The 144,179-nt window shown below is 46.6% G+C and overlaps 1 protein-coding gene across 14 annotated transcripts; it reads right to left on the reverse strand.

Annotated features, from left to right (window-relative positions):
- Positions 1–11,618: 11,618 nt before the first annotated feature.
- On the reverse strand, positions 11,619–109,844 carry SRRM1 (serine and arginine repetitive matrix 1). 14 transcript variants are annotated; one of them, XM_069756935.1, is made up of 19 exons: positions 109,752–109,843; positions 78,958–79,047; positions 75,671–75,793; positions 75,299–75,426; positions 65,817–65,987; positions 62,626–62,705; positions 62,331–62,552; positions 59,677–59,865; positions 59,454–59,573; positions 50,964–51,235; positions 49,884–49,964; positions 33,090–33,176; positions 31,934–32,075; positions 27,173–27,214; positions 16,641–16,745; positions 13,776–14,246; positions 13,511–13,697; positions 13,219–13,392; positions 11,619–13,005 (listed from the first exon to the last, which is right to left on the reverse strand). In XM_069756935.1, the coding sequence occupies exons 5-19, from the start codon at positions 65,970–65,972 to the stop codon at positions 12,964–12,966; spliced, it is 2,370 nt and encodes a 789-aa protein (XP_069613036.1). In that variant the 5' UTR covers positions 65,973–65,987; positions 75,299–75,426; positions 75,671–75,793; positions 78,958–79,047; positions 109,752–109,843; the 3' UTR covers positions 11,619–12,963. The 14 variants fall into 14 exon arrangements, with proteins under 14 accessions (XP_069613036.1, XP_069613035.1, XP_069613032.1 ...); XM_069756934.1 differs by having other exon boundaries at positions 65,817–66,624; positions 109,752–109,820; XM_069756931.1 differs by having other exon boundaries at positions 11,619–12,932; positions 109,752–109,801.
- Between the last annotated feature and the right edge of the window lie 34,335 nt (positions 109,845–144,179).

The raw sequence follows: 144,179 nt of genomic DNA on the forward strand, positions 1-144,179 counted from the left end.
TGCTGACCGCAAAGCTACCTTTCCTATCCTCTGTCTGTTCAGTAAGTCGGGCCTCACTTTGCTAAATCTATTTCATCTCTGTGTTTGTAATTTTCATCTTTACTTACAGTCATTATATGTGGGGGGCTGCCTTTTCCTTTGGGGAATTTCTCTGAGGCAAGGTAGGCTTTATTTTTCTATCTTTAGGGCTAGCTAGTTCCTTAGGCTGTGTCGAGTTGCATAGGGAGCGTTAGGAGCAATCCACGGCTATTTCTAGTGTGTGTGATAGGATTAGGGATTGCGGTCAGCAGAGTTCCCACGTCTCAGAGCTCGTCCTATATTATCAGTAACTATCAGGTCATTCCGTGTACTCTTAACCACCAGGTCCATTATTGTCCTGACCACCAGGTCATAACAGGGACCATGACTCCTTTCTTCTGGACCTTCTAAAACTAGTGCTTGAGAAAAACTATTTTGTCTTTGACCGCACCTATTATAGGCAAGCGTCGAGTTCCACGATGGGCGTGAAATGCGTGCCCACGTACACAAATTTGTTTATGGGGTGGTGGGAGGAGGAGTCTGTGTACAATCTTCGCCTATTCCAAGAACATGTACTTAAATGGTACAGATTTATTGACGATGTCCTGTTCTTTTGGACTGGAAACCTTGACGAGAGCAACCTCTTCATTGATCAGCTCAATGACAATCCCTGGGGAATTAAATTGACTTGGAGTATTTCCACCACTATGGTCGATTTTCTGGACTGCTGCTAGCGTTTTGTTAGACTGGGTTTTTAGTGTCACCGGGGGTATTATCTACTATATAATAGTCTAAGGGTCACTTCCGTCTGTCTGTCTTTCTGTCACGGATATTAATTGGTCGTGTCTGTCATGGAAATCCAAGCCACGACCAATAAGCGACCGGCACAGTCTGGGAAAAATGGCCGCTCCATACTCCCCTCCAGTCAGCCCTCACACAGGGTTAATGCCAGCGTTAATGGACCGCGGTATAATGCACTTCATTAACGCAGCTATTAACCCTGTCTGACCAACTTTTTTACTATTTATGATGCGTATGCAGCATCTATAGTAAAAAGATCTAATGTTACAAATGATAATAAATAAAAAAAGGTTATTCTCACCCTCCGCCGTCACGTCCTCTCCTCGGCAGTGCAAGCGGCAGGTTCGGGGTCAAGCATGGTATGCGAGGACCTTCCATGATGTCACGGTCATGTGACCGTGACGTCATCACAGGTCCTGCGCTCATCCAACCCTGGGACCGGAAGCTGCCACGTGCACCGTACACAGGCGACAGGACTACAAGGGCTCCCTCGGAAGGTATGTTTATTTTTAATTCTAACTCTTTTTAACCTGTTACATACATGTCTGGGCAATATACTACGTGGCTGGGCAATATACTACGTGACTGGGCAATATACTATGTGGCTGTGCTGTATACTACGTGGCTCTGTGCTGTATACTACGTGACTGGGCAATATACTACGTGACTGGGCAATATACTACCTGGCTGGGCAATATACTACATGTCTGTGCTGTATACTACATGGCTTTGTGCTGTATACTACGTCGCTGTGCAATATACTACGTAGCTGGGCAATATACTACGTGGCTGGGCAATATACTACGTGGCTGGGCAATATACTACGTGGCTGGGCAATATACTACGTGACTGGGCAATATACTACGCGGCTGGGCAATATACTACGTGGTTGGGCAATATACTACGTGGGCTGTGCAATATACTACGTGGACATGCATATTCTAGAATACCCAATGCGTTAGAATCGGGCCACCATCTAGTAAGTCATAGGCGCTTCCGCCTGTCAACTGAAAATGACAGGCTGACTTACCAAATCAACAAGGGCTAGATTAGCCCAGGCTTCTTAATATCACCGCATGACCACAGCGGAACATACACTAAAATCCAGTGTTTTTTCTGGTCTATTCCCATGCACCCCTTCCCCCCCAAACATGTATATACGCTTCAATATTTCATCTTTTTTGCGTTGTCCTCCTTCTGTACCACCTTATCAACAGGGTGATCATTCTTCCCCTGCTATACATTTAAGGGTGATTATGATACCCGTATTAAGAATTTTGAGAGGTATCAGTGTAGGATACCCACTCCTTAAAAATAGAAAATAAATGATTTCTAAGGTCCTATACTATATCTCTTCAAAGAGGTATTGGAGTGACTCCTTCAAATTTTTGGCATCCCTTGCACTACGTGCATACGCTTTACCAGTCTATGAAACCCACTCCTTAGTCATGTGAAACAATGCTTTTCTGAGGTTCCACCTTCTAGTTGAGGGAAGATTTTTTGTAAACCAAAGAGCCTTGATCCAGTGCCTTGTTGTGGGCTGTCAGGTGGTCGTCACTAGTGATGAGCAAATATACTTGTTGCTCAGGTTTTCCCGAACACGCTAGGGTGGTCTCTGTGTATTTGTGACTGCTCGGAGATTTAGTTTTTGTTGACGCAACTGCATGATTTATGGCTGCTAGTCAGCCTGAGTACATGTGGGGGTTGCCTGGTTGCTAGGGAATCCCCACATGTAATCAAGCTGGCTAGCAGCTGTAAATCATGCAGCTGAGGCGAAGAAAACAAAATCTCTAAGCAGTCACAAATACTCGGAGACCACCCGAGAGTGCTCGGGAAAACACGAGCGACGAGTATATTCACTCATCACTAGTCGTCACATATAGTTCTCACGCTGCATACAAAATTTCACAGCCGGGACAAGAGAATTTGTAGAGTAAGTATAGAAGAACCTAGTCTCCTTTATATCAGGCTGAGTAGATGTGGAACGCTCCACTATATTCCCCAGCAGGGTTGATGAAATAACAGTCCTTCATGCTGGTACGTTAAATAGTTTGTTTTTCAGGGTCAATTCAAATAGATTCTATTCTCGAATACCGCTCTTATCTGTAATTTGTCTAGGGTGAGATGTCGCAGTAGAGATCACGTATTACAGGCAACTAGTCAGGGATTATTGCCTTATAAATTATAATTCTTGCTGCTGTTTTTCTCCATACATTCATTGAAATCTGTGCTTTTTTTTTTTTTAAGGTGATCCATAATCAGAAATTCACCAAAGCTGGCAGTGCTGCTTGCGTTCCTCCAGAGTTTGTTGCTGCTACATACAAGAAAAAATCTTTTCAAGGCCGGTTCAAATACCTTCTATATTCTGCAAGAATACCACTCTTTTCTGCAATTCGTCTAGGGTGAGCTGTTGTAGCAGGGGGAGTGTATTACAGGCATCTAGTCAGATTATTGCCCTATAAATTATAATCCTTGCTGCTGCAACCAAAAAATATCAAGGTAACATCTATTCTATTCCCTACTAATACCGCTGTTAGCTGTGCTTAGTGGATGGTTAGGTGCTAGGTATCATCTGCTGGAAATGAAACCCAGCTTTCTGACACATTGCGACCCAGAATTGTTTGGAAATCTTCACATTTCATGATGTCTTGCACACAGTCAAAGCACCCAGGGCCAGAGGCAGCAAGATACCAAAAATATCTTTTGAACCTCCACCATATTTGACTGTAACTACTGTGTTCTTATATTTTTAGGCCTCATTCAATTTACAGTGAACAGTAGGATGAGCTTTACTAAAAAGCTCTATCTTGGTCTCATTTGTCCACAAGATGCCTGCTGGGCCTTTAATAGTGAAGGCCGCCTGATGGCCATAACAAAAAAAATGGTGAATTTCAGAGTCCCTCCTTCATAAATTAAACAGGATGTGTCCGATTATGGCTCACACACCACATGGCCAGATAAGATAGTAAAATGTTAAAATGAAATTTCCTGTGAATGTTTTTTTCACAATTGAAAGCAAAGCAAACGTGCAAAAACCACTACATATCCAAGGTGTGGTGGAGAATTTTTTTTCTCTTACTTATTTTGCCTTATATAAAAGTATAGCATATGACAGGCATCTAGTCAGGGATTCTTGTCTTATAAGTTCTTAGTCCTTGCTAGGGAGGGGGACACACCTGAGCAGGTGAACCCCTGCAGGTGGGAGTTGTTTCCCAAACGGGGTTGCCTGCAGTTTACCGTAGTGTGGGGGCATGTTTTTACTGTGGGCAGACTGGTCATTTTATCGGTGTCTGCCCAGCTTGCGCCAAAATACCTGTACCACCTAAGAAGCCGCGTCCCCCTGGTCGTGTGGAGGGAGGCGACCAGGGAGTGTATATTTCCTCCATATCTTCTCCTCAGTGTAACCTGTCAGCTGAAGTAGTGGTTGGCGGGGTAACTGAGTGTATATTGGTGCTTGTGGACAGTGGAGCAGGTGTCAATCTGGTGGATACTCATTTTGTCCAGACCCATGGCCTGAGGTGTAGAACACTAACTAAACCCTTAAGTGTCCAGGCCATTGACTCCGTACCACTCAGCCAGGGGTGGGTGATGCAAGTCGTGGATGATATACACCTGCATATAGGGACTCATCATGAGTTCCTGTCGTGCTACATCTTGGGGGGAATACCAACACCCATCGTTTTAGAACTCCCTTGGTTGAAAAAACACAACCTGGTCATAGATTGGCGGTCAAGGGAAGTGGTCAGCTGGGATCAGTCGTATGAGGGCTGATGCCCAGGGGCAACGGTCTCTGCCGTCCTTAATAATAATAATCTTTATTTTTATATAGCGCTAACATATTCCGCAGCGCTTTACAGTTTTGCACACATTGTCATCACTGTCCCCGATTGGGCTCACAATCTAGAATTCCTATCAGTATGTCTTTGGAATGTGGGAGGAAACCGGAGTGCCCGGAGGAAACCCACGCAAACACGGAGAGAACATACAAACTCTTTGCAGATGTTGTCCTGGGTGGGATTAGAACCCAGGACCCCAGCGCTGTAAGGCTGTAGTGCTAACCACTGCGCCACCGTGCTGCCCTTCTACAACCTACCCCTTCTTCTCCAGTGGGGGCAGCAGAGATGCTGCCAGAGAGTAGGGTCAAGACACTACCCTCACCACATACTAACCCGGTGTGTCAGAGACCTCTTAGGAGGGGTCAGAGGAGGGTGGTGGTTCCCTCTGAGTATAATGGGGGTGTGAGTTTGGTGACACAGGGGAAGCCTCTGTTGTCAAGTCCTCTAAGAATTCACCATCTTGTGGCAGACGCATGCATGAAAATAAACGTTCAGGTCCAGACCTGTGTGTAAATGAGTATGTATGGGTTTCCACCAAAAGCATCAGGTGGCAGTGTGCAACGGGGTCCTGGAGTTCCAGGGTGATTGGGCTATATCGGGTGTCAGCCATTCTTAGCCTAGGGACTTATCAGTTGGAGTTACCCCCAGTTATGCATGTACACAACTCACTCCCCAGGTCAGCCCTCTGGAGGTTCGTGGCACCTCCGGAGCCTTCGTTGGTGGCATTTTCATCAGGCCACTTTTGCCATAAACCTGAGTCAGGTGACTGCCGAGGTGAACTTTGGTGGATCAAGGCGTCCTCACCATAGGTTGTTATGTGGTGAGGTCCAGTGTTGAGTGTCCAGAGGCCCCTCATTGAAAGGGGGGTACTGTCACAATCCATGTTTGGATTTGTGGCAGATCTGGTTTCCTTCAGATTAAAACCTTTTTTCCTTTCAGGTCATCGGGGGTTAATGCAGATTTTCCCCGGTGGCCGCTGATGTAATTGCATTGCAGCTTGTTCTGCTGATGTGGGTGGTGACCACTCCCACCTTCCTTTGAAAGGATTATAATGTATTGCACCATTGTAGGGATGTCCTTGGTTTATATGTTTAGGATTGTTATATAGAACTATTAAGTATGAGGTTTTTTATGATTAGTCATATATTGCTCACCTTTACACTATTCACTTTTAATTGATTGTTAGGAGATGTGCCTTTTTTATATATATTTATACATTGGCACTAACCTTTGTACTATATAGGGTTCCTCTGCTCCCTTGTTCTCCGTTTTAAGATCTTAATTTTCCCTTCCCTTTACGCTTATCCCACTTCATTTACCTCCCAGCATGTGAGCACGTCCGCTGTGACTGTATCCTGATGCATCCCTGCGGGCCTCCATAGTGTCAGGCGGGCAATATGACGTCATGGGGATTTCCCCTCGTCCGCCCTGACATGTGTGCGGTCTGCAGCGATGTATCCTGTAGGATGCGGTACACGGCGCACATGCGCCATATAGGTGCTGTGACATTCGGTCGGTAGCGGCAGGTTAATACTAAGTTGTTGCCCAGATATAACGCCGGCTATTGGTATCTTAGTGCGCATGCGCGGTTGCCGCTGTTTGGCCGTAACAATAGATAATATATCTGAGTGCGCAGGCGCCGGATAGCGATTAGTAGCGGGAACAGCTGATTCAGTGATATATAAGCATGTGGGAATGACACACACATACAGCCCCCGGAAGAAGCCCACGCGAAACGCGCGTTGGGGCTGCTGTAGAGCACACTGATGGACATTACTATGGGTAAGCTGAGCGTCCTGTGAAGGGGTCCGTTTAGTTTCTCGTACCAAGCTCCATAGAGTATTTAAGATTAGCTTCTGATGTTTGTATATGGAGGTTATGGTATATTCATAAGTATCCAGCCCTATTATTGGGCTTTTACCTGTTGTAGTGGATACTCATGAATATGGACGATATGCCTGTTAGGTACAATCACTTACCTGGTCTGTTACTCCAGTTGTGTCGCTCTTTCCCCTCATGAGTTGTTGTTTACCTTTCATGTCTGTTTTATTTTCTGATTTTGTATCTATTAATAAAATATTTATACTGATTGAATTTAGTGGGACATTTACTCCTTTTTTGGTCTTGTGTAGGATTTATGGTTTTCGGAGTGTCCTGAGATATTTATAAGCAGTCGATCAATGTGGCATTTTGCCCCTTGGACCAGGTGACCTTTCAAAGGAATAGAAAGATGATCCACTGAAAGATACAGAAATATCTCCATCAGCTGACTGTTGGTTATACAGGTCCTTTGGATACCAACCTTGCTGGAATAGGAGCTTGCTGAGTTCTGTTGTTCTACAGCTGAATACTTATTCCTGGTGCCTTACTCTGCTGTGCGGTGCATTGCAGCAGAGAAAGCTAAGTGTGGTGTTATTGTTTCTTTGTCCCTTTGTTGTTTGTAACTTTCCCAGTGTTGTATTAGTGCAGCGGTGGGAAAAGTGCTCTCACCTGCCGGTTCCCTACATAGGGATTAGAGCAGGGCAAGTGAGGGACTAGGTATCCTGGTCGGTGACGGGTTGAAAAAACCCGTATAGGGACGGTGACAAGATCAGGGCACAGCCTCAGGTAAGTGCAGGAGGTGCCTACCGACAGGGCCCACCGTTGTTAAAGTGTCCCCAGTGTACCCTTGTGTGTTTCGCCGTTTTGTGACCAACCACCTGCCAGGTCGTGTCACACCAGGACAGTCACATCGTGACAACTATCTTGCTCTCAAGGTGCGGAGAAGCATTTTTCTTTCACTCATTAATTTTGCTTCATATACAAGTCATTATCCTGGAACAAATGTTTAACATTTCTTTTCCCAGTAAAAATCCATTTTATCTTCGGTTTGGAATGTTTTATTGTCAGTCCGTAATACTCTGGCAACATTCTTCCCAGTAGTGACCTGGGATTCAAAGATGCTTTCAGGGGTCTTCCCCATTCTGTTCTCAAGTTATTTCAGCAGAGTTTCCATCAATTTGAGTAATTTTTAGACCCCTCCAGACCTCTGGGCGAGATGGGGAGCCACAGGGAAAACGATTGAGTTTCCCACTAACTTCCATTATACTCATTACTCTGGTCGAGAAGCCGAGCATTATGATTTGCTTAATCCAAGGAACGAACACCCGAGCATTTCAGTGCTCGCTCTTCCTTCCTGATTAGGCAAGAATGGGTTGGCATCAGTCAGGATTGGGCCCATGAGCTAATATCCAGAATGCCGGGCGAATTGGAAAAGTTTTGAAAAATTGTCAACACTGTAAATATTGGGTCTTTGCATAAATTTGATGTATTAATCAATAAAAGTATAAAATATTGGGAAGAGCTTACAATTGTACTTCCGTAACCATAGAAACATGGAAGCAGCAATTTTTGTGAAAATAAAAATTTGCATCAGTCTCAAAACTTTTGGCAACAATAGTATACAGTCATAGCCAAAAGTATTGACACCCCTGCAATTCTGTCAGATAATACTCAGTTTCTTCCTGAAAATGATAGCAATCACAAATTCTTTGGTATTATCTTCATTTAATTTGTCTTAAATGAAAAAACACAAAAGAGAATGAAGCAAAAAATTGATCATTTCACACAAAACTCCAAAAATGGGCCAGACAAAAGTATTAGCACCCTCGGCCTAATACTTGGTTGCACAACCTTTAGCCAAAATAACTGCGACCAACCGCTTCCGGTAACCATCAATGAGTTTGTTACAATGCTCTGCTGGAATTTTAGACCATTCTTCTTTGGCAAACTGCTCCAGGTCCCTGATATTTGAAGGGTGCCTTCTCCACACTACCATTTTTAGATCTCTCCACAGGTGTTCTATGTGATTCAGGTCTGGACTCATTACTGGCCACCTTAGAAGTCTCCAGTGCTTTCTCTCAAACCGTTTTCTAGTGCTTTTTGAAGTGTGTTTTGGGTCACTGTCCTGCTGGAAGACCCATGACCTCTGAGGGAGACCCTCTGGGCCCTACATTATGCTGCAAAATTTGTTGGTAGTCTTCAGACTTCATAATGCCATGCACACGGTCAAGCAGTCCAGTGCCAGAGGCAGCAAAGCAACCCCAAAACATCAGGGAACCTCCGTCATGCTTGACTGTAGGGACCATGTTCTTTTCTTTGAATGCCTTTTTTCTCTCCTGTAAACTCTATGTTGATGCCTTTGCCCAAAAAGCTCTACTTTTGTCTCATCTGACCAGAGAACATTCTTCCAAAACGTTTTAGGCTGTTTCAGGTAAGTTTTGGCAAACTCCAGCCTGGCTTTTTTATGTCTCGGGGTAAGAAGTGGGGTCTTCCTGGGTGTCCTACCATACAGTCCCTTTTCATTCAGACGCCGACGGATAGTACGGGTTGACACTGTTGTACCCTCGGACTGCAGGGCAGCTTGCCTTGCCCAGGCGTGTACTATGGAGGACAGAGAATGAACTTCAATCCAATATTGCAGCCAGCATGCAGCCAGCGGGTAAGGAAAGGGTGAATCAAACACCCGAAAACCCCGCCCCTATGGCTGAAGAGTGTTCCCTCCAAATTGAGGTGACAGTGTCACTTTAATCCATGTCAACTGGCTGCAAGTGTGATTTAGTTATTGCCAACACCTGTTAGGTGCCACAGGTAAGTTACAGGTTACACAAATTAGAGAAGCATCACATGATTTTTCGAACAGTGCCAATACTTTTGCCCACCCCCTTTTTTATGTTTGGTGTGGAATTATACCCAATTTGGCTTTAGGACAATTCTTTTTGTGTTTTTTTCATTTAAGACAAATTAAATGAAAATAATACCAAACAATTTGTGTTAATACTCATTTTCTTCCTGAAAATGATTGCAATCTGACAGAATTGCAAGGGTGTCAATACTTTTGGCCATGACTGTATAATCACTAAGCAAACATACAGTGAACAGATGAATATAATAAAATGGAATATAAAACAAATGCATAAAATGTGAAAAGGACTAAATCTAGCATTATGTGCTCACCTCATTGTTGCATTTTTTAATACTACTTTTTGGTGTTTTTTATATTCATCTGTGCCTTATGCTAATTTGCAACTATAAAGGTCTTTTACATGTGTTTTTTTTTATGCCCGCCATCGTGGTAGTATTTTCCATGTAAGGAAAAGTAAGTTCCATGTTTTTGGTGATGTTTTTCCATGTTACACAAAAATGAAAAGCATTTTTCATTTTATGCAAAACTCATGGTCCACATGCGACATTTTCTTTAAAAAAAACCTGAACAAATACCAGAAGACAAAACAGGCAGAAAAAAAGTGTCTTGAAAAACTCACAAATAAATTAGGCCCTTAGAAATAAGACCATAAACTAAAATGGTTTTAAAAAAGATGAATATACACTGTGTGCAGAATTATTAGGCAAGTTGTATTTTAGAGGATTATTTTTATTATTGAACAACAACATATGCTCTCAATCAACCCAAAAGACTCATAAATATCAAAGCTTAATATTTTTGGAAGTTGCAGTGGGATTTTTTTTTAGATTTGGCTATCTTAGGAGGATATGTTTGTGCAGGTAACTATTACTGTGCAGAATTATCAGGCAACATAATAAAAACCAAATATATTCCCATCTCACTTGTTTATTTTCCCCTGGTAAACCAATATAAGTGCACAAAATTTAGAAAAAAAGATTTCTGACATGCAAAAACAAAACTCCCAAAAATTAATGACCAAAATAACCACGTTTCTTTATGACGACACTCAACAGCCTTCCATCCATAGATTCTGTCAGTTGCTTGATCTGTTTACGATCAACATTGCGTGCAGCAGCCACCACAGCCTCCCAGACACTATTCCGAGATGTGTACTGTTATCCCTCCCTGTAGATCTCACAGTTTATGAGGGAACACAGGTTCTCTGTGGGGTTCAGATCAGGTGAACAAGGGTGCCATGTCATTATTTTTTCTTCTTTGAGACCTTTACTGGCCAGCCACGCTGTGGAGTAGTTGGAGGCATGTGATGGGGCATTGTCCTGCATGAAAATCAAGTTTTTCTTGAACCATACCGACTTCTTCCTGTACCACTGCTTGAAGAAGTTGTCTTCCAGAAACTGGCAGTAGGTCTGGGAGTTCAGCTTCAATCCTCAACCCGAAAAGGTCCCACAAGTTCATCTTTGATGATACCAGCCCATACCAGTACCTCACCTCCACCTTGCTGGCATCTGAGTCGGAGTGGAGCTCTCTGCCCTTTACTGATCCAGCCTCTGGCCCATCAAGAGTCACTTTCATTTCATCAGTCCATAAAACCTTTGAAAAGTCAGTCTTAAGAGATTTCTTGGCCCAGTCTTGACGTTTTATCTTATGTTTCTTGTTCAAAGGTGGTCATTTTTCATCCTTCCTTACCTTGGCCATGTCCCTGAGTATTGCACACCTTCAGCTTTTTGTTACTCCAGTAACGTTGCAGCTCTGAAATATGGCAAAACTGGTGGCAAATGGCATCTTGGCAGCTTCACGTGATTTTCCTCAATTCATGGGCAGTTATTTTGCACCTTTTTTGCCCAACACACTTCTTGCAACCCTGTTGGCTATTTGCCATGAAACGCTTGATTGGTCAGTGATCATGCTTCAAAAGTTTGGCAATTTCAAGACTGCTGCATCCCTCTGCAAGACATCTCACAATTTTGGACTTTTCAGAGCCCGTCAAATCTCTCCTGACCCATTTTGCCAAGGGAAAGGAAGTTGCCTAATAATTAAGCACACCTTATATACAGTTTTGATGTCATTAGACAACACCCCTCCTCATTACAGAGATGCACATCACCTGATTTACTTAATTGGTAGTTGGCTCTCAAGCCTGAACAGCTTGGAGTAGGACAACATGTATAAAAAGTATCATGTGATCAAAATACAACTTGCCTAATAATTCTGCACACAGTGTAGATTAAGTGTCTGCTAAAGATAAAATGTATGCATTGTAAAAACTGGCAACAACCCACCCCTTAAAAAAACTTTAATAAAATAAAAGTGAAATTCCAGTGTTCCAAGTTAGCGTATACTTAACAAAATGTATCCACAACATAGTGGAGAACAGAACAAGTGAAGAAAATAGCAGAATTTGAGGTAAAGTTTTAACGGCCTTACATACAGGAATAGAAAATCATGGCCATACTATAAAATGATCACTAAAGTAGAGTTGGTGCGAATTTATTTGTACGTTCCATTCCATTGGCTACAATGGTTTATGCTTACTGCACTGGCTTCTCCTACAACCTGGTACCCGCAGGTTTGCTTTTGAATAGACGGCTTGCACAAAGCTATTGTTGTGAAGTGACGCATTTAAGATGTTGCACCAGATAGCTACTCTTTCTTTATTAGCCTAATACCAGGAGGTAAGAGCGGTGCGCCTTACGTGTGTAGCTACCACTGTCAATACCAATGAAATTAAACAGGCAAATCAATTTGCACCAACTGTACTTGAAGAGTTTTCCCAGGGAAATACTTTTTACTTGTTAATTAGATGTACGACAACAGCTTGATGCCCCACTGAATCTAAAGGCAGTAATAGCACTCAGTTTTCTGTAAATCCAAATAATTTCTGGGGAGAATATAGGTGTACAGGCATCACTCCATCAACAGAAGGTAATAGGCTGCCTTCTTAGTCTGGGAATAAGTAGGGTTTCCATCAGCTGGATACAATAGAACACTTTTAATAACATCTGACCTATCCCATTTCTTTTCCTTGAAAACCCTTTAATGATTTAACAGAATTTATCTTACATAGCAACCAAACACATAAGCTTTTTTCTGACACTTCAAATGCTGTTCATGTAATGAAAATAAACAACAGTCTGTACATTTTATTAAATCTGGAAAAAGTATGGTATGACAATGGAAATATTAAAAGCAGAGAAAAAGGGAAACATTTCAAACAATCCAAATGGCAACTGTGACAGTACAGGATTGAGATAGTACAACAAATGTTTAATGATTGCAGAGACATTCCCGTATTAGCTGCAGGTGCTGCGCTTCACCTCTAACTGTATGAAATGATCAGATGTATGTAGTAAATCCCAGCCTATTAATTGGAATAATCTAACCTTCCAAATGCACTAAACCATCAGAAAAAAAAAAAAACAATCTGAAAAAAATACAAACCAAAAAGAAAATACAATTTACACTTTGCAAATGAAACGTGAACAGAACTAGGTTTGAGGGGAAACCTGCGCTTTTCTCATGGAACGCAGAGCCTTCTCTCGTAAATTCTTCTCCAAATCGTCCAGATTTCCTTCTCCGTCACTTTCAGTCTCCTGGTGGGGGGGAAATGTATAGGATTTTTGTTTAGGGAGGTACACGCCCGGCATCAGTAGAATTTTTATTACGCTGCAGCAGAAGACAGAAAAGGAGGCAGAACAGTGATTGGTGACCAAAAACTAGTCAGTCAATGGGGCCCACTAAACTACCCACCACCCAATTCAATGCGTGCATGAGAAAGGATGCTTCTATACAAACATCCTTGGAAAATTATTTTCTAGGTGAGATTGGGGTGGGGATATCTACATTGCCAAGACAGGGCTGAACAAGAACCTTATTCACCTTCTTGGCTTCTGTGTCCACATCCACCTCAATGACCTCTGGAGAGGCAGCAGCAGCAGCTGCAGCTTTTTCCTTCTTATGTTTTTTGTGTTTTTTGTGCTTCTTTTCTTTTTTGTGTTTCTTGTCCTTTTTCTTCTTTTTCTTTTTTCCACCACTAGCTTCTTGATCAGACATCTAAAAGTAGAATACAAAAAAAAAGACATTAAAGGTATCATATTAACATAAAATAAGATACACACAATAGGCTAAACACCACTAAACGGAAAGTTCCAAATAAGATACTAAAGGATACCTGAGCAGGAGCTGGGCTTGGTGTGGTGCTCTTGGCTTTCTTAGCGGGTGCTGGAGCTGGAGACCAATTGGCAGATCTGGATCGAGACCTAGATGGTGAAACAGCTTGTTTTTCAGGAGCAGGCTCAGGGGATACAGAAACTGATCTTGATGAAGAGCCTCTTCTAGGACATGGACTTGGAGAATCCCTGAAAAGGTGGGGAAAGACATTAATATAGAATTAACCAGATAACAAAACAAGTATGCAAGTAAATTAAGGAGATTACTTTTTCAGTTTCTTCGGTTCTGGTGTTCTGGATACTCTTCGAATAGGTCGTGTACTTGGGGAGGGGGACTGTTGTCGCCTAGGAGGAGAAGGTGATGGTGCTCTTCTATGTGCTGGGGGACTCTCAGAGTTACATACAGCTCTTGGACGTGGAGAGGGTGATAAATGTTTAGGCTGCAGAGGAGAACGTGCTTCTCTTCCAGATCTGTTTGGAGATGATGCCTTCCTGTGCTTAGATGGTAAAGATGGCGAAAGTCTTTTTCCTCCAGGAGATCCTTTATGTTTTGGTGGAGGTGAATGTGATACTCTATGTTTTGTTGGAGGAGGAGACTGTGATATTCTACGTTTTGAAGACTGTTGGGCTAGTGGTGAAGAAGTTCTTTTCTTAGGAGGTGGGGAAGGAGAGTATCGTCTTTGAATTGGGGGTGAGAACCGTCTTTGTGAGGGCGACTGCCTTCGAGGAGAAGGGGATCTAAGTAAATTACAAAAAAAGTTACTTTGTTAAAATTGTGCAAAAGAAAAGCTGTGAAAACTAAATTTGGTGTTTCTGTCTAAAGATTAGGCATGTGTAAAAATAGCAAAATCAACCTAAGGCTACTTTCACACATCAGGTTTTCAGTGTCAGGCTAAATCCGGCGAATGTTGGAAAAACTGGATCCGGCGTAGATTGTGAAAAACAGATGCGATGGATCCGTTTTTTTTGACGGATTCGGCGCTTCAGGCTTTTTCGCTGGAGACAAAAAACGTTGCTATGGACGTTATTTCAAGAAACCGGAAGTGGCAGATTTGCCGGATCCGTCGAAAACCGGACGAAACACAATGTCATCCGGTGCAATCCGGCTCTAATACAAATCTATAGGGGGAAAAAAACCTGATCCGGCGGCAGCATTCGCCTGATCCGTTTTTTTTTTTTTTAAATTAGCCGGATTTAGCCTGACACTCAAAACCTGATGTGTGAAAGTAACCTTACATAACCAATGAAACTCCAGTGTGCCATTGTGACCATGTTACATAGATAATTACATAGGTTGAAAAAAAAAAAAAGACCTAGGTCCATCAAGTTCAACCTTTCTCCAATTGTACATTTTTTCACTAAATTAACTATAACTGACAATTTTATGTGTATTGAGGAAATCGCCCAGCCCTTTTTTAAATGCTGTTATAGTGTCTGCCATTACTACCTCTTGTGGTAGGGCATTCCACAGTCTGACTGCTCTAACTATAAAGAACCCTTTCCTATTTAGCTGCCGGAATCACCTTTCTTACACCCGTAATGAGTGCCCCCTGGTCCTTAGAAGGAATAAGTTGTGTGCCTGTTCTTGGTTTTGACCACACATATTTATAAATATAAATGAGATCTCTGAAGCGTCTTTTTTTCTAAGCAAAATAAACCCAACTTTTCCAACCTCTCATCATATGAGAGTCCAACCATCCATTCTAAATCTAGTTGCCCGTCTTTGAACTAACTTCTGAATATCCTTTTCAAAATGTGGAGCCCAAAACTGGATCACATATTCTAGATGTGGCCTCACAGATGATTTATAAAGGGGTAACAATATGTTAGGATCATGGGATTTCATATCTTTTTATACATCCTAAAATCTTGTTTGCTTTTGCAGCTGCTGCTTGACATTGAGTACTGCTACTCAGCTTACTTGTAACCAGAATACCCAAGTCCTTCTCCTGTTCTGTAGTCCCGAGTATACTCCCATTTAATGTATATGCAGCAATAGGATTACTCAGTCCTAGGTGCATTACTCTACATTTATCTATATTAAACCTCATTTGCCAAGTGTTTGCCCATTCAGACACCTTATCCAGATAGTTTTGGAATATTGTAGTGTCAAGGTCAGATTTTAGTATCCTACATAGTTTGGTGTCTTCAACAAAGACTGACAATTTAATCTCCATCCCATCCACAAGGTCATTAATAGACATTTAAAAAGAATCGGTTCTAGCACAGATCCCTGCGGTACCCCACTGCTGACTATATCCCATTTAGACAACGTACCATTTATGACAACCCTGTTTCCTGTCATTTAACCAATTCCTTACCTATCTGCATACAGCTTCCCCCAGTACTTGCTTCTGTAGCTTCAGTAGAAGGCTGTTATGTGGTACTGAATCAAATGCCTTTGCCAAGTCCAGATGTTCTTTGGCTGTATTTGCTAACTCAACAATAACTGTCCTCACCGGTCTTGTGTCATCTACATTGGCATTACCACTGAGCCTGATGATTGGTTATAGCAGTCATGCGCTGTAACCTTGACATCACAGCTTCAGCCATTACCAGGGCACCAAAAAACAAACAGAACTTGAGGTATGTACAGCACATAATTTCGACTTTAAGATCACACTGTTCATGTGTGAGCTACAAGTTGCGTTTGCATTGTAAGCCTACTGAGCCTCGTTCTGACGTTTCATAGACTTCTATAATAAAAATGAGTCCTGGCTCACACAAACACTAGTGCTACCCAGCAAGTCAGAATTACAGTCATGAGTGAACAAAGGACTGAAGTAGAACTAGAAACAGGTGAAGATAGGGATCAGTATTTAATTGTACTTACAGTATTCAACACAAGTATTTAGACATGTTTAGTGAATGAAAGTTTCGTGGGAGTGCTTCTTTAAGTGACAGGATGAACAAATGTTCAGACTGTCACTCACTAGTGTCCACTGCAACCAAATCAAGGTCAGTGACTGAACAAGGCATTGCATACTAGTCAAGTTCATGTATTGAACATCACTGAAATCAGATGTAATATTTTTGCAGTGCCTTCCAGTTTCAGAGGAGCGCTAGAAGTATCTGAGCAGATGTTACTTTTCCAACTAAAATTATTAATGTAGTTTCAGAATGATAACTCACCTGCGCCTTTGTGGAGAAGGAGAACGTCGTCTCCTTGGTGGGGGGGCAGGAGAAGGGCTGCGTCGCCTTCTGGGTGGGGGTGGAGATGGGCTCCTCCTCCTTCGGCTAAAAATGAAAAGTAAAAGTCAAACTTCACTTTATAATAACTACAAAAAGTATTTATTCCATTTTAAAAGATATTTCCATATAAAGTCTGAACACTCCCTCTGATTTTATAAATAATACACTAGCCACTAACAGCATTGTCTAAATATTAATGCGAATTCTAATGTGCATGGAAAAGTGGAGAATATAGGGATGAGACTTTTTGTGAGGATGGACAGGGTAGAAATGGCATATTTTAGGAGGGCAGGAGTGGGAGGTGAGGAGGAGGATGTTTGACACCTATCAAAATTAACCACCACAAACAGACTTCATACAGCATTAAAAAAAAAATTCTTCCGTTTAAAAGGGGTTGTCACGTCTTGTGATGAAAGACAGGCTACATTCCAACTAGACGTGCTCGGTCTTGCTCATTTCACTTGTATTGAGCGAAGCTAAGCACATCTAGTCGGCATGTGACCTCATCGTATGCAAACCCCATCACCAACCGATCTCGGCAGTGCGGATCCTCGGCAGTGACGATTTAAAAAAGTATTCAGGCACAGAGTGACTGAAGACTCATCGGAAGACCAAACACAACCCCTTTCAGCATTGAGTTTTTCAAGGTAAAGGTATATCAGCTTTGTACAATATTTTTCTCCTATAATGCAAAACTTCTCAAATTGCTGGAGACACACTTTAACCCCTTAGTGACCGTGCCAATTTTTTTAAAAAAAATCTGACATCTGTCACTTTATGTTGTAATAACTCTAGAATGCTTCAACATATCCCATTGATTTTGAGACACTTTTTTGTGACATATTATACTTTACAATGATGATGATAAATCTAGGCTGATATTTTTTAGAAATAAACGCAAAACAAATCAGAAATTTGACAAAATTTGCAATTTTCAAACTTTGAATGATTATCACTTTAATCCAGATAGTCATATCACACAAAACCATTAATAAATGACATTTCCCTCATGACCACTTTACATCTGCACCATTTGAAAAAGTTTTATTTTGTTAGCATTTTAGAAGGTTTAAAAAATGTAACAGTAACTTGTCATTTTTTAAAGGAAATTTATAAAGCATTTTTCTTTAGGGACCTGTTCAGTTGTGAAGTGACTTTGGGGGTCCTATATATTGGAAACCCCCAAATGCTATACCATTTTTAAAATCTGCACACCTAAACGTATTCAAAATTGCTTTCAGGAGTTTATGCAAAGTGGCATGATAAGAATGAAAAAAGTTGCACGTTAATGACCAGGCCATTTTTTACAATTCTGACCACTGTCCCTTTATGAGGTTATAACTCTGGAACGCTTCAACGGATCTTGGCGATTCTGACATTGTTTTCTCGGGACATATTGTACTTCATGATAGTGGTAACATTTCTTTGATATTACCTGCATTTATTTGTGGAAAAAAATGGAAATTTGGCAAAAATTTAGCAATTTTCCAACTTTGAATTTTTATGCAATTAAATCACAGAGATATGTCACATAAAATACTTAATAAGTAACATTTCTCACATGTCTACTTTACATCAGCACAATTTTGGAACCAAATTTTTTTTTTTGTTAGGTAGTTATAAGGGTTAAAAGTTGACCAGGAATTTCTAATTTTTACAACACCATTTTTTTTTTTTTAGGGACCACATCTCATTTGAAGTCATTTTGAGGGGTCTATATGATAGAAAATAACCAAGTGTGACACCATTCTAAAAACTGCACCCCTCAAGGTGCTCAAAACCACATTCAAGAAGTTGATTAACCCTTCAGGTGTTTAACAGGAATTTTTTGAATGTTTAAATAAAAATGAACATTTAACTTTTTTTCACAAAAAATTTACTTCAGCTCCAATTTGTTTAATTTTACCAAGGGTAACAGGAGAAAATGGACCCCAAAAGTTGTTGTACAATTTGTCCTGAGTACACCGATACCCCATATGTGGGGGTAAACCACTGTTTGGGTGCATGGGAGAGCTCGGAAGCGAAGGAGCGCCGTCTGACTTTTCAATGCAAATTTGACAGGAATTGAGATGGGACGCCATGTTGCGTTTGGAGAGCCACTGATGTGCCTAAAGATTGAAACCCCCACAAGTGACACCATTTGGAAAGTAGACCCCCTAAGGAACTTATCTAGATTTGTGGTGAGCACTTTGAACCACCTAGGGCTTCACAGAAGTTTATAACGCAGAGCCGTACAAATAAAAAATATTTTATTTTTCCACAAAAATTATTTTTTAGCCCCCAGTTTTCTATTTTCCCAAGGGTAACAGGAGAAATTGGACCCCAAAAGTTGTTGTCCAATTTGTCCTAAGTACGCTGATACCCCATATGTGGGGGGGAACCACCATTTGGGCGCATGGGAGGGCTCGGAATGGAAGGAGCGCCATTTGGAATGCAGTCTTGGAATGGTCTGCAGGCGTCACATTGCGTTTGCAGAGCGCCTAATGTACCTAAACAGTAGAAACCCCCCACAAGTGACCCCATATTGGAATCTAGACCCCCCCAAGGAACTTATCTAGATGTGTTGTGAGAACTTTGAACCCCCAAGTGTTTCACTACAGCTTATAACGCAGAGCCGTGAAAATAAAAAAAAATTTCCCACAAAAATTATTTTTTAGCCCCCAGTTTTGTATTTTCCCAAGGGTAACAGGAGAATTTGGACCCCAAAAGTTGTTGTCCAATTTGTCCCGAGTACGCCGATACCCCATATGTTGCGGTAAACCCCTGTTTGGGCACACGGGAGAGCTCGGAAGGGAAGGAGCACGGTTTTACTTTTTCAACGCAGAATTGGCTGGAATTGAGATCGGACGCCATGTCGCGTTTGGAGAGCCCCTGATGTGCCTAAACAGTGGAAACACCCCAATTATAACAAACCCTAATCCAAACACACCCCTAACCCTAATCCCAACGGTAACCCTAACCACATCTCTAACCCTGACACACCCCTAACCCTAATCCCAACTGTAAATGTAGCCCCAACCCTAACCCTAGCCCCAACCCTAACTGTAGTCTTAACCCTATCCCCAACCCTAACCCTAATGGGAAAATGGAAATAAATACATTTAAAAAAAAAAAAAAAATTTTAACTAAGGGGGTGATGAAGGGGGTTTGATTTACTATTTATAGCGTTTTTTTTAGCGGACTTTTATGATTGGCAGACGTCACACACTGAAAGACGCTTTTTATTGCAAAAAATATTTTTTGCGCTACCACATTTTGAGAGCTATAATTTTTCCATATTTGGGTCCACAGAGTCATGTGAGGTCTTGTTTTTTGCGGGACGAGTTGACATTGTTATTGGTAACATTTTCGGGCACATGACATTTTTTGATTGCTTTTTATTACGATTTTTGTGAGGCAGAATGACCAAAAACCAGCTATTCGTGAATTTCTTTTGGGGGAGGCGTTTATACCGTTCCGCGTTTGGTAAAATTGATAATGCAGTTTTAATCTTCGGGTCAGTACGATTACAGCGATACCTCATTTATATCATTTTTTTATGTTTTGGCGCTTTTATACGATAAAAACTATTTTATAGAAAAAATTATTTTGCATCGCTTTATTCTGAGGACTATAATTTTTTAATTTTTTCGCTGATGAGGCTGTATGGCGGCTTGTTTTTTGCGGGACAAGATGATGTTTTCAGCGGTACCATGGTTATTTATATCAGTCTTATTGATCGCGTGTTATTCCACTTTTTGTTTGGCGGTATTAGAATAAAGCTTTTTCTGCCTTATTTTTTTTTTTTTTAACGGTGTTCACGGAAGGGGTTAACTAGTGATAGTTTTATAGGTGGGGTCACTACAGACGCGGCGATACTAAATATGTGTACTTTTATTGTTTTTTTTATTTAAAGAAATGTATTTATAGGAAGAATATATATGTATATGTATATGTGTATATATATATATATATATATATATATATATATATATATATATATATATATATATATATATATATATATATATATATATATATATATATAATTTTTTTTTTTTTTTTACACATGGGAATATTTGCAGGACCCGGAAGCTGTGGCCATCTTGGATCCGGGCATGCAAGGAGGAGGTGGTAAGAGACCCTCGTAGTAACGAGATCACATCGCGTTGCTCCGGGGGTCTCAGGGAAGCCCGCAGGGAGCCCCCTCCCTGCGCGATGCTTCCCTATACCGCCGGCACACCGCGATCATGTTTGATCGCGGTGTGCCGGGGGGCGGTCCATGACCGCTCCTGGCACATAGTGCCGGATGTCAGCTGCGATAGTCAGCTGACACCCGGCCGCAATCCCCCCGTGAGCGCGGCCGATCGCCATGACGTACTATCCAGTCGGTGGTCATACGGGCCCACCCCACCTCGACGGGATAGTACGTCATATGTCAGAAAGGGATTAAGGCCGTTATTTGGCTGTTAACTGCCATGACAAACATCAAGACCTGTCACCACACGATCAAGATCTCAGGGTGCCGATGGGGTTAAAGAGGATGCCCCCACACTCTTAACCATCTAGATGCCAGTCACTATTGACAGCAGCATTTAAGGGGTTAAATGAACATAGTTGGGTAGCATTAGCTCTTTTTAGTGTGTGTGTGTGTGTGTGTGTGTTTTGATATGAAAACCATGACAACCACTTTTTAGTTTTGTTCCATTATGGAATTTGACTGTGTTCTTCTGATAGCTGACATAATACACTGCGATCAGATGCCATAGCCTATTAACCATGGCATAGGAGACAGCTCTGGTCCCATAGGATGATCAGAGGTGTCAAACTGCATTCTTCGAGGGCCGCAAACAGGTCATGTTTTCAGGATTTCCTTGTATTGCACAAGGTGCTGGAATCATTCTGTGCAGGTGATTAAAGTATCACCTGTGCAAAACAAGGAAATCCTGAAAACATGACCTGTTTGCGGCCCTCGAGGAATGCAGTTTGACACCTCTGATCTATACTATATGCGTGAAGAGATAACTGCAGATGATGAAGCTCCCAGGTCCACGCCAACTCTGCCACATCAATATACATTACTAGATGGTGGCCCGATTCTAATGCATCGGGTATTCTAGAATATGTATGTACGTCGCGCTGTGAGTGGAGGTTAAATTCTGTGCGAATATCGCTGATTGGTAGCTCCCGGCCGGCTTCAACCAATCACTGAAGCGGTGTTTAAATCCCGTGCCAATATCGCTGATTGGTCGCGCCCGGTGGCCCGCGACCAATCAATGAAGCGTGGTTTAAAACCCACGTCAATTCGCGGCTGGACTGCGTTTGTCGCTGATTGGTCGCAGGATGTCGGGGGCTCGGGGTGCAGGATATAGTACAGCCACGTAGTATATAACACAGCCACGTAGTATATAGCAGAGCCACGTAGTATAGCAGAGCCACGTAGTATAGCAGAGCCACGTAGTGTATAGCAGAGCCACGTAGTGTATAGCAGAGCCACGTAGTGTATAGCAGAGCCACGTAGTGTATAGCAGAGCCACGCAGTGTATAGCAGAGCCACGCAGTATATAGCAGAGCCACGCAGTATATAGCAGAGCCACGCAGTATATAGCAGAGCCACGTAGTATATAGCAGAGCCACGTAGTATATAGCAGAGCCACGTAGTATATAGCAGAGCCACGTAGTATATAGCAGAGCCACGTAGTATATAGCAGAGCCACGTAGTATATAGCAGAGCCACGTAGTATATAGCAGAGCCACGTTGTATATAGCAGAGCCACGTTGTATATAACACAGCCCACGCTGAGGAAGCGGCAACTTTTGATCGCGAAACGCGCGTTGGGGTTTGTAACCGGGATCCAGACGGGACCTGTACTCCACATGGGTAATTAGAACTCTTTTATATGTAATGTGTGCACATTAGTCTACGGCCATTACCACAGTACTTATCTATGCGCTGATATTTCTCAGCCTGGCTGTTTGAACATTTACATATGCTTTTGTGTGCACTTACTGGCAGCACGTTTGCTGCATGCTTATGAGTCAGCAATTCACTGTGCCATTGTCCCGGTCTGTGATTCATGGTTACTTTTTTTGCCAACGGATTTAGTCACGAACTTGTCACTTTTATGTATATGGTAATACTATGTTCCTGGTATTTAGTGTTTTTCAATAAAGTTTATATTTTGGGTATACTCTTTTGGCTACTTTTTGGCTCATGGTTCTCCTATTTTTGTTATGTATGGTTGAGTCGCCAATTTTTTGTTGTTATTCTCGACTGATGTTTATTTATATATAGATACTGGTAAATTTCAAAAATAAAAATAGGTACCAATAAAAGTAAAATTAATTGAGACATCAGTAGGTTAAGTGTTTTTGAATATTCATATTGAATCAGGAGCCCCATATAATGCTCCATACAGTTCATGATGGGCCCCATAAGATGCTCCATACAAAATATGCCCCATATAATGCTGCACAAAGGTTAATAATGGCCCCATAAGATGCTCCATAGAAACATTTACCCCATACAATGCTCCATAGATTATGCCCCATACAATGCTCCATAGATTATGCCCCATAAGATGCTCCACACATTATGCCCCATAAGATGCTCCACACATTATGCCCCATAAGATGCTCCACACATTATGCCCCATAAGATGCTCCACACATTATGCCCCATAAGATGCTCCACACATTATGCCCCATAAGATGCTCCACACATTATGCCCCATAAGATGCTCCACACATTATGCCCCATAAGATGCTCCACACATTATGCCCCATAAGATGCTCCACACATTATGCCCCATAAGATGCTCCACACATTATGCCCCATATGCTGTTGCCGCGATTAAAATAATAAAAAAAAAAAAATCACATACTCCCCTCTCTTCACTCAGGCCCCTGGCACTTGCGATATTCACCTCCCCCGTTCCACCGCTGCGCGCCGCTCTGTCTTTCATCCTCCGCAGTGACTGTTCAGGCAGAGGGCGGCACGCACACTAAATATGTCATCGTGCCCTCTGACCTGGTCACAGCCAGAGGACAGAAGACAGAGCGGCACGCAGCGGTGGAATGTGGAGAGGTGAATCACTATCACGCAATGTTCACCCTGTTATACGCACCTGCTACTGGCAGCAGCGTCTCACTGTCAGATGGTCTCCGGGAGCCGGCGGCATCTTCCTGTGGTTCAGCGGTCACGTACCATGCGTCCATATTCATTACTTTAATGGGTGGTACCACGTGACCACTGAACACAGGAAGAGCTGCCCGGAGACCATCAGACATGCAGAGACCGTGCCAGGAGCAGGTGAGTATGTGATAGCCGCCGCTCCCCCTCCCCGCTGACCCCCTGGGACAACGACTTGAGTATAAGCCGAGGGGGGGGGGCTTGGGCCCTTTCAGCCCAAAAAAGTGGGCTGAAAATCTCGGCTTAAACTCGAGTATATACGGTACTTCCCGTTTGAGAATCCTCAGTGCATTCTAGGATACTCCCACAAGATGTCATGAGGGGGTCACTGCCTGTCCCCACACTGAAACAAAGCTTCATCTGTGACAAATGTTTCAGGGGCTGGCCCCATCTCTACGGAGCATGAGTCGGTTGTAAATCCCGATGTCACTTGCAATATTACTTCCAGTACATGCGGTAAGAGCAAACGGCGATTGTAAACAATACAACCTGGCAAGAAGGGAGAACAAAGACCAGCCCCGTCCCCAAAAGTGACATCACTTTCCTGGGCGGGACTGAGTTTATGGTCAGTGCCCGATACATGCTGCCCATAAGTCGGACAGCATGGATCATGTCAGGTTCACTGTAAAGGGTTATTCTCATCGGAGCCAGTAATGGTTGAGCTTGATCACGATACTCCACGAGAAGTGAAGGATAAAAGTTATGGAAACCGCATCGGCAGTGTTCACCTGTTTCCACAACTCTGCCTCTTAAAGGCAAACATCTGGTTGCAATACGCAGATCAAAGCCAAGAACACCAGTGATAAAAATAAACCTTTAAATACACAATGAATTGAAAAGACTGTATAAAGTACAATCACTTCTCAACTGGAAACAAAACCAACTATGCTAGGACTTTCAGTCTAAAGATGTCATCGAGATTTATTTTATCCACTAACTGCAAACAAAGGTTATAATAAGGAAGAAATGAAATGCAAATCACGCTATACTGGAAAGTTGTATAACTTACTAGCTGAAGAGCCCGGCGTTGCCTGGGCATAGCAAATATCTGTGGTTAGTTATAGCACCTCACTTCTCTTATTTTCCCATCACGCCTCTCATTTTCTCCCTTACACCAATCATTTTCCCCCTCACTCCTCTCATTCCCCCCTAACACTTGTCATTTCGACCTCACATCTGTCATTTTCCGATCACTCCACTATTTTCCCTCACTCCTCTCATTTTGCACTCACGCCTTTTCATTTTCACCTCACACCCCTCATTTTCACCTCACACCTCTCATTTTCCCCTTAGTATATACATGTTTGTCATCTCCATTATATATAGTATACACCTGTATGTCATCTCCTGTATATAGTATATACCTGTATGTCTCTCCCCTGTAAATCGTATATACCTGCTGTATGTCATCTCCTCCTGTATATTGTATATACCTATGTGTCATCTCCTCCTGTATATAGTATATACCTGTATTCATCTCTTCTGTATATACTATATACCTGTATGTCATCTCCTCCTATATATAGTATACACCTGTATGTCATCTCCTGTATATACCTGTATGTCATCTCCTCCAGTATATAGTATATACCTGTAAGTCATCTCCTCCTGTATATAGTATGTACCGGTGTCATTTCCTCCTGTATATAGTATGTACCTGTGTGTCATCTCCTCCTGTATATACCTGTGTGTCATCTCCTCCTGTATATAGTATATACCTGTAAGTCATCTCCTCCTGTATATACCGGTGTGTCATCTGCTCCTGTATATACCTGTGTCATCTCCTCCTGTATATAGTATGTACCTATATGTCATCTCCTCCTGTATATACCTGTGTCATCTCCTCCTGTATATACCAGTGTGTCCTCTCCTCCTGTATATAGTATATACCTGTGTGTCATCTCCCCTGTATACAGTATATACCTGTCTCATCTCCTCCTGTATACAGTATATACCTGTGTGTCATCTCCCCTGTATATAGTATATACCAGTGTGTCATCTCCTTCTGTATATAGTATACACCTGTATGTCATCTCCTCCTGTATATAGTATATACCTGTGTCATCTCCCCTGTATATAGTATATACCTGTGTGTCATCTCTCCTGTATATAGTATATATCTGTGTGTCATCTCCCCTGTATATAGTCTATATCTGTGTGTCATCTCCTCCTGTATTAGACCGCGTTCACACGTTATTTGGTCAGTATTTTTACCTCAGTATTTGTAAGCTAAATTGGCAGCCTGATAAATCCCCAGCCAACAGGAAGCCCTCCCCCCTGGCAGTATATATTAGCTCACACATACACATAATAGACAGGTCATGTGACTGACAGCTGCCGTATTTCCTATATGGTACATTTGTTGCTCTTGTAGTTTGTCTGCTTATTAATCAGATTATTTTTGAAGGATAATACCAGACTTGTGTGTGTTTTAGGGCGAGTTTCATGTGTCAAGTTATGTGTATTGAGTTGCATGTGGCGACATGCGTGTAGCAACTTTTTGTGTGTAAAGTTGCATGTGACAGGTTAGTGTAGCAAGTTGTGTGCAGCAAGTTTTGCGCGTGGCGAGTTTTATGTGTGGTGCGTTTCGAGTATGTGCAAGTTTTGTGTGAGGCAACTTTTGCATGTGTTGCAACTTTTGTGCATGTGGCAATTTTTCTGCGTGTGCAAGGTTTGCGTGTGGCGAGTTTTGCACGTGTGGAGAGTTTTGCGTATTGTGTGTGTGTGCATGTCTGCATATTGTGTGTGTGCATATCTGCCTATGTGAAGGATGAGGGGGAAGGCTAGGCCCTATGTAGTATATCTTTATTTCTCCGCCGTATCTGTGCATCATGAATCGTGGTATGTGGGCCCACTGAGACTCTTTTGCCCGGGGCCCACAAAATCCTGGAGCTGGCCCTGTACCGGTAAATGTAAAAATAAAAATAGATACCAATAAAAGTAAAATTAATTGAGACATCAGTATATTAAAATATGCCCCATATAATGCTCCATGCAGTTCATTATGGCCCCCATATTAAAATATGCCCCATAAATGACTGTGCAAAATTTTGTGGCTGTAGCTGCGACGGTGCAGATGCCAATCCCGGACATACACACACACATTCAGCTTTATATATTATATTATGTAGGGAAGAAGCTTGAACCCACTAAAACTGATAAATGTACTAAATTACAAATGTAACAAAGAACAATTACAAAAAAACATATAACGCTACATTTTATTCAGCCTCAATGTCAACTGACCTAAATTCTAAAGGGGTACTTCTATCAATAAACTATTACAAAATCCTAAACCAACCTTTTAAGAGGCGGTGATTGCCACCTTTTCAGAGTCTGCATCCTGAGAGCAAGGAGGAAACAAACAGTTCAAGTTTCAAACGCATATTCTAAAAAATATGCAGAAAGATTAGCAACTTTTTATGCATTAACAGATGAGGAAAGGTCTGCCCACTGTGACTACACTAGAGACCCTAAGGCTATCAGTTAATTCAAAGAGAATCCTGAAGTGCTGTGCACATGATTGGTAATTTTTCTGGAGTATTTGCTGTGCGTTTTTTTCTGCAGCATGTCAATTCTTTGTGTGTATTTTTAGCGGTTTTTTTTCACCCATTGATTTTAATTGAGTCAGTCAAATAAGCACCAAAAATGCAGGTATAAAAATGTTTGCGTTTTTACGGGTTTCCTATGGGGCTTCCCATGCGGTCATCAGCTACATAAAACAAAAGCTTTTGTGATGTACCGTAATTTCTTGGTCCAACACCAGCTTTTTGATTCTGATGCATCAGAATGAAAAAGGTGGTGTTGAACCAAGAAATTACATCACAAAACTTTTTTTTACCGTATATACTAGAGTATAAGCCGACCCCCCCCCCCCCCCTAATTTTGCAACAAAAAACTGGGTTAAACTTATTGACTCGAGTATGAGCCTAGGGTGGAACATGCAGCAGCTACCGGTACAGGGCCGGCGTCAGCACCCGGCGTACCGGAGCAAGTGCCGGGGCCCTGAACAAATGGGGGGGCCCACTCGTGGCGGGGACACCAGGGGGCCCGGGCCGCTCCCACAGCAGCTTCAGCACTACTTGAGCTCAGCTGTCACTTAAATAAACATAGCCGCGCACAGTGCACTGTGCAGCGATGTCTCTGCTAGTAATGACGCGGCCGGGGCGGACACACAAGCAAAGTTAAAGGCACAGTGTCTGCCTGACCGCATCATTAGCAGCAGAGACAGCTACAGCGTGCACTGTGGGTGGCCATGTCTGTTTAAGTGACGGCCATCGATCACGCAGCGCTCCCTCCACAGCCACATGCCTGATGGGTGACAAGCCTGGGGGAGGTGAGTGAGGCTTGTGTCTGTCTGTATGTCTGGGTATGCCTGTATGATGTGCAGATCTGTGTATATCAGTGTGTTTGACTGTACATATTTATGTATATCTGTGTATATCAGTGTGTTTGACTGTACATATCTATAATATAACGCTGGGCGCGTCACTCTGTCCGAAGCCTTTATAGACTGCGCAGGCGCAAGCGCCGGCGCAGTCTGGCCCCCACAGAGTGACGCTCCCAGGAGATCGCGGTATGCGTAAGCACTGAACGCATACCGCGATCTCCACCGGAGAGTCAGGGACCGTGGACGCGCCAGGAGGGAGGGTAAGTATATTCACCTGTCCTCCGTTCCAGCGCTGCGTGCGGCTCCGTCTTCCGGCTCCTCTGCTGTGACAGAGTCCAGTCACAGGCAGAGGAGCCGGAGTGTGTGTTCAAGAAAATGGCACCGGAAAGCGCGGACTGCGCAGGCGCCGATTCCTGCTGCCGGAATCAGCGCCTGCGCAGTCCGCGCTTTCCGGAGCCATTTTCTTGAAGACACACCTGCAGTGGAGCCGGACGATAGGCGAGTATGGTATTTTTTTTTTTTATATATGGCAGCAGCATACGGGGGCATATAATACAATAGTGGCGCAGGATGGGAGCAGCACATGACAGAACGGGCGCAGGATGGCAGCAGCACATGACAGAACGGGCGCAGGATGGCAGCAGCGCATGACAGAACGGGCGCAGGATGGCAGCAGCGCATGACAGAACGGGCGCAGGATGGCAGCAGCGCATGACAGAACGGGCGCAGGATGGCAGCAGCACATGACAGAACGGGCGCAGGATGGCAGCAGCGCATGACAGAACAGGCGCAGGATGGCAGCAGGATGGGAGCAGCACATGACAGAACGGGCGCAGGATGGCAGCAGCGCATGACAGAACGGGCGCAGGATGGCAGCAGCACATGACAGAACGGGCGCAGGATGGCAGCAGCACATGACAGAACGGGCACAGTATGGTAGCAGCACATGACAGAACGGGCACAGGATGGCAGCAGCACATGACAGAACGGGCGCAGGATGGCAGCAGCACATGACAGAACGGGCGCAGGATGGCAGCAGCACATGACAGAACGGGCGCAGGATGGCAGCAGCACATGATGGAGACCATATACCAATATAAATGCTCGCCACCCGGGCGTAGAACGGGTTCAATAGCTAGTTTATGTATATCTGTGTATATCAGTGTGTTTGACTGTACATATTTATGTATATCTGTGTATATCAGTGTGTTTGACTGTACATATTTATGTATATCTGTGTATATCAGTGTGTTTGACTGTGCATATTTATGTATTTTTGTGAATTTGTCTTCAAATATATGTATGTAAATATCTGCGTATTGTATGCGTGCATGTCTGCATATTGTGTGTGTGTGCATGTCTGCGTATTGTATGTGTGTGTATGTCTGCGTATTGTGTGTGTCTGCGTACTGTATTTGTATGTCTGCGTACTGTGTGTGTGTGCATGTCTGCGTACTGTATGTGTATGTCTGCGTATTGTGTGTGTGCATGTCTGTGTATTGTGTGTGTGTGTGTGTGTGTGTGCATGTCTGCGTATTGTGTGTGTGTGCATGTCTGCGTATTGTGTGTGTGTGCATGTCTGCGTATTGTATGTATGCATGTCTGCGTATTGTGTGTGAGTGCGCGTATTGTGTGAGTGCGCATGTCTGTACTGTAGATGTGTGTGTGCATGTCTGCGTACTGTATGTGTGCATGTCTGCGTACTGTATGTGTATGTCTGCGTATTGTGTGTGCATGTCTGCGTATTGTGTATGCATGTCTGCGTATTGTGTGAGTGCGTGTATTGTGTGTGAGTGCGCATGTCTGTGTACTGTAGATGTGTGTGTGCATGTCTGCGTACTGTATGTGTGTGCATGTCTGCGTACTGTATGTGTATGTCTGTGTATTGTGTGTGCATGTCTGCGTATTGTGTGTGCATGTCTGCGCATTGTGTGTGTTTGAGTGCGCATGTCTGCGTACTGTAGATGTGTGTGTATGTGTGAGTATTGTGTGTGTGTGCATGTCTGCATATTGTGTGTGTGCATATCTGCCTATGTGAAGGATGAGGGGGAAGGCTAGGCCCTATGTAGTATATCTTTATTTCTCCGCCGTATCTGTGCATCATGAATCGTGGTATGTGGGCCCACTGAGACTCTTTTGCCCAGGGCCCACAAAATCCTGGAGCCGGCCCTGTACCGGTAAATGTAAAAATAAAAATAGATACCAATAAAAGCAAAATTAATTGAGACATCAGTATATTAAAATATGCCCCATATAATGCTCCATGCAGTTCATTATGGCCCCCATATTAAAATATGCCCCATAAATGCTCCATGCAGTTCTTTATGGCCCCATAGATGCCACATATAATGCTCCATGCAGTTCACTATGGCCCCATAGATGCCCCATATAATGCTCCATGCAGTTCTTTATGGCCCCATAGATGCCCCATATAATGCTCCATGCAGTTTATGGCCCCATAGATGCCCCATATAATGCTCCATGCAGTTCAATATGGCCCCATAGATGCTCCATATAACATTGTGCCATATGTAATGCTGCTGCACTAAAAAAACAAACAAAAAAAAACTACATACCTCTCGTCCCTGCCCGCTGCTCCTCACCATTCTGTCTCTCCACAGTAACTGTTCAGGCAGAGGGCGGCGCGCACACTAATACGTCATTGTGCCCTCTGACCTGAACAGTCACTGCAGAGGACGCGGAAAGGTGAATATGACATACTCACCTGCTCCCGGCGCTCCTGGCGCGGTCCCTGCAGGTCCACGGTCTCCGGGCGCGGCAGCTTCTTCCTGTAGTTAATGGTCACGTGGTACCACTCATTACAGTAATGAATATGCGGCTCCACCCCTATGGGAGTGGAGTCCATATTCATTACTTTAATGAGCGGTACCAGTGACCGCTGAACAGGGGAAGCTGCCACGCCCGAAGACCGTGGGACATGCAGGGACCACGTCAGGAGCGCCAGGAGCAGTTGAGTATTTGACAGACGTTGCTCCCCTCACCCGCCGACCATGACTCGATTATAAGCCGAGAGGGGCACTTTCAGGCTATTTTATTGGGCTGAAAATCTCGGCTTAAACTCGAGTATATATGGTAATTATCTTTATTCAGCTCAAAAAAGCTTTCATCGCTCTACAAAAACTAAAGCAAAACTGCAGCAAAAACGCGGCATTTTTGCTGCCAAGAGATGCAGAAACCTTACAGAAATTTCTGCAAGCAAATACTCAAGGTGCGCACACACCCTTAGAGTTAATGGCCTTAGGGATTCTAAGAAATTAGCTTATATGGCTGACAAAAGAATTCGGACAAATAACTCCTGTCCAAGAAACTGATGGTAGAACTGTGCAGTTGGAAGACAAGTTATTAATGCTTCATAAAGTAAAGTTATGTTCATATAGATTGTCTAATTTGTTTCAAAGGGAACATTTGAAGAAATGTTTCTGTTAAACCCCTCTTTCTTCTGAATGACATTTTTCTGAAATGAGTGAATATTTTGGTGGAGAAAACATAATAAACTTAATTTTGATCAGTTTTGAAAAGAAGCTCAGAACTAATATGAACAAAGCATGACTGCTAACAAAAATTAGGGGCAGATTTTCACTTTTGCCTGGAAAAATGCTGTTTGGTGAAATGTTTCAGAAACGCTGCTACTATATTTCTGCTGGTACATACTGTGGAGAAGGTTCCTTGGGTCTTTTCCGTGAAGGGGATGGACTTCTTGATGTCGAATGCCTATGTCTCCGCCCAACTTCCCCATTTTTCACTCCAGAGCGTTTTGGCCGTTCATCTTCTGAAGAGGAGGATGATCCAGAATCTAGAATTTAGTAGTAGTAATGATTTTTAACAGATTTCAATGTTTAATAAGAAATACCCACAATACTATAAAAAAAAACATACACTTTTCTAATCACAAAATGTCACTTTGCACAATGACAGATATGACAATAGTTTTCTTGCGATTAATGCAAAATACAAAAGTCTATGAACTTAAAGGGAACCTGTCACCCCGTTTTTTGAGATTGAGCTATAAATACTGTTAAATAGGGCCTGCGCTGTGTGTTCCAATAGTGTATGTAGTGTACCCCGATTCCCCATGTATGCTGAGAAATAACTTACCAAAGTCGCCGTTTTCGCCTGTCAATCAGGCTGGTCAGGTCGGGAGGGCGTGGTGACATCGCTGGTTCTTCCTCAGCTTTACGTTGGTGGCGTAGTGGCGTAGTGGTGAAGACACAGCGCGCGATCTGCGCTGTAATCCCTTGCATCGGTGGGGGCGGCCATCTTCCTGGGGCCGCGCGTGCGCAGATCGAGTGCTCTGCTGCACGGGGCTTCAGGAAAATGGCCGCGGGATGCCGCGCGTGCGCATTAGAGATCGCGGCGGCCATTTTCCCAAAGCCGAGTTTGCATCTCGGCTTTGGGAAAATGGCCGCCGCGATCTCTAATGCGCACGCGCGGCATCCCGCGGCCATTTTCCTGAAGCCCCGTGCAGCAGAGCACTCGATCTGCGCACGCGCGGCCCCAGGAAGATGGCCGCCCCCACCGATGCAAGGGATTACAGCGCAGATCGCGCGCTGCTTGTTCACCACTACGCCACCAACGTAAAGCTGAGGAAGAACCACCGATGTCACCACGCCCTCCCGACCTGACCAGCCTGATTGACAGGCGAAAACGGCGACTTTGGTAAGTTATTTCTCAGCATACATGGGGAATCGGGGTACACTACATACACTATAGGAACACACAGCGCAGGCCCTATTTAACAGTATTTATAGCTCAATCTCAAAAAACGGGGTGACAGGTTCCCTTTAAGTAAAATATTAATTGCAATTACCTGAGGAGGATTGCTGATTCTGTCTCCTATACTGACGACGTTGCTGCACCGAATCGGATGTTCCCATTTTGCCTCCCTTATCATCATCTGCAAAAGCAAAATTTTAAGAGCAAGTTGAGCATACCTCTCCCCTAAAGTGATGCCTTCAACAGAAAGTGACTTATTGTTTAAATCAGACTTTTGTGCTAAATGAATTTTTTTTTTCAACATTAGTGTAACCAATACACGCCAGTTTTACAAGTTTCTGGATACATGTACATTAGTCACACTGGCTGGATCCAGACCCTATATTTTGTATTAAAGCATCTAATAAGTCTGTGCAAAAATGATTGTGTAGGAAGTGAGTGTAGGGTCATCTGTGACATCAACTATGGCGATTGTTGGATGGGGAGAAACAGCTATCCATCAGGTCAGATTACGATGAGCAGACTTTTTCAGATGTGGAGAATTTTTTTTTTTTTTTTTTAAAACATAAATTTTTATTTACAAATTGTGTCAAGCATTACATCTTATTGACATTAAATTCTTAATAATTAACACAACGTTATGGGGATTAGGGAAGGGAAGAGGATAGGGGAAATGGTGACATTACAATAACTATCCAATCACATTCTCTATATGCAAATCTGCAAAGTCATTTAAGAACGGTATTTAAACGGAAAGATAACCAATTGTTCCATTTTTTCTGAAATTGAGCTATATTATTATTAGATGTAGCGATTATTTTTTCTGATAGGCAATTTTCGTTGATCAGTGATACGACCTCGGGCAGTGAGGGGCACCTGGAGTTTTTCCAGTAACTAGCAATTTTGAGTCTTGTTGCTACAATAATATGTACAATCACTGTACGGAACTCATAGGGAAACGAGTCCAAATCAATAGCGAGTAACGCCTGCTGTGCATTAAGAGTCACCGGTATACCACAAATCTGGGACATCAGATGATCTATGGCTTCCCACAGACGTCTAATTCTGTCACAACTCCACCATATATGTAACATGTCTGCACAGGGGTCTCCACACCTCCAGCACGTGTCTGGGGAACTGCAGAACATCCTGGACAATCTACTGGGAGTGAAATACCACCGATATAACAATTTCCTGGCGTTTTCTATATGGTTAGTACATTTAGATTGGCTTCCAATAACTAAGAAGGATGCCCTCCACTGATCCGGTGTGAATGTGCAGTTTAGGTCTTTTTCCCACTTTTGCAGGTATGTAGTTAGAGAGGGCAGAGTATTCTCCAACATACAGTCGTAGCTTGTGGACAGCGCTCTAATCTGTGATGTCGGGTTCATCAGCATAGAGTAAAGTTTAGATGGCGGTGCAGGCATCTGTTTTTTCCTTTCAGTTAGGAAATGCCGGATCTGCAAATATTTGTAAAAATCCCTTTGAGGAACATTGTATTTATCTCTCAATGATGTAAAAGTAATTAATTCCTCCCCCTCATACAAGTTCCCAATTGAGGTGGTTTTGGGTAAATTCCAATTTTTAAGTTTGAGGTCCTCTCTATAGGAGCTTTGAGGAATGTGGTTTGTATAAGGCCTAATTTATTAGTCAGCACTCTCCATAGCTCCAGAGCCGCGTCTATTGTTGGGGACATTTTTAGGTTTCTATTAGGGACTTTAGTTTGATGTGCATGGTAAAAAGCTGAGACATTGGAGGTTCTCATCAAATGTTTTTCAATTGCTATCCAGTGCCGATCATCATCATTATTCCACATGAATCGTAACTGTTCGAATAATGCGGCCCTGTAGTACCGGACCACTGAGGGGCACCCCAGGCCACCCTTACTCATAGGGATGTAAAGCGTGTCCGCTTGGACTCTGGGTTTTCTCTCTTGCCAAATGTATTTTAAAAACATTGCTTGAATCTCTTTTAATATTTTCATTGGGAATATGATGGGGAGATTGCGGAACAAATACAGTATTTGTGGGAGAATGAACATTTTTACCGATGCAATCCTGCCCAGCCACGATAGTTCGTGTTTCTTCATACGTAACATGTCAGTTTGGATTTTCTTCCTTAGAGACTCATAATTCAGTGATAGCATTTTATCTGCCGAGAGTGTCAGCCGAATACTCAAATACTCAATGTGGTCATTTTCCCACTTAAAAGGGTACTTATTCTCAAAGCTTTTGGGGTGTTTTGTGAGAGGGGTCAGGTTTAATACCTGGCATTTAGACACGTTCAGCTTATAATATGATATTTTAGTATATGAATCGATTACTTGCATTGCTGCCGGTAATGATTCTGTCGGGTTTGTTAACGCTAGAATGATGTCGTCAGCAAATAAGCCTATTTTGTGTTCCGTTTTATTCACCTGAATTCCTGATATCATCGAGTGTGATCTAATTTTCTGCGCTAGAGGCTCAATCACCAAAGCGAATATAAGGGGTGATAGCGGACACCCCTGTCTCGTCCCGTTAGTAATAGTAAACCTGTCCGACATCATTCCAGAGACAGAAACCGATGCTGATGGGTGAGAATATAGCAGAGTGATTGCTTTAGCAATATTACCCGTAAATCCGAATCTGGCCAGAACCTCAAACAGGTATCCCCAATGCACCCGATCGAACGCCTTCTCCGCGTCCAGGGATAGGAGCAGAGAAGGCGTCCGGTCGCTCCCCGCCACATGGATGAGGTCAATCATTCGTCTGGTGCCGTCCAATGTCTGTCTAGATTTGATAAATCCAACCTGGTCTCTGTGCACCAGGGAAGGGATTACATCGGAGAGTCTATTTGCTAAGATTTTGGAGTACAGCTTGAGGTCAGTATTTAGTAGGGATATTGGCCTGAAATTACTTGGATGATCGGGAGTTTTTCCTGGCTTGGGAAGAGGGACTATAGTCGCTTGTAACATTTCTTCTCGTATTTTGCCTGTTTCAAATATATTTTGGAAGACTAATAATAGATGTGGGGACAATATTTGGTTGAATAACTTCAAGTATTCATTAGTTATACCATCCGGTCCTGGGGATTTATTATTTTTTGTTGCCTGAATGGTTTGTTGGATTTCTTTTTGGCTTATAGGTTGATTTATTGCCATCAATTTATCCTCTGGGATTTGGGGTAAAGATATGCTATTCAGGAAATTATTAATTAGCTCAGCATTGGGTTGTGGGATAAGGTTATCGGTCTTGAGATTATAGAGTGAGGAGTAATATCTTGCGAAAGTATTCGCAATTTCTTTAGGGTTGTATATTTTGTTCTTTTGATCATCTTGTATGTGAGCTATTTTTTGCTTTGTTAATCTCGCTTTAATCTTATTGGCAAGTATTTTACTCGCCTTATTCCCCTGCCAATAATATTTAGCTTTATTCCTCCTCAAATTATGCTCATATTTATATTGGAATAGCTGATATAGTTCGTATCTTGCCTTTTGTAGTTTCCTATATACCGTGGGTGATGGGCTATGTTTATGGATGTTTTCCATTGTTGCTATATTTTTATTGAGCTCTTCTATTTGTCGCATTCTCAATTTTTTGTGTTGCGCTGCTATCTGTATTAGCCGCCCTCTTATATGTGGAGAATTTTTTTTAAAAAGTTCTCAGTCTTTTTCATTCAGTCTGTGAAAATCTGCCTGCACTCTGATGTCATTTTCCATGGATCCATAGACATGAATGGGCAAGTGCCATTTGATTATTGCAAAAGCATACTGCGTTTTTTTTTTCCTCTGTCTGAGGCGAAAAAAAGAAAAAAAAAAAGAGACATGTGCACAGCCCCATAGAATAACATGGGAACGAGTGATAGCTGTCAAAACGACGGACAGCACTTGTCCAAGTTACAGACTCATCTGCATGAGTTCGCAAGGTGTTACCAGTCTTTGATTATATGGAGTCTTGCTGCAAACTCTTCCTGATACAACAGGAAATATGAGTTAAAAAAAAATCTAAGTGATGTGTGAAAACTGGAAGATTACCAGTTTTACTATTTTCAGAAATCAAGATGTGGAAATAAAAAAAAAAACACTATAGCCATTTTTTGTATATATACACAGAAAACAAAAGTGATTTAAACAATAGGTCAATTTGTGTTAACAGTTTACCTTTAACAGTGTCACGACTTTTGACAAGTATGTACATCAAAAGTTGTGTCCCCGATTTTGATGCCGGCTTGCACGCGGAGCCCACATCTTTCCCTGTATATGATGGCTAATCTAATCACCCATCATGTGACTATCAGCGCCACATGCCAGAGGGGGTGCGTTGTTCCACGCTCCCATTGGCATGCCAGTCACGTGATCGTGGAGCGCCCACAGGGCTCTGTTAAAGGATCCCCATGCCTGTCACTACGATCCTCCTGTAAAAGCCAGCCAGTGGCTGGTGTTCATAAGAGACTGTGATCCCAGCTTCATGTCTCCTAAGAGGACTACTAAATACAGTAAAAAGTGTTGAAATAGGGATTTTTGTGTACTCACAGTAAAATCCTTTTCTCTGAGCCACCAATTATTGGGGGACACAGACCATGGGTGTATGCTGCTGCCACCAGGAGGCTGACACTAAGTATTACAAAGAAAGTTAGCTCCTCCTCTGCATGATACACCCTCGTGCTGGCTCCCAGAGAACAAAAGCAGTAGGAGATCAATAACAACATATAAAAAGAGTATAACCTGTCAAATTACAGAACAAGCACAAAGCTATTAACAGGGTGAGTGCTGTGTCCCCCAATGATTCGCTCGGAGAAAAGGATTTTGTGGTGAGTACACAAAAATCCCTATTTCTCCTTCGCTTCATTGGGGGACACAGACCATGGGACTTCCCAAAGTAGTCCCTAGGTGGGGACAACATAACAGATCAGGCCCTGCGTAACCGCTACCTAAGCGTGCGCTACCGCAGCCTGCAGAGTCCGCCTGCCCAGACTCACACATGCAGAAGTCTGGGTGTGAAAATTATAGTGTTTCAAGAATGCGTGGGGACTGGACGAAACTGCAACCTTGAAGGCGTGCTCTGCCGATGCCTGGTGCCTAATGGCCCATGAAACCTCAATCGACAGAGTGGAGTGTGCCCCGATCCCCGCTGGGATAGGCTGACCTATGACGCAGAAGGACTCCTGGATGTTGGAACGAATTCACCTGTCTATCATAGCCGATAAAGCGGCTACACCCTTCCTGTAACCATCACAAGGCCCGAATAAAGCGTCCGACCTTCGGGAGGATGCCGTCCTCTATACGTACCTTCTCAGAGCTCTCACCTTTTGGCAGCGAAGGTCAGGTACGGCCTGAGGACAACATTCCCTTGACTGAAGGAAAAGCATCTGAAAGGATAGAGTGGCTAGCTCCGAAAAACTCGCCAGAATGACATGACCGCCGCGCAAAAAAAAAAGAGACCTTCCATGACAGTAAAGTCAGCTACATCATGAAGCGGATGAAAAAGGAGTCTCCTATAAGACCCCTAGGACCAGTTAAGGTCCCAAAGATCTAGCGGTATGCGATAGGGAAATACCGATAAGGCCAAAATCTAGACTTTCAGCAAGCTGAGCGCCCAGCTTGAACCCAGATTGTTTTGAGACTAAAAATAGGGAAGGCGTCAGAGATCCCTGCCCCAAGCAAAATGCGTAGAGGCGGGCTTACAAGCACTAGTCGCTGATGTTGTGAGAGTCCCGCCTGGGTCAGAATCCAAGATTCAACGCCCAAGATGAGAACAACGGGACCTCTGGGATCTGGCGACAAAACGGTCCCTGGAGAGCAGATCTGGACGATCCGACAATTGCCAGAGAAAGACAGCGACAAATTGTACTAGGTCCGCAAACAACACCTGACGTGGTCAGTCCGGATCGCCCAGGAACATTGTGACCCTTTCCGCTTCTTAAAGACTCTCGGAAATAGCGGAAGAGGGGAACCGGAACTGGCACCACAGAAGAACCAGAGCATGCACTGCGATGGCTTTTGGATCTAGAGACCGAGCTTCGAACTCAAGTAACTTGGCATTCAGTCTGAATGCCATCTGATCTACATCTGGAGTTCTCTAGCGAAGGCAGATCTGTTGGAAGACTTCCAGAAGAAGTTCCCACCCGCCAGAGGCAAGACCCTGGCGGCTGAGGAAGTCTGCCACTCAGTTTTCTTGCACTGCCGAGATCACCGAGTGATTGATCTCTGCCCATCGGAGAATGTGAGCGGCCTCGGCCATGGCTCAAACTCAAAAATATTTCCCGGATCCGTGCTTTCCTTGACCGCAACACTGCAAAAACGCTAGTGCATGCCCTTATCTCCCGCCTCGACTACTGCAACCTCCTACTCTCTGGACTCCCCTCTAGCACTCTGGCACCACTCCAATCCATCCTACACTCTGCTGCCCGACTAATCCACCTGTCCCCCCGCTATTCCCCAGCCTCTCCCCTGTGTCAAGCCCTTCACTGGCTTCCTATCGCCCAGAGACTCCAGTTCAAAACCCTCACACTGACATACAAAGCCATCCACAACCTGTCTCCTCCATACATCTGTGACATGGTCTCCCGGTACCTACCTACACGCGACCTCCGATCCTCCCAAGACCTTCTCCCCTCTCATCTCTTCTTCCCATAACCGCATCCAAGACTTCTCCCGTGCTTCCCCCATACTCTGGAACTCTCTACCCCAACACATCAGACTTGCGCCTACCATAGAAACCTTCAAAAAGAACCTGAAGACTCATCTCTTCCGACAAGCCTACAGCCTGCAGTGATCCTCAACCTACTGAACAGCCGCACAGCCAGCTCTTCCCTCTCCTAGTGTATCCTCACCCACCCCCTGCAGACTGTGAGCCCTCGCGGGCAGGGTCCTCCCTCCTTATGTACTCGTGTGCCTTGTTATCTGCTCATGTTTAATGTAATTGTCTATATTTGCCCCGTATTCACATGTAAAGCGCCATGGAATAAATGGCGCTATAAAAATGTATAATAATAATAATAATGGCCGCCCAACTGCGGATACCCCCTCGATGATTGATGTAAGCCGTGGCACTATCCGATTGAATTCGCATTGGGTGACCGGCAAGAAGACAGCAGAACTGCTATAGGGCTAGCCGTATCATTTGAATCTCCAGAAAAAAAATTGATCGGGAGTTCCCGCATTGACTGACGGCTTTGAGCAGTGTGGTCATGCTCCCCAGTCCAGAAGACTGGAATCGATAGTTCCTACTAACCGCTAAACTACCGGAAGAAAGGATCTCCCCTGGTTGAGGGAGGAACTCAGAGACCATCATCTGGGAGCCTGTCAGACCCACAGAACAAAGTGGAGTGAAGGTGACTGCTTCCATTGCTGCCACCATGTTTCCCAGAACCCTCATAGCAAATGGAATGAGGGGACGAGTGAAAAATTGCACAAGCTTCCTGTTGGAAGGCCAAGGCCTTGTATCACCAACCCTCTGGAAAAAAGGATATCTGCTGGCTGGAAATAGGGAAGACTTGCTAAAGTTTATCAGCCAGCCCAGACGGTAAAGGGTATCGCAAGTGATACAGACGGACTCAGTGCAGTCCTGGAAGGACAGTCCCTTTAGAAAATCATCCAGATAGGGCAGGTCGACAACGCCCCGAGAGTGTGAGATGGACATGACGATCGCCATGACCCTTAAGAACACTCTGGGATCGGTAGCAAGGCCTAAAGGCCAAGTCGTGAACAGATAATGCTGTACCTGAATGGCGATGTGCAGGAATTTTTGGCAAGGGGAAAAAAAAATAAAAAAAATCAGGAAGTGGAGGTAAGCATCCCGAATGTCGGTGGATGCCAGCAACTCAACCTTTTTCCATTGAGGTAATGACCGAACAGAAGGACTCCATCCGAAAATGGTGGGCCTTGACAAACTTGTTAGAAGTTTGAGGTCGAGGATTGGTCTTACTTTTCCCAACCTATTATTTGGAACTTAGATCCCTGAGATCTAGCCTGTCTAGGACAACCCTTCCACTGCTAGTTGGGTCGATAGGAAACTTGCGACCCTTGTTCCTGTGTGGGGAACGCCCTGATTGGGAAGAAGTAGTGGGCCTGCCTGAATTGGTTCCAACTTCTCACCGAATAACCGACCACTCTGGTAAGAGTGAGTTCAGACTTTTTTTGGATGCAGAGTCCGCTTTCCATCATCGGCCATAATGCCCTTCTAAATGTAATGGCATTTGCTGCTGACAGCGCTGCGCAACTAGGCCTGTTTAAAGAGGTGTGGATCATATAGTCTCCCGCTCAAGAGATTTGATTGACCAGCTGTACTGCCTCCAGGAGGCTACTGTTCTGAATCAAAGTAGTTAAGGTCCTCGACCTGGAGCCCATTGCTTTAGGTACCAATGCGGCGGCTAAGGAAGGGTGGAGCGCTGACCCGGAGGAACTGCCGGGTGGTAGAATGCGCAGCTGTATCCAGCAGGTCAGGTTAAACCAGGTTACACCTGGAGGTCACCAGGGTGTACTGTCTGGAGGCTTTTTCATCACATGTCATCAAATGGTATCGCTATATAGATGATATCCTTTTTCTCTGGACAGGCACCCTGGAAGAATGCCATCAGTTCGTCGATACTCTCAATCAGAACCCATGGAACATAAGATTGACGTCACACTTTTCACAGATGGAAGTGGAATTTCTTGATCTTAAGCTCTATCCTGGGGATGGGTACGTTCAAACCACGCTGTACCGCAAACCTACGGCTATTAATAGCCTTTTACATTTTTCAAGTTTTCACCCACAGCACTTGAAGAAAGGCATCCCAAAGGGACAGTTTTATCGGATAAGGCGTAACTGCAGTACTCAGGAGGATTTCCGAAGGCATTCACAGGACTTGACTCAACGGTTTAAAAATCGAGGCTATCCTAGAAAGGTAATCGCGAATGCATACAGCACGGCAAAAGAGGTTGATAGAGGAAGCCTATTGCAACCCCAACAAAAAACTGCCCCAAGACCATTAGGGGTCATTACCACATTCAACAACCAGTGGCAGGAGGTTCGTGGGATACTTACAAAGTACTGGGGGATCCTTTGTAGTGAACCTAAACTAAAACCACACATATCTGAACGGCCAAGCCTGATAGCGAGAAGACCAAAAAATCTGAAAGACTGTTTGAGTCACAGCCACTTTAAACGCCAGGTAACTAGGCTGAACAGAGGAATTAGGCTTACTGGCACATTTCCTTGTGGCAATTGTAGTATATGCCCGTTTATTGGCAGTAATGAAATGTTCTTCTCATCTCTTTCCCCCTCATTACAGATGGCTGTGAAAACGTATTTCAACTGCAAATCACGTAATTTGGTCTATGCCCTCATCTGCCCATGCCCAAAGACATATGTTGGCCAAACAACACAGGAGTTAAAAAGAAGAATACAACAACATCTTTCAACTATAACAACGGCAAAGAAGGACTTGGAAAAGGGCAAAACATTGTCCTCTGTGGCATCGCACTTTCTGTCGACACATAATTCACAGAGCAGAGGAATTAAGATCGTGGGCCTGGAATCTGTTCAACCAGACATCAGAGGTGGAGACATCACGCTCGAACTGCTCAGACGAGAGTCTAAATGGATTTTCAATTTGAATAGTCAAACCCCATTTGGACTTAATGAAGATCTATTGTTCACAGGGTTTTATAAACAATCTTGAAACCGTATTCCATAGGTTTTGGGTTTGAATAAGCAATTGAAGCCCTTTTGTCTGAGACTATGCTCAAGCGTATATGTACAGGATTGAAAGAAGGCCTGAGCAGGTTCATGATAAGCTTGTAATCTTACCTCCCTGTTTACCAGGTCTTGATCTCTGCATGAACAGTATGATCTTCTTAAGGGTGGTATGAGGTAACTGACCAAATGTCTGCGTGAACAGCATAGTATTCAAACCCCCCCCCCCCACACACCCTCCCACCCCCAGCTACATTTGCACCTGCCATGATATGAGTGTTCTATATCCTCCATGAGATATGGGGACATTGGGGCCTGCATATTGGTAGTTGGTGGCTGGTTTTGGTAATAAACCTAGGTTCTCTAAAAAAATGCGCCTTTGAACTGTTCTGTGGTAACTATGGTGTCTATAATCCCATGGCTTTGATAGTGAAGTCTAATATGTGGCTCTGGAGTCAATCTCCTCTGATGTTACTTCTTGGTTGGAGTCTCGGTCTGTCCACTCTCGGAGACATTTGACCCTCAAAAAATCCCTTTGTAATTTGAGAATAGCAGTATCCAGTGCTTACGGACATCCAATTTGGCTCGCCGTGATCCGTTTGTATTATGAACATTACCTCTATGTACACATATTTATCTCTACTGTATTGACGGTCCTTTCCCCGTTTCAATATATGCTGGATAATTGGTATCCCCACTGTATGAAGGTTGACCCCTAAGTAGTGGAGATTTACATGGGTTCCTGAGGATTCTTACTACACTGTATACCATATCAGTGATACTAATGTCCATGTTTATTTAATTTCAATGATCAGGGCTTGTAACGTGAGGATTTTCTTTATGTGTTCGTGCCGTTTTAATGTAGCGGAGGCTGTGCTTACCTATATGTACAGTGTTTGGTTGTCCGTATTGGGCACGCACTAAGCGTTTATGGCAAGTGTATCAGGGGTATGATGCTATAAAGTGGGGAGCGACCACCAGGCGTGTGTACACCAATGAGCTCACTAATGTTCATGAGTGATATTCAGTGCGTGTTGCACTGATGGTATTGGGGTCCATGGCTAAATAACCCCAACTAATATGGGGGTCAAATGGGGTGAAACCCCATAGGCACACGCATTACTGAAATCTTAAGGAGGTTGTATCCACTTAAATTTGCCCCTTTTGTGCGCCTATGAGGAATCTTGGCATTTGTATTGAGGGTGTGATGATAAAAGATGGTAGTTATCCTCTTCTGCATATGCGCTCTGATGGGTCCACTGACTGCTGCACGGTTTAATTATCACCTTGCAAAAACACGTTATAATCAGTATGACGTTTAACAGGGAGAGCTTTTTTTTTTTTTTTTTGTTTAATATTCCTGTGCCGCCAGTATGTAGTGGTGTGATTCACACTGAAGCGATAAGGTGCGGCAAGACATATTGGTATAGACTCTGCAGGTGCTGCTGTGCTCCTCAGTTTCTGTATACATCTGGTGACTATGGTAACAGGACTGAAAGTGTGACGACACACAGCAGGAGGAATCTCCTGACGTGTGCACACTGGTTAATCCAGGGATTGCAGTATTTACATGGTGCTATGGCAACCACTCCAAGGGCATGGTGACGAAGGTAGGAGGAGGGGGGGAGCCCTCCAGGCTCACATGTTTGCTTAGCTCACTAAGCACCGCCTCTGGAATCACTGGGTGATGGAACACATGCCGGCCTCTGGTAAGCAGCACAGCTGCAACTGCTTAAATTGCAATTACTCGATTAGATAAGGACGCAGGATCTCCATAGGAGCTACCCCTGACGAAGCCACTGGTGTGGCGACACGCGTAGGGTCTCTGCTCCTCCTGTTGATACCCCCCTTGGCTATGTACAGAGCTTGAACAGCTCCTGGGTTTGCATACTGGTTTCTTGTTATTGGTGATCTGAATCCTCACTCCTCAGCAGATCTTTTTATTTCCCTTACTATGGGAGCTTTTGCAACTTAATGGCACAGGTTATATACCACGTTAGACTAGACCAGTGGAAGCGCTACACAACTAACGTTGCATTATATACAACTCTATACCTTAATGGAGTAGACCTACATGCTATATGTGTGGTTTGGGATCAATCTGATTCACTGTGTATGCTTTATTAAGCTTTTGTCTATGTCTTATGTTATTGCAAAAAGGTTTTTTTTTTTTTTTTTTTTTTTTTTTGCATATCTGCTTATTTGTGTTACATAGGTAATCCTGCTGGTGTGAGGTATTCAGACTGGTGCATTATATATCATGGTCACAACTATACTTCTTAGGTTGTGTTGCTTTACCCTATATTCCAATAGTGCTGTTCATGCAGACATCTTACACTGTACTATATATTATTATTAGCCATTACAGTGTGTTTGGGGAGGGATCGCATCTAGGAGGAGGGTTCTATTATGGGCCATTTGTTCATGTTTCTAGGTCCTATGTGTGACCAATTTTAAATGCTTTTAATTGTGTGCTCCATGTGGTTGTTTCCTATGTCCATGAGTGTTATTCTAATAAAATTTGTAATTTTCATATTTAATCCATTGCCTTGGGTGATCCCCTTTTATGGTCTATTTCTTGTGTTGTTTTTTCATGGCTTAGTATAGTATAGACCAGGTTGGATCCCCGTTTCCTATGTGGTGCCCCCGCTCTAGTTATTAACTAGACGATATCGCTAGCGATCCGTGACGTTGCAGCGTCCTGGCTAGCGATATCGTCCAGTGTGACAGGCAGCAGCGATCAGGCCCCTGCTGGGAGATCGCTGGTCGGGGAAGAAAGTCCAGAACTTTATTTCGTCACTGGCTCTCCCGCTGACATCGCTGAATCGGTGTGTGTGACACCGATTCAGCGATGTCTTCGCTGGTAACCAGGGTAAACATCGGGTTACTAAGCGCAGGTACGCGCTTAGTAACCCGATGTTTACCCTGGTTACCATCGTTAAAGTAAAAAAACAAACACTACATACTTACCTACCGCTGTCTGTCCTCGGCGCTCTGCTTCTCTGCTCTGGCTGTGAGCGCCGGGCAGCCGGAAAGCAGAGCCGTGACGTCACCGCTCTGCTTTCCGGCCGCTGTGCTCACAGCCAGACCAGAGAAGCACAGCGCCGAGGACAGACAGCGGTAGGTAAGTATGTAGTGTTTGTTTTTTTACTTTAACGATGGTAACCAGGGTAAACATCAGGTTACTAAGCGCGGCCCTGCGCTTAGTAACCCGATGTTTACCCTGGTTACCGGCATCGTTGGTCGCTGGAGAGCTGTCTGTGTGACAGCTCTCCAGCGACCAAACAGCGACGCTGCAGCGATCCGGATCGTTGTCGGTATCGATGCAGCGTCGCTTAGTGTGACGGTACCTTTAGTGTTAGAGCAGTAGGAGAAGCAACCAAAAAACTCAACATATGTACCAATCCAACAACGAAGACACATAGACCAAATAATGGTGCGACATATGTACCAATCCAACAACGAAGGCACATAGACCAAATAATGGTATAAACAGTTAGGGAGGGTGCTGTGTCCCCCAGTGAAAGCTCACTACCAAAACAAATATGTAGTCAAGTAAATAAGGCAGCACACTGCAGCGCTAAAACATGCAAACAAGAAACACGAAAATTGAACTGCATTACTGCACTAGAAATATGAAAAATGAGAGCGTTTAGCGCATAAAAATTGCCAATTTTATGTGTACCTGGTAGCCACTTTACGGCATCTCTCTTATACCAGGTCCTAAACTTGCCTTTCCTCGCTGAGAATAAACATCTCCATCTGAATGGGTACCTGTGAAACCTCTTCTTAGACTAAAATTCTCTCTCTCTATGGAGGGGTAACCTCATATTCAGAGTCGTTCGGGTTGTCTGGGGAAGGGGACCGGGACGCAGAGGTCGCCGACGCTGAAAAACCAGCTGGCCCGTGGTCAGGGGAAGAAACATGGGCCCGTTTTCTGGAACCCCGAGAAGGAGGAGATAGCGTGCGCCCCCTGCTGGTGGACGGATCCGTACCGTCGCCCGTATCCACCGCGGACTGACCTGAGGGGGGGCCCTGGAGGGAATCAACCGCCCTGACTAGAAAATCCATAGATCGTGACAGAGAAGCTGCCCACTCAGGGAGACTAGGCTCCACAGGGTCGGCGGCATCGGTGGCGGCATCGGCGGGAGGCGGCTGCGCAGGGGCCAGGACACAATACGCACACAAAGGGCTAGTGTGAGCTCGGGGCAGGGCCGCATTGCAAGTGGCACATACAAAATACTGTGTGCTTGTTTCCCTTTTTAGTCTCCTTGGATTGAGACATAGTGTCTTTGGAGACAGAGCGGGCAGTGTACGCAGGGAAGGGGTTAAGCTTTCTTGAAGCAGCTTACCCACGATCCTGTGCCTGTGTCCCCGGGAATTAGCCGTGGCGGTTCTGGAGAGCTGTGGACGCGTGGGCTCCTTGCAGGGAGGTAGAGCAATATGACCCCCGAGATCTGCAGGGCGCCTCTCGTCCCAGACGAGAAGCGCCGAAATAGGGGGCGGGGTTACGGCCGTGGGAGGGATCTGCCCATTGCGGCCTACTCCGGCTGAAAAGCCAGGGACTAAATTTTTGGCCTGCCCGGCGATGTGCGGCGGTGGCCGCAAGGAGTGCTGCATACCACTGCGGCCTACTCCGGCTGAAAAGCCGGGGACTAAATTTCTGGCCTGCCCGGCGGCGGCCGCGACGGAGCGCTGCTTACCACCGCTGACCATGGCTGACGGCGCCTCTCCCCAGGGACCCGGACCGCATCGCTGCCGCAGAGTGGGGGCGCAGGGAGATTGTATACTCACAGCGTCGCAGGACCTCCTGTCCTGTGAGGGTGCGCACTCAATCCATGCACCCTGGATGGGGGATGGAGAGGCCCCTGATGCGTCCTCATCCCCAAAAAGGGGTTTGTCTTGGGGCTTTGTGGATCTTCCTCTGTCGTGCCCCGGAGAGGTACATGAGAGCAGGGCTCTATGTGCTCGCTGCAGGGAGAGGGGTAGTGGGGGGAAATCGGGACCAAGGATGGAACCGTTGTCCCAGCAATAATTTGCCCCAGCAAAATTTGCCACAGACGTCGCAGGAGAGGGACGGGGAGGTATACTCGCCATGCTTGCCTGTTGTTGGTTCGGGGGAGAGCGGGCCCTATAAAAAAAGGACCCGTCGCCCCCTTCACTCCGTTGGGTAAAATTAAAATCAAGAATTAAAATAAAAATTAAAATAAAAAACAAGAAAGTTGGGGTCTGAAAACAGACCCAAGTGCCTCCTACAGACACTAAGCAAGAACTGGTGAAATTGTAGCCAGTGAAGGGGTGTATACTGCAGAGGAGGAGTTAATCTTTTGTTTACTTAGTGTCCTCCTAGTGGCAGCAGCATAACACCCATGGTCCTGTGTCCCCCAATGAGGCGTAGGAGAAATATACTGATATTGCTGTCTGTACCGATATACTTTTGCTCAAATATGTGAAAACGAATCAGTACCACTGATGATCACTATAATGTACTAGCAAAAATAAAGATATGGGGTGCAATAATATAAATTATTATATTTCATCATGAAGACCACGGTCAAGCAGTGGTCTTCATGATGAAATGCTGAGCCATCATTAGCATTCACATAGAGCCCATCATCGATGCTGGACTCTATGTGAATGCTAATGATGGCTGAGCATTTCATCATGAAGACCACTGCTTGACCGTCCTATCCCCTCATGATTTCCTTTTGTTGGAATGAAATGCGTAGGGAGGTGGTCCTGAAGAACAAGAATGGTCTATGGAATCATGTATCGATTTGTTGGATTGTTTGACTGACTGAATGGCAGGGTGCATCCTCCATGTTGCATCTTTACCAATTGGTGAGATTGTTCCAATCCAAAACCGACACTGAGGACGTGTCCATTGCACTCCAATGGGGAAAAGAAGGGGGCAAAACTCCCCTATAAATATAAACCTATAAATTCCGGAGAGCATAATGCCCCATACCAATAATGCGTGACGTAATCATTTTCGATATAAAACCAATACATTTTATTCACAAGAATACAAAACACATAAAACAACAAGTGTTGAGGATAAGGTGCATGACTACAAAGGACACCAACACGGGTATGCACACATTAAACAAAGTACAGGTGCAAAGAGCAACACCGTATAAGGCATATAATAAATAACATCAGGCTAGTAAAGGTGCATAAAGTGTGTGCACACATACAGGGTGGAGGCGGGGGACAAAGGTTTAAGTAAAACCAGTAACCCTATCGTAGGAATAAACCCTGTCCACACTGACACCCACCCATATTGCAACCTGGGGAAGCTCTAAAACGCGAAACGCGCGTGGGGGCTATCATTAGGACACCTTACATAGGGGACTGCAAACATGGGTAAGCATTACGCTTGGTCTGTGGCTCAGTCTTACTGTAGTATTTTGTTTGGGCAGGTTGCAATATGGGTGGGTGTCAGTGTGGACAGGGTTTATTCCTACGATAGGGTTACTGGTTTTACATAAACCTTTGTCCCCCGCCTCCACCCTGTATGTGTGCACACACTTTATGCACCTTTACCAGCCTGATGTTATTTATTATATGCCTTATACGGTGTTGCTCTTTGCACCTGTACTTTGTTTAATGTGTGCATACCTGTGTTGGTGTCCTTTGTAGTCATGCACCTTATCCTCAACACTTGTTGTTTTATGTGTTAGTATTTTTGTGAATAAAATTAATTGGTTTTATATCGAAACTGATTACGTCACGCATTATTGGTATAGGGCATTATGCTCTCTGGAATTTATAGGTTTATACCATTTAATACATATCTGCGTACTTGTACTGACCTGGAAAATCATATTGCCAGGTCAGTTTTACCATATAGTGAATATGGTAAATGAAAACCAGTGTAATTGCACTTTTTTATTTTTGCAATTTCAACACACTTGGAATCTTTTCCCCGCTTTCTAGTGAATCACATGATAAAATTAGATAAATAAATTTAAAATGTTATGGCACTTGGAAGAAGGATGATTAAAAGAAACACCTGGGGTTGAAAGGGTTAAAGTGGACCTGAAACATCTACCTTGGCATGGCCACTGAACTCAGTGAAGGGAATAGATACAGCGGTGATGTGCACTGTCAACGTGGATGCAGTTAAGTGACACCTCTTGGCTAATCAGAACCAGTATTTAATATTGAGCTCATGTGTAATGCTATAGATGATTTGAGTCACACTAAACAAATGTATCATGACCTACCAGACTCCGATATTTCCCTTTTGCGTGGTTTTGGGGGAGGTGAAGGAGATTTCCGCTTCTCCACCATTTTGTGTTTTGAGGCTGTAATAAAATACAACAAAAGCTTAATGTAAATTAGGATAGCAAAAAAACTTCATCCACAGAACACAAAAGATTACAGACGTTCTATTAAAGGGAACCTGTCACCCCGTTTTTTGAGATTGAGATATAAATACTGTTAAATAGGGCCTGTGCTGTGCGTTACTATGGTGTATGTAGTGTACCCTGATTCCCCATGTATGCCGAGAAATACATTACCAAAGTCGGCGTTTTCGCCTGTCAATCAGGCTGGTCTGGTCAGGTGGGCGTGTTCACAGCGTTCTTTTCTTCCCCAGGTTTCCGTTGGTGGCGTAGTGGTGTGCGCATGTCCAAGGTCCGGATTCCCTGTGCCCACGTGAAGACACAGCGTGCGATCTGCGCTGTCATTCCTTTCATCGGTGCGGGCGGCCATCTTCCTGTGGCCGCGCGTGCGCAGATGTAGTGCTCTGCTGCACGGGGCTTCAGGAAAATGGCCGCGGGATGCCGCGCGTGCGCAGAAGAGATCGCGGGGCCATTTTCCCAAAGCCGAGTTTGCATCTCGGCTTTGGGAAAATGGCCGCCGCGATCTCTTCTGCGCACGCGCGGCATCCCGCGGCCATTTTCCTGAAGCCCCGTGCAGCAGAGCACTACATCTGCGCACGCGCGGCCACAGGAAGATGGCCGCCCGCACCGATGAAAGGAATGACAGCGCAGATCGCGCGCTGTGTCTTCACGTGGGCACAGGGAATCCGGACCTTGGACATGCGCACACCACTACGCCACCAACGGAAACCTGGGGAAGAAAAGAACGCTGTGAACACGCCCACCTGACCAGACCAGCCTGATTGACAGGCGAAAACGCCGACTTTGGTAATGTATTTCTCGGCATACATGGGGAATCAGGGTACACTACATACACCATAGTAACGCACAGCACAGGCCCTATTTAACAGTATTTATATCTCAATCTCAAAAAACGGGGTGACAGGTTCCCTTTAACAATGGCAATAGTTTGTGATTTACCTGAAGTACGAGCAGGTGAAATAGAACCTCTAGTTTTCCTTGTACGCGATAACTGCTGTGGTGAGGGAGACCGCCTTTTCTGTGGTGGGCTTGGAGGTGGAGACTGTCTGAAACGTCTCCTTGGAGGACTAGCAGATGGAGAGGAGCGGCGTGGCTTGCGTGGGGGGCTGGAGGAAATTCTTTTGGGTTGCTTCTTGGGAGGTGGCGGCGGTGATCGGGACGAGGAAGATGAACTACTACTTCCAGATAAAGATGCTGAAGAACGCCTCCTACTGAATGTTTGAGAAAAAAAGACAATATTTTAAACCAAAATAAAAAGCTAGCAAAGAATATACATCATTAGCTCATATATCATCTGATGCAGAACTCAAGTCTTAAGGTACCTTCACACATAACGATATCGTTAACGATATCGTTGCTTTTTGTGACGTAGCAACGATATCGTTAAGGAAATCGTTATGTGTGACAGCGACCAACGATCAGGCCCCTGCTGGGAGATCGTTTGTCGCTGAACAAAGTCCAGAACTTTATTTCGTCGCTGGATCTCCCGTGGACATCGCTGGATCGGCGTGTGTGACACCGATCCAGCGATGTCTTCACTGGTAACCAGGGTAAACATCGGGTAACTAAGCGCAGGACCGCGCTTAGTAACCCGATGTTTACCCTGGTTACCAGCGTAAAAGTAATAAAAAAACAAACACTACATACTTACCTACCGCTGTCTGTCCCCGGCGCTGTGCTCTGCACTCCTCCTGCACTGGCTGTGAGCGTCGGTCAGCCGGAAAGCAGAGCGGTGAAGTCACCGCTCTGCTTTCCGGCCGCTGTGCTCACAGCCAGTACAGGAGGAGTGCAGAGAAGCAGAGCGCCGGGGACAGACAGCGGTAGGTAAGTATGTAGTGTTTTTTTTTTACTTTTGCGCTGGTAACCAGGGTAAACATCGGGTTACTAAGCGCGGCCGTGCGCTTAGTAACCCGATGTTTACCCTGGTTACCCAGGGACTTCGGGATCGTTGGTCGCTGGAGAGCTGTCTCTCCAGCGACCAAACAGCGACGCTGCAGCGATCCGGATCGTTGTCGGTATCGCTGCAGCGTCGCTTAATGTGAAGGGGCCTTCATACTAACATTATCCCCTTAGTGATCAGGCATACATAGGCCTTAATGGTCATGGTAATGGGTTTTTTTTTCACTTCAGCAGCCTTTTTTTTCCCCATTGACATGGCTGTTTGACATTTTCTTTTACGAGAGACAAATTGTCAAAATGTAAATATTTTTTGGGGGGTTGCAATGCAAATATAATAAAAAGAAAAAACTAATTCTGTTTTTTTTTCTGCTCATGCTTCAGACAAATTCTTGAATGATTTCTTCAGATTGTTAATGTTGAGTGAATACCTAATGTCTGCAGTGGAAGGTGTCACTGACAGATCTGAGCTGGGTGTGCTAGGATCCAGCAACCCTGCTATGCGGGCAGAAGCAGTTCTTCTGTCCACTTCATAGCGCTCACCGAGTGCTATGTAACAGGCAAATAAAAAGAGGATTTTTGGTACTCACCGTTTGGTACTCTTTCTTGGAGCCTTCTTTGGGGGACACAGGTAACCATGGGTGTATGCTGCTGTCACTAGGAGGCTGAAACTATGCAAATGAAGTAACTCCTCCCCGGCAGTATACACCCTCCGACAGGCACCAGGCAACTCAGTTGGTGCAAAAGCAGTAGTAGGAACAGGTAATATAAAACTCAACCTATGTACCAACCCACAACAACGGCCCGTTGGCCAACACGGTACAACTTCAAGGGAGGGTGCTGTGTCCCCCAATGAAGGCTCCAAGAAAGATTTTACGGTAAGAACCAAAAATCCCTCTTTCTTTCTCGCCTCATTGGGGGACACAGGTAACCATGGGACGTCCAAAAGCAGTCCCTAGGGCGTGATATTCTGCAGAAAAAGAGGAGTTAGGTCAGCCGGTGAGAAACCGCCGCCTGCAGTATCCTCCTACCCAGGCTCCTGTCTGCAGAAGCCTGAGTATACCTTGTAGAATTTGACAAAGGTGTGAATGGATGACCACGTTGCGGCCTTGCAAACCTGCGAGGCCGAAGCTTGGTGACGAACTGCCCAGGAAGCTCCCACAGCCCGGGTAGAGTGAGCCTTCACCCCCGAAGGAGGCAGTTTGTCTTGGACACGGTATGCCTCCAGAACCGCCGAACGGATCCAATGAGCAATTGTGGACTTGGAGGCGGGGAGTCCCTTTCACCGCCCTTCCGAGACGATGAACAGAGGATCGGCCTGACGAAAAGAGGCTGTTCTGGAGAGATAAATCCAGATAGCCCTGACCACATCCAACTTGTGAAGAGATTTCTCCAAGGGATGAACCGGGGAGGGGCACAGGGAAGGGAGGACAATGTCCTCATTGATGTGAAAAGCCGAAACTACCTTTGGTAGGAAAGAAGGAACCAGACGAAGAACCACCTTGTCCTGATGCAGGACTAGAAAGGGAGAACAACAGGATAATGCCGCCAGCTCCAACACTCTTCTAATGGAGGTGATGGCGACCAAAAAGGCTACCTTCCAGGATAGAAGCGAGAAGGAAATGTCCTGAATCGGTTCAAAGGGCGAACGCTGGAGGGCGTCTAACACGAGGTTGAGATCCCAAGGCTCGACAGGAGGACGATAAGGGGGAGCTATATGAGCGACCCCCTGGATGAAGGTCCTCACCTGAGGCAGGGAGGCCAGGTCTCTTTGAAAAAGAATGGACAGAGCGGAAATCTGACCCTTCAAGGTGCTAAGGGAAAGACCTGAATCTAAACCCGCTTGAAGGAAACTGAGAAGGGATGGAAGAGAAAAGGTCATAGGAAACAGATTGTTGTCCTGACACCACCAGAAAAAGGCCTTCCAACATCTGTGGTAAATACGTGAGGAAGCCTGTTTTCTTGCTCTTATCAGAGTCTGGATGACGCTATGAGAAAAACTTGCATCCTTCAGGACCGCGGCCTCAATGGCCATATTGCTAAATTCAGAGACCCGAGAATTCGGGTGGAAGAGGGGCCCCTGCGAAAGAAGGTCCGGACGATCCGGAAGCCTCCACGGAACGTCCGATAGCAAGTTCACTAGCTCCGCATACGAGGCCCTGCGAGGCCAATCTGGAGCTACCAAGAGTACGGGGACCCCTTCTGTCTTGATCTTTTTTACGACCCTTGGGATCAAGGGGAGGGGTGGGAACAGATAGGGCATCTGGAACTGGGTCCACGAGATCACGAGAGCGTCGCATCCGACGGCCAGCGGATCCCGAGATCTGGAGAGGTACTGGGGAACCTTGTGGTTTGCCCGGGAGGCCATCAAGTCGACGTCTGGGATGCCCCACCGCTGGCAAATCTGGCTTGAGATTGCGGGAAGAAGAGACCATTCACCCACCACGATGCCCTGGCGACTTAGAAAGTCGGCTTCCCAATTGTCCACCCCTGGGATGTGGACGGCTGACAGAGGGAACGTGACCCTCCGGCCAACGCAGAATTGTTGCCACTTCCGTCATGACTTGTCTGCTACGAGTCCCTCCCTGATGGTTTATGTAAGCCACGGCTGTGACGTTGTTCGACTGAATGCGGACCGGTTTCCCTGAAAGGAGAGACTCCCAGCGGATGAGGGCTAGGAAGATGGCTCAGATTTCCAAGAGGTTGATAGGGAGGCACGCCTCCTGAGCAGTCCATCGGCCCTGGGCCGTGAGGTGGAGAAAAACCGCTCCCCAACCTTGGAGGCTAGTGTCGGTGGTGATAACCTGCCAGCGGGTAGGGAGAAATGACCTTCCGCGCAGAATGGAGGTGGACAGCGTCCACCAAGAGAGAGACTGTTTCACCCTGGGAGAGAGGCAAAACGGGCGATCCAGGGAAAGTGGGTTCCTGTCCCAGGCAGACAGAAGGGCCAGCTGGAGGGGACGAGAGTGGAACTGGGCATAGGGAACCACTTCGATAGAAGCGACCATTTTCCCCAGAACCCTCATGGCGAGGCGGAGAGACAGATGATTCGGGCTCTTTAGTGCTCTGACACCCTGACGAAGGGAAAGGAACTTCTCCTTGGGGAGAAAGACCTGAACCTGAGAGGTGTCGAATTCTATGCCCAGGAACTCCAGACGCCGCGTTGGAATCAAGGAAGACTTCTGGTAATTGATTATCCAGCCGAGGCGAAGAAGCACGTCCAGAGTAAGCTGGAGGCTTTGGCTGCCATCCCGACGGGATGGACCCTTGATCAAGAGGTCATCGAGGTATGGAATTACCAGAATCCCCTTTGAACGTAGAATGGCCATGACAGCTGCCCTGACCTTCGTAAAGACCCTGGGCGCAGATGGCAGACCGAAAGGGAGTGCCGTGAATTGATAATGATGTTCTTGGATCGCAAACCGGAGGAATCTCTGATGCCGTACGCAAATAGGAACGTGAAGGTACGCATCTCGGATGTCCACGGAACACAGAAACTCTCCCGGTTCCATGGACGCAACCACGGAGCGTAGAGATTCCATCCTGAAGCGCCGAATCCGGAGATGGCGGTTCAACTGCTTGAGATCCAAAATTGGACGGAGAGAGCCCTCATTTTTTGGAACCACGAACAGGTTTGAATAAAAACCCGAAAATCGCTCGCAATAAGGCATCAGAACTACGACTCCTGAGGCGAGGAGCGAATCGACGGCCTGGAGAAGCCCTGGGAGATGAGAGGGCTGTTTGAGAGGACGAGAGAGCAGGAAACGACTTCCTGGGGGCGAAGAAAATTCTATTTTGTAGCCTGACGTGACGATCTCCCTGACCCAGGCGTCGTCGACTACCGATAGCCAAACCTCTGAGAACAGAAGAAGCTGGCCTCCCACCCTGGAGGGATTTCCAGGTGGGGGCGACCCGTCATTTATTAGATCCAGATGGTTTTGCGGGGTGGCTCTTAGCTCTCCAGCGCGGTGGAGGCCTGAAAGATGGCTTCCTTCGGTCCCCTTGTGAGGAAGAACGGTCCTGGTTGGGGTTTCCTGTGGAGGCAAAGGACCGAAAGGGACGAAAGGACTGAGGGCCCCTCCTGTTGAAGGAACGTTTACGCTTGGACTGGGGTAAGGAGGTACTCTTACCACCCGTAGCGTCCGAGATCACTTGATCCAGCTGCGTGCCGAAGAGTCTAGAACCCTGGAAGGGCAGACGAGTGAGGGGTTTTATTTTGGTTTTTTTTAGAAGCGGGGTCAGCGTTCCACGCTTTTAGCCAAAGAATCCGGTGAATGGCCACAATGTTGCTGTTAGCCCTGGTGGAGCAGGCCGCCGCAACAAGGGAGGCATTCATGAGGTATTTACCCGCGAGAAATTTGATCCGCCAAATCAGACAGTTCCTCAGCAGGAGCAGAGGCCAAAATGCCCCTGCACAAGGTTTTGGCCCAGGCTGACACAGCCTTGGCTACCCAGGACGAGGCAAAACTAGGGCAGAGGGAGGCTCCGGAAGCCTCAAATGCCGATATTGCTAATGCCCGATTTGTCTGTCCGTGGGGTCCTTAAGGGTAGCCGCGTCCGGGATAGACAGAACCGTCAGAGGATAGCCTGCACACAGGCGGGTCGACCTTGGGAGACTCGGACTATTTGGAGACAAGGTCGGAGGGAAAAGGGTATAATATGTCTAGTCGTTTCCTGCCCGGGAAACGCTTACCAGGGTTTTCCCAGTGTGTAGAGGTAGTGTTGTCGAACTCCCTGTGATTAGGAAAAACCCTAGAGGGACGTTTAATCCGTTTAAACGCAACAGAGACGTCCTGAGAGCTTGCCTCATCCTCCTTAAGTTCAAGCGTCTGAATAATAGCTGAAATAAGGCTATTGACCATCTCCTGTGTTCCGGAAGTCTGATCTGCATCAGAGTCAGATTCCGAGGATAGGTCAGACCAGACGTCCGCCTGCGAGGAGGGGGAACTGGCAGATAGGGGAATACCGGTGTGGTCCAGGGAACTGGAAAAGGATCTAGATAAGGCCCTTTTTCTGTCTCTTTTGTCCGTTCTGCCTCTGTGAGGGACTTGGACAGGTGCGATCGAATCGGCCTGTGAGGTGTTCGTGGCACTGGTGGCATTAGAGAAAAGCTGGATACGTTCAAGTGCCTGGACCAGTGACTGACACACCTTAGTCAGGTCAGACACTGATTGAGACATTGCAACAGCCCACTCCAGGGGAGGGGGGGTGCACTCATCCCGAGACCTAGGAGCTTCCTGAGGGGCTGACATGATGGGAGGAACGCAGGACTGACGAAGCCACTGAGTGTGGCGACACGCGTCGGGTCAGCGTACCCCCTGTCTCCACTCCCCAGGTGGTCCTTTGTGTGTCCAGCAGCCCCTGGCTTTACTTTATATGCCGTGATTGAGCTTTGGTCATCTAGCCCCAGAGGCTCTGGTAACTGTGTGTATGCCTCTTCAGCATGGGAGTTTCTGCAGCTTTGGCACATTGAGTCTCGTACCTACTCTGCTAATAGATATATTAGTCTTTGAACCTGATTGTGCCCTCAGCTGGGCTGGCTATCTACATCTCTATATGTATCTTTATTTATTTCTATGGCAATTGGGGTTCATGTCTAGATGACATTTTTTCATGTGTTTATACCATGGATATTGCCTTCATTATAACATGGTGCATTTAGGCAATGTGGATCTCCTTACAAGTCATTGTGACACATGCTGAATGTGCTAGCTATATGACTATATGTACTTACCATTTAGCTCTCTTTAATCAATATCTTCAATATTTCTTTGTATGATAAAATAAGGTGCTGTTCACATAGACATCACACTCGGTAATAGTAAGGATTTTCCTTATATTTGTGATCTATTGATACTGGGGAGTTGGCTCATACAGGGGGATGGCTCCATTTTGGGCCTAAGTGTACCATGTATAGGTCACATGGATGACCAATGTTTTAAATGTTTTTAATGTGTGCTCTATGTGGTTTTCTGTGTCCGTCTATACACTTTTGAATAAAATTTGCTCTTTTTACTTGATCCGTGCCTCCGGTGATCCCCGATTTTTGCTCTATTTCTTTCTCTTCTTTTTTGAAATGGTTCATATCATATAGACCTGGTTGGATCCCTTGGTATCTGTGGTGCCCCCTCTCTTTTCTTATCAAGCAGAAAGGAGAAGGCTGACCTGAGGCCCACTTTTTCGTACAGTGAGCGCAGGCGTAATGGATGGCTGTAGTGGCAAAGGCCGGAGTGGGGTCGGACATAGGTAGAGATATTACCTTGTCCAGGTGCGGAGAAGTACTGCCGGGAGGAGTAAAGCCCGAAACAGCAGTAGCGCTGAGCCTGCTGACAGGACAGCGACAGCGGTAACCGCAGGAGTCTGTGCCTGTGTTCCCCTGAGATCCCTCTGGCCCACACGGTGAGGAGACGCTGACAGGGAGCAGGAAGTCGGCTGAAGAGCGCAGAAACAGCGCGACGCTGTGGGCGTGCACAAGCGCCGAAGGGAGAAGCAGAAGAAACGTCCCCGAGAGCGCTGAACTCCTGGCTGCGGTAATGCAGGGCGCTGCAAGGGGGCGTGTAAGCCGGGCGCCGAATGAAGGAGAAGGGGGAAAAAATGGCGGGCGCATGCGCCCGCAGGTTTGAATTAAAGGGAGGGAAAAGAAAAATGCCTGTGTGCGGCGATAGCGCATCCCAACGCCAGAACAAGGAGTACTGCAGCCCACTCCCCTATTAAACAGAGGCCCTGGTAAGGTCTGAGGAGATCGCTTGCAGGGCGGGAGGGGGTATCGTCCTGTACATGTTGCTTGAAGATTCCCTACCTGGAGTTGAGGAACACATCAGGATCCCTTGTAGAGTAGAGGGTCCTGGAAGAAGTCCTCCTTCCCGCGCCACGAACTTCGGCGCAGAAGACTGCGTCGACCCCTAAACAGGGGGAGAGGGTCACTGGAAGTGACCACCGTCTTCCTCTCAGCCCTCTCCGAAGAGAGGGATGAGGAGGGGAAACGGACAGGACTGGCCACCGAGGAAAAGTCACCCTGAACACCGGAATGGGTGACAGGGGACAAAGTCCTGCCCAGCCGGTCCGAGAGGGTGCAATGTGGGTGATACCACACTGCTCTCTCGGTCGCTCAAAGGGGGGAAAACAGGGTGAGAAAAACTGCACCCTGTTTCCCTGAAGAGAAGTATCTAAAAAAGAAAGGGGAAAAGGTTAATAAAACACAACAAATCCCTGTAAAAGAAATGCGGATCTGGCGTTAGATCCAGGTCCGCCTCCTACAGACATTAAGCAAAAACTGAGTTGCCTGGTGCCTGTCGGAGGGTGTATACTGCCGGGGAGGAGTTACTTCTTTATTTGCATAGTGTCAGCCTCCTAGTGACAGCAGCATACACCCATGGTTACCTGTGTCCCCCAATGAGGCGAGAAAGAAAAGATGGAAGCAGTGAGAACAGATTCCATCTTTTCATAAGGTTCCAATAGCTAGTGAACATTACAGGAGCTTTAACCCTGCACTGTAAATTATAGGAGTAACAAATAACAGTATCAAATAGTTACCGTCTAACTGGACTTCTGCTTCTCTTGTGTCTAGGTGGGGGAGGCATTCGGCGAGGAGGGCTTCGCCTTCGAGGAGACGGCCTACGACGGGGACTAGGTCGCCTTCTTGGGCTGTAGGACCTATTATATAATTAATGCATCAAGAGCCACATAATAAATATCCTATTGGCAAACCAAAACGTAAAGAATTGAAAAAAAAGGAATATAAAAAAATGAATTCTACCTGGATCTTGAACGATGACGTCTTCGTGGTCTAAAATGGGAAGGGGAACGAGATTTGGACTTGGATTTTGAACGTGTACGAGATCTGTGACGATGTCTCTCTTTCTCTTTCATTTTCCGTGAATTTGGTTCTGGCGATGCATCCTTGGTATCTGGTGCAGAATCAGGTTTGGAGACCTTAACTATGTCACTGGAAGAGAAGAAAGTTTTCAATACAGATCTTTAGGAGGGAAGAGAAATAGAGAGAGAAAAAAAAAGAAGAGCTAAATCGGGGGTCTCTATGGTTCGCGTGCCATATTACTTGCGTCACAATTGCATCAGTGTGAAGAGGCCCGGTGATAATCCTGTCAAATACACCAACTTGTAAAGAACATAAAAATTAGCACTAATTTAAAAGACCCATATCTCTGGAACTGTACGGCTGATATAAAAATAAACAACAAATGCCATACATAGGGGAGGAGTGGGAATAGTAAATAAAAATGGCCACTTTTGACCTGGTGGTAAATGTGGCCTTAAAGGGACACTGTCACCTGAATTTGGAGGGAACAATCTTCAGCCATGGAGGCGGGGGTTTTTGGTTTTTGATTCACCCTTTCCTTACCCGATGGCTGCATGCTGGCTGCAATATTGGATTGAAGTTCATTCTCTGTCCTCCATAGTACACGCCTGCGCAAGGCAAAATGTCCTTGTGCAGGCATGTACTACGGAGGACAGAGAATGAACTTCAATCCAATATTGCAGCCAGCATGCAGCCAGCGGGTAAGGAAAGGGTGAATCAAAAACCCCAAAACCCCGCCTCCATGGCTGAAGATTGTTCCCTCCAAATTCAGGTGACAGTGTCCCTTTAAGCAAGTTTCCCTGTGTCACTTGGGATGTGGGATAAAAAGTTCTCATTCTTCTTATTAAAAGACTTACCGTATATACTCGAGTATAAGCCGAGATTTTCAGCCCAAAATTTTGGGCTGAAAGTGCCCCTCTCGGCTTATAATCGAGTCAAGGTGGGTGGCAGGGTCTGCGGGTGAGGGGGTGAGGGCGCTGAGGCATACTTACCTGCTTCCAGCGATCCTGGCGCTCCCCCTGCCGTCCCACGGTCTTCGGTGCTGCAGTTCTTCCACTGTTCAGCGGTCACGTGGGACCGCTTATTAGAGAAATGAATAAGCGGCTCCACCTCCCATAGGGGTGGAGCCACATTCATTTCTCTAATCAGCGGTGCCGGTGACCGCTGATAGAGGAAGAAGCTGCGGCACCGAAGACCAGCTGTGCGGGAGAAGGAGCCGGACACCGGGACCAGGTAAGTATCGCATATTCACCTATCCCCGTTCCAGCCGCCGGGCGTCGCTCCATCTTCCTGGCGTCTCTCCGCTCTGACTGTGCAGGTCAGAGGGCGCGATCATGCATATAGTGTGCGCGGCGCCCTCTGCCTGATCAGTCAGAGCGGAGAGACGCCGGGACCGGACGCTGGGAGCTGCAAGCAAGAAAGGCGAGTATGGCATTTTTTTTTTATTATTGCAGCAGCAGCAGCGGCACAGATTTATGTGGAGCATCTATGGGGAAATATGAACGGTGCAGAGCACTATGTGGCACAGCTATGGGGAAATGTGAACGGTGCAGAGCACTATATGGCAGAGCTATGAGGCAATATGAACGGTGCAGAGCACTATATGGCAGAGCTATGGGGAAATATGAACGGTGCAGAGCACTATATGGCACAGCTATGGGGAAATATGAACGGTGCAGAGCACTATATGGCAGAGCTATGGGGCAATATGAACGGTGCAGAGCACTATATGGCACAGCTATGGGGAAATATGAACGGTGCAGAGCACTATATGGCAAGGCTATGGGGCAATATGAACGGTGCAGAGCACTATATGGCAGAGCTATGGGGCAATATGAACGGTGCAGAGCACTATATGGCAGAGCTATGGGGCAATATGAACGGTGCAGAGCCCTATATGGCACAGCTATGGGGAAATATGAACGGTGCAGAGCACTATATGGCAGAGCTATGGGGCAATATGAACGGTGCAGAGCACTATATGGCAGAGCTATGGGGAAATATGAACGGTGCAGAGCACTATATGGCACAGCTATGGGGCAATAATGAACGGTGCAGAGCACTATATGGCACAGCTATGGGGCAAGAATGATCTATTTTTATTTTTGAAATTCACCGGTAAGTGCTGCATTTCCACCCTAGGCTTATACTCGAGTCAATAAGTTTTCCCAGTTTTTTGTGGCAAAATTAGGGGGGTCGGCTTATACTCTAGTATATACGGTATATGGGAGTGGATCTTCTGAACTCAAGTTAATGATGCCTAATTTTTCCTTCAGTGTTGGATGGTGATCAGGAATGCTACACAAGGTCAAGTCCAGTTAGGCTCAGTTACTGCAGTCTACCTCAAATACTTCAAAATCTACCTCCCATCACGAGGGACTCCCGCTGCTACTCTTTACACTGCAGAGCCACTCATTTAGAATAACTATTGCTGTGACAAGCACATCAACACCAGGAATCATTACAGAGTGTCATTATGTTATTGCAGAAATTATAGTAAAATTGAAAACTAAATATTAAATTGAATCCCTGGTGAACTCCTTTATTTTTTGACAGATATCTAGCCGTGTTAGAATGAGTTCTCTCATAGTTACCTAGAGGATGTGGCCTCTTGTACAGATGGCTCCTTCACTTTAAGTGATGTTTCAGGTTCTTGGACTTCTGGCTCTCTTTTATCAAAAAGTGGAGAAGGACTGGGACTTTTTGTCTTGTGCCGTGGTGAATGAGAGTGGCTTCTCTTCCGCTCTCTTCTGCTAGGAGACCTCCTGCGAGGTGAGGATGATCTCCTCCTTGGTGAAGATGACCTAGATTTTCGCCTAAATAAAGGAGATTTAGATCAGGCTCACATTAAAAAACATAGAAGCAAGCAACAAAAGAATTGCAAATCACCTTCTTGGACTTCTAGATCGATCTCTTTTATCTCGGTCATCATCTTGCTTCTTCAAAGATGCTATTTTCTCTTGCTCAATCTAGAAGTCACAAAAGTAAAAAGATCAGTGATTTTATATGCGAGAATAAACTGATCATCATAAATTATGTTAAAATGTATTGTATGGGTTGTTATAGACGTGAAGATACCAAATCAGTGTGCAAAGTATGGCTGTATACATTTTTTTTCTTTACTATTCTCTTATGATTACTTTTCATAATCCTTAAACAAATTTTTCATTTGATCTTTTTAAAACTATAATGTATGGGTGCATACAAACACTTGGGATACAAGTGAATGAGCTGTGAAATTGAAAGCAAAAAGATTTGTTCCTAAGGCTGGGTTCAGACGAGCTTAAGAAAAATAGACCGATTTTAACCAAGAAAAGGGACAAGGGGTGGGGGGTAAACCATAGACTTGAATGGTCAATTCTCATCCAATATATGGAAGGGAACAGTGTATGCTGAAATTTTTTTTCAAACAGACATTCAGTCTTTGTGAAAACCAGACATTTGAACAGCCCAAATGACTTATATTGGCAAGTGTCAAGTCTGATTTTTACTCGAACACCACATGTCTCTATTACAAGCTCAATCTGTCAGCTAAAGGCATGTTCTGCTGACTAGTCACTTTCATGTTTATTTCAATAGGGAGAGGGAAGCACTATATTGACAGACACCGCTGGTAATAGAGTATGCCTGGTGGCATGTAAGAAACAAGCCTGTTAAATTTTTATATGACTCACTAGTGGTCATCAAGCAAGTTGCGAGATTCCCACACATAAGAGACATACAACTCAGCCAGATCAGATTTATTTGTATGACCAGCTTACCGAAAGTATGGATATAAGTATTCAAGAAAAAGAGGAGGGGAGAGAGGGAAGGTTAGGAGCTTGACACGCCGAGACATGCATCTGTAAGCCGTTGCAAATGAATGTAGCTGGTGGGTGCCGTACCTGCTGGTGATTTCAGCTGAAGTAGAAGAAAGGAAAAGGGAATATCCAGCACGTCCATCCAGTGTAAGTAAAATATCCAAAATTTATTAGAGCATTGTAAAAAAAACAATATTAAAAAAGAGAGAGACCCTCTGTGCCTGACGCGTTTCTGGCGCACCACGGCGCCCTTAGTCATAGGAACTAATACCATATAAATGAACAGGTTTATATATAGCAAGGAACCAATCAGACATGGCAATCAATTACATTGAAAAAAGCTGCAGCTAAACACACATAACAAGACTTTTTTCTCCTATTTCAAATACATTGAAATGGCATGAATATATACTTTAAATTGCCGCAAAATCTATCTGTTAGTTCAATATATGTAAAAAAGATCATTCCTGTAATTCATACCGTGTGGATGTTTAGTGTCTAAAGTCAGAATCCAAAAGGCTTCCCGCAGTGCTAATTGTTTCTTCCAATCTCCACCCCTAGGTGACTGACTAACCCTTTCTATGCCAAAAAATGAAAAATCTGATAGGTCTCCTTTATGTACAGAAATAAAATGTTTCGTAGCCCCAGAATAACCTAAATTATTGTTATTTATATTTGCCATGTGTTCTGAAATTCTTTTTTTTTAATTTTCCTTGTGGTGTAACCTATATAGCAAATGTTGCAAGCCTTACATTTTATGCAGTATATAACGTGGTCAGAATCACAATTAATAAATGATTTTATATTATAAGTAACATTGTGATTCGAGGAAAAGGTAGTTCATGGCTATCAATAAAAGGTTTTTTCAAATGTTCTGGTAACAGATGTAATGTCTGCCAATTTGCAGACAACAAAAGAACTACCTTTTCCTCGAATCACAATGTTACTTATAATATAAAATCATTTATTAATTGTGATTCTGACCACATTATATACTGCATAAAATGTAAGGCTTGCAACATTTGCTATATAGGTTACACCACAAGGAAAATTAAAAAAAAAGAATTTCAGAACACATAGCAAATATAAATAACAATAATTTAGGTTATTCTGGGGCTACGAAACATTTTATTTCTGTACATAAAGGAGACCTATCAGATTTTTCATTTTTTGGCACAGAAAGGGTAAGTCAGTCACCTAGAGGTGGAGATTGGAAGAAACAATTAGCACTGCGGGAAGCCTTTTGGATTCTGACTTTAGACACTAAACATCCACACGGTATGAATTACAGGAATTATCTTTTTTACATATATTGAACTAACAGATAGATTTTGCGGCAATTTAAAGTATATATTCCTGCAATTTCAATGTATTTGAAATAGGAGAAAAAAGTCTTGTTATGTGTGTTTAGCTGCAGCTTTTTTCAATGTAATTGATTGCTATGTCTGTGATTGGTTCCTTGCTATATATAAACCTGTTCATTTATATGGTATTAGTTCCTATGACTAAGGGCGCCGTGGTGCGCCAGAAACGCGTCAGGCACAGAGGGTCTCTCTCTCTCTTTTTTAATATTGTTTTTTAAAATGCTCTAATAAATTTTGGATATTTTACTTACATTGGATGGACGTGCTGGATATTCCCTTTTCCTTTCTTCTATGGATATAAGTACTATATTTTCCGGTGTATAAGAAGACTTTTTAACCCCTGAAAATCTTCTCAAGAGTCAGGGGTCGTCTTATACGGCGTGTGCGGTCCGGATGGTTCCCAGGGTCTAGAGGAGAGGAGACTCCTTCAGGCCCTGGGATCCATATTCATGTAAAAAAAAAAAAAAAAAAGAATAAAAAGAAAAAATATGGATATACTTACCTTCCGACGGCCCCCGACTCTCAGTGGTGCAAGCGGCGGCTTCCGTTCCCAGGGATGCATTGCGTGAAGGACCAGAGATGACGTCCATCCTTGGGAATGGAAGCCGCCGCTTGCACCGTTGAGAGCCGGGGGCCGTCGGAAGATAAGTATATCCATATTTTTTCTTTTTTTACACGAATATGGATCCCAGGGCATGAAGGAGAGTCTCCTCTCCTCCAGACCCTGGGAACCATCCGGACCGCACACGCCGTATAAGACGACACCGGACGTATAAGATGACCCCCATCTTATACGGCGAGTATATCCCAAACTCCATATTTTATATGGAAAAGTTGGGTGTCGTCTTATACGCCCAGTCTTATACACCTGAAAATACGATAAGTGTGGAAATAAATACCTCAAAATTACACATACCTGTCTCTGCTTTATTTCTTCTTTCTTTAATTCAAGAAATGCAGTAGGAATACCAGCAATGTTTTCTTGTGCACTCAAAAGTAAGGGCCATAACTCTCCCATGAACTCCCGAGCATTTTTGCCATTTAGGAAGCCAGTCAAGTTAATCTGCATCATTTTAGAGTCTGGATTCTGTAGAAAAAAATAAAAAATAAAACAGGAAGATTTACAGTTGATTACTGAAAGCATTATTATTTTTACGCACCATGTGATTTTTATATGCAACTAGTTTGTACAGTTGTAAAAAAAAAAGATCTAGCTTTGCCCATGTCTTTGCAGCTTATATTCTGCAAAAGATTAGTTTACCTTATCAAATGGCCTGTTAATCCTTTGTGGTTGTTGTAGAAAGATGCAAACACTACTTAGCATCTATCTTACATACTCACTAGAAAGTGGTACTCTCTGCCTATAACTTACTATATCTTTGCAGGCTAGAAGGATTTAATGCATTCCCCTGCAATGTATAAAGTCCATACACTACACTGATGGGCGATACGTTGAGACCAGGTATAGTCCAAAAGGCTTAAAAGGTTGCTCAACAATACTGGACAATTTGACACATTATTTGCTTAGTCAAGCAATGGGTCCATGTGACAAGCACAGCGAGACAGCATAAAGTACAGATTCCAGCAGTCTTCAGCCTCTTCTCAGAACCTTGGGGAGGTTTTAAGGATCTCCAAGTTCCCCTGGAGAGAAAGGTGTTCACGTGGCTTGCTTCCGACTGCCTACAGCAACTCAACCACCTTGAGTTTAATGTTATATCATTTATCTAAATTGCAAAAAATGAACAAGCAATAATGAGTATACAGCTCGTTAAACTCATGTTTGATAAACAGAAATATACAAAAAAAAGAGATTGTATTAAACTGTTCAAGTGTCCAATCAAATCAGGACTATACTAATTGCATTATGAAACTGACGTTTAGTAGTAGTAGCGTAGGACAAGTACACCATAATAAAAAAATTTAAAACAAAAATACAAGCTGGTAGAATCTCAAGTTTGGAAGCGACCTATGGAGCAATTAACTTTTCAGGGGTTAGTTATTGTCACCCCAAAAACGCCAATTAAACTGCATGAACACATATATAGCGGAAATAGCCTCTATAAAAAGCATACCAGGCATATACAATTTAACTTAATATTTGCTGAAAATATACTGTACTTTTATTTAATATGCACTTGAGGGCACACCTTTGGTGTGGCCTATGTGTTGGTGCACCGTTACACCCTCCTCCTCCTATTTGTATATTAAAGACAGTCCTTTATCTTGATTGACAGCGTTCAGCTGATGTGAGTGAACACTGTCTAAAAATCAGTTTGCGTGTCTATTAAAGGGAACCTGTCACCCCCAAAATCAAAGATGAGCTAAGCCCACGAGCATCAGGGGCTTATCTACAGAATTCTGGAATGCTGTAGTTAAGCCCCCGATGTTACCTGAAAGATGAGAAAAAGAGGTTAGATTATACTCACCTGGGGTGGGGGGGGGGCTGTCCGATCCGATGGGCGTCGCTGTCCGGTCAAGCACCTCCTATCTTCATAGGAAGACGTCCTCTTCTTGTCTTCACGTTGCGGCGCAGGCGTACTTCGTCTCTGACCTTTCCCTGCGCACTGCAGTACTTTGCTCTGCCCTCAACAGGGCAGACAAAGTACGCCTGTGCTGGAACCGCAGCGGGAATACAAGAAGAGGACGTCATCATAAGAAGATGGGAGGCCCCAGACCGCGACGCCCATCGGACCGGACCGCGACACCCATCGGACCGGACTGCAGCGGGACCGCCCCTGGGTGAGTATAATGAACCGCTTTTACTCATCTTTCAGGTTACATCGGGGGCTTATCTACAGCATTACAGAATTCTGCAGATAAGCCCCTGATGCTGGTCGGCTTAGCTCATCTTCGATTTTGGGGGTGACAGGTTCCCTTTAATGGGCACTGAAACTGGAAGAGTACGGCAGCTCTCTTTAAGAGACAATGAAGCTGCTAGCTTGCTACACTTCTGAGTGCATTGAGCAACAGCCGGTTCAGACATAACGGTGCACCAAGACAAAGGCAATGTCAAGGATGCGCCGAAGAGCCCTCAGTGGCATATTAAATAAAAGTAGATTTTTTTTTAGCAAATATTAAGTTAAACTGTATGTGCCTGGTATATTTACACAGGATACAGCTCCTATAAACATGTTTATGCAGTTTAACTAGCACTTTGGCGGTGACAGACTTGCCTTAACAGTGGACTGTTTAAGATAATGGAGCGCTACTCCTCAATACCCTGATGTCCACAGGTCAGACTGCATGTACATCACAGAATCGCACTGAAGAGGTATTGTCATCTTATATTAAAGGGGTTGTCCAGTCCAAACCGATAAGTTCGCAGTTACTCTATTCATCTGTTTCTGAGTCGGGACCAGAGAGTACGTATGTGTTATACATACTACCGGGACAGAAGTCGTCTAGTGGGTGTGATTTCACTCCATACACTTGCATTGAACGAGGCTGCACCCCGTCTAGTGACGTGGCCGTCCGGTGGGCATTGGGCCTGCTAGAGGTTGCAGCCTCACTCCATACAAGTGTATGGAAGCGAGGCTGCGCCCACTGGCCAGGAATATGTATAACTCATACATACGCTCCGGTCCAGACTCAGAAACGGGCGAATCCCCGCAGCACACAGTATGCGCTGGGGGATTCATAAGTCTGCAGTCACACAGAGTGACAGCAGACTTATTGATTTGGAACGGACAGTCCCTTTAAGTCATCATATGTCCTATGCGGAATAAGAGAGTGTTATATAAGCAAAGCATAATAAATAATGGTAGGGTTCAAAGCACAGTCTTTAGGGCGGGCACCACCACTTTAACATCTATTAATTATGTCTGTTCTGTCAGAATTTTGGGGATTAATAAGGATCATTGTTACACGTTATAATTGCGGAGTTCAGTAGATACGTGTAGTCTTTTGTAGTGTTTGCTGTGGAGAAAGAAGGGGCTGGAATGTTTGGGATGTCACAACTATATGGATGTACAAATGCATTTAAAAAAATTTTTAGCAGGTGCCAAATTTCTTGTTGTGCATTATTTCTATTAAAGTCCATGATAGATTTTAAATAAATATAAAACTGAACCTTAAAAGGGTACCTCCGATTAAAAAACAGCTTTTAGTAAAATCAATGATACAATGCCTCTTACTCATTAGGCTACCCTCCCCTCAAAGTGTTCATTTATTCTGAATTGCCAGGTAAAATCCATCTCCATAGATGAGACTGCTTTTCAGATTAATTGACAGATTAGGATACATGCTCCCCATAGACTGGAAGTAGGTGCTATGATGTCTCCCATGCAGCATATAGAGGAGATACTACCCACAATCTCTGCAGCTCGCCATTAGAAGCAGTAGTATGTAGGACATTACACAGCAGTATGGAGGGATGTAGCAGTGAATTCAGTGTGGCAGTGAGCGAATACTATTAGAAAGCCAACCATTAGCAGCATCTGTGCATCTCTCACTCTGCTGCTGATTCGTCTTCCTGTCCTCTCTATGGACCTCTATGGGCAGCATGTACCTGGATTCCTAATTAACCTTACCACCTTCCTGTAGGAGTCAGTCTTCAGAGCCATACCCTTATTCCACTGACATAGCCATATAAGGGCTTATGTTGGTGGGATGAGTTGTAGATTTGAATGACATCATTCATTTAACCATATACTGTACTATTAAGTGGGATGAAATGGTGAAAAATTTGTAGACCGATGGCTCCATTTTTCAATTCACATAGATGTATGAGGTCTTTTTTTGTCTGTGGCGACCTGTATTTTGTATTGCTAGGTTTTGTTTTTTTCTCTTTACAGCAATTACCTTATGGGTTAAGTTTATATTATGATACTATTTTTTAGACCGCGTTCAGTATTTGTAAGACAAAATCAGGAGTGGGTGAAAAATACATAAGTGGTGCATATGTTTCTATTATACTGATGTAAAATGCTGAGCAAATACCGAATGAGTGAATGTGGCCTTATTTTTACAATAGCAAAATGGTGACTTTTTTTATTCAATGACTTCAAATTTTTGTACCGTAAATAATTTTTACGAGCAGCACGGTGGCTCCCTGGTTAGCACTGTCACTTTGCAGCGCTGGGATCCTGGGTACAAATCCCACCAAGAACAACATCTGCAAGGAGTTTGTATGTCCTCCCCGTGTTTGCGTGGTTTCCTCCGGGTACAGGTGAGCCCGAATGGGGACAGTGATTATAATGTATGTGAAGTGCGGTGGAATAGGATAGTACTATATAAGTATGATAAATAGTAAACTAACATTTTTTAGTCTCCCCAGGGAAGTTGGGATTATTTGATCATTTGCAAAATATACTACAACTCCTTTGTATTGAAATAAGAATCTATTCCAGTGGTGCCCAACCCGGAGCTCACGAGCCACAAATGGCTCGCCAACTCCTGACATGTGGCTCGCCGACAGTCACAGGAAAAAAGTCCCCAGGGTGCCGGCCCGCTGCCTGTAATACCTGCCCAGGGCCGGCGTCAGCACCCTGGCAAGTGCCGGGGCCCTGAGCAGGCAGGGGGCCCATTCGCCGCAGGGGACACTGGCGGGCTATGGTGGACCCACCCCTGTTCCGGGCCCTGGCACTTGCAATACCTACCTCTCCCGGTTCCAGCGCTGCAGCGTCTACCATTCTCTGGCTGACGTCCAGGTCAGAGGGCGCGATGACATCAGGCAGAGGGCGCACACTGGTAAGCACTCACAGCACAAAGAGCAGGAAGACGCTGAGGAGTCCAGAGCAGAGCAGCGACAAGCAACGAGAGGTATTTCATTTTTTTTTTTTTATATTTGGAGCAATATATGGGGACCTTCAGAAGGGGCCCATATATGGAGCATTATATAGGGCTAATTCTATATGGAGCATCTTGTGGGGCCAATTTAATATGGAGCATCTCATGGGGCCAATTCTATATTGAGCATCTTATGGGGCAAATTCTATATGGAGCTTCTTAATGGGGCCATTTCTATATGGAGCTTCTTCAAGGGAACCTGTCACCCCCAAAATGTTCGTTGAGCTAAGCCCACCGGCATCAGGGGCTTATCTACAGCATTCTGTAATGCTGTAGATAAGCCCCCGATGTATCCTGAAAGATGAGAAAAAGACGTTAGATGATACTCACCTAGGGGCGGTCCCGCACCTCCCATCTTCATAGGATGAAGTCCTCTTCTTGTCTTCACGCTGCGGCTCTGGCGCACTTTGTCTGCCCTGTTTAGGGCAGAGCAAAGTACTGCAGTGCGCAGGGCCTCTCTGACCTTTCCCAGCGCCTGCGCACTGCAGTACTTTGCTCTGCCCTCAACAGGACAGACAAGGTACACCTACGCCGGAGCCTGAAGACAAGAAGGGGACGTCATCGTAAGAAGATGGGAGGCCCCGGACCGGACCGCCCACCGCAGCGGGACCGCCCCTGGGTGAGTATAATCTAACCTCTTTTTGTCGTCTTTCAGGTTACATCGGGGACTTATGTACAGCATTCCAGAATGCTGTAGATAAGCCCCTGATGCCAGTGGGCTTAGCTCAACTTCCATTTTGGGGGTGACAGGTTCCTTTTAATGGGGCCAATTCTATATGGAGCTTCTTAATGGGGCTTCTTAATGGGACCAATTCTATATGGAGCTTCTTAATGGGGCCAATTCTATATGGAGCTTCTTAATGGGGCCAATTCTATATGGAGCTTCTTAATGGGGCCAATTCTATATGGAGCTTCTTAATGGGGCCAATTCTATAGGGAGCTTCTTAATGGGGCCAATTCTATATGGAGCTTCTTAATGTGGCCAATTTAATATGGAGCTTCTTATGGGGCAAATTCTATATGGAGCTTCTTAATGGGGCCAATTCTATATGGAGCTTCTTAATGGGGCCAATTCTATATGGAGCTTCTTAATGGGGCCAATTCTATATGGAGCTTCTTAAAGGGAAGGTACCGCGTTGGTAGGTCATTAATGTAGCATAACATGCTGCTATAAGCAAGTTTGAAATTCATGTGAAACATATTTCATGTGTTATATGAGTTTAAAGAATGCACTGGGGGCTGACATCTTGGTTTTGCAGCAGTAGCAGGGCACTATCAGTGTCAGATTACGGCACCCCATGGACATAGGAGATAATAGACCGGCGCTGACCCTATCTCTAACATTGTAGCAGCATTAGCATTGAGCTGGGCACGCCTCTGTGGGCTGCACAACTCACTGCTGTAGGTGTGACTAGCTGCCATTTTATTATAGCCCTGTGCTCTGTATCGCAGGACAGAAGAAGCCCTCACTGCTCCTCTGTACTCCAAGCAGGCACACATCCTCTGCTCCTCACATGCTGCCCTGTGTCGTCCTCCTGCTGTGTCTCTGCCTCCCCCTCACACACAGTCCCTGTGATCTCCGGTAAGCTGCACTCACAGCCTGCAGAGAGGGAGGTGACACCTGGAGAGAGAGAGAGAGCAGGGCAGCTGACAGGACAGGGATTAAGGTGGGGGAAGGGGGATGGCAAGGATGTTATTCACAAAAAATGCTGCTGAGCCCACTGTGTTCTGCTCCTCTGTAAACAAGCTGTGCCTCTGATGCAGTAACTGCTGGTGATAGCAGGTCACAGGGCAGTCACACACAAAATGGTGCTGCCCTGTGATGCTGCTCTTCATTCTTACTGTTAGCAGAAAATTTGGGGCAGTAACTGCTGACATCACCATTTCCCTCCCCTTTTGAGTGGTCTAATATCCCTGGAGCAGAGCTGCTAAATCTTACTATAGTTGCTTGAGGTCTAAAACAGAAAATGCTCCCCCTAGTGGTAAATATGTATATTTGTAGAAAAATATATAATATTTTTCATATAGAAATGTTTGCAAACAGTGCAAACATTGCATTAATACATTTTAATTACTATTTTAAGCTTAATTTCACAAAAAAACAAAATACAAGAAAACTGGTGGCACCTTCCCTTTAAAGGGAACCTGTCACCCCCAAAATGGTAGTTGAGCTAAGACCACCGGCATCAGGGGCTTATCTACAGCATTCTGGAATGCTGTAGATAAGCCCCCGATATATCCTGAAAGATGGGAAAGAGGTTAGATTATAATTACCCAGGGGCATTCCCGCTGCGGTCCGGTCCGATGGGCATTGCGGTCCGGTGCCTCCCATCTTCATAAGATGACGTCCTTGTCTTGTCTTCAGGCTGCGGCTCCGGCGTACTTTGTCTACCCTGTTGAGGGCAGAGCAAAGTACTGCAGTGCGCAGGCGCTGGGCCTCTCTGACCTTTCCTGGTGCCTGCGCACTGCAAAACTTTGCTCAACAGGGCAGACAAAGTACGCCTGCGCCGGAGCTGCGGCGTGAAGACAAGAAGAGGGCGTGATCGTAAGAAGATGGGAGGCCCCGGACCGCGACGCCCACTGCAGAGGGACCGCCCCTGGGTGAGTATAATCTAACCTCTTTCTCATCTTTCAGGTTACATCGGGGACTTATCTACTGTAGATAAGCCCTTGATGCCGGTGGGCTTAGCTCAACTTCCATTTTGGGGGTGACAGGTTCCCTTTAATGGGGCCAATTCTATATGGAGCTTCTTAATGGAGCCAATTTAATATGGGGCTTCTTAATGGGGCCAATTCTATATGGAGCCTCTTAGGCTACGTGCACAAGTTGTGGAAAGTCCATTTACCGGGGGGAGGGTTGCGGATTTTACATCTGCGGATTCCTATTATGGAGCAGGCGTAAGCCGCTGCGGAATCCGCACAAAGAATTGACATGCTGCGGAATAAACAACGCTACGTTTCCGCGCGTTTTTTCCGCAGCATGTGCACTGCAAATTTTGTTTTCCATAGGTTTACATGGTACTGTAAACTCAGGGAAAAAAGCTGCGAATCCGCAGCGTCGAAACCGCTGTGGATCCGCAGCAAAATCCGCAACGTGTGCACATACACTCATGGGGCCAATTCTATATGGAGCTTTTTAATGGAGCCAATTCTATTTGGAGCTTCTTAATGGAGCATCTTATGGGGCCAATTCAATATGGAGCAGTAAAAGGGGCCAATAATATATGAAGCATCTTATGGCACTGTTAAAGGGTATTGACTTTTAAGATTGCTACTTGCAATAGGTGGCACTAGAGTTCAAGTCCTATTTGACTAAGCAATTTGCATATCAATAATGTAAAATACATAAGGATAGAGTGAAAGTGAAAATCTGCATGTTATTATTTGTACCTTCTCTAGGTTTTTCTATGACTTTATCTGCATTGTGGCTCTCGACCAACTTTCATTGCGGAATGTGGCTCTCAAGGTAAGAAAGATTGTGGACCCCTTATCTATACAGTTATATCATACCTTATATCTTTAACACCCTTCACCTGGGATTAAGCCCTTAATGACAACCAATATGTCATTTTACTGACCTGAGATATAAGAGAATAATATCCCCATACAGGAGACAATCCAGCAGCTGTCGGCTGTGCACTATAGCTGACAACTTCCTGCATCACTAACAATCAGTGTTGGCACCATCCATATTTGTTTACCCCCTTAGATGCTGCTGACAATAGTGACTACATCATATAAATGGTAAACATAGTGTGGGGGCTTCCTCTTTATCTTCATTGGTACCCCTGAGATCATGATCGTGTGGACCTAATGTTTGCCATGGCATTTCGTGGCCAAATAGCGGTCTTAGAGTCTGCCGGCTATAGTAACTTGTTCAGAAGTTAGTGATATTTAGGTGGTAAAAATACACTTTTTAATTCCTGTCATGTCTCTTTGCATTAATTCCTGAAGATCACCTGAAGGGTTAATAAACTACCTGACAGCAGTTTTTAATATGTCGAGGGTTGCTGTTTTTAAAATAGTATCACTTTTTTTGGGGGGGGTCCAATATATAGGACCCCCAAAGTCACTTCAAACCTGGATAGGTCCCTAAAAAAATATTTTTGTAAAGTTTCCTTGGAAAAATTACAGATACGTTTTTAAAATGTTATCAAAATAAAATAACATTGTACAAATGGTGCTGAGTTAAAGCAGGCATGAGCGAAATGTTATTTATTAATGTTTTGCTATTGTATGACTATCTAGATTAATGGGATATTTAAAGTTTTAAAGTTTAGTTATTCTTTAAATGTCACTGACATTATACTTGTATGATTTAATTGTGGGATGCATTTAATAATCGGAGGTACACTTTAAAGTCTACAGTAATTCTTTTTGATCTACATTCGTAAAATTAGCACTAGATCACTAAACATTTTTCTCGCCACATCATTTTTCAAAATGGACTTTGGATTTTTGCTTTGAATGTTGCAAGGCTACGATATGCCAGTGAACAGGGAATGTATTTTCAATACATATTCTTACCACCTGTCTATAAATCATACATACGTTTACTGTTCCTTTTATGTTTTTTTTTTTTTTTTGCTCATCCACTGTAACACAACTCACCTCCAGAACACACACTGCATCATCAAGAGTTGGGTCAGAGCGACATTGGACACTCACTCTGCTGTGCCCTAAATAGTTGATGGTGCTATACTTCACACGCAAGGAATAACTTCCAATTTGGTTCAGGCCTTTTAAATCATAAATCACATCATCATTAGAAAACTGCCATCTAACCCATTTTACACAGCAAAACAATAACTTCTTCCTGACTCACAGTCTGAATGCCATGTACCACCAGCTAAGTATAATCCACCACAATGGTTTTATACAATTTGAATGTTCACACAATGCACATGCGATGCTACATAAAAAAGATCTTTGCTTGTCACACACACATTTTAACATCATGGTCTGAAACCTTCAAGGAGATACCTTCACTTCCAGTTGGTTGAAAATAAAGTCTATAACCACATCATCCTCGAAGCCTAAGATTTCTGTTACGCGCTTTGTTATCCAAGGCTTTATGACTTCCAGATTTACTTTGCTCATTTCCACCTGTAAATAGAAGGTATCCATGAATACATTTTGCTTTTGCAATTACTCAATTACTACTCAGCAGAATGCAGATTGGAAATAGAAACCAAACAGTTTTTCTAATTTGTGGTTTAAAACCTTTCCCAGAAAATATACAATTGCTGAGGCACCATGGCTAGAACCTAGATGGGAGTCCAAAATCTCCTGTCCCTTCTCAACACAAAATGGCTATGAGGAAACTAAATAGAGTGGCAGTGGAGCGTGTGTGCTGACAATGTATCCAAACACTACGGGACTGAGAAATGGAACTACAGTTATCCGTGTAAGGGGAGGTTCACATTGCGTTAATGCAGCCCGTTCTACACGTGTTAAACGGGCTGCATTAACGCAAGTGCCGATATGCCATCGCTCTAGCGCAGACAGAGCTAGCAGATGCTCTATCTGCACTAGTGGTGACGGACCCGGAAACGCTGCAGCCCGCGTCTCCGGGTCCGTCACTCAATGACGGCACATCGCTAGCACACGCCCATTATGGGCGTGCGCTAGCGATGCGCCAGAAATAGAGCTCAATGGCAGCATTAGGCAAGATAAACAGAAACATTTTTTCCCTCAGGTGTCATCCTAATTGCTTTCTTTTAATTGCTTTCCTTTTTTTTTTTTCACTGAAGGGTTGTGTTTATGCAAGAAATTTGTGAGACACAGATACAAAACACATGCTTATTGGAAGGATTCCATTTAGCCTTTGTGCGCATCAAGGATTAATAGCTGGTTCTGATCTGCAAAATCAGACCACAATCAAAAGTGATCTTTGTCACACTGATCTCACTAAAATATTTTCTTTTATTGGATGTGGGAAAAAAGTTTAAAAAAAATTCAGACAGCACTCAGATATTTCACATGAATGCGTGAAAGCAGCCTCAGTCTAAGACTTTCTTCAGAAAAAAAAAAACGATTCAATTTCCATGCATTAATAATTTAAACAAATTATACAAGGCAAAAATACAGATTTCTATGGTAATAAGACATACACATAAAATGGATTCTATATAGATGGTGTGCGCATTGCATCCATTTTTTTTTTTTGTACAGCTATTGAAATATATAGGTGGGTCTCATCCAAAAAGAGGATGAGACAATTGAATGCTGTAATTTTTTGTGAAATAAACGTTCATGTGACAAATTGATTAACACTACTCCATGTGCTGTCCATTATGTTTGTGCGCAAGTACCCTTAATGCCCATAATCTGAGAATAAAAATAAAAAAACAGCTATGATTCAACACTACTGGGCATTTTGGGATAATTACCGTATATACTCGAGTATAAGCCAAGTTTTTCAGCACATTTTTTTGTGCTGAAAACGCTTCCCTCGGTTCATACTCGAGTGAGGTGTCCAGAACATAGAGCGGAAGGGTCAGCGGCGGAGCAGTGGGTCAAAGGAGGCAGGAGCCGACTGCAGCGGCTAACTCCTGTGCCCACTGCTAAAGAGAAATGAATATTCACTGAACTGGCAATGAATATTCATTTCTCTGTAATAGCGCGCACAGTGTCAGCTCCATCAGCTACTGGGCGGTCACGTGTGCCGCTACTTAAGAGAAAAGAATATTCACCTCTCTCTACTCCCATGGGCGTGGAGAGAGGTGAATATTCATTTCTCTTAAGTAGCGGCACACGTGACCGCCCGGCGGCTGACACAGTGCGCGCTACTTAATACTCGCTGCCCTCCACGCATATAGTTCTGGAGTGGAGAGCGGTGAGTATTCTGGCAGCTGTCCTCTGCTTGTGAGCAGCGATTGACGTCCCTGCCATGCGCTGCTTACAAGCATAAACCGGCTGCTGGCAACGGAACAAGACGCTACGAGGGAGCAGAAAGGTAAGTATAATGTTTTTTTTGTTTGTTTGTTTTATAGGTGAAATAGGGGACAAGGATAGGGATGAGGAGCCATGCAGACAAGGATAGGGATGAGGAGCCATGCAGACAAGGACAGGGATGAGGAGCCATGCAGACAAGGACAGGGATGAGGAGCCATGCAGACAAGGACAGGGATGAGGAGCCATGCAGACAAGGATAAGGATGGGGGCCATGCAGACAAGGATAGGGATGAGGAACCATGCAGACAAGGATAGGGATGAGGAGCCATGCAGACAAGGATAGGAATGAGGAGCCATGCAGACAAGGATAGGGATGAGGAGCCATGCAGACAAGGATAGGGATGAGGAGCCATGCAAACCAGGATATGGATGAGGGAACAATGTATACCAGAATAGGGGTGAGGAGCCATGCATACCAGGAAGGGGATGAGGGACAATGCGTACCAGGCTTTTACTCGAGTCAATAAGGGATGGGGCCACGCATACATTGATAGGGATGGGGCCACGCATACAAGGATAGGGATGGAGCCATGCATGCAAGGTTAGGAATGGAGCCACGCATACAAGGATAGGAATGAACAGCCAAGCAGACAAGGATAGGGATAATGAGCCATGCAGGAAAGGATAGGGATGAGGAGCCATGCAGACAAGTATAGGGATGAGGCGCCGTAAGTACCACGATATGAATGAGGGGACAATGTATACCAGGATAGGTATGAGGAGCCATGCATACCAGGATAGGTATGAGGAGCCATGCATACCAGGATTGGGATGAGGAACCATGCCTACCTGGTTAAGGGGGCCATGCATACCAGGATAGGGATGAGGAGCCACGCAGACAAGGATAGGGATGAGGGGGACAATGCATACCAGGCTTAAACTCGAGTCAATAAGTTTCCTTTTTTTTTTTAAGGTAAAAATCAGGTGCCTCAGCTTAGGCTGGGTTCCCATTGCGTTATGGGACCGCGTTAAACGGACAGCGTTGCACGGCGAAATTAACGCCGTGCAACGCGTCCGTTAACGCGCCCATTCACGCTAATGGGAACGCGCTACACTAGCGTGTGCCATGTTCGGCACGCGCTAGCGACACGCCGGAGATTCCTGGCGCGCCGCGGACGCTGCTTGCAGCGTCCGAGGCGCGCCCGCGGTCCGTTCCCCGCTCTCGCAGATCGGGGATCTGCGAGAGCGGGGACGTTACCGCGACCCCGAACGCGGCCCCATAAAAAACATTGCGTTAGCGCAATCCGCAAGCGCTAAACGGATTGCACTAACGCAATGTGACCCTAGCCTTATACTCGAGTATATAAAAGTACCTTCTTTTCCAGGCATTCTGCGAACTTGAGCTGCTTCAAAAGCTTCTTCTGCTTGTTGCTGAAACGATTATCCTGCTCCGCACTTGTGCCCTGTGAGTCAAGAATAAAAAACAAATGAAAACTGGTACACATTTTACTGCAGCAAATAATAGGTGCTTTGTCATAATTATACTGTAATTAGCACAATTTAATGCTTTATATCAGACTGAAATTTGTTTGGTTATGTGCCTAAGCAGGATGTCCATTTTACACAATTCCTTTTAAGTACAGTAAGCAATCGGCTGCAATCTGTGTGGAATCCTTGCAATACCAATCAAATGGAAATGTAACTACATCACAGTTCCAACTAAAGTTTGTAGGGTGTCTATGTAAAGGACAAACCTGCTTGTTCTACTGACATGGGAGAGATATATATGCAATAACATATGAATAGGAGCTATCTTAATCTAAGCCTACCATCACCTTAAGATGACCTTGCATGCAGATTTGATGGTCTATAGAACTAGTACTTATGCAGGTTTATCTGAGGCACAACTATTGCTCCAAATTTAGGCCTCTTTTAGACATGTGTCCAGTGAATGTTTTCACACGTACCGGAGACACTTACACACGTAGACCTATTCAAGTGAATGGGCCTGTGCACATGTCAGTGTTTCCACGGCCTTGTGCCCGTAGGTGTGCGATTTCCTTTCTGGAAGACTGCACATTTTTCATCCCTATACCTACTCAAATGAGGTTTTAGATCACATCTAGAAGGGCGTTCAATAAAGATTTCCCCTGACCCACTTCTATCACAGGACACTAAAACTGCACATGTGTATGATATAAGTCTCTATAAGTTGCGTGACAATTTGCAACTCAGAACTGATAACGTTCTTGACTTTACAGGTGCTGAAGTGGTGTGAGGTTTGATAAGGGAATACAGCAGTCATCGAGTTTCTTTACTTGAAAGGCCACACACCAAAGGAGACGTTCGATGAGATTAAAGAGGTTTATGGTGATGATTCCACATTATTATTATAGCGCCTTTTATCCCATGGCGCTTTACATGTGAGAAGGGGTATACATAATAAAAACAAGTACATTAATTTTAAACAATACAAGTTACAAATGGTGCAGGAGGAGAAAAGACCCTGCCCATGAGGGCTCACAATTCCATCATATGATGTAGTCAAGAACTGACATCGTCATTTCAAATGTGGTTGGACTTCCGTGCAAACAGCTTCAATTCCAGATAGTGAACACACTATCCAGCAAGTGGAGGTCGCCATTTTGGAAAATCACTGCATAACCATTCGCCACCTAGCCCAAAATGTCAAGATTAGTGTGGGGTCTGTGGAAAAAAGTCATCCAAGACCATCTTCACATGCATAAGGTATCCGCTCGCTGGGTTCCCCTGCTGCTAACACCATCCCAGAAGCAGGAACGAGTTGAATGCTCTCAGGCTCTATTGACAATGTGCCATGGAAACCAGGAGGACTTTTTCAACAGACTGATCATGATCCTGAAACTAAAGTCCAGTCGGTGCAATGGAAGCATCATGACTCACCGTCTCCAAAGACAGCACGTGCCCAACCCTCGGCAAAAAAGATCATGCTCACAGCACTTTGGGACCAGCACGGAGTAGTATTAATGGATTTCCTAGCAAAGGGGTACCATGATCACTGGGGCATACTATGCTTCACTGCTGCAGAAATTGCGGGGGGCCGTCAAATCAAGAGACGTGGTATGCTCACCAAAGGTGTCCGCCTTCTGCAAGACAAGGCACCAGTTCACAACTCACATGTTGCCCTAATGGAAGAATGCTCCTGTGGCTTTGAAATTCTACTGCATCCCCCTTATTCACCCAGCCTCGCACCATCGGACTTCCACCTCTTTCCAACAATGAAGTTATTTTTGACGGGCAAGCATATTCTAGATGATCAGACTCTTATTTCCAAAGTCACAATGTGGCTTTTGGAGCACCCTGTCAACTTCTACAAACGAGGTGTTTAAAGAGATGGCAGAAGTGTGTGTCCCTAGGTGGCATGTATAGAAGGATTAATAACTGTGCTAAGTTTCAATAATGAATGCCCCTAGTAGTATGGTTAGTTTATGTTTTGTTGACATTGGATACATGGATAGTAAAAAAAAAAAAAAGCTCAGTTAACAGTTCCCACTGAAGATAAGCCAACATCTATGGTGGATACTCATTCCCATTGAAAGCAAATACACAGACACTGATGCTAAATTTTATAGGGGAGCGGAGAGGAATAACTCTTTTGGCTTAAGATGTCCAACATTTACAGGGCATTAATGCTTACATCCAATATTAATAATAATAATCTTTATTTATATTGCGCCAGCATATTCTGCGGCGCTTTACAGTTTAAGGCTGGGTTCACACTGCGTCTGTGGCGTCCGTTAGACGGACTACGTTACACCGCGGCATAACGCGGTATAACACAGTCCGTTAACGCCGCCATTATGTCCCATGTTGGACATATCGCTAGCGCACGCCCACAATGGGCGTGCGCTAGCGATGTGCCGTCATTGAGTGACGGACCCTGAGATGCGGGCTGCAGCGTTTCCGGGTCCGTCACCGCTAGCGCAGATACAGCATCAGCTAGCTCTATCTGTGCTAGCGTGATGACACATCGGCACTTGCGTTAACAGCAGCCCGTTAACGTATGAATTGAACGGGCGGCTGTTGACGCAATGTGAACACGGCCTAACAGTTTCAAACACAATAGTCATAAGTAACAACGTTAACAAAACAATAATTAAAGCAAAATAAGACAACCCTGCTCGTGAGAGCTTACAATCTACAATGAGGTGAGGGAGATACAAAGTACAGGTGTGTATTTATAATGATGGTCCAGCCATCTTCAGGGGCTGGGGGATAGATGGAGATAGTGAATGGGCTACACACACACAAACATAAAATGACTTTGATTAGTGAACGTGATAGGCCGCTCTGAACAAATGTGTTTTGAGGGAGCACCTAAAACTATGCAAATTGTGGATGGTCCTAATATCTTGGGGTAGAGCATTCCAGAGGATTGGCGCAGCACGGGAGAAGTCTTGGAGTTGGGAGGTACAGATTAGTGCAGAGGTTAGTCAAAAGTCATTTGCAGAGCGCAGCAGTCGGTTAGGCCGATAGATCGAAATGAGGGAGATGTAAGGGGGTGCCGCACTGTGGAGAGCTTTGTGGGTGAGAACAAGTACTCTGAATTGGATTCTATAATGAATGGGCAGCCAGTGTAATGACTGGAGAAGAGCGGACACGTCTGAATACTACTTAGCTAGATGGATAATCCTGGCTGCTGCATAGATACAGTACAGACTAAAAGGTTTGGAATGGACACTCCTTCTCATTTCAAGATTTTTCTGTATTTTCATGACTATGAAAATTGTACATTCACACTGAAGGCATCAAAACTATGAATTAACACATGTGGAATTATGTACTTAACAAAAAAGCGTGAAACAACTGAAATTATGTCTTATATTCTAGGTTCTTCAAAGTAGCCATCTTTTGCTTTGATGACTGCTTTGCACACTCTTGGCATTCTCTTGATGAGCTTCAAGAGGTAGTCACCGGGAATGGTCTTCCAATAATCTTGAAGGAGTTCCCTGAGATGCTTAGCACTTGTTGGCCCTTTAGCCTTCACTCTGCGGTCCAGCTCATCCCAAACCATCTCGATTGGGTTCAGGTCTGTGACTGTGGAGGCCAGGTCATCTGACGTAGCACCCCATCACTCTCCTTCTTGGTCAAATAGCTCTTATACAGCCTGGAGGTGTGTTTGGGGTCATTGTCCTGTTGAAAAATAAATGATGGTCCAACTAAATGCAAACCTGATGGAATAGCATGCCGCTGCAAGATGCTGTGGTAGCCATGCTGGTTCAGTACGCCTTCAATTTTGAATAAATCACAAACAGTGTCACCAGCAAAGCACCCCACTACCATCACACCTCCTCCTCCATGCTTCACGGTGGGAACCAGGCATGTAGAGTCCATCCGTTCACCTTTTCTGTGTCGCACAAAGACACGGTGGTTGGAACCAAAGATCTCAAATTTGGACTCATCAGACCAAAGCACAGATTTCCACTGGTCTAATGTCCTTTCCTTGTGTTCTTTAGCCCAAACAAGTCTCTTCTGCTTGTTGGCTGTCCTTAGCAGTGGTTTCCTAGCAGCTATTTTACCATGAAGGCTGTTAAAGGATAGGGTAGCCCCCTAAAAATCCTACATTTATAGTTATCAAAAGAGGAACTCTCCTTACACCTCTATTGAGGTCCAATATTAACTATTATCACCGAACTTGACTATTAATAATTAATATCCACTAAATATGCCTCAACGTTGTCTTTTCCTTATACTATATACTACCTGAGCCAAAACAGTGTAACAATAAAGGATATTTATTACGCACACAAGTCTGCAGTCTATAACATACACATATACCCAAGCTGTTAGGGCAGCACGGTGGCGCAGTGGTTAGCACTGCAGCCTTGCAGCGCTGGGGTCCTGGGCTCTAATCCCACCCAGGACAACATCTGCAAAGAGTTTGTATGTTCTCTCCGTGTTTACGTGGGCTTCCTCCGGGTTCTCAGGTTTCCTCCCACATTCCAAAGACATACTGATAGGGAATTTAGATTGTGACAATTTAGATTGTGACAACGGGGACAGCGATGATAATGTGTGCAAACTGTAAAGCTCTGCAGAATTTGCTAGCGCTATATAAAGATATACATTATATATATATATATATATATATATATATATATATATATATATATATATATATATATATATATATATATATATATATATATATATATGAATTAGAGCAGCACAAACAATTAGAGCAGCACAAAGAAAAAGTCCGGGTGCAGAGCCCCCAAGGCTAATACCAAACCTCAATTATAAAAAAGAAAAGATGGAGGCAGCACACCGTTTGTAGTGAAAAAGAGCTTATTTAATCAGCCCAGAAAGTATATAATATACTGTATATATACACATACATACACACGCACAAATATACGGATATCACAACTCTAATATAGTAATACCACTACAGTATACAGTGATATCCCAACAGTATCGCACAATAACAACCAGTAATATCACAACAATATCACCACAATATAAAAACCCACAATTACCAGCATGATTACCCAAATAACACATACAATATCAGCCCTCCCATCTATGTAGCTAACCCTAATGCCTAAGAGGTTACAGGTCCTAGTAAGAGAAGGGGATACAGAGTACTTATCCACCATGTGGGACCATGATATTCCAGCATGCAGATGCAGGCAGAGCACATGTGCCTTTTATGTCCAGCTAGAAGAGGTGTGTCCAGCCCCAGGTGTGTGGGGATGAGGTCACACATCTATTGTCCACTGGCCTAAGTCCTAAATGAAACCTGATATAAAAGCTTGAGGAGGGGGCCACTGAGCACATGTGAGGGAATTCTATCACTAAACACATCTCTATGTAAAGATATACATTTTGGAGCACTTCCCTTCTCTATTCCCCTGTTGTCGAGAACACGACAATGAAATCAGAATTTCTTAAGCAGGGAGTGATGTCACAATACCTAAGTGGACTGCGGGAAAATTACACCGTCTAATTCTAACCGACATTCAATCCATCCCTTACGAACTTCAACATTGCTAGGGTTAAAGTGGCAAATACCTTAGATGAGGGGACCTGTCCCTAGGGAACCTTACTCTTTTCCCCATTCACACAAAATACATATTACAATTCCATAATGCAAATAGAAACTTAAGCTCTACTGGAAGTAAATGCATGGACACCTTCACATGAACACACTTACTGAGTATGTCCATGTACAGGTAGTCCTGCACTTCCACCCAAAGTGTCTATATGCACACATATGGAATTTACTACACAGTAACACGACAATGAATAAAACATCATTACTATATACAATATATATTGGATTCGGGGTAAAGGACTGGATTTTTCTTATGTCCTTAACCCCCTTCACCGGCTGAGTTAATGGTGCTCAGCCTAACTTCCGTGCTGTTGGGTGTCCAGTCTTTTGGTCCTTCTGCAGATCATAAACAGTCCAATATATATAAAATAATGACCGGGAGGAAAATGACAGGACGAAGTGGCGTTGGGTTTTATTACAGTCTCCTCCTCATGGCTGAAATCTGAGAGGAGATGTTTCAGCTCGGCACCAAAACGTAAGAGGGGTCTTCTGGAGTCTCTCAGGGGCATCTGGGCAAAGGTCAAGACTTCTTCTCTGGAGTGATAGGTGCTCTTCTACATACCTAAAATGGGACAAAAGACAATGCGCTCTGGGAGATCTCCCAGTGCAGTTAATAAACATCCTTATTTGATGTTTCCATGTTACCCCAAACTCACTCATTCTTTATACTTTTACTTCAGGGTGACCTCCCCGTTAACCTTTCTTGAGCTGCCCAGTAATTAGCTAATGCCTCAACTCTCCTGAACCCCACAAAATGAATGCAATTTTCTTATAGTTTGATTCTAGTCAATTGCCTCTGTTTCCTAAAACAGACACACCTACCAGTTTTCCACAATTCAAAATAGTAACATACACCCCTCGCAACTACTTAACACCCTAGGAAAACTAAACGTTAAACTAAGGTACACTGACTGGTTGTATCCTGCATCAGGTCTGAAACAAAACCATGTTATCCGTCCAAACTTCAAGGTCAGCACACAGTATAACACGACACTCCCTCGTGTACATCAGTTATCTGTCCACGCTTCTCCGCCTGTCTTAAGGTACCTTCACACTGAGCAACTTTAGAACGATAACGATCCGTGACGTTGCAGCGTCCTGGATAGCGATATCGTTGTGTTTGACACGCAGCAGCGATCAGGATCCTGCTGTGACATCGCTGGTCGGAGCTAGAAGGTTAGAACTTTATTTCGTCGCTGGATCACCCGCTGACATCGCTGAATCGGCGTGTGTGATGCCGATCCAGCGATGTGTTCACTTGTAACCAGGGTAAACATCGGGTTACTAAGCGCAGGGCCGCGCTTAGTAACTTGATATTTACCCTGGTTACCATTGTAAATGTAAAAAAAAAAAAAAAACACTACATACTTACATTCCGGTGTCTGTCGCGTCCCCCGGCATCAGCTTCCCTGCACTGTGTCAGCGCTGGACGGCCGTAAAGCAGAGCACAGCGGTGACGTCACCGCTCTGCTTTACGGCCGGCGCTTACACAGTGCAGGGAAGCTGACGCTGGGGGACGCGACAGACACCGGAATGTAAGTATGTAGTGTTTTTTTTTTTTCACATTTACAATGGTAACCAGGGTAAACATCGGGTTACTAAGCGCGGCCCTGCGCTTAATAACCCGATGTTTACCCTGGTTACAAGTGAACACATCGCGTGTTGCAGCGATCGGCATCGTTGTCTATATCGCTGCAGGGTCGCTTAATGGGACAGTACCTTTAGTTCACGTAACATCCTTTATCCAATCTAAGAGGCACAGGAAAACAAACAAAGTCAATTTTACAGCTGAACTTCAAGGCCTAAGTGAACACACACCTCCCTACCTATCTTAGTTCAAGCAACAAATCAGAGCATCCATGGATGTGACTATTATTAAAGGAACCATAAAAACATTAACACCCTTAGGAAAACTAAAAGTAAAACTAAGGTACACCAACTTTAGTTGTATCCTGCATTAGGTCTTAAACAAAACCATGTTATCCGTCCAAACTTCAAGGTCTTAGCAGCACACAGTAGAACATGACACTCCATCGTGTACATCCGTTATCTGTCCATGCTTCTTCGTCTATCTTAAGGTACGGTCACATTAAGCGACGCTGCAGCGATATAGACAACGATGCCGATCGCCACTGTTTAGTCGTTGTGTGGTCACCGGAGAGCTGTCACACAGACAGCTCTCCAGTGACCAACTATGCCGAAGTCCCCGGGTAACCAGGGTAAACATCGGGTTACTAAGCGCAGGGCCGTGCTTAGTAACCCGATGTTTACCCTGGTTACCATTGTAAATGTAAAAAAAAAAAAAAAAAACACACTACATACTTACATTCCGGTGTCTGTCGCGTCCCCCAGCGTTAGCTTCCCTGCACTGTGTAAGCGCCGGCCGGCGCTGACACAGTGAAGGGAAGCTGACGCCGGGAGACGCGACAGACACCGGAAAGTATGTAGTGTTTTTTTTTTTTTTTTACATTTCCAATGGTAACCAGGGTAAATATTGGGTTACTAAGCACGGCCCTGCGCTTAGTAACCCGATGTTTACCCTGGTTACAAGTGAACATCGCTGGATCGGCGTCACACACGCCGATTCAGCGATGTCAGCGGGTGATCCAGCGACGAAATAAAGTTCTGGCCTTCTAGCTCCGACCAGCGATGTCACAGCAGGATCCTGATCGCTGCTGCGTGTCAAACAACGATATCGCTATCCAGGACGCTGCAATGTCACAGATCGCTATCGTTATCGATACGACCTGGCCGTGATCGTTGGTAAGTCGTTGTGTGGTCGCTGGGGAGCTGTCACACAGACAGCTCTCTCCAGCGACCAACGATCAGGGGAACGACTTCGGCATCATTGAAACTGTCTTCAACGATGCCGAAGTCCCCGGGTAACCAGGGTAAACATCGGGTTACTAAGTGCAGGGCCTCTCTTAGTAACCCGATATTTACCCTGGTTACCATTGTAAAAGTAAAAAAAAAAAAAAAAAAACCAGTACAAACTCACATTCCGATGTCTGTCACGTCCCCCGCCGTCAGCTTCCCGCACTGACTGTGTCAGCGCCGGCCGTAAAGCAGAGCACAGCGGTGACGTCACGGCGGGGGACGTGACACATCGGAATGTGATATTGTAGTGGGTTTTTTTTTTTTTACTTTTACAATGGTAACCAGGGTAAATATCGGGTTAATAAGCGTGGCCCTGCACTTAGTAACTCGATGTTTACCCTGGTTACAGGTGAACACCGCTAGATCGGCGTAACACACGCCGATCTAGCGATGAAAGCGGGGTGATCAGCGACCAAAAAAAGGTCCTGATCATTCCCCAAGACCAACGATCTCCCAGCAGGGGCCTGATCGTTGGTCGCTGTCACACATAGATATCGTTAGCGGGATCGTTGCTACGTCACAAAAAGCGTGACGTTGCAACGATATCGTTAACGAAATCGTTATGTGTGAAGGTACCTTAACAATACATTTCGCTTACAAAAGAGCAAACTTAGCAAATAGAAGAACAGTAAAAGAAACTAAAACAAAACAGACAATCAGAAAGACCAGAGGCCAGACAAACTCTGAAAACAGTTTACATCAAGGCCTCACTAGCCTCCCTGGTTGTAATCGGCGATTTTGAGGAGTCTGCCCATGGCTGGGCACTGACTGAGAGAAAATGCCATTATGTCTGTGAAAATGCCTGTGCTCCTGGACAATATTGCTAGGCCCCTCACAATTACTTGTGCAGTAACAGTTCCTTGCAATATGTCCAAAGTGACATTTAAAACATTTCACAGAATAATATTTCCTCTCCTTCATTGTACCCGGCCATTTGCAGTACCTGGCAATATGGCCGGAGCCAGCACAGGCATAACATCTAACACATGCCATGCCTGATTTAGGGACCCGGACAGAGCATATTTTCCTTCTGTCTGGAACTTTTAAACTCTTCCATTACTAAGGATGCACTCAATGTTACGTTTGTCCTTCCTACATATCTGTCATTACTTTTCGTTATTGGATCAAAATTTGATAAAATATTTGATCCCTCACCTGTTCCATCACTCCCCCCTTTTTGCCCTGCACAGGACACAATTGGTCGGGGATTGGACCTTTGTTTTCAGAGACAAAGAGAAGGCCGGCACCACATTTACAAAGGCCTGCTGCACAAAGTCTCCTCTTAACAGTTGTTGTAGAGATGTGTCTGCTGCTAGAACTCTGTGTGGCATTGACCTGGTCTCTAATCTGAGTTGCTGTTAACCTGCGATTTCTGAGGCTGGTGATACGGATACTTATCCTCAGAAGCAGAGGTGACTCTTGGTCTTCCTTTCCTGGGGCGGTCCTCATGTGAGCCAGTTTCTTTGTAGCGCTTGATGGTTTTTGCCACTGCACTTGGGGACACTTTCAAAGTTTGCCCAATTTTTCAGACTGACTGACCTTCATTTCTTAAAGTAATGATGGCCACTCGTTTTTCTTTACTTAGAATTTGTATTATGGCAAGAAAAAAGCAGCCAACAGTCTATTCCGTAGGACTATCAGCTGTGAATCCACAAGACTTCTGCACAACACAACTGATGGACCCAACCCCATTTATAAGGCAAGAAATCCCACTTATTAAACCTGACAGGGCACACCTGTGAAGTGAAAACCATTCCTGGTGACTACCTCTTGAAGCTCATCAAGAGAATGCCAAGAGTATGCAAAGCAGTCAAAGCAAAAGGTGGCTACTTTGAAGAACCTAGAATATAAGACATAATTTCAGTTGTTTCACACTTTTTTGTTAATTATACAATTCCACATGTGTTAATTCATAGTTTTGATGCCTTCAGTGTGAGTGTACAATTTTCATAGTCATGAAAATACAGAAAAATCTTTAAATGAGAAGGTGTGTCCAAACTTTTGGTCTGTATGTACTTACATACATACTGCTCAAAAAAATTAAAGGGAACACTAAAATCCCACATCCTAGATATCACTGAAATATTCCAGTTGTAAATCTTTTTTCATTACATAGTGGAATGTGTTCAGAACAAAAAAAACTAAAAATGATCACCGTAAATCACAACTAATATCCCACAGAGGTCTAGAGTTGGAATGAAGCTCAAAATCAAAGTGGAGAATGAAGTTACAGGCTGATCCAACTTCAATGGAGATGCCTGAAGACAAGGAAATGATGCTCAGTAGTGTGTGTGGCCTCCACGTGCCTGTATGATCTCCCTACAACGCCTGGGCATGCTCCTGATGAGGCAACGGATGGTCTCCTGAGAGATCTCCTCCCACATCTGGACTAAAGCATCCACCAACTCCTGGACAGTCTGTGGTGCAATGTGATGTTGGTGGATGGCGAGACATGAAGTCCCAGATATGTTCAATCGGATTCAGGTTTGGGGAACGGGCGGGCCGTTCCATAGCTTCAATGCCTTCATCTTGCAGGAACTGCTGACACTCCAGCCACATGAGGTCTGGCATTGTGCTGCATTAGGAAGAACCCAGGGACAACCGCACCAGCATATGGCCTCACAAGGGGTCTGAGGATCTCATCTCGGTACCTGATGGCAGTCGGGCTACCTTTGGCGAGCACATGGGGGCTGTGCAACCCTCCAAAGAAATGCCACCCTACACCATTCCTGACCCACTGCCAAACCAGTCATGTTCAAGGATGTTGCATGCAGCTGATCACTCTCCACAGCGTCTCCAGACTCTGTCACATGTGCTCAGTGTGAACCTGCTTTCATCTGTGAAGAGGACAGGGCGGCAGTGGTGAATTTGACAATCCTGGCGTTATGTAGCAAATGCCAAGCGTCCTGTACAGTGTTGGGCTGTGAGCACAACCCCATCTGTGTACGTCGGGCACTCAGACCATCCTCATGGAGTCAGTTTCTAACCGTTTGTGCAGACACATGCACATTTGTGGCCTGCTGGAGGTCATTTTGCAGGGCTCTGGCAGTGCTCCTCCTGTTCCTCCTTGCACAAAGGCTGAGGTAGCGGTCCTGTTGCTGGGTTGTAGCCCTCCTTCGGCCCCCTCCGTCTCCTGGTGTACTGGCCTGCCTCCTGGTAACGCCCCCAGCTTCTGGAACCAATGCTGACAGACACAGTAAACCTTCTTGCCACAACTCGCATTGATGCGCCATCCTGGATGAGCTGCACTACCTGAACCACTTGTGTTGGTTCTAGAGTCCATCTCATACTACCACGAGTGTGAAAACACAACCAACATTCAAGTGACCAAATCATCAGCCAGAAAGCATTGGTACTGTTTGATTTCAAAGACGTTTGATTTACTTGGAAAATTCTGTTATAAGTGTTCCTTTTTTTGTATGCAAATTGCCTCTTCAGAGAAAAAAAGGACTTAAACTCTATAGTGCCACCTGTTGGAAGTAGCGATCCTACAAGTCACAATCAACCATTTAATGAGTCATGCAATATGACTTGGGATAAAAGCCAAATCAGTATCTCAATTCAGACACGGTGTTTCGGGCTGTTGGCCCTCGTCAGCGCAAAGCATAAGAACTAGCAGTGTACTTGCTAGCAAATGGATATTTATGACTAGGGTTGAGCGACCTTTACTTTTATAGGATCGGATCGGGTTTCACGAAACCCGACTTTTTCAAAAGTCGGGTCGAGTGAAATCGGCTGCTCCTATAAAAAAAGTCGGGGTCGGGCGAAACTCGATACCCAATGCAGTGCATTGGGTTTCCAATGGTTCCCAGGGTCTGAAGGAGCGGAAACTCTCCTTCAGACCCTGGGATCCATATTTAAGTCTAAAATAAAGAATTAAAATAAAAAATATCGCTATACTTACCGCCCATGTGACCAATCACAAGCCGCGACGTCACGCAAGGTCCTGCAAGCGCTGATTCTTAGGAAGGAAGGCAGGGCGCGTCCGAGGGTGAGTATATTCCTATTAGGTATATACTCACCCTCGGACGCGCCCTGCTTCTTTCCGGCAGCCTTCCTTCCTAAGAATCAGCGCTTGCAGGACGTCGCAGTGACGTCGCGGCTTGTGATTGGTCGCGCGAGCGGTCACATGGGCGGCCGCGCAACCAATCACAAGCCGCGACGTCATCGCAACGTCACCGCAAGGTCCTGGAAGCGCTGATTCGAAGGAAGAAGGTTCCCGGTTAGTACAAGGGCGCGTCAGAGGGTAAGTATAGCGATATTTTTAAATATATAAATTAAACATTAAATATGGATTCCGATACCGATTTCCGATATTGCAAACATATCGGAAATCGGGATCGGAATTCCGATACCACATTCAGAAGATCGCCGACCTCATGGCCGACCCCACACAGGGGTCGGGTTTCATGAAACCCGACTTTGCCAAAAGTCGGCGACTTCTGAAAGTGGCCGACCCGTTTCGCTCAACCCTATTTATGACCACTGTCTCTAAGGCTATGTGCTCACGCTGTGGATTCGTGTGCGGATTTTTCTGCACCGTTTTTTAAAAATCCGCAGGTGAAACGCAGTGCATTTTACCTGCGGATTTACTGGGGTTTTCATGCGTTTTTTTTGTGTGGATTTCACCTGCGGCTTTATTGAGGAGCAGGTGTAAAGCGCTGCGGAATCTGCACAAAGAATTGACATGCTGCGGAAAATACAACGGAGCGTTTCCGCGCGGTATTTTCTGCACCATGGGCACTGCTGATTTGGTTTTCCATAGGTGTACATGGTACTGTAAACCTGATGGAAAACTGCTGAGAATCTGTAGTGGCCAATCCGCTGCGGATCCGCAGGCAAATCTGCACATAGCCTAACTGTATATTTTCTACTTTTCTGCGCAAAAAGTTGCATCTTCAGAATGATCAAAACATTGCTCAACAGTTCCTTGTGTACATAAAATCACTGCCGGTGACAGATGAGTATATTTGAATCAAATTTCACAACTTCAAAAAGCTGCAAGTGATGAATCAGGTGAACACACCTGGAAAATTAACCCCTTAGTGATGGAGCTAAATTTTTTAAATCTGACCAGTGTCACTTTATGTTGTAATAACTCTGGAACGCTTCAACAAATCCCAGTGATTTTGAGATTGTTTTTTCATGACACATTATACTTTATGATAATGGTAAATTTAGGTCAATATGTTTTGTGTTTATTTATAAAGAATATCAGAAATTTGAGAAAAATGTAAAAAAATTAGCAATTTTCAAACTTTGAATGATTATCCCTTTAATCCAGATAGTCATATCACAGCAAAACATTCATAAATACCATCAGCACCATTTGTAAAGTATTCTTTTATTTTGTTAGCATTTTAGGAGGTTTAAAAATGTAGCAGTAATTTTTCATTTTTTCAAGGAAATTTACAAAATGTATTTTTAAGGACTTATCCATATCTAAAGTGCCTTTATGGGTCCCATATATATGGAAACCCCCCAAAGTGATACCATTTTAAAAACAGCACTCCCTGACATATTGAAAACTGCTGTCAGGCAGTTTATTAACCCATCAGGTGCTTTTCAGGAATTAATGCAATGTGGCATGACAGAAATGAAAAAGTGTATTTTTACCACCTAAATGCCTCTAACTTCTGAACAGATTACTACAGCCGACTGACTCTAAACGTACCTTCACACTGATCAACTTTCCAACGATCACGACCAGCGATACGACCTGGCCGTGATCGTTGGAAAGTCCTTGTGTGGTCGCTGGGGAGCTGTCACACAGACAGCTCTCCAGCGACCAACGATGCCGAAGTTCCCCCCGCTGTTCTGAAAATACTCACCAAGCTCCCTCGTTGGATGTCGCCGCTTCCTGTTCTGGCCGCATCTTCTCCTGTATGCGGTCACGTGGGGCCGCCGATTACAGTAATGAATATGCGGCTCCACCCCTATGGCACATAGATCTTTATTTTAAACACTATTATTCATATCTTCTCTGCAGCAAACGCTGCTGCAGGGAAGATATGAATCGCAGCTTCAGCACCAGTGGGGGGGACAGCGCTTAATGTAGCACTGTCTCCTGCACGGCACACGGACAACGTCCGTGTGCAGTACGTGTTTTACACGGACCCATTGACTTTAATGGGTCCGTGTAATACGTGCGCTCCCACGAACACTGACATGTCTCCGTGTTTGGCACACGGAGACACGGTCCGCAAAAAATCAATGACATCTGCACAGATGCATCGATTTTTATGTCCCTACGTGTGTCAGTGTCTCCGGTACGTGAGGAAACTGTCACCTCACGTACCGGAGACACTGCCGTGTGAAACACGCCTGAACGCCAGCCGTAAAGCAGAGCACAGCGGTGACGTCAACGCTGTGCTTTACGGCCGGCGCTCAGTCAGTGCGGGAAGCTGACGGCGAGGGACGTGACAGACACCGGAATGTAAGTATGTAGTTTTTGTTTTTTTTTTTACTTTTACAATGGTAACCAGGGTAAACATAAGGGTTACTAAGCACGGCCCTGCGCTTAGTAACCCAATGTTTACCCTGGTTACCCGGGGACTCGCTTCACACACGCCGATCCAGAGATGACAGCGGGTGACCTGACGACAAAATAAAGTTGTGGCCTTCTAGTTCCGACCAGCGATGTCACAGCAGGATCCTGATCGCTGCTGCGTGTCAAACACAACGAGATCGCTATCCAGGACGCTGCAACGTCACGGATCGCTATCGTTCAAAAGTTGCTCAGTGTGACGGTACCTTAAGGCCACTATTTGGTCATGAATTGCCATGGCAAACATCAGGGCCACACAATCATGATCTGAGGGCACCAATTGGGATAAAGAGGAAGCCCCCACACTTAACCATTTATAATGATGTAGTCACTATTGACAGCAGCATCTAAGGCGTTAAACAGAGTTGGATGGTGCAAACGTTGATCGTGGCTGATGCAGCAAGTTGTCAGCTGTAGTGTACAGCCGACAGCTGCTGCATTGTCTCCTGTATGGGGAGGCTATTCTCTTATATTGCAGGTCAGTTAAAAGACGTATTGGCTGTCATTAAGGGGTTAAACTTAGGCGAACTAATAAAAAATAAATATATGAGTGTGTATAAAATAGACGTCAAAACAGGCACAAATGCAATAATGAATCAGGCTCTGAGGATATGTGCACACATTGCGGATTTTGCTGCGGATCCGCACCAGTTTTCCCTGAGTTTAGAGTACCATGTAAACCTATGAAAAACAAAATCCGCAGTGCACATGCTGCGGAAAAATACGAGCGCAATCACATCATTGTTTATTCCGCAGCATGTCAATTCTTTGTGCGGATTCCGCAGCAGTTTAAACCTGCTCCATAATAGGAATCCGCAGGTGTAAAACCACAGGTGGAATTCTCACAAAATCCGCAAAGAGATCGCGGTAATTCCGCAGGAAATCCGCAGTGCGGTTAACATGCGGAGTTACCAAAATCAGTACGGTAAAATCCGCACCACTTTACGCAACGTGGGCTTAGTCTCATCCCTTCTTTAGAGGATTTGTCTATGATTTAAAAAAATATATCTGAAATCATTGAATGTGATTTACATATATTTTTTTTATATGCTAGCCAGTGACACAAGGAATGCGACAGTTGTAGCCCATTACCTGGATATATCTGTGTGTGATGGCTCTTGAAGCAATGACTCCAGCAGCAGTCCACTCATTGTGAATCTTCCCAAATGTTTGAATGGCCTTTTCTTAATCCTTTCAAGGCTGCGGTAATCGCAGTGGCTTGTGCACCTTTATCTACCACACTTTTTCCTTCCACTCAACTTTCCATTAATATGTTTGGATACAGCACTGTGTGAACAGCCAACTTCTTTAGCTATGACTTTTTGTGGCTTACCCTCCTTATTGAGCGTGTCAATGACTGCCTTCTGTACATCTGTCAAGTCAGAAGTCTTCCCCATGATTGTGGACCCTTACTGAGAGACTAAGGGACCTTTTAAAAAGCTTAGGAAGCCTTTGCAGGTGTTTTTGTTAATTATTCTTATTTACTGAGAACGACTTTTTGAAAGCCATAATCATCAACATTAACAGAAATAAACACTAGAAAGAGATCACTGTTCATAATAACTATATGAGTTTCACCTTTTGCATTGAAGAACTGAAATGAATTAACTTTTTGATAATTTTGTGAGAAGCACCTGTACATATCGTCACGCTCGGGTCAAAAGAGCAGCGAGTCTGAGCACTAAGATGAGGTCATTGTCATATGGCCAGCTGACAGCACCTTTTAACGTGTGTTTTCATCGTTAATTGCTCTGTTCTCTCTCATTTTCAGTCCACAGGGTGGTCCAATGAGCGATTGACAGCTTTATTTTTATGACTGCATACAGATATAGCTGTCAATCAATGATAGGACCGCCCACTGGACTGAAAATTCCCAAAAGAACAGAGGATTAAATCACAGGTAATACTCAATGTTTTCACACAAAAGATATAGTGCTCGTCTCAACTCCCCCTGCTCTAATATGATACCTGCAGGTTTGAATGCATTTTGACGGTGACATGTTCCCTATAATTTGTGCCATTTCATTTTGAAGTACCGTATATATTCGAGTATAAGCCGAGAATTTCAGCCCATTTTTTTTAGGCTGAAATTGCCCCTCTCGGCTTATACTCGAGTCATTCCCAGGGGTCGGCAGGGGAGGGGTAGCAGCAGTGTAATAATACTCATCTGCTGCTGGTGCAGTCCCTGCACGTCCCTGGCTCCTGGCAGCTTCTTCCTGTAGTGAGCGGTCACATGGTACCGCTCATTACAGTAATGAATATGGACCCGATTACACTCCCATAGGGGTGGAGCTGCATATTCATTACTGTAATGAGTAATGTGACCGCTCACTACAGGAAGAAGCTGCCGGCGCCAGGGAACAGACGTGAAGGGACCGCACCAGGAGCAGGTGAGTATAACAGTGCGCAATATTCACTTGTCCCCCGTTCCACCGTCGGCGCCGCTGTGTCTTCTGCAGGGACGCTCAAGTCAGAGGGCGCGATTAGTGCGCGCCGCCCTCTGCCTGAACAGTCAGTGCAGAGGACGTGGAAGACACAGTGGAGCCCATCAGTGGAATGGGGAGCAGGTGAATATAGCAAGTGCCGCGGGCCTGAGAGGTATGTCTTTTTTTTTTTTTTATCGCAGCAACAGCATATGGAGCAAATGTCTGTATGGAGAATCTTATGTGGCCATGTGCAGCGTTATATGGAGCAATTATCTGCATGGGGCCATGTGCAGCATTATATGGGGCAAATATCTGTATGGGGCATCTTATGGGGCCATAATAAGCATTTGTGGAGCATTATATGGGGCCATAATCAACATTTGTGCAGCATTGTATGGAGCATCTTATGGGGCCATCATGAACTGTATGGCGCAGTATATGGGGCTCCTGATTCAATATGGATATTCAAAAACACTTAAAGGGAACCTGTCACCTGAATTTGGCGGGACCGGTTTTCGGTCATATAGGCGGAGTTTTCGGGTGTTTGATTCACCCTTTCCTTCCCGCTGGCTGCATGCTGGCCGCAATATTGGATTGAAGTTCATTCTCTGTCCTCCGTAGTATACTCCTGCGCAAGGCAATCTTGCTTTGCGCAGTAGGCTTTGCGCTGGCGCACTATGTCCTGGAAGTATTTCGCTGTGTTCCGGGACATAGTGCGCCGGCGCATGCACACTAATGCTTTTCGGCTTTGCCCGCAGTTGGGCAAAGCATACTGTGCGTGCGCAAGGCAAGATTGCCTTGCGTAGGCATGCACTACGGAGGACAGAGAATTAACTTCAATCCAATATTGCGGCCAGCATGCAGCCAGCGGGTAAGGAAAGGGTGAATCAAACACCCGAAAACTCCGCCCATATGACCGAAAACCGGTCCCGCCAAATTCAGGTGACAGGTTCCCTTTAACCTACTGATGTCTCAATTAATTTTACTTTTATTAGTATCTATTTTTATTTTTGAAATTTACCAGTAGCTGCTGCATTTTCCACCCTAGGCTTATACTCGAGTCATTAAGTTATCCCAGTTTTTTGTGGCAAAATTAGGGGTCTCGGCTTATACTCGGGTCAGCTTATACTCAAGTATATACGGTTGATATGTTTTTTTTGTGCATCTTATTGTTTTGCATTATTGTGGCAACTGAAAATGAACAGTAGAAACTCAAAAGATTCCAAGGTACCAGATTTAATTTTTTATTGTATTTCTGGCTTGATATAGGCTTAATGAGCTTGAAATGTTGCACTGTCTACCTCATTTTTCTCACTATGCGGTTTTAAGGATGAAATAAAAGCTACACCATATCTCTAAATTACCTCTGAGGTGCCTTGGAATGTCTAGGGTTTTGGTCCTTGTTGGGGGGGGGTCATACCCTGTAAGCACTAAGCTATCAATGGTGCATGAGAATAAGGCCGGCTTCACACTTGCAAGTTTTACGGACGTAAGAGCGCAGAAACTACGTCCGTAAAACTCGCAAAACATACGGCACAATTATTCTCTATGCCCCTGCTCCTATCTGCCGTATTAAACTGATCAGTATTATACGGCTTTCTACGGCCGTAGATAATCGCAGCATGCTGCGTTTGTCACCGTATTGCGCAAATAAAACGTCAATGAAAGTCTATGGAAGCCCCAAAAATACGGATCACACACGGACCAGCAGTGTGACTTGCGAGAAATACGCAGCGGTGTTAGCGAGAAAAGCCGGCAATTCAGTGCGGTGTACAGTAAAATCACACTGACAGCTTACATTAGAATAGGTAGAATAAATGTGTACACATAGAATAGGTAGATATATGATATATAATATATATATATATATATATATATATATATATATATATATATATATATATATATATATATATATATATATATACACACACAGTGCCTACAAGTAGTATTCAACCCCCTGCAGATTTAGCAGGTTTACACATTTGGAATTAACTTGGCATTGTGACATTTGGACTGTAGATCAGCCTGGAAGTGTGAAATGCACTGCAGCAAAAAAGAATGTTATTTCTTTGTTTATTTTTTTTTTTAAATTGTGAAAAGTCTTTTCAGAGGGTCATTTATTATTCAACCCCTCAACCCACCAGAATTCTGTTTGGTTCCCCTAAAGTATTAAGAAGTAGTTCAGGCACAAAGAACAATGAGCTTCACATGTTTGGATTAATTATCTCTTTTTCCAGCCTTTTCTGACTATTTAAGACCCTCCCCAAACTTGTGAACAGCACTCATACATGGTCAACATGGGAAAGACAAAGGAGCATTCCAATGCCATCAGAGACAAGATCGTGGAGGGTCACAAGGCTGGCAAGGGGTACAAAACCCTTTCCAAGAAGTTGGGCCTACCTGTCTCCACTGTTGGGAGCATCATCCGGAAGTGGAAGGCTTATGGAACTACTGTTAGCCTTCCACGGCCTGGACAGCCTTTGAAAGTTTCCTCCCGTGCCGAGGCCAGGCTTGTCCGAAGAGTCAAGGCTAACCCAAGGACAACAAGGAAGGAGCTCCGGGAAGATCTCATGGCAGTGGGGACATTGGTTTCAGTCAATACCATAAATAACGTACTCCACCGCAATGGTCTCCGTTCCAGACGAGCCCGTAAGGTACCTTTACTTTCAAAGCGTCATGTCAAGGCTCATCTACAGTTTGCTCATGATCACTTGGAGGACTCTGAGACTGACTGGTTCAAGGTTCTCTGGTCTGATGAGACCAAGATCGAGATCTTTGGTGCCAACCACACACGTGACGTTTGGAGACTGGATGGCACTGCATATGACCCCAAGAATACCATCCCTACAGTCAAGCATGGTGGTGGCAGCATCATGCTGTGGGGCTGTTTCTCAGCCAAGGGGCCTGGCCATCTGGTCCGCATCCATGGGAAGATGGATAGCACGGCCTACCTGGAGATTTTGGCCAAGAACCTCCGCTCCTCCATCAAGGATCTTAAGATGGGTCGTCATTTCATCTTCCAACAAGACAACAACCCAAAGCACACAGCCAAGAAAACCAAGGCCTGGTTCAAGAGGCAAAAAATCAAGGTGTTGCAGTGGCCTAGTCAGTCTCCTGACCTTAACCCAATTGAAAACTTGTGGAAGGAGCTCAAGATTAAAGTCCACATGAGACACCCAAAGAACCTAGATAACTTGGAGAAGATCTGCACGGAGGAGTGGGCCAAGATAACTCCAGAGACCTGAGCCGGCCTGATCAGGTCTTATAAAAGACGATTATTAGCTGTAATTGCAAACAAAGGTTATTCCACAAAATATTAAACCTAGGGGTTGAATAATAATTGACCCACACTTTTATGTTTGAAATTTATAAAAATTTAACTGAGCAACAAAACTTTTTGGTTTGTAAGATTTATGCATCTGTTAATAAATCCTGCTCTTGTGTGAAGTTTGAAGGCTCTAACTTATTTGCATCTTATTAAACCTGCTAAATCTGCAGGGGGTTGAATACTACTTGTAGGCACTGTATGTATATATATTAATATTTCTTCCAGCGCTAGACAGCTTTAAAGCCGGTAATTCAATTACTGCCTTTTGCTTTCTCCTTCCTAAAACCCGACATGATATGAGACCTGGTTTACATACAGTAAACCATCTCATATCACCATTTTTTTGCATATTCAACACTACTAATGTCAGTAGTGTGTCTATGCAAAATTTGGCCGTTCTAGCTATTAAATGAAGGGGTTAAATGGCGGAAAAAATTGGCGTGGGCTCCCGCACAATTTTCTCCGCCAGAGTAGTAAAGCCAGTGACTGAGGGCAGATATTAATAGCCTGGAGAGGGTCCACGGTTATTGCTCTCCCCCCCCCCCCCCCCGGCTAAAAACATCTGCCCCCAGCCACCCCAGAAAAGGCACATCTGGAAGATGCGCCTATTCTGGCACTTGGCCACTCTCTTCCCATTCCCGTGTAGCGGTGGGATATGGGGTAATGAAGGGTTAATGCCACCTTGCTATTGTAAGGTGACATTAAGCCAAATTAATAATGGAGAAGCGTCAATTATGACAACTATCCATTATTAATCCAATACTAGTAAAGGGTTAAAAAAATACACAAACATATTAAAAATTATTTTAATGAAATAAAAACAAAGGTTGTTTTAATATTTTATTGAACGCCCAATCCAATCACTGAAGACCCTCGTTCTGTAACAAAAAAAACATAATAAACCAACAATATCCTTACCTTCCGCAGATCTGTAAAGTCCAACGATGTAAATCCATCTGAAGGGGTTAAAATATTTTGCAGCCACAAGCTTTGCTAATGCAATGTTGCTCATGTCTGCAAAACCCCGGAGAATGTAGGTAAAGTAGGTCAATGACCTATATTTACCTGCATTTGCGGTGAGGCGCCCTCTGTTGGCTGTTCCTAGATCGTGGGAACTTTCCTAGAAAGCTCCCTGGCTCGAAAACATAAGAGGGCGCCCTCTGCTGGTTGTCCTCATATGAACTCGAGCCAGGGAGCCTTCTAGGAAAGTTCCCACGATCTAGGAACAGCCAGCAGAGGGCGCCTCACCGCAAATGCAGGTAAATATAGGTCAATGACCTACTTTACCTACATTCTCCGGGGTTTTGCAGACATGAGCACCATTGCATTAGCAAAGCTCGTGGCTGCAAAATATTTTAACCCCTTCAGATGGATTTACATCGTTGGACTTTACAGATCTGCGGAAGGTAAGGATATTGTTGGTTTATTATGTTTTTTTTTGTTACAGAACGAGGGTCTTCAGTGATTGGATTGGGCGTTCAATAAAATAATAAAACAACCTTTGTTTTTATTTCATTAAAATAATTTTTAATAATGTGTTTGTGTATTTCTTTAACCCTTTACTAGTATTGGATTAATAACGGATAGGTGTCATAATTGACGCCTCCCCATTATTAATCTGGCTTAATGTCACCTTACAATAGCAAGGTGGCATTAACCCTTCATTACCCCATAGCCCACCGCTACACGGGAATGGGAAGAGAGTGGCAAAGCGTCAGAATAGGCGCATCTTCCAGATGTGCCTGTTCTGGGGTGGCTGGGGGCAGGTTTTTTTAGCCGGGGGGGGGGGGGGCCAATAACCGTGGACCCTCTCCAGGCTATTAATATCTGCCCTCAGTCACTGGCTTTACCACTCTGGCGGAGAAAATTGTGCGGGAGCCCACGCCATTTTTTTCCGCCATTTAACCCCTTAATTTACTAGCTAGAACGGCCAAATTTTGCATAGACACACTACTGACATTAGTAGTGTTGAATATGCAAAAAAAATGGTGATATGAGATGGTTTACTGTATGTAAACCAGGTCTCATATCATGTCGAGTTTTAGGAAGGAGAAAGCAAAAGCCGGTAATTGAATTACCGGCTTTCTGCTATATTGCGCTGGATGAAATATTAATATATATATACATATATGTGTCTACTGATATATATATATATATATATATATATATATATATATATATATATATATATATATATATATATATATATATATATATATATATATATAGACAGTATATGTTTTGTTTTTTTTCAACACATGGATCCCTTGTATAGCCGTATGTCGGTTTTGCAAGCCTGCGATAAAAACACGCAGTACGGATGACATATGGATTACATACGGAGGATGCCATGCGCAAAAAACGCTGAAACACCCTGCCTACGGAGGAGCTACGGACCACTATTTTCGGGACTTTTCAGCGTATTACGGCCGTAATATACGGACCGTATTTTCATACGCTGAGTGTGAAGCCGGCCTAACTCACTGGACTAATAAAAAAAAAAAAAAAATCAACAAATCTTTAGCTTCAAATTTTGTTATTTTTTTTTATTTACAGTTCAGGGTGATTTTACATTGTGATTTATCAATCCTTTACAGATGATGCAATACCAAATATGTCTATAAAAAAAGAAAAGTGAAAAAAAAAAACGTTCCCCCTTTCGTTAGTCTCCTCAGGAGACTTGAACATGAGATCATTTGATCAATTGTACTATGGTATATGCTGCAATACTCAAGTATTTCTGTATATAGTAAAAATCATGGTCTCCCATGGCTGATCCATCACAAAAGAAAGTTTCATGACAGACACAGGGGGTGGGGGACTTCAGCCAGGCCATGGCTTCATGTCAACTCAGAGGAATCCAGTGATTACTTTAGAGCCCTTAACCCCTTCAACCTATGTTTACATTGTCAAAGATCATGTTCCACCCTTTGATGCAGGCTCCAATGCTTGGAAAACTGATTGACAGGTTGGTCACCCTTGCCAAGCACAGTAGTGTGACCAACTTTTTACTATTGATGCTGCCTATGCTGCATCAATAGTAAAAAGATCTAATGCTAAAAATAATTTAAAAAAATAAAACGTAATATTCTCACCTTCTGGCGTCCCCCGCAGCCTTCCTGCTCCTTGCGATGCTCACGCTCCCAGTAATGCCTCGTGGCAATGACCCCAGATGACGTAGCGGTCTCATGAGATTGCTACGTCATCACAGGTCATTGTCGCAAGGCATTACTGGGAAAGGGAGCATCGTGAGTAGGGGGAAGGCTGCAGGGGCCGCCAGAAGGTGAGAATATCACGATTTTGTAGTTTAATTTTTTTTTTTTTTTTTAACAGGTATATGGTTCTCCTCTCCTCCATCCTGGGCACCAACTGCACATGATCTACTTACCTCCCGCATGGTGGGCATAGCCCCATGCGGGAGGTAAGCAGATCAATGCATTTCTATGTGTGCGGAATCCCCGCATTTCCGCACAAAGAATGAACATGCTGTGTTATTTTCTAGAATGCGATTCCGCTGCGGCAAAAAACGCAGCATGTGCAAAAAAAAATGCGAAATGCATTAAAAACGATGAAATGATTAAGTAAGCTTTTTTTAGCGTTTTGTCGGTGGAAAACAGCCAAGAAAATGCTAAAAATCCTGAATGTGTGCACATAGCATTAATCTATAAAGTTAATAGCGTTCCACGTCTGTGCAGCCACCAAATGCCCCTTAACCCCTTCATGACCCAGCCTATTTTGACCTTAAAGACCTTGCCGTTTTTTGCAATTCTGACCAGTGTCCCTTTATGAGGTAATAACTCAGGAACGCTTCAACGGATCCTAGCGGTTCTGAGATTGTTTTTTCGTGACATATTGGGCTTCATGTTAGTGGTAAATTTAGGTCAATAAATTCTGCGTTTATTTGTGATAAAAACGGAAATTTGGCGAAAATTTTGAAAATTTCGCAATTTTCACATTTTGAATTTTTATTCTGTTAAACCAGAGAGATATGTGACACAAAATAGTTAATAAATAACATTTCCCACGTTTACTTTACATCAGCACAATTTTGGAAACAAAATTTTTTTTTGTTAGGAAGTTATAAGGGTTAAAATTTGACCAGCGATTTGTCATTTTTACAACGAAATTTACAAAACCATTTTTTTTTAGGGACCAACCTCACATTTGAAGTCAGTTTGAGGGGTCTATATGGCTGAAAATACTCAAGGTACTCAAAACCACATTCAAGAAGTTTATTAACCCTTCAGGTGCCTCACAGCAGCAGAAGCAACATGGAAGGAAAAAATGAACATTTAACTTTTTAGTCACAAAAATTATCTTTTAGCAACAATTTTTTTATTTTCCCAATGGTAAAAGGAGAAACTGAACCACGAAAGTTGTTGTCCAATTTGTCCTGAGTACGCTGATACCTCATATGTGGGGGTAAACCACTGTTTGGGCGCACGGCAGGGCTTGGAAGGGAAGGAGCGCCATTTGACTTTTTGAATCAAAAATTGGCTCCACTCTTTAGCGGACACCATGTCACGTTTGGAGAGCCCCCGTGTGCCGAAAAATTGGAGCTCCCCCACAAGTGACCCCATTTTGGAAACTAGACGCCCCAAGCAACTTATCTAGATGCATAGTGAGCACTTTAAACCCACAGGTGCTTCACAGAAGTTTATAACGCAGAGCCATGAAAATAAAAAATAATTTTTCTTTCCTCAAAAATGATTTTTTAGCCTGGAATTTCCTATTTTGCCAAGGATAATAGGAGAAATTGGACCTCAAATATTGTTGTCCAGTTTGTCCTGAGTACGCTGATACCCCATATGTGGGGGTAAACCACTGTTTGGGCGCACGGCAGGGCTCGGAAGGGATGGCACGCCATTTGGCTTTTTAAATGGAAAATTGGCTCCAATCATTAGCGGACACCATGTCACGTTTGGAGAGCCCCTGTGTGCCTAAACATTGGAGATCCCCCAGAAATGACACCATTTTGGAAACTAGACCCCCCAAGGAACTAATCTAGATGTGTGGTGAGGACTTTGAACCCCCAAGTGCTTCACAGAAGTTTAACGCAGAGCCATGAAAATAAAAAAAAAAAATTATTTTCTCAAAAATGATCTTTTAGCCTGCAATTTTTTATTTTTCCAAGGGTAACAGGAGAAATTTGACCCCAAAAGTTGTTGTCCAGTTTCTCCTGAGTACGCTGATACCCCATATGTGGGGGTAAATCACTGTTTGGGCACATGCCGGGGCTCGGAAGTGAAGTAGTGACGTTTTGAAATGCAGACTTTGATGGAATGCTCTGTGGGCGTCATGTTGCGTTTGCAGAGCCCCTGATGTGGCTTAACAGTAGAAACCCCCCACAAGTGACCCCATTTTGGAAACTAGACCCCGAAAGGAACTTATCTAGATGTGTGGTGAGCACTTTGAACCCCCAAGTGCTTCATAGAAGTTTATAATGCAGAGCCGTGAAAATAAAAAATCATTTTTCTTTCCTCAAAAATTATGTTTTAGCAAGCATTTTTTAGATTCACACGGGTAACAGGAGAAATTGGACCCCAGTAATTGTTGCGCAGTTTGTCCTGAGTATGCTGGTACCCCATATGTGGGGGTAAACCACTGTTTGGGCACACATCAGGGCTCGGAAGTGAGGGAGCACCATTTGACTTGTTGAATACGAGATTGGCTGGAATCAATGGTGGCGCCATGTTGCGTTTGGAGACCCCTGATGTGCCTAAACAGTGGTAACCCCTCAATTCTAACTCCAACACTAACCCCCCCACACCCCTAACCCTAATCCCAACTGTAGCCATAACCCTAATCACAACCCTAACCACAACCCTAATTCCAACCCTAAGGCTATGTGCCCACGTTGCGGATTCGTGTGAGATATTTCCGCACCATTTTTTAAAAATCCGCGGGTAAAAGGCACTGCGTTTTACCTGCGGATTTTCCGCGGATTTCCAGTGTTTTTTGTGCGGATTTCACCTGCGGATTCCTATTGAGGAACAGGTGTAAAACGCTGCGGAATCCGCACAAAGAATTGACATGCTGCGGAAAATACAACGCAGCGTTTCCGCGCGGTATTTTCCGCACCATGGGCACAGCGGATTTGGTTTTTCATATGTTTACATGGTACTGTAAACCTGATGGAACACTGCTGCGAATCCGCAGCGGCCAATCCACAGCCAAATCCGCACAGTGTGCACATAGCCTAATTCTAAAGGTATGTGCACACGCTGCGGAAAACGCTGCGGATCCGCAGCAGTTTCCCATGAGTTTACAGTTCAATGTAAACCTATGGGAAACAAAAATCGCTGTACACATGCTGCGGAAAAACTGCACGGAAACGCAGCGGTTTACATTCCGCAGCATGTCACTTCTTTGTGCGGATTCCGCAGCGGTTTTACAACTGCTCCAATAGAAAATCGCAGTTGTAAAACCGCAGTGAAATGCGCAGAAAAAAAACGCGGTAAATCCGCCATAAATCCGCAGCGGTTTAGCACTGCGGATTTATCAAATCCGCAGCGGAAAAATCCGCAGAGGACCAGAATACGTGTGCACATACCGAAACCCTAACCCTAGCCCTAACCCTACCCCTAACCCTATTCTAACATTAGTGGAAAAAAAAAAAATTTCTTTATTTTTTTATTGTCCCTACCTATGGGGGTGACAAAGGGGGGGGGGGGTCATTTATTATTTTTTTTTATTTTGATCACTGAGATATAATCTATCTCAGTGATCAAAATGCACTTTGGAACGAATCTGCCGGCCGGCAGATTCGGCGGGCGCACTGCGCATGCGCCCGCCATTTTGGAAGATGGCGGCGCCCAGGGAGAACAATGTCGGGACCCCGGCTGGATCGGTAAGTATGATGGGGTGGGGGGGGACCACGGGGGGGGGGGGGGGGGGAAAGGAGCACGGGGGGGGGGGGGGGAATCGGAGCGCGGGTGGGGTGGAACGGAGCACGGGGGGCGTGGAACGGAGCACGGGGGGCTGGAACGGAGCACGGGGGGCTGGAACGGAGCACCGGGGGGGGGGTGGATCGGAGTGCAGGGGGGGTGATTGGAGCACGGGGGGAGCGGACACGAGCACGGGGGGGAGCGGAGCACTGGACGGAGGGGAGCCGGAGCAGTGTACCAGCCAGCTCGGGGGGCTGGGGGGGGCAATCGGTGTGGTAGGGGCAAATTAGTATTTCCAGCCATGGCCGATGATATTTCAGCATCGGCCATGGCTGGATTGTAATATTTCACCAGTTATAATAGGTGAAATATTACAAATCGCTCTGATTGGCTGTTGAAAGTGAAACTGCCAATCAGAGCGATCGTAGCCACGAGGGGGTGAAGCCACCCCCCTGGGCTAAACTACCACTCCCCTTGTACCTGCAGATCGGGTGAAATGGGAGTTAACCCTTTCACCCGATCTGCAGGGACGCGATCTTTCCATGACGCCACATAGGCGTCATGGGTCGGATTGGCACCGACTTTCATGACGCCTACGTGGCGTCATGGGTCGGGAAGGGGTTAAGAGTACAGTGCAGAGCCGGCTGTCAGGCAATGGGCCATAGTGTTCTTATAGTCACAGCTCACTGTATACTGAGCATTGACTAAAGCTGGAGGGTGCTGGGAGGAATAAAGATTATTTTCTCCCGATATTCGCGATTTCAGTAAGTAACTATCAGCTTTGGAATGCTATTAACATGATGTCTGCAGGTTAATAGCGTTTGGGGACATGATGATTCCCTTTAAAGGGACTCTGTCACCTGAATTTGGCGGGACTGGTTTTGGGTCATATGGGCGGAGTTTTCGGGTGTTTAATTCACCCTTTCCTTACCCGCTGGCTGCATGCTGGCTGCAATATTGGATTGAAGTTCATTCTCTGTCCTCCATAGTACACGCCTGTGCAAAGCAATCTTGCCTTGTGCAGGCGTATACTATGGAGGACAGAGAATGAACGTCAATCCAATATTGCAGCCAGCATGCAGCTAGCAGGTAAGGAAAGGGTGAATCAAACACCTGAAAACTCCGCCCATATGACCCAAAACCAGTCCCGCCAAATTCAGGTGACAGGTTCCCTTTAAAAGCAAGATAAAGAGACATGAGGTTCCATGAAAACAAAGTTCCTTCTTTGAGGTATTCATTAGTTTTTGCCTCTGATTCCTGAAGGTTTTTGCTACTGAACATTAAAAAGTAAAAAGTTTCCTCCTGAGAGCAAGATCTCTATGATTTCCCCCCCCCCCAAAAAAAAAGTTGTATTTTACATGTTAATAAAAAGTAAAGTAAAAAAACCATACAGCAAATAAATGTGTCTTGAGTAGAGCTATAGCGCTTAGGCTAGGTTCACATTGCGTTAGGACAATCCGTTAAGCGCATAGCGCTAGCGGATTGCGCTAATGCAATGTTTACTTTGGGTCCGCATTCGCCATCCCCGATCTGCGCTAGCAAGAGACGGACCTCGGACGCTGCAAGCAGCGTCTGAGGTCCATCACAAAAGAACGGCACATCGCTAGCGCGTGCCAAAAATGGCATGCGCTAGCGATGCGCTACAGGCACAAATCACATTGCTGTCAATGGGTGCGCTAACGGACCCGTTGCACGGCATTAATTGCGACATTTTCGCCGTGCAACGCAGTCCGTTAGCGTTAACCCATTAACACAATGTGAACCTAGCCTTACAGAAGAAGCTGCATCGGGAACCGGATACCTGGAAGATCCCGATGATCAGCTGTTCGGCGCCGCAGCTGCCTGTGTCACGGCTGTGTGACAGTCACAACACATGTATGGAGAGTCTGTGTGTAGTAACTATCACACAGCCGCGACACATGCAGCTGCTGCGCATCTCAAGTCCTGAGCTTGGTGAGAACCTACTAGGGTGAGATCCATGCTGGGTCCATGGGAACATTGCAGCATGTCGAAAAAGCTGCCCATGTATACTTAAAGGGGTATTCCCATCTCCAAGATCCTATCCCAATGTGTAGTAAGTGTAATAAGATTAGCAAATACCTCCTATTAGAAATGTTGTATAGTTTTTCGGATTCCCTGTCTTTCCTCATGTGCAGGAATTACAGGACCTTAGGCATTCATGGTTACAACCACTGATAAAGTGACAGCTAGTTGCTAGTGGTCGTAACCATGGATACCAAAGGTCCTGCCATGCCTGCACATGAGGAAAGAGACAGCAAATCAGAAAAACTATACATTTCTAATTGAAGGTATTTGCTAGTATTATTACACCTACTACATATTGGGATAGGATCTTGGAGATGGGAATATCCCTTTAAGTACACACGGGCAGCTTTTTCAACATACTGAATTGTTCCCATTGACAAGAAGTGCGCAGTTCCAGTCTCCGCTTAGCTAATATGGTCCTGCAGCCATTTGTTTTACGGTATAGCAAAGCACAGCAGAGTTCACACCCCATACAGAGGAGCACTGGAAGGATCTTATGGTGAATGAGGCATCCTCCTGCCGAGCACAGCGTGGACCGAGCATGTGTACAGTCACAACAACCAGAGAAAGGCACGAGATCATGCGTCTCCACAAGGCCCGAACACTCCTCACACAGGGCCCGCAGGTCTGCCCCAGCTGGCAGCAGTGTGGTCTGCAGGACGTGCCCACATGGGTCCGAGCAGACAGTACAGCGGTGCCAGCCGCCGCCTGCAGCTTCCCGCCTTTCTCACAGCAGCCCAGCCGTAGTGGCGGTTTCCAGGGCCCCCGACCAGAACACGAGGCTCAGCGCAGCTTCTCCTCGCACATAACAGGCCCAGGCCTACGCTCACAGTCCTCTGCCTCGGCTGCCCAGAACGCAACCACTGCCAGTAAACTGGCGAGTATCATCCCCACCACAAAAAGCACCACATATAACCCTCCACACAATCCTTCCCGCCTTTAAGCTCCTTTACTTACGCGGAAGAAGCCCGCGTCCATCTTGCCTCGTTCTCGCCTCTTCACGCAGCTCAGCTCCCCGTTTCCCACAAGGCAATGCGCGGGAAGGGGGCGGGGCTGTGGTCACGTGGTGAGAGGGAACCTGGCGCAAAGTGACGTCATCAGTTGTGAGTCTAAGGTTTGGCCTCTTGTGTGAAGTGACGTGCGCCGCCCGCTCAGTGCTGCCCCCTTACTGCGGCTGTCTGTAGGGCATGTGTACTACTACTACATCTACTACTACTACTAGGTACTGAGCGGAGGAGGAAGCTGCTGCCAGCTGGCTTACCTCAGAGACTGAAGCTTCTGGGGTCTGTACTGTGGCAAGGTCCTTCCATTTCCACAGCCGGCTTCTGGAGTCTGTACTGTGGCAAGGTCCTTCCATTTCCACAGCCGGCTTCTGGAGTCTGTACTGTGGCAAGGTCCTTCCATTTCCACAGCCGGCTTCTGAAGTCTGTACTGTGGCAAGGTCCTTTCATTTCCACAGCCGGCTTCTGGAGTCTGTACTGTGGCAAGGTCCTTCCATTTCCACAGCTGACTTCTGGAGTCTGTACTGTGGCAAGGTCCTTCCATTTCCACAGCTGGCTTCTGGAGTCTGTACTGTGGCAAGGTCCTTCCATTTCCACAGCCGGCTTCTGGAGTCTGTACTGTGGCAAGGTCCTTCCATTTCCACAGCCGGCTTCTGAAGTCTGTACTGTGGCAAGGTCCTTCCATTTCCACAGCCGCCTTCTGAAGTCTGTACTGTGATAAGGTCCTTCCATTTCCACAGCCGCCTTCTGAAGTCTGTACTGTGGCAAGGTCCTTCCATTTCCACAGCCGGCTTCTGGAGTCTGTACTGTGGCAAGGTCCTTCCATTTCCACAGCCGGCTTCTGAAGTCTGTACTGTGGCAAGGTCCTTTCATTTCCACAGCTGACTTACCACAGAGACAAGCTTCTGGAGTCTGTACTGTGATAAGGTCCTTCCATTTCCACAGCTGGCTTCTGGAGTCTGTACTGTGGCAAGGTCCTTCCATTTCCACAGCCGGCTTCTGGAGTCTGTACTGTGGCAAGGTCCTTCCATTTCCACAGCCGCCTTCTGAAGTCTGTACTGTGGCAAGGTCCTTCCATTTCCACAGCCGGCTTCTGGAGTCTGTACTGTGATAAGGTCCTTCCATTTCCACAGCTGGCTTCTGGAGTCTGTACTGTGGCAAGGTCCTTCCATTTCCACAGCCGGCTTCTGGAGTCTGTACTGTGGCAAGGTCCTTCCATTTCCACAGCCGGCTTCTGAAGTCTGTACTGTGGCAAGGTCCTTCCATTTCCACAGCCGCCTTCTGAAGTCTGTACTGTGGCAAGGTCCTTCCATTTCCACAGCCGGCTTCTGGAGTCTGTACTGTGGCAAGGTCCTTCCATTTCCACAGCCGGCTTCTGGAGTCTGTACTGTGGCAAGGTCCTTCCATTTCCACAGCCGGCTTCTGAAGTCTGTACTGTGGCAAGGTCCTTTCATTTCCACAGCTGACTTACCACAGAGACAAGCTTCTGGAGTCTGTACTGTGATAAGGTCCTTCCATTTCCACAGCTGGCTTCTGGAGTCTGTACTGTGGCAAGGTCCTTCCATTTCCACAGCCGGCTTCTGGAGTCTGTACTGTGGCAAGGTCCTTCCATTTCCACAGCCGCCTTCTGAAGTCTGTACTGTGGCAAGGTCCTTCCATTTCCACAGCCGGCTTCTGGAGTCTGTACTGTGATAAGGTCCTTCCATTTCCACAGCTGGCTTCTGGAGTCTGTACTGTGGCAAGGTCCTTCCATTTCCACAGCCGGCTTCTGGAGTCTGTACTGTGGCAAGGTCCTTCCATTTCCACAGCCGGCTTCTGAAGTCTGTACTGTGGCAAGGTCCTTTCATTTCCACAGCTGACTTACCACAGAGACAAGCTTCTGGAGTCTGTACTGTGGCAAGGTCCTTCCATTTCCACAGCTGACTTCTGGAGTCTGTACTGTGGCAAGGTCCTTCCATTTCCACAGCTGGCTTCTGGAGTCTGTACTGTGGCAAGGTCCTTCCATTTCCACAGCCGGCTTCTGGAGTCTGTACTGTGGCAAGGTCCTTCCATTTCCACAGCCGGCTTCTGAAGTCTGTACTGTGGCAAGGTCCTTCCATTTCCACAGCCGCCTTCTGAAGTCTGTACTGTGGCAAGGTCCTTCCATTTCCACAGCCGGCTTCTGGAGTCTGTACTGTGGCAAGGTCCTTCCATTTCCACAGCCGGCTTCTGGAGTCTGTACTGTGGCAAGGTCCTTCCATTTCCACAGCCGCCTTCTGAAGTCTGTACTGTGGCAAGGTCCTTCCATTTCCACAGCTGGCTTCTGGAGTCTGTACTGTGGCAAGGTCCTTCCATTTCCACAGCTGGCTTCTGGAGTCTGTACTGTGACAAGGTCCTTCCATTTCCACAGCTGGCTTCTGGAGTCTGTACTGTGGCAAGGTCCTTCCATTTCCACAGCCGGCTTCTGAAGTCTGTACTGTGGCAAGGTCCTTCCATTTCCACATCTGGCTTACCTCAGAGACAAGCTTCTGGAGTCTGTACTGTGGCAAGGTCCTTCCATTTCCACAGCTAACTTACCACAGAGACAGAAGCTTCTGGAGTCTGTACTGTGGCAAGGTCCTTCCATTTCCACAGATGGCTTCTGGAGTCTGTACTGTGGCAAGGTCCTTCCATTTCCACAGCCGGCTTCTGGAGTCTGTGCTGTGGCAAGGTCCTTCCATTTCCACAGCTGGCTTCTGAAGTCTGTACTGTGGCAAGGTCCTTCCATTTCCACAGCCGGCTTCTGGAGTCTGTACTGTGGCAAGGTCCTTCCATTTCCACAGCCGACTTCTGGAGTCTGTACTGTGGCAAGGTCCTTCCATTTCCACAGCCGGCTTCTGAAGTCTGTACTGTGGCAAGGTCCTTCCATTTCCACAGCCGGCTTATGGAGTTTGTACTGTGGCAAGGTCCTTCCATTTCCACAGCCGGCTTCTGGACTCTGTACTGTGGCAAGGTCCTTCCATTTCCACAGCCGGCTTCTGGAGTCTGTACTGTGGCAAGGTCCTTCCATTTCCACAGCCGGCTTCTGGAGTCTGTACTGTGGCAAGGTCCTTCCATTTCCACAGCCGGCTTCTGGAGTCTGTACTGTGGCAAGGTCCTTCCATTTCCACAGCCGGCTTCTGAAGTCTGTACTGTGGCAAGGTCCTTTCATTTCCACAGCTGACTTACCACAGAGACAAGCTTCTGGAGTCTGTACTGTGGCAAGGTCCTTCCATTTCCACAGCTGACTTCTGGAGTCTGTACTGTGGCAAGGTCCTTCCATTTCCACAGCTGGCTTCTGGAGTCTGTACTGTGGCAAGGTCCTTCCATTTCCACAGCCGGCTTCTGGAGTCTGTACTGTGGCAAGGTCCTTCCATTTCCACAGCCGGCTTCTGAAGTCTGTACTGTGGCAAGGTCCTTCCATTTCCACAGCTGGCTTCTGGAGTCTGTACTGTGGCAAGGTCCTTCCATTTCCACAGCCGGCTTCTGGAGTCTGTACTGTGGCAAGGTCCTTCCATTTCCACAGCCGGCTTCTGAAGTCTGTACTGTGGCAAGGTCCTTCCATTTCCACAGCCGCCTTCTGAAGTCTGTACTGTGGCAAGGTCCTTCCATTTCCACAGCCGGCTTCTGGAGTCTGTACTGTGATAAGGTCCTTCCATTTCCATAGCTGGCTTCTGGAGTCTGTACTGTGGCAAGGTCCTTCCATTTCCACAGCTGGCTTCTGGAGTCTGTACTGTGACAAGGTCCTTCCATTTCCACAGCTGGCTTCTGGAGTCTGTACTGTGGCAAGGTCCTTCCATTTCCACAGCTGGCTTCTGGAGTCTGTACTGTGGCAAGGTCCTTCCATTTCCACAGCCGGCTTCTGGAGTCTGTACTGTGGCAAGGTCCTTCCATTTCCACAGCCGGCTTCTGGAGTCTGTACTGTGGCAAGGTCCTTCCATTTCCACAGCCGGCTTCTGGAGTCTGTACTGTGGCAAGGTCCTTCCATTTCCACAGCCGGCTTCTGGAGTCTGTACTGTGGCAAGGTCCTTCCATTTCCACAGCCGGCTTCTGAAGTCTGTACTGTGGCAAGGTCCTTCCATTTCCACAGCCGGCTTCTGGAGTCTGTACTGTGATAAGGTCCTTCCATTTCCACAGCTGGCTTCTGGAGTCTGTACTGTGGCAAGGTCCTTCCATTTCCACAGCCGGCTTCTGGAGTCTGTACTGTGGCAAGGTCCTTCCATTTCCACAGCCGGCTTCTGGAGTCTGTACTGTGGCAAGGTCCTTCCATTTCCACAGCCGGCTTCTGAAGTCTGTACTGTGGCAAGGTCCTTTCATTTCCACAGCTGACTTACCACAGAGACAAGCTTCTGGAGTCTGTACTGTGGCAAGGTCCTTCCATTTCCACAGCTGACTTCTGGAGTCTGTACTGTGGCAAGGTCCTTCCATTTCCACAGCTGGCTTCTGGAGTCTGTACTGTGGCAAGGTCCTTCCATTTCCACAGCCGGCTTCTGGAGTCTGTACTGTGGCAAGGTCCTTCCATTTCCACAGCCGGCTTCTGAAGTCTGTACTGTGGCAAGGTCCTTCCATTTCCACAGCCGCCTTCTGAAGTCTGTACTGTGGCAAGGTCCTTCCATTTCCACAGCCGGCTTCTGGAGTCTGTACTGTGGCAAGGTCCTTCCATTTCCACAGCTGGCTTCTGGAGTCTGTACTGTGACAAGGTCCTTCCATTTCCACAGCTGGCTTCTGGAGTCTGTACTGTGGCAAGGTCCTTCCATTTCCACAGCTGGCTTCTGGAGTCTGTACTGTGGCAAGGTCCTTCCATTTCCACAGCCGGCTTCTGAAGTCTGTACTGTGGCAAGGTCCTTCCATTTCCACATCTGGCTTACCTCAGAGACAAGCTTCTGGAGTCTGTACTGTGGCAAGGTCCTTCCATTTCCACAGCTAACTTACCACAGAGACAGAAGCTTCTGGAGTCTGTACTGTGGCAAGGTCCTTCCATTTCCACAGATGGCTTCTGGAGTCTGTACTGTGGCAAGGTCCTTCCATTTCCACAGCCGGCTTCTGGAGTCTGTACTGTGATAAGGTCCTTCCATTTCCATAGCTGGCTTCTGGAGTCTGTACTGTGGCAAGGTCCTTCCATTTCCACAGCTGGCTTCTGGAGTCTGTACTATGACAAGGTCCTTCCATTTCCACAGCTGGCTTCTGGAGTCTGTACTGTGGCAAGGTCCTTCCATTTCCACAGCTGGCTTCTGGAGTCTGTACTGTGGCAAGGTCCTTCCATTTCCACAGCCGGCTTCTGAAGTCTGTACTGTGGCAAGGTCCTTCCATTTCCACATCTGGCTTACCTCAGAGACAAGCTTCTGGAGTCTGTACTGTGGCAAGGTCCTTCCATTTCCACAGCTAACTTACCACAGAGACAGAAGCTTCTGGAGTCTGTACTGTGGCAAGGTCCTTCCATTTCCACAGATGGCTTCTGGAGTCTGTACTGTGGCAAGGTCCTTCCATTTCCACAGCCGGCTTCTGGAGTCTGTACTGTGGCAAGGTCCTTCCATTTCCACAGCTGGCTTCTGAAGTCTGTACTGTGGCAAGGTCCTTCCATTTCCACAGCCGGCTTCTGGAGTCTGTACTGTGGCAAGGTCCTTCCATTTCCACAGCCGACTTCTGGAGTCTGTACTGTGGCAAGGTCCTTCCATTTCCACAGCCGGCTTCTGAAGTCTGTACTGTGGCAAGGTCCTTCCATTTCCACAGCCGGCTTATGGAGTCTGTACTGTGGCAAGGTCCTTCCATTTCCACAGCCGGCTTCTGGACTCTGTACTGTGGCAAGGTCCTTCCATTTCCACAGCCGGCTTCTGGAGTCTGTACTGTGGCAAGGTCCTTCCATTTCCACAGCCGGCTTCTGGAGTCTGTACTGTGGCAAGGTCCTCCCATTTCCACAGCCGGCTTCTGAAGTCTGTACTGTGGCAAGGTCCTTCCATTTCCACAGCCGGCTTCTGGAGTCTGTACTGTGATAAGGTCCTTCCATTTCCACAGCCGGCTTCTGGAGTCTGTACTGTGGCAAGGTCCTTCCATTTCCACAGCCGGCTTCTGGAGTCTGTACTGTGGCAAGGTCCTTCCATTTCCACAGCCGGCTTCTGGAGTCTGTACTGTGGCAAGGTCCTTCCATTTCCACAGCCGGCTTCTGAAGTCTGTACTGTGGCAAGGTCCTTCCATTTCCACAGCCGGCTTCTGAAGTCTGTACTGTGGCAAGGTCCTTTCATTTCCACAGCCGACTTCTGGAGTCTGTACTGTGATAAGGTCCTTCCATTTCCACAGCTGGCTTCTGGAGTCTGTACTGTGGCAAGGTCCTTCCATTTCCACAGCCGGCTTCTGGAGTCTGTACTGTGGCAAGGTCCTTCCATTTCCACAGCCGGCTTCTGGAGTCTGTACTGTGGCAAGGTCCTTCCATTTCCACAGCCGGCTTCTGAAGTCTGTACTGTGGCAAGGTCCTTTCATTTCCACAGCTGACTTACCACAGAGACAAGCTTCTGGAGTCTGTACTGTGGCAAGGTCCTTCCATTTCCACAGCTGACTTCTGGAGTCTGTACTGTGGCAAGGTCCTTCCATTTCCACAGCTGGCTTCTGGAGTCTGTACTGTGGCAAGGTCCTTCCATTTCCACAGCCGGCTTCTGGAGTCTGTACTGTGGCAAGGTCCTTCCATTTCCACAGCCGGCTTCTGAAGTCTGTACTGTGGCAAGGTCCTTCCATTTCCACAGCCGCCTTCTGAAGTCTGTACTGTGGCAAGGTCCTTCCATTTCCACAGCCGGCTTCTGGAGTCTGTACTGTGATAAGGTCCTTCCATTTCCATAGCTGGCTTCTGGAGTCTGTACTGTGGCAAGGTCCTTCCATTTCCACAGCTGGCTTCTGGAGTCTGTACTGTGACAAGGTCCTTCCATTTCCACAGCTGGCTTCTGGAGTCTGTACTGTGGCAAGGTCCTTCCATTTCCACAGCTGGCTTCTGGAGTCTGTACTGTGGCAAGGTCCTTCCATTTCCACAGCCGGCTTCTGAAGTCTGTACTGTGGCAAGGTCCTTCCATTTCCACATCTGGCTTACCTCAGAAACAAGCTTCTGGAGTCTGTACTGTGGCAAGGTCCTTCCATTTCCACAGCTAACTTACCACAGAGACAGAAGCTTCTGGAGTCTGTACTGTGGCAAGGTCCTTCCATTTCCACAGATGGCTTCTGGAGTCTGTACTGTGGCAAGGTCCTTCCATTTCCACAGCCGGCTTCTGGAGTCTGTACTGTGGCAAGGTCCTTCCATTTCCACAGCTGGCTTCTGAAGTCTGTACTGTGGCAAGGTCCTTCCATTTCCACAGCCGGCTTCTGGAGTCTGTACTGTGGCAAGGTCCTTCCATTTCCACAGCCGACTTCTGGAGTCTGTACTGTGGCAAGGTCCTTCCATTTCCACAGCCGGCTTCTGAAGTCTGTACTGTGGCAAGGTCCTTCCATTTCCACAGCCGCCTTCTGAAGTCTGTACTGTGGCAAGGTCCTTCCATTTCCACAGCCGGCTTCTGAAGTCTGTACTGTGGCAAGGTCCTTCCATTTCCACAGCTGGCTTATGGAGTCTGTACTGTGGCAAGGTCCTTCCATTTCCACAGCTGGCTTCTGGACTCTGTACTGTGGCAAGGTCCTTCCATTTCCACAGCCGGCTTCTGGAGTCTGTACTGTGGCAAGGTCCTTCCATTTCCACAGCCGGCTTCTGGAGTCTGTACTGTGGCAAGGTCCTTTCATTTCCACAGCCGGCTTCTGAAGTCTGTACTGTGGCAAGGTCCTTCCATTTCCACAGCCGCCTTCTGAAGTCTGTACTGTGGCAAGGTCCTTCCATTTCCACATCTGGCTTCTGGAGTCTGTACTGTGACAAGGTCCTTCCATTTCCATAGCTGGCTTCTGGAGTCTGTACTGTGGCAAGGTCCTTCCATTTCCACAGCTGGCTTCTGGAGTCTGTACTGTGGCAAGGTCCTTCTATTTCCACAGCTGGCTTCTGGAGTCTGTACTGTGGCAAGGTCCTTCCATTTCCACAGCCGGCTTCTGGAGTCTGTACTGTGGCAAGGTCCTTCCATTTCCACAGCCGGCTTCTGAAGTCTGTACTGTGGCAAGGTCCTTCCATTTCCACAGCTGGCTTACCTCAGAGACAAGCTTCTGGAGTCTGTACTGTGGCAAGGTCCTTTCATTTCCACAGCCGGCTTCTGAAGTCTGTACTGCGGCAAGGTCCTTCCATTTCCACAGCCAGCTTCTGAAGTCTGTACTGTGACAAAGTCCTTCCATTTCCACAGCCGGCTTCTGAAGTCTGTACTGTGGCAAGGTCCTTCCATTTCCACAGCCGGCTTCTGAAGTCTGTACTGTGGCAAGGTCCTTCCATTTCCACAGCCGGCTTCTGGAGTCTGTACTGTGGCAAGGTCCTTCCATTTCTACAGCTGGCTTCTGGAGTCTGTACTGTGGCAAGGTCCTTCCATTTCCACAGCCGCCTTCTGAAGTCTGTACTGTGGCAAGGTCCTTCCATTTCCACAGCTGGCTTCTGGAGTCTGTACTGTGGCAAGGTCCTTCCATTTCCATAGCTGGCTTCTGGAGTCTGTACTGTGGCAAGGTCCTTCCATTTCCACAGCTGGCTTCTGGAGTCTGTACTGTGGCAAGGTCCTTCCATTTCCACAGCTGGCTTCTGGAGTCTGTACTGTGGCAAGGTCCTTCCATTTCCACAGCCGGCTTCTGGAGTCTGTACTGTGACAAGGTCCTTCCATTTCCACAGCCGGCTTCTGAAGTCTGTACTGTGGCAAGGTCCTTCCATTTCCACAGCTGGCTTACCTCAGAGACAAGCTTCTGGAGTCTGTACTGTGGCAAGGTCCTTCCATTTCCACAGATGGCTTCTGGAGTCTGTACTGTGGCAAGGTCCTTCCATTTCCACAGCCGGCTTCTGGAGTCTGTACTGTGGCAAGGTCCTTCCATTTCCACAGCTGGCTCCTGAAGTCTGTACTGTGGCAAGGTCCTTCCATTTTCACAGCCGGCTTCTGGAGTCTGTACTGTGGCAAGGTCCTTCCATTTCCACAGCCGACTTCTGGAGTCTGTACTGTGGCAAGGTCCTTCCATTTCCACAGCCGGCTTCTGAAGTCTGTACTGTGGCAAGGTCCTTCCATTTCCACAGCTGGCTTATGGAGTCTGTACTGTGGCAAGGTCCTTCCATTTCCACAGCTGGCTTCTGGAGTCTGTACTGTGGCAAGGTCCTTCCATTTCCACAGCCGGCTTCTGGAGTCTGTACTGTGGCAAGGTCCTTTCATTTCCACAGCCGGCTTCTGAAGTCTGTACTGTGGCAAGGTCCTTCCATTTCCACAGCCACCTTCTGAAGTCTGTACTGTGGCAAGGTCCTTCCATTTCCACAGCTGGCTTCTGGAGTCTGTACTGTGACAAGGTCCTTCCATTTCCATAGCTGGCTTCTGGAGTCTGTACTGTGGCAAGGTCATTCCATTTCCACAGCTGGCTTCTGGAGTCTGTACTGTGGCAAGGTCCTTCCATTTCCACAGCTGGCTTCTGGAGTCTGTACTGTGGCAAGGTCCTTCCATTTCCACAGCCGGATTCTGGAGTCTGTACTGTGGCAAGGTCCTTCCATTTCCACAGCCGGCTTCTGAAGTCTGTACTGTGGCAAGGTCCTTCCATTTCCACAGCTGGCTTACCTCAGAGACAAGCTTCTGGAGTCTGTACTGTGGCAAGGTCCTTCCATTTCCACAGCCGGCTTCTGAAGTCTGTACTGTGGCAAGGTCCTTCCATTTCCACAGCCGGCTTGTGAAGTCTGTACTGTGGCAAGGTCCTTCCATTTCCACAGCTGGCTTCTGGAGTCTGTACTGTGGCAAGGTCCTTCCATTTCCACAGCTGGCTTCTGGAGTCTGTACTGTGGCAAGGTCCTTCCATTTCCACAGCCGGCTTCTGGAGTCTGTACTGTGGCAAGGTCCTTCCATTTCCACAGCCGGCTTCTGGAGTCTGTAGTGTGGCAAGGTCCTTCCATTTCCACAGCTGGCTTCTGGAGTCTGTACTGTGGCAAGGTCCTTCCATTTCCACAGCCGCCTTCTGAAGTCTGTACTGTGGCAAGGTCCTTCCATTTCCACAGCTGGCTTCTGGAGTCTGTACTGTGGCAAGGTCCTTCCATTTCCATAGCTGGCTTCTGGAGTCTGTACTGTGGCAAGGTCCTTCCATTTCCACAGCTGGCTTCTGGAGTCTGTACTGTGGCAAGGTTCTTCCATTTCCACAGCCGCCTTCTGAAGTCTGTACTGTGGCAAGGTCCTTCCATTTCCACAGCTGGCTTCTGGAGTCTGTACTGTGGCAAGGTCCTTCCATTTCCACAGCTGGCTTCTGGAGTCTGTACTGTGGCAAGGTCCTTCCATTTCCACAGCCGGCTTCTGGAGTCTGTACTGTGACAAGGTCCTTCCATTTCCACAGCCGGCTTCTGAAGTCTGTACTGTGGCAAGGTCCTTCCATTTCCACAGCTGGCTTTCCTCAGAGACAAGCTTCTGGAGTCTGTACTGTGGCAAGGTCCTTCCATTTCTACAGCTAACTTACCACAGAGACAGAAGCTTCTGGAGTCTGTACTGTGGCAAGGTCCTTCCATTTGCACAGCTGACTTACCACAGAGACAAGCTTCTGGAGTCTGTACTGTGGCAAGGTCCTTCCATTTCCACAGATGGCTTCTGGAGTCTGTACTGTGGCAAGGTCCTTCCATTTCCACAGCCGGCTTCTGGAGTCTGTACTGTGGCAAGGTCCTTCCATTTCCACAGCTGGCTTCTGAAGTCTGTACTGTGGCAAGGTCCTTCCATTTCCACAGCCGGCTTCTGGAGTCTGTACTGTGGCAAGGTCCTTCCATTTCCACAGCCGACTTCTGGAGTCTGTACTGTGGCAAGGTCCTTCCATTCCACAGCCGGCTTCTGAAGTCTGTACTGTGGCAAGGTCCTTCCATTTCCACAGCTGGCTTATGGAGTCTGTACTGTGGCAAGGTCCTTCCATTTCCACAGCTGGCTTCTGGACTCTGTACTGTGGCAAGGTCCTTCCATTTCCACAGCCGGCTTCTGGAGTCTGTACTGTGACAAGGTCCTTCCATTTCCACAGCCGGCTTCTGGAGTCTGTACTGTGGCAAGGTCCTTTCATTTCCACAGCCGGCTTCTGAAGTCTGTACTGTGGCAAGGTCCTTCCATTTCCACAGCCGCCTTCTGAAGTCTGTACTGTGGCAAGGTCCTTCCATTTCCACAGCTGGCCTCTGGAGTCTGTACTGTGACAAGGTCCTTCCATTTCCATAGCTGGCTTCTGGGGTCTGTACTGTGGCAAGGTCCTTCCATTTCCACAGCTGGCTTCTGGAGTCTGTACTGTGGCAAGGTCCTTCTATTTCCACAGCTGGCTTCTGGAGTCTGTACTGTGGCAAGGTCCTTCCATTTCCACAGCCGGCTTCTGGAGTCTGTACTGTGGCAAGGTCCTTCCATTTCCACAGCCGGCTTCTGAAGTCTGTACTGTGGCAAGGTCCTTCCATTTCCACAGCTGGCTTACCTCAGAGACAAGCTTCTGGAGTCTGTACTGTGGCAAGGTCCTTTCATTTCCACAGCCGGCTTCTGAAGTCTGTACTGCGGCAAGGTCCTTCCATTTCCACAGCCAGCTTCTGAAGTCTGTACTGTGACAAAGTCCTTCCATTTCCACAGCCGGCTTCTGAAGTCTGTACTGTGGCAAGGTCCTTCCATTTCCACAGCTGGCTTCTGGAGTCTGTACTGTGGCAAGGTCCTTCCATTTCCACAGCCGGCTTCTGGAGTCTGTACTGTGGCAAGGTCCTTCCATTTCCACAGCCGGCTTCTGAAGTCTGTACTGTGGCAAGGTCCTTCCATTTCCACAGCTGGCTTACCTCAGAGACAAGCTTCTGGAGTCTGTACTGTGGCAAGGTCCTTCCATTTCCACAGCCGGCTTCTGAAGTCTGTACTGTGGCAAGGTCCTTCCATTTCCACAGCCGGCTTCTGAAGTCTGTACTGTGGCAAGGTCCTTCCATTTCCACAGCTGGCTTCTGGAGTCTGTACTGTGGCAAGGTCCTTCCATTTCCACAGCTGGCTTCTGGAGTCTGTACTGTGGCAAGGTCCTTCCATTTCCACAGCCGACTTCTGGAGTCTGTACTGTGATAAGGTCCTTCCATTTCAACAGCTGGCTTCTGGAGTCTGTACTGTGGCAAGGTCCTTCCATTTCCACAGCCGGCTTCTGAAGTCTGTACTGTGGCAAGGTCCTTCCATTTCCACAGCCGGCTTCTGGAGTCTGTACTGTGGCAAGGTCCTTTCATTTCCACAGCCGGCTTCTGAAGTCTGTACTGTGGCAAGGTCCTTCCATTTCCACAGCCGCCTTCTGAAGTCTGTACTGTGGCAAGGTCCTTCCATTTCCACAGCTGGCTTATGGAGTCTGTACTGTGGCAAGGTCCTTCCATTTCCATAGCTGGCTTCTGGAGTCTGTACTGTGATAAGGTCCTTCCATTTCCATAGCTGGCTTCTGGAGTCTGTACTGTGGCAAGGTCCTTCCATTTCCACAGCTGGCTTCTGGAGTCTGTACTGTGGCAAGATCCTTCCATTTCCATAGCTGGCTTCTGGAGTCTGTACTGTGGCAAGGTCCTTCCATTTCCACAGCCGGCTTCTGGAGTCTGTACTGTGGCAAGGTCCTTCCATTTCCACAGCTGGCTTCTGAAGTCTGTACTGTGGCAAGGTCCTTCCATTTCCACAGCCGGCTTCTGGAGTCTGTACTGTGGCAAGGTCCTTTCATTTCCACAGCCGGCTTCTGAAGTCTGTACTGTGGCAAGGTCCTTCCATTTCCACAGCCGCCTTCTGAAGTCTGTACTGTGGCAAGGTCCTTCCATTTCCACAGCTGGCTTCTGGAGTCTGTACTGTGGCAAGGTCCTTCCTATTCCATAGCTGGCTTCTGGAGTCTGTACTGTGGCAAGGTCCTTCCATTTCCACAGCTGGCTTCTGGAGTCTGTACTGTGGCAAGGTCCTTCCATTTCCACAGCCGGCTTCTGGAGTCTGTACTGTGACAAGGTCCTTCCATTTCCACAGCCGGCTTCTGAAGTCTGTACTGTGGCAAGGTCCTTCCATTTCCACAGCTGGCTTACCTCAGAGACAAGCTTCTGGAGTCTGTACTGTGGCAAGGTCCTTCCATTTCCACAGCTAACTTACCACAGAGACAGAAGCTTCTGGAGTCTGTACTGTGGCAAGGTCCTTCCATTTGCACAGCTGACTTACCACAGAGACAAGCTTCTGGAGTCTGTACTGTGGCAAGGTCCTTCCATTTCCACAGATGGCTTCTGGAGTCTGTACTGTGGCAAGGTCCTTCCATTTCCACAGCCGGCTTCTGGAGTCTGTACTGTGGCAAGGTCCTTCCATTTCCACAGCTGGCTTCTGAAGTCTGTACTGTGGCAAGGTCCTTCCATTTCCACAGCCGGCTTCTGGAGTCTGTACTGTGGCATGGTCCTTCCATTTCCACAGCCGACTTCTGGAGTCTGTACTGTGGCAAGGTCCTTCCATTTCCACAGCCGGCTTCTGAAGTCTGTACTGTGGCAAGGTCCTTCCATTTCCACAGCTGGCTTATGGAGTCTGTACTGTGGCAAGGTCCTTCCATTTCCACAGCTGGCTTCTGGACTCTGGACTGTGGCAAGGTCCTTCCATTTCCACAGCCGGCTTCTGGAGTCTGTACTGTGGCAAGGTCCTTCCATTTCCACAGCCGGCTTCTGGAGTCTGTACTGTGGCAAGGTCCTTTCATTTCCACAGCCGGCTTCTGAAGTCTGTACTGTGGCAAGGTCCTTCCATTTCCACAGCCGCCTTCTGAAGTCTGTACTGTGGCAAAGTCCTTCCATTTCCACATCTGGCTTCTGGAGTCTGTACTGTGACAAGGTCCTTCCATTTCCATAGCTGGCTTCTGGAGTCTGTACTGTGGCAAGGTCCTTCCATTTCCACAGCTGGCTTCTGGAGTCTGTACTGTGGCAAGGTCCTTCTATTTCCACAGCTGGCTTCTGGAGTCTGTACTGTGGCAAGGTCCTTCCATTTCCACAGCCGGCTTCTGGAGTCTGTACTGTGGCAAGGTCCTTCCATTTCCACAGCCGGCTTCTGAAGTCTGTACTGTGGCAAGGTCCTTCCATTTCCACAGCTGGCTTACCTCAGAGACAAGCTTCTGGAGTCTGTACTGTGGCAAGGTCCTTTCATTTCCACAGCCGGCTTCTGAAGTCTGTACTGCGGCAAGGTCCTTCCATTTCCACAGCCAGCTTCTGAAGTCTGTACTGTGACAAAGTCCTTCCATTTCCACAGCCGGCTTCTGAAGTCTGTACTGTGGCAAGGTCCTTCCATTTCCACAGCTGGCTTCTGGAGTCTGTACTGTGGCAAGTTCCTTCCATTTCCACAGCCGGCTTCTGGAGTCTGTACTGTGGCAAGGTCCTTCCATTTCCACAGCCGGCTTCTGAAGTCTGTACTGTGGCAAGGTCCTTCCATTTCCACAGCTGGCTTACCTCAGAGACAAGCTTCTGGAGTCTGTACTGTGGCAAGGTCCTTCCATTTCCACAGCCGGCTTCTGAAGTCTGTACTGTGGCAAGGTCCTTCCATTTCCACAGCCGGCATCTGAAGTCTGTACTGTGGCAAGGTCCTTCCATTTCCACAGCTGGCTTCTGGAGTCTGTACTGTGGCAAGGTTCTTCCATTTCCACAGCTGGCTTCTGGAGTCTGTACTGTGGCAAGGTCCTTCCATTTCCACAGCCGGCTTCTGGAGTCTGTACTGTGGCAAGGTCCTTCCATTTCCACAGCCAGCTTCTGAAGTCTGTACTGTGGCAAGGTCCTTCCATTTCCACAGCCGGCTTCTGGAGTCTGTACTGTGGCAAGGTCCTTCCATTTCTACAGCTGGCTTCTGGAGTCTGTACTGTGGCAAGGTCCTTCCATTTCCACAGCCGCCTTCTGAAGTCTGTACTGTGGCAAGGTCCTTCCATTTCCACAGCTGGCTTCTGGAGTCTGTACTGTGGCAAGGTCCTTCCATTTCCATAGCTGGCTTCTGGAGTCTGTACTGTGGCAAGGTCCTTCCATTTCCACAGCTGGCTTCTGGAGTCTGTACTGTGGCAAGGTCCTTCCATTTCCACAGCTGGCTTCTGGAGTCTGTACTGTGGCAAGGTCCTTCCATTTCCACAGCCGGCTTCTGGAGTCTGTACTGTGACAAGGTCCTTCCATTTCCACAGCCGGCTTCTGAAGTCTGTACTGTGGCAAGGTCCTTCCATTTCCACAGCTGGCTTACCTCAGAGACAAGCTTCTGGAGTCTGTACTGTGGCAAGGTCCTTCCATTTCCACAGATGGCTTCTGGAGTCTGTACTGTGGCAAGGTCCTTCCATTTCCACAGCCGGCTTCTGGAGTCTGTACTGTGGCAAGGTCCTTCCATTTCCACAGCTGGCTCCTGAAGTCTGTACTGTGGCAAGGTCCTTCCATTTTCACAGCCGGCTTCTGGAGTCTGTACTGTGGCAAGGTCCTTCCATTTCCACAGCCGACTTCTGGAGTCTGTACTGTGGCAAGTTCCTTCCATTTCCACAGCCGGCTTCTGAAGTCTGTACTGTGGCAAGGTCCTTCCATTTCCACAGCTGGCTTATGGAGTCTGTACTGTGGCAAGGTCCTTCCATTTCCACAGCTGGCTTCTGGACTCTGTACTGTGGCAAGGTCCTTCCATTTCCACAGCCGGCTTCTGGAGTCTGTACTGTGACAAGGTCCTTCCATTTCCACAGCCGGCTTCTGGAGTCTGTACTGTGGCAAGGTCCTTTCATTTCCACAGCCGCCTTCTGAAGTCTGTACTGTGGCAAGGTCCTTCCATTTCCACAGCCGGCTTCTGGAGTCTGTACTGTGACAAGGTCCTTCCATTTCCATAGCTGGCTTCTGGAGTCTGTACTGTGGCAAGGTCCTTCCATTTCCACAGCTGGCTTCTAGAGTCTGTACTGTGGCAAGGTCCTTCTATTTCCACAGCTGGCTTCTGGAGTCTGTACTGTGGCAAGGTCCTTCCATTTCCACAGCCGGCTTCTGGAGTCTGTGCTGTGGCAAGGTCCTTCCATTTCCACAACTGGCTTCTGAAGTCTGTACTGTGACAAGGTCCTTCCATTTCCACAGCCGGCTTCTGAAGTCTGTACTGTGGCAAGGTCCTTCCATTTCCACAGCTGGCTTCTGGAGTCTGTACTGTGGCAAGGTCCTTCCATTTCCACAGCTGGCTTCTGGAGTCTGTACTGTGGCAAGGTCCTTCCATTTCCACAGCCGGCTTCTGGAGTCTGTACTGTGATAAGGTCCTTCCATTTCAACAGCTGGCTTCTGGAGTCTGTACTGTGGCAAGGTCCTTCCATTTCCACAGCCGGCTTCTGAAGTCTGTACTGTGGCAAGGTCCTTCCATTTCCACAGCCGGCTTCTGGAGTCTGTACTGTGGCAAGGTCCTTTCATTTCCACAGCCGGCTTCTGAAGTCTGTACTGTGGCAACGTCCTTCCATTTCCACAGCCGCCTTCTGAAGTCTGTACTGTGGCAAGGTCCTTCCATTTCCACAGCTGGCTTATGGAGTCTGTACTGTGGCAAGGTCCTTCCATTTCCATAGCTGGCTTCTGGAGTCTGTACTGTGATAAGGTCCTTCCATTTCCATAGCTGGCTTCTGGAGTCTGTACTGTGGCAAGGTCCTTCCATTTCCACAGCTGGCTTCTGGAGTCTGTACTGTGGCAAGGTCCTTCCATTTCCATAGCTGGCTTCTGGAGTCTGTACTGTGGCAAGGTCCTTCCATTTCCACAGCCGGCTTCTGGAGTCTGTACTGTGGCAAGGTCCTTCCATTTCCACAGCTGGCTTCTGAAGTCTGTACTGTGGCAAGGTCCTTCCATTTCCACAGCCGGCTTCTGGAGTCTGTACTGTGGCAAGGTCCTTTCATTTCCACAGCCGGCTTCTGAAGTCTGTACTGTGGCAAGGTCCTTCCATTTCCACAGCCGCCTTCTGAAGTCTGTACTGTGGCAAGGTCCTTCCATTTCCACAGCTGGCTTCTGGAGTCTGTACTGTGGCAAGGTCCTTCCTATTCCATAGCTGGCTTCTGGAGTCTGTACTGTGGCAAGGTCCTTCCATTTCCACAGCTGGCTTATGGAGTCTGTACTGTGGCAAGGTCCTTCCATTCCCACAGCCGGCTTCTGGAGTCTGTACTGTGACAAGGTCCTTCCATTTCCACAGCCGGCTTCTGAAGTCTGTACTGTGGCAAGGTCCTTCCATTTCCACAGCTGGCTTACCTCAGAGACAAGCTTCTGGAGTCTGTACTGTGGCAAGGTCCTTCCATTTCCACAGCTAACTTACCACAGAGACAGAAGCTTCTGGAGTCTGTACTGTGGCAAGGTCCTTCCATTTGCACAGCTGACTTACCACAGAGACAAGCTTCTGGAGTCTGTACTGTGGCAAGTTCCTTCCATTTCCACAGATGGCTTCTGGAGTCTGTACTGTGGCAAGGTCCTTCCATTTCCACAGCCGGCTTCTGGAGTCTGTACTGTGGCAAGGTCCTTCCATTTCCACAGCTGGCTTCTGAAGTCTGTACTGTGGCAAGGTCCTTCCATTTCCACAGCCGGCTTCTGGAGTCTGTACTGTGGCAAGGTCCTTCCATTTCCACAGCCGACTTCTGGAGTCTGTACTGTGGCAAGGTCCATCCATTTCCACAGCCGGCTTCTGAAGTCTGTACTGTGGCAAGGTCCTTCCATTTCCACAGCTGGCTTATGGAGTCTGTACTGTGGCAAGGTCCTTCCATTTCCACAGCTGGCTTCTGGACTCTGTACTGTGGCAAGGTCCTTCCATTTCCACAGCCGGCTTCTGGAGTCTGTACTGTGGCAAGGTCCTTCCATTTCCACAGCCGGCTTCTGGAGTCTGTACTGTGGCAAGGTCCTTTCATTTCCACAGCCGGCTTCTGAAGTCTGTACTGTGGCAAGGTCCTTCCATTTCCACAGCCGCCTTCTGAAGTCTGTACTGTGGCAAGGTCCTTCCATTTCCACATCTGGCTTCTGGAGTCTGTACTGTGACAAGGTCCTTCCATTTCCATAGCTGGCTTCTGGAGTGTGTACTGTGGCAAGGTCCTTCCATTTCCACAGCTGGCTTCTGGAGTCTGTACTGTGGCAAGGTCCTTCCATTTCCACAGCCGGCTTCTGGAGTCTGTACTGTGGCAAGGTCCTTCCATTTCCACAGCTGGCTTCTGAAGTCTGTACTGTGGCAAGGTCCTTCCATTTCCACAGCCGGCTTCTGGAGTCTGTACTGTGGCAAGGTCCTTTCATTTCCACAGCCGGCTTCTGAAGTCTGTACTGTGGCAAGGTCCTTCCATTTCCACAGCCGCCTTCTGAAGTCTGTACTGTGGCAAGGTCCTTCCATTTCCACAGCTGGCTTCTGGAGTCTGTACTGTGGCAAGGTCCTTCCTATTCCATAGCTGGCTTCTGGAGTCTGTACTGTGGCAAGGTCCTTCCATTTCCACAGCTGGCTTATGGAGTCTGTACTGTGGCAAGGTCCTTCCATTCCCACAGCCGGCTTCTGGAGTCTGTACTGTGACAAGGTCCTTCCATTTCCACAGCCGGCTTCTGAAGTCTGTACTGTGGCAAGGTCCTTCCATTTCCACAGCTGGCTTACCTCAGAGACAAGCTTCTGGAGTCTGTACTGTGGCAAGGTCCTTCCATTTCCACAGCTAACTTACCACAGAGACAGAAGCTTCTGGAGTCTGTACTGTGGCAAGGTCCTTCCATTTGCACAGCTGACTTACCACAGAGACAAGCTTCTGGAGTCTGTACTGTGGCAAGTTCCTTCCATTTCCACAGATGGCTTCTGGAGTCTGTACTGTGGCAAGGTCCTTCCATTTCCACAGCCGGCTTCTGGAGTCTGTACTGTGGCAAGGTCCTTCCATTTCCACAGCTGGCTTCTGAAGTCTGTACTGTGGCAAGGTCCTTCCATTTCCACAGCCGGCTTCTGGAGTCTGTACTGTGGCAAGGTCCTTCCATTTCCACAGCCGACTTCTGGAGTCTGTACTGTGGCAAGGTCCATCCATTTCCACAGCCGGCTTCTGAAGTCTGTACTGTGGCAAGGTCCTTCCATTTCCACAGCTGGCTTATGGAGTCTGTACTGTGGCAAGGTCCTTCCATTTCCACAGCTGGCTTCTGGACTCTGTACTGTGGCAAGGTCCTTCCATTTCCACAGCCGGCTTCTGGAGTCTGTACTGTGGCAAGGTCCTTCCATTTCCACAGCCGGCTTCTGGAGTCTGTACTGTGGCAAGGTCCTTTCATTTCCACAGCCGGCTTCTGAAGTCTGTACTGTGGCAAGGTCCTTCCATTTCCACAGCCGCCTTCTGAAGTCTGTACTGTGGCAAGGTCCTTCCATTTCCACATCTGGCTTCTGGAGTCTGTACTGTGACAAGGTCCTTCCATTTCCATAGCTGGCTTCTGGAGTCTGTACTGTGGCAAGGTCCTTCCATTTCCACAGCCGGCTTCTGGAGTCTGTACTGTGGCAAGGTCCTTCCATTTCCACAGCCGGCTTCTGAAGTCTGTACTGTGGCAAGGTCCTTCCATTTCCACAGCTGGCTTACCTCAGAGACAAGCTTCTGGAGTCTGTACTGTGGCAAGGTCCTTTCATTTCCACAGCCGGCTTCTGAAGTCTGTACTGCGGCAAGGTCCTTCCATTTCCACAGCCAGCTTCTGAAGTCTGTACTGTGACAAAGTCCTTCCATTTCCACAGCCGGCTTCTGAAGTCTGTACTGTGGCAAGGTCCTTCCATTTCCACAGCTGGCTTCTGGAGTCTGTACTGTGGCAAGGTCCTTCCATTTCCACAGCCGGCTTCTGGAGTCTGTACTGTGGCAAGGTCCTTCCATTTCCACAGCCGGCTTCTGAAGTCTGTACTGTGGCAAGGTCCTTCCATTTCCACAGCTGGCTTACCTCAGAGACAAGCTTCTGGAGTCTGTACTGTGGCAAGGTCCTTCCATTTCCACAGCCGGCTTCTGAAGTCTGTACTGTGGCAAGGTCCTTCCATTTCCACAGCCGGCATCTGAAGTCTGTACTGTGGCAAGGTCCTTCCATTTCCACAGCTGGCTTCTGGAGTCTGTACTGTGGCAAGGTCCTTCCATTTCCACAGCTGGCTTCTGGAGTCTGTACTGTGGCAAGGTCCTTCCATTTCCACAGCCGGCTTCTGGAGTCTGTACTGTGGCAAGGTCCTTCCATTTCCACAGCCAGCTTCTGAAGTCTGTACTGTGGCAAGGTCCTTCCATTTCCACAGCTGGCTTCTGGAGTCTGTACTGTGGCAAGGTCCTTCCATTTCCATAGCTGGCTTCTGGAGTCTGTACTGTGGCAAGGTCCTTCCATTTCCACAGCTGGCTTCTGGAGTCTGTACTGTGGCAAGGTCCTTCCATTTCCACAGCCGCCTTCTGAAGTCTGTACTGTGGTAAGGTCCTTCCATTTCCACAGCTGGCTTCTGGAGTCTGTACTGTGGCAAGGTCCTTCCATTTCCACAGCTGGCTTCTGGAGTCTGTACTGTGGCAAGGTCCTTCCATTTCCACAGCCGGCTTCTGGAGTCTGTACTGTGACAAGGTCCTTCCATTTCCACAGCCGGCTTCTGAAGTCTGTACTGTGGCAAGGTCCTTCCATTTCCACAGCTGGCTTACCTCAGAGACAAGCTTCTGGAGTCTGTACTGTGGCAAGGTCCTTCCATTTCCACAGCTAACTTACCACAGAGACAGAAGCTTCTGGAGTCTGTACTGTGGCAAGGTCCTTCCATTTGCACAGCTGACTTACCACAGAGACAAGCTTCTGGAGTCTGTACTGTGGCAAGGTCCTTCCTTTTCCACAGAAGGCTTCTGGAGTCTGTACTGTGGCAAGGTCCTTCCATTTCCACAGCCGGCTTCTGGAGTCTGTACTGTGGCAAGGTCCTTCCATTTCCACAGCTGGCTTCTGAAGTCTGTACTGTGGCAAGGTCCTTCCATTTCCACAGCCGGCTTCTGGAGTCTGTACTGTGGCAAGGTCCTTCCATTTCCACAGCCGACTTCTGGAGTCTGTACTGTGGCAAGGTCCTTCCATTTCCACAGCCGGCTTCTGAAGTCTGTACTGTGGCAAGGTCCTTCCATTTCCACAGCTGGCTTATGGAGTCTGTACTGTGGCAAGGTCCTTCCATTTCCACAGCTGGCTTCTGGACTCTGTACTGTGGCAAGGTCCTTCCATTTCCACAGCCAGCTTCTGGAGTCTGTACTGTGGCAAGGTCCTTCCATTTCCACAGCCGGCTTCTGGAGTCTGTACTGTGGCAAGGTCCTTTCATTTCCACAGCCGGCTTCTGAAGTCTGTACTGTGGCAAGGTCCTTCCATTTCCACAGCCGCCTTCTGAAGTCTGTACTGTGGCAAGGTCCTTCCATTTCCACAGCTGGCTTCTGGAGTCTGTACTGTGACAAGGTCCTTCCATTTCCATAGCTGGCTTCTGGAGTCTGTACTGTGGCAAGGTCCTTCCATTTCCACAGCTGGCTTCTGGAGTCTGTACTGTGGCAAGGTCCTTCTATTTCCACAGCTGGCTTCTGGAGTCTGTACTGTGGCAAGGTCCTTCCATTTCCACAGCCGGCTTCTGGAGTCTGTACTGTGGCAAGGTCCTTCCATTTCCACAGCCGGCTTCTGAAGTCTGTACTGTGGCAAGGTCCTTCCATTTACACAGCTGGCTTACCTCAGAGACAAGCTTCTGGAGTCTGTACTGTGGCAAGGTCCTTTCATTTCCACAGCCGGCTTCTGAAGTCTGTACTGCGGCAAGGTCCTTCCATTTCCACAGCTGGCTTCTGGAGTCTGTACTGTGGCAAGGTCCTTCCATTTCCACAGCCGGCTTCTGGAGTCTGTACTGTGGCAAGGTCCTTCCATTTCCACAGCCGGCTTCTGAAGACTGTACTGTGGCAAGGTCCTTCCATTTCCACAGCTGGCTTACCTCAGAGACAAGCTTCTGGAGTCTGTACTGTGGCAAGGTCCTTCCATTTCCACAGCCGGCTTCTGAAGTCTGTACTGTGGCAAGGTCCTTCCATTTCCACAGCTGGCTTCTGGAGTCTGTACTGTGGCAAGGTCCTTCCATTTCCACAGCCGGCTTCTGAAGTCTGTACTGTGGCAAGGTCCTTCCATTTCCACAGCTGGCTTACCTCAGAGACAAGCTTCTGGAGTCTGTACTGTGGCAAGGTCCTTCCATTTCCACAGCCGGCTTCTGAAGTCTGTACTGTGGCAAGGTCCTTCCATTTCTACAGCCGGCTTCTGAAGTCTGTACTGTGGCAAGGTCCTTCCATTTCCACAGCTGGCTTCTGGAGTCTGTACTGTGGCAAGGTCCTTCCATTTCCATAGCTGGCTTCTGGAGTCTGTACTGTGGCAAGGTCCTTCCATTTCCACAGCTGGCTTCTGGAGTCTGTACTGTGGCAAGGTCCTTCCATTTCCACAGCCGCCTTCTGAAGTCTGTACTGTGGCAAGGTCCTTCCATTTCCACAGCTGGCTTCTGGAGTCTGTACTGTGGCAAGGTCCTTCCATTTCCACAGCTGGCTTCTGGAGTCTGTACTGTGGCAAGGTCCTTCCATTTCCACAGCCGGCTTCTGGAGTCTGTACTGTGACAAGGTCCTTCCATTTCCACAGCCGGCTTCTGAAGTCTGTACTGTGGCAAGGTCCTTCCATTTCCACAGCTGGCTTACCTCAGAGACAAGCTTCTGGAGTCTGTACTGTGGCAAGGTCCTTCCATTTCCACAGCTAACTTACCACAGAGACAGAAGCTTCTGGAGTCTGTACTGTGGCAAGGTCCTTCCATTTGCACAGCTGACTTACCACAGAGACAAGCTTCTGGAGTCTGTACTGTGGCAAGGTCCTTCCTTTTCCACAGAAGGCTTCTGGAGTCTGTACTGTGGCAAGGTCCTTCCATTTCCACAGCCGGCTTCTGGAGTCTGTACTGTGGCAAGGTCCTTCCATTTCCACAGCTGGCTTCTGAAGTCTGTACTGTGGCAAGATCCTTCCATTTCCACAGCCGGCTTCTGGAGTCTGTACTGTGGCAAGGTCCTTCCATTTCCACAGCCGACTTCTGGAGTCTGTACTGTGGCAAGGTCCTTCCATTTCCACAGCCGGCTTCTGAAGTCTGTACTGTGGCAAGGTCCTTCCATTTCCACAGCTGGCTTATGGAGTCTGTACTGTGGCAAGGTCCTTCCATTTCCACAGCTGGCTTCTGGACTCTGTACTGTGGCAAGGTCCTTCCATTTCCACAGCCAGCTTCTGGAGTCTGTACTGTGGCAAGGTCCTTCCATTTCCACAGCCGGCTTCTGGAGTCTGTACTGTGGCAAGGTCCTTTCATTTCCACAGCCGGCTTCTGAAGTCTGTACTGTGGCAAGGTCCTTCCATTTCCACAGCCGCCTTCTGAAGTCTGTACTGTGGCAAGGTCCTTCCATTTCCACAGCTGGCTTCTGGAGTCTGTACTGTGACAAGGTCCTTCCATTTCCATAGCTGGCTTCTGGAGTCTGTACTGTGGCAAGGTCCTTCCATTTCCACAGCTGGCTTCTGGAGTCTGTACTGTGGCAAGGTCCTTCTATTTCCACAGCTGGCTTCTGGAGTCTGTACTGTGGCAAGGTCCTTCCATTTCCACAGCCGGCTTCTGGAGTCTGTACTGTGGCAAGGTCCTTCCATTTCCACAGCCGGCTTCTGAAGTCTGTACTGTGGCAAGGTCCTTCCATTTACACAGCTGGCTTACCTCAGAGACAAGCTTCTGGAGTCTGTACTGTGGCAAGGTCCTTTCATTTCCACAGCCGGCTTCTGAAGTCTGTACTGCGGCAAGGTCCTTCCATTTCCACAGCTGGCTTCTGGAGTCTGTACTGTGGCAAGGTCCTTCCATTTCCACAGCCGGCTTCTGGAGTCTGTACTGTGGCAAGGTCCTTCCATTTCCACAGCCGGCTTCTGAAGACTGTACTGTGGCAAGGTCCTTCCATTTCCACAGCTGGCTTACCTCAGAGACAAGCTTCTGGAGTCTGTACTGTGGCAAGGTCCTTCCATTTCCACAGCCGGCTTCTGAAGTCTGTACTGTGGCAAGGTCCTTCCATTTCCACAGCTGGCTTCTGGAGTCTGTACTGTGGCAAGGTCCTTCCATTTCCACAGCCGGCTTCTGAAGTCTGTACTGTGGCAAGGTCCTTCCATTTCCACAGCTGGCTTACCTCAGAGACAAGCTTCTGGAGTCTGTACTGTGGCAAGGTCCTTCCATTTCCACAGCCGGCTTCTGAAGTCTGTACTGTGGCAAGGTCCTTCCATTTCCACAGCCGGCTTCTGAAGTCTGTACTGTGGCAAGGTCCTTCCATTTCCACAGCTGGCTTCTGGAGTCTGTACTGTGGCCAGGTCCTTCCATTTCCACAGCTGGCTTCTGGAGTCTGTACTGTGGCAAGGTCCTTCCATTTCCACAGCTGGCTTCTGGAGTCTGTACTGTGGCAAGGTCCTTCCATTTCCACAGCTGGCTTCTGGAGTCTGTACTGTGGCAAGGTCCTTCCATTTCCACAGCCGGCTTCTGGAGTCTGTACTGTGACAAGGTCCTTCCATTTCCACAGCCGGCTTCTGAAGTCTGTACTGTGGCAAGGTCCTTCCATTTCCACAGCTGGCTTACCTCAGAGACAAGCTTGTGGAGTCTGTACTGTGGCAAGGTCCTTCCATTTCCACAGCTAACTTACCACAGAGACAGAAGCTTCTGGAGTCTGTACTGTGGCAAGGTCCTTCCATTTCCACAGATGGCTTCTGGAGTCTGTACTGTGGCAAGGTCCTTCCATTTCCACAGCCGGCTTCTGGAGTCTGTACTGTGGCAAGGTCCTTCCATTTCCACAGCTGGCTTCTGAAGTCTGTACTGTGGCAAGGTCCTTCCATTTCCACAGCCGGCTTCTGGAGTCTGTACTGTGGCAATGTCCTTCCATTTCCACAGCCGACTTCTGGAGTCTGTACTGTGGCAAGGTCCTTCCATTTCCACAGCCGGCTTCTGAAGTCTGTACTGTGGCAAGGTCCTTCCATTTCCACAGCTGGCTTATGGAGTCTGTACTGTGGCAAGGTCCTTCCATTTCCACAGCTGGCTTCTGGAGTCTGTACTGTGGCAAGGTCCTTCCATTTCCACAGCCGGCTTCTGGAGTCTGTACTGTGGCAAGGTCCTTCCATTTCCACAGCCGGCTTCTGGAGTCTGTACTGTAGCAAGGTCCTTTCATTTCCACAGCCGGCTTCTGAAGTCTGTACTGTGGCAAGGTCCTTCCATTTCCACAGCCGCCTTCTGAAGTCTGTACTGTGGCAAGGTCCTTCCATTTCCACAGCTGGCTTCTGGAGTCTGTACTGTGACAAGGTCCTTCCATTTCCATAGCTGGCTTCTGGAGTCTGTACTGTGGCAAGGTCCTTCTATTTCCACAGCTGGCTTCTGGAGTCTGTACTGTGGCAAGGTCCTTCCATTTCCACAGCCGGCTTCTGGAGTCTGTACTGTGGCAAGGTCCTTCCATTTCCACAGCCGGCTTCTGAAGTCTGTACTGTGGCAAGGTCCTTCCATTTCCACAGCTGGCTTACCTCAGAGACAAGCTTCTGGAGTCTGTACTGTGGCAAGGTCCTTTGATTTCCACAGCCGGCTTCTGAAGTCTGTACTGCGGCAAGGTCCTTCCATTTCCACAGCCAGCTTCTGAAGTCTGTACTGTGACAAAGTCCTTCCATTTCCACAGCCGGCTTCTGAAGTCTGTACTGTGGCAAGGTCCTTCCATTTCCACAGCTGGCTTCTGGAGTCTGTACTGTGGCAAGGTCCTTCCATTTCCACAGCCGGCTTCTGGAGTCTGTACTGTGGCAAGGTCCTTCCATTTCCACAGCCGGCTTCTGAAGTCTGTACTGTGGCAAGGTCCTTCCATTTCCACAGCTGGCTTACCTCAGAGACAATCTTCTGGAGTCTGTACTGTGGCAAGGTCCTTCCATTTCCACAGCCGGCTTCTGAAGTCTGTACTGTGGCAAGGTCCTTCCATTTCCACAGCCGGCTTCTGAAGTCTGTACTGTGGCAAGGTCCTTCCATTTCCACAGCTGGCTTCTGGAGTCTGTACTGTGGCAAGGTCCTTCCATTTCCACAGCTGGCTTCTGGAGTCTGTACTGTGGCAAGGTCCTTCCATTTCCACAGCCGGCTTCTGGAGTCTGTACTGTGATAAGGTCCTTCCATTTCCACAGCTGGCTTCTGGAGTCTGTACTGTGGCAAGGTCCTTCCATTTCCACAGCCGGCTTCTGGAGTCTGTACTGTGGCAAGGTCCTTCCATTTCCACAGCCGGCTTCTGGAGTCTGTTTCTTGGCAAGGTCCTTTCATTTCCACAGCCGGCTTCTGAAGTCTGTACTGTGGCAAGGTCCTTCCATTTCCACAGCTGCCTTCTGAAGTCTGTACTGTGGCAAGATCCTTCCATTTCCACAGCTGGCTTATGGAGTCTGTACTGTGGCAAGGTCCTTCCATTTCCATAGCTGGCTTCTGGAGTCTGTACTGTGATAAGGTCCTTCCATTTCCATAGCTGGCTTCTGGAGTCTGTACTGTGGCAAGGTCCTTCCATTTCCACAGCTGGCTTCTGGAGTCTGTACTGTGGCAAGGTCCTTCCATTTCCATAGCTGGCTTCTGGAGTCTGTACTGTGGCAAGGTCCTTCCATTTCCACAGTCGGCTTCTGGAGTCTGTACTGTGGCAAGGTCCTTCCATTTCCACAGCTGGCTTCTGAAGTCTGTACTGTGGCAAGGTCCTTCCATTTCCACAGCCGGCTTCTGGAGTCTGTACTGTGGCAAGGTCCTTTCATTTCCACAGCCGGCTTCTGAAGTCTGTACTGTGGCAAGGTCCTTCCATTTCCACAGCCGCCTTCTGAAGTCTGTACTGTGGCAAGGTCCTTCCATTTCCACAGCTGGCTTCTGGAGTCTGTACTGTGGCAAGGTCCTTCCATTTCCACAGCTGGCTTCTGGAGTCTGTACTGTGGCAAGGTCCTTCCATTTCCACAGCCGGCTTCTGGAGTCTGTACTGTGACAAGGTCCTTCCATTTCCACAGCCGGCTTCTGAAGTCTGTACTGTGGCAAGGTCCTTACATTTCCACAGCTGGCTTACCTCAGAGACAAGCTTGTGGAGTCTGTACTGTGGCAAGGTCCTTCCATTTCCACAGCTAACTTACCACAGAGACAGAAGCTTCTGGAGTCTGTACTGTGGCAAGGTCCTTCCATTTCCACAGATGGCTTCTGGAGTCTGTACTGTGGCAAGGTCCTTCCATTTCCACAGCCGGCTTCTGGAGTCTGTACTGTGGCAAGGTCCTTCCATTTCCACAGCTGGCTTCTGAAGTCTGTACTGTGGCAAGGTCCTTCCATTTCCACAGCCGGCTTCTGGAGTCTGTACTGTGGCAATGTCCTTCCATTTCCACAGCCGACTTCTGGAGTCTGTACTGTGGCAAGGTCCTTCCATTTCCACAGCCGGCTTCTGAAGTCTGTACTGTGGCAAGGTCCTTCCATTTCCACAGCTGGCTTATGGAGTCTGTACTGTGGCAAGGTCCTTCCATTTCCACAGCTGGCTTCTGGAGTCTGTACTGTGGCAAGGTCCTTCCATTTCCACAGCCGGCTTCTGGAGTCTGTACTGTGGCAAGGTCCTTCCATTTCCACAGCCGGCTTCTGGAGTCTGTACTGTAGCAAGGTCCTTTCATTTCCACAGCCGGCTTCTGAAGTCTGTACTGTGGCAAGGTCCTTCCATTTCCACAGCCGCCTTCTGAAGTCTGTACTGTGGCAAGGTCCTTCCATTTCCACAGCTGGCTTCTGGAGTCTGTACTGTGACAAGGTCCTTCCATTTCCATAGCTGGCTTCTGGAGTCTGTACTGTGGCAAGGTCCTTCTATTTCCACAGCTGGCTTCTGGAGTCTGTACTGTGGCAAGGTCCTTCCATTTCCACAGCCGGCTTCTGGAGTCTGTACTGTGGCAAGGTCCTTCCATTTCCACAGCCGGCTTCTGAAGTCTGTACTGTGGCAAGGTCCTTCCATTTCCACAGCTGGCTTACCTCAGAGACAAGCTTCTGGAGTCTGTACTGTGGCAAGGTCCTTTGATTTCCACAGCCGGCTTCTGAAGTCTGTACTGCGGCAAGGTCCTTCCATTTCCACAGCCAGCTTCTGAAGTCTGTACTGTGACAAAGTCCTTCCATTTCCACAGCCGGCTTCTGAAGTCTGTACTGTGGCAAGGTCCTTCCATTTCCACAGCTGGCTTCTGGAGTCTGTACTGTGGCAAGGTCCTTCCATTTCCACAGCCGGCTTCTGGAGTCTGTACTGTGGCAAGGTCCTTCCATTTCCACAGCCGGCTTCTGAAGTCTGTACTGTGGCAAGGTCCTTCCATTTCCACAGCTGGCTTACCTCAGAGACAATCTTCTGGAGTCTGTACTGTGGCAAGGTCCTTCCATTTCCACAGCCGGCTTCTGAAGTCTGTACTGTGGCAAGGTCCTTCCATTTCCACAGCCGGCTTCTGAAGTCTGTACTGTGGCAAGGTCCTTCCATTTCCACAGCTGGCTTCTGGAGTCTGTACTGTGGCAAGGTCCTTCCATTTCCACAGCTGGCTTCTGGAGTCTGTACTGTGGCAAGGTCCTTCCATTTCCACAGCCGGCTTCTGGAGTCTGTACTGTGATAAGGTCCTTCCATTTCCACAGCTGGCTTCTGGAGTCTGTACTGTGGCAAGGTCCTTCCATTTCCACAGCCGGCTTCTGGAGTCTGTACTGTGGCAAGGTCCTTCCATTTCCACAGCCGGCTTCTGGAGTCTGTTTCTTGGCAAGGTCCTTTCATTTCCACAGCCGGCTTCTGAAGTCTGTACTGTGGCAAGGTCCTTCCATTTCCACAGCTGCCTTCTGAAGTCTGTACTGTGGCAAGGTCCTTCCATTTCCACAGCTGGCTTATGGAGTCTGTACTGTGGCAAGGTCCTTCCATTTCCATAGCTGGCTTCTGGAGTCTGTACTGTGATAAGGTCCTTCCATTTCCATAGCTGGCTTCTGGAGTCTGTACTGTGGCAAGGTCCTTCCATTTCCACAGCTGGCTTCTGGAGTCTGTACTGTGGCAAGGTCCTTCCATTTCCATAGCTGGCTTCTGGAGTCTGTACTGTGGCAAGGTCCTTCCATTTCCACAGTCGGCTTCTGGAGTCTGTACTGTGGCAAGGTCCTTCCATTTCCACAGCTGGCTTCTGAAGTCTGTACTGTGGCAAGGTCCTTCCATTTCCACAGCCGGCTTCTGGAGTCTGTACTGTGGCAAGGTCCTTTCATTTCCACAGCCGGCTTCTGAAGTCTGTACTGTGGCAAGGTCCTTCCATTTCCACAGCCGCCTTCTGAAGTCTGTACTGTGGCAAGGTCCTTCCATTTCCACAGCTGGCTTCTGGAGTCTGTACTGTGGCAAGGTCCTTCCATTTCCACAGCTGGCTTCTGGAGTCTGTACTGTGGCAAGGTCCTTCCATTTCCACAGCCGGCTTCTGGAGTCTGTACTGTGACAAGGTCCTTCCATTTCCACAGCCGGCTTCTGAAGTCTGTACTGTGGCAAGGTCCTTACATTTCCACAGCTGGCTTACCTCAGAGACAAGCTTCTGGAGTCTGTACTGTGGCAAGGTCCTTCCATTTCCACAGCTAACTTACCACAGAGACAGAAGCTTCTGGAGTCTGTACTGTGGCAAGGTCCTTCCATTTGCACAGCTGACTTACCACAGAGACAAGCTTCTGGAGTCTGTACTGTGGCAAGGTCCTTCCATTTCCACAGATGGCTTCTGGAGTCTGTACTGTGGCAAGGTCCTTCCATTTCCACAGCCGGCTTCTGGAGTCTGTACTGTGGCAAGGTCCTTCCATTTCCACAGCTGGCTTCTGAAGTCTGTACTGTGGCAAGGTCCTTCCATTTCCACAGCCGGCTTCTGGAGTCTGTACTGTGGCAACGTCCTTCCATTTCCACAGCCGACTTCTGGAGTCTGTACTGTGGCAAGGTCCTTCCATTTCCACAGCCGACTTCTGAAGTCTGTACTGTGGCAAGGTCCTTCCATTTCCACAGCTGGCTTATGGAGTCTGTACTGTGGCAAGGTCCTTCCATTTCCACAGCTGGCTTCTGGACTCTGTACTGTGGCAAGGTCCTTCCATTTCCACAGCCGGCTTCTGGAGTCTGTACTGTGGCAAGGTCCTTCCATTTCCACAGCCGGCTTCTGGAGTCTGTACTGTGGCAAGGTCCTTTCATTTCCACAGCCGGCTTCTGAAGTCTGTACTGTGGCAAGGTCCTTCCATTTCCACAGCCACCTTCTGAAGTCTGTACTGTGGCAAGGTCCTTCCATTTCCACAGCTGGCTTCTGGAGTCTGTACTGTGGCAAGGTCCTTCCATTTCCATAGCTGGCTTCTGGAGTCTGTACTGTGGCAAGGTCATTCCATTTCCACAGCTGGCTTCTGGAGTCTGTACTGTGGCAAGGTCCTTCTATTTCCACAGCTGGCTTCTGGAGTCTGTACTGTGGCAAGGTCCTTCCATTTCCACAGCCGGCTTCTGGAGTCTGTACTGTGGCAAGGTCCTTCCATTTCCACAGCCGGCTTCTGAAGTCTGTACTGTGGAAGGTCCTTCCATTTCCACAGCTGGCTTACCTCAGAGACAAGCTTCTGGAGTCTGTACTGTAGCAAGGTCCTTTCATTTCCACAGCCGGCTTCTGAAGTCTGTACTGCGGCAAGGTCCTTCCATTTCCACAGCCGGCTTCTGAAGTCTGTACTGTGGCAAGGTCCTTCCATTTCCACAGCTGGCTTCTGGAGTCTGTACTGTGGCAAGGTCCTTCCATTTCCACAGCTGGCTTCTGGAGTCTGTACTGTGGCAAGGTCCTTCCATTTCCACAGCCGGCTTCTGGAGTCTGTACTGTGGCAAGGTCCTTCCATTTCCACAGCCAGCTTCTGAAGTCTGTACTGTGGCAAGATCCTTCCATTTCCACAGCCGGCTTCTGGAGTCTGTAGTGTGGCAAGGTCCTTCCATTTCCACAGCTGGCTTCTGGAGTCTGTACTGTGGCAAGGTCCTTCCATTTCCACAGCCGCCTTTTGAAGTCTGTACTGTGGCAAGGTCCTTCCATTTCCACAGCTGGCTTCTGGAGTCTGTACTGTGGCAAGGTCCTTCCATTTCCATAGCTGGCTTCTGGAGTCTGTACTGTGGCAAGGTCCTTCCATTTCCACAGCTGGCTTCTGGAGTCTGTACTGTGGCAAGGTCCTTCCATTTCCACAGCCGCCATCTGAAGTCTGTACTGTGGCAAGGTCCTTCCATTTCCACAGCTGGCTTCTGGAGTCTGTACAGTGGCAAGGTCCTTCCATTTCCACAGCTGGCTTCTGGAGTCTGTACTGTGGCAAGGTCCTTCCATTTCCAAAGCCGGCTTCTGGAGTCTGTACTGTGACAAGGTCCTTCCATTTCCACAGCCGGCTTCTGAAGTCTGTACTGTGGCAAGGTCCTTCCATTTCCACAGCTGGCTTACCTCAGAGACAAGCTTCTGGAGTCTGTACTGTGGCAAGGTCCTTCCATTTCCACAGCTAACTTACCACAGAGACAGAAGCTTCTGGAGTCTGTACTGTGGCAAGGTCCTTCCATTTGCACAGCTGACTTACCACAGAGACAAGCTTCTGGAGTCTGTACTGTGGCAAGGTCCTTCCATTTCCACAGATGGCTTCTGGAGTCTGTACTGTGGCAAGGTCCTTCCATTTCCACAGCCGGCTTCTGGAGTCTGTACTGTGGCAAGGTCCTTCCATTTCCACAGCTGGCTTCTGAAGTCTGTACTGTGGCAAGGTCCTTCCATTTCCACAGCCGGCTTCTGGAGTCTGTACTGTGGCAAGGTCCTTCCATTTCCACAGCCGACTTCTGGAGTCTGTACTGTGGCAAGGTCCTTCCATTTCCACAGCTGGCTTCTGGAGTCTGTACTGTGGCAAGGTCCTTCCTTTTCCATAGCTGGCTTCTGGAGTCTGTACTGTGGCAAGGTCCTTCCATTTCCACAGCTGGCTTCTGGAGTCTGTACTGTGGCAAGGTCCTTCCATTTCCACAGCCGGCTTCTGGAGTCTGTACTGTGACAAGGTCCTTCCATTTCCACAGCCGGCTTCTGAAGTCTGTACTGTGGCAAGGTCCTTCCATTTCCACAGCTGGCTTACCTCAGAGACAAGTTTCTGGAGTCTGTACTGTGGCAAGGTCCTTCCATTTCCACAGCTAACTTACCACAGAGACAGAAGCTTCTGGAGTCTGTACTGTGGCAAGGTCCTTCCATTTGCACAGCTGACTTACCACAGAGACAAGCTTCTGGAGTCTGTACTGTGGCAAGGTCCTTCCATTTCCACAGATGGCTTCTGGAGTCTGTACTGTGGCAAGGTCCTTCCATTTCCACAGCCGGCTTCTGGAGTCTGTACTGTGGCAAGGTCCTTCCATTTCCACAGCTGGCTTCTGAAGTCTGTACTGTGGCAAGGTCCTTCCATTTCCACAGCCGGCTTCTGGAGTCTGTACTGTGGCAACGTCCTTCCATTTCCACAGCCGGCTTCTGAAGTCTGTACTGTGGCAAGGTCCTTCCATTTCCACAGCTGGCTTACCTCAGAGACAATCTTCTGGAGTCTGTACTGTGGCAAGGTCCTTCCATTTCCACAGCCGGCTTCTGAAGTCTGTACTGTGGCAAGGTCCTTCCATTTCCACAGCCGGCTTCTGAAGTCTGTACTGTGGCAAGGTCCTTCCATTTCCACAGCTGGCTTACCTCAGAGACAAGCTTCTGGAGTCTGTACTGTGGCAAGGTCCTTCCATTTCCACAGCTAACTTACCACAGAGACAGAAGCTTCTGGAGTCTGTACTGTGGCAAGGTCCTTCCATTTGCACAGCTGACTTACCACAGAGACAAGCTTCTGGAGTCTGTACTGTGGCAAGGTCCTTCCATTTCCACAGATGGCTTCTGGAGTCTGTACTGTGGCAAGGTCCTTCCATTTCCACAGCCGGCTTCTGGAGTCTGTACTGTGGCAAGGTCCTTCCATTTCCACAGCTGGCTTCTGAAGTCTGTACTGTGGCAAGGTCCTTCCATTTCCACAGCCGGCTTCTGGAGTCTGTACTGTGGCAACGTCCTTCCATTTCCACAGCCGACTTCTGGAGTCTGTACTGTGGCAAGGTCCTTCCATTTCCACAGCCGGCTTCTGAAGTCTGTACTGTGGCAAGGTCCTTCCATTTCCACAGCTGGCTTATGGAGTCTGTACTGTGGCAAGGTCCTTCCATTTCCACAGCTGGCTTCTGGACTCTGTACTGTGGCAAGGTCCTTCCATTTCCACAGCCGGCTTCTGGAGTCTGTACTGTGGCAAGGTCCTTCCATTTCCACAGCTGGCTTCTGAAGTCTGTACTGTGGCAAGGTCCTTCCATTTCCACAGCCGGCTTCTGAAGTCTGTACTGTGGCAACGTCCTTCCATTTCCACAGCCGACTTCTGGAGTCTGTACTGTGGCAAGGTCCTTCCATTTCCACAGCCGGCTTCTGAAGTCTGTACTGTGGCAAGGTCCTTCCATTTCCACAGCTGGCTTATGGAGTCTGTACTGTGGGAAGGTCCTTCCATTTCCACAGCTGGCTTCTGGACTCTGTACTGTGGCAAGGTCCTTCCATTTCCACAGCCGGCTTCTGGAGTCTGTACTGTGGCAAGGTCCTTCCATTTCCACAGCCGGCTTCTGGAGTCTGTACTGTGGCAAGGTCCTTTCATTTCCACAGCCGGCTTCTGAAGTCTGTACTGTGGCAAGGTCCTTCCATTTCCACAGCCGCCTTCTGAAGTCTGTACTGTGGCAAGGTCCTTCCATTTCCACAGCTGGCTTCTGGAGTCTGTACTGTGACAAGGTCCTTCCATTTCCATAGGTGGCTTCTGGAGTCTGTACTGTGGCAAGGTCATTCCATTTCCACAGCTGGCTTCTAGAGTCTGTAATGTGGCAAGGTCCTTCTATTTCCACAGCTGGCTTCTGGAATCTGTACTGTGGCAAGGTCCTTCCATTTCCACAGCCGGCTTCTGGAGTCTGTACTGTGGCAAGGTCCTTCCATTTCCACAGCCGGCTTCTGAAGTCTGTACTGTGGCAAGGTCCTTCCATTTCCACAGCTGGCTTACCTCAGAGACAAGCTTCTGGAGTCTGTACTGTGGCAAGGTCCTTTCATTTCCACAGCCGGCTTCTGAAGTCTGTACTGCGGCAAGGTCCTTCCATTTCCACAGCCGGCTTCTGAAGTCTGTACTGTGGCAAGGTCCTTCCATTTCCACAGCTGGCTTCTGGAGTCTGTACTGTGGCAAGGTCCTTCCATTTCCACAGCCGGCTTCTGGAGTCTGTACTGTGGCAAGGTCCTTCCATTTCCACAGCCAGCTTCTGAAGTCTGTACTGTGGCAAGGTCCTTCCATTTCCACAGCCGGCTTCTGGAGTCTGTAGTGTG

Source organism: Ranitomeya imitator, chromosome 3, assembly GCF_032444005.1.
Source record: "Ranitomeya imitator isolate aRanImi1 chromosome 3, aRanImi1.pri, whole genome shotgun sequence".
In the NCBI taxonomy this organism is placed as follows: Eukaryota; Metazoa; Chordata; class Amphibia; order Anura; family Dendrobatidae; genus Ranitomeya; species Ranitomeya imitator.

Bases quoted from the DNA above. Each gene is read 5' to 3' on its own strand.
- SRRM1 (XM_069756937.1), bottom strand. From the start codon at position 109,772: ATGGACGCGGGCTTCTTCCGC. The intron at 75,794-78,957 runs GTACTTTTATAT...TTCTATTTACAG, and splicing joins CAGAATGCCTGGAAAAGAAG to GTGGAAATGAGCAAAGTAAA. The intron at 27,215-31,933 runs GTATGTACCAGC...CCTTGCTCTCAG, and splicing joins CCCAAGGAACCTTCTCCACA to GATGCAGACTCTGAAAAGGT.